The following is a 144,179-nucleotide window of genomic DNA, read 5'->3' on the forward strand; positions in this document are numbered from 1 at the left end:
CTGTAATTGCTTTTGCTGGAGGATATAGATTGAACTTCTTTGTCGAATTACCATCAGAAATATACATATCCCCAAACCTACAACTTATGAAAGCATCAGCTGTGGCTAGCCAAGGTCTTCCTAAAATAAGAGGATGTCCTCCTAGATTACTCTTGGGAGTTAAAATCATGAAATCCACTGGGTATTCCCAAGAGTCTAAGGAGACTGGAATGTCTTCTAATACACCATCTGGTTTAATAATTGATCGATCTGCAAGTTGCAATAAGGTAGGTGTAAAAAAAAGATTAGGAAGTTTTAATTGTTCCATAGTCTATCTACTCATGATGTTGATAGCAGCCCCTAAATCAATCAAAGTATTTGGTATTTCTACCCCATTGATATGTGTTTTAACAATTGGGCTACCGGGATCTACATATTTATGTATAGTAATTTTTCCCATCATGATATCTGCAATTTTCCCTACCAGGGGGATCCTTCTGGTATCCCTTGGTTTCCTTCCTGGTCTTTTAAGACTCAACTCCTTTATTGTTTTTGCTAGAATAGGAATCTCTTTAATGGCTTGTAACAAGGGAATCTTGATACAGACATTCTTTAATTCATCTAGAAAATTATAGTCAGGCAACCAAATTTGTTTTTCCACTCCTTTGTCAATTTGTAATCTTTCAGGAAAAGGAGGTGTGGATAAAGATGCAGGTTGCTCAACTATGGGAGTTGTGGGGGTTAATTATTTTTCTTTTTCTTTTTGAGTGTTTGAGTTTTGAAGAGATGCTTCAGAACCCTTATTGGCTTCAAGAGACTCTTCCTCAAAAATGCTTTGCTTTTGAGCATTTATAGAAGGTTTATCTAGGACTCTACCTGATCTGAGTTGTACTTCATTGAGAGGAACAATCATATAGGTATGAAATTGTTGACCTTCCATCATGTAAGCATTTTGAGGGTTTTTATTATTGGGGTTTGGCAATGGCTGAGAAGGAAGTTGATTTGACTTCTGTTGGAATGGAAGCAAGAGTTGAGAATTTGGATTCTATTGAGAAGGTTGTTGTTGTTGTTGTTGTGGAAATGGCAATGATAATTGTGGATTTTGATTTGGAAGTTGTGGAGCTTGTTGGTTTTGAAAAGATGAAGGATATTGGTAAAATTGAGCAAATCTCCCATAAGGATTTTGCATACCTTGTACCCATGATTGAAAAGGATTTTGAGGTTGGGACCAAGGTTGTTGCCAAGGATTCCAATTTGGTGGGGGTTGAAAATTCATAGAGTTGCTAAACCCTTGATTTTGTTGCCCCTGCCAAGGTCTCCTTGCAACAAAACAGAGAGATTCGATTGTATTTAGATCTTCTTGAAAGACAGCTTTGAGCCCAGGAATTGAAGGACAATCCTTGGTCTCATGATTCTTTGAACAAATTACACATGTTTCTACAACTTTTGCATCTAAGGGACATTCCCTTAGAGCATGTTTCTTCCTACATTTTGGGCAAAAGATGGCCAAAGCCTCAGCTTCTACTTTCTGTTTATTGTGAATCTTAAGGGTGTCTAGTTGTTCACTAAGACTCCCTAAGATGTCAGTTTTGAATTCATCAAGCATGTTGCCAATCTCAGCCCTACTTGCTGATCCAGTTGCAGATTTGTTTGCTCTGATGAGAGAAGGATCTCTAGGCCCTTTTTGAGTTTTAGATTTCCCCCTTGAGAGATGGACACATAGCTCTGTTATATCATTGAGTGAAAGTTGAGATATATCTCCCTTCCCCATCATGTTCAAAATATCTATCCATTCATCTCTAATGGCTTTTAATAGAAGGACTTTCAAGGTCTCCTCATCTAAGTTACTCATTTTTTCTCTTTTCAGGTTGTATTGAAATCTTTCAAGTAAATCCTCCAAGTTTTCATCTTCTCTTTGCACCATTTTGAATACCTCATCCTTGTGATTGGTGGGCATACAATAGTCCAGGTACCTATCCAAAAATGTTTGTTTCATATCATTCCAAGACCTAATGGATTGAGTGAGTAATCCCATGAACCATTTCAAGGCTGCTCCTTTCAATGTTGAAGGAAACAGTTTGAGTTTTTGAGAGTCTTCCAGATAATCATAAGTTCGACACACGACTTCAAACTCAAATAGAAATGTTTCAGGGTCCTCATTCCTTAACCCATGGAAGCATGGGAGGACAGATGGTGAGATGTTTTTCATGGTGGCTCGGGAGTCCTCATCGACTATAGGAAATCCAAATGAGTTATCTCCATCCCTATTTCCCCCAATGTTACCTCTACCTCCTCCATTGTTTCCTCCTCCTCCTCCTCTACCTCTACCTCTACCAAATCCAGTTGCTCCTTCCTCTGTCATGGTAGTTCCCTGGAGACTTCAGAGTCTTCTGGTTCTTCTACTAAGGGTGAACGAGAAGGAATTTCTCCCTCTTCTTCTTCAGATGACTCTACTTCTTCAATTACAATTTGTCTCTCTGTAGAAGGAAGGAAAGGATCTCTTTCTAATTCAGGTTCGATGGAAGGTGTGGGAGAGTCGACTCCTGCCTCTTGAATTCCAGGAATCCTAGGGCTAGGAGTGTAAGTTGGAGATGATGGAGGTGTCTCTTGTCTATTCCTTGAAGTAGATGGACTTGTAAAAATCAAACTCTTGGCTCTAGCTAAAAACCTTCCCCTAGAATCTCTTGCTCTACGCATGTCATTTTTTTTTTCTTCAAGTCGGGCTAATAATTCTCTTTCTGATCTTCCAGGTCACTCTAGGTGCAATAAGAGAGCATACTCAAGAAACTATTAAACCAATAACTCTCTCTTTTCTGATCCTCCATATCACTCTAGGTGCAAGAGGAGAGCATACTTTGAGAGGTTATCAATTTTCCTTCCTTGAAATTTTCTTAATTTTTTTTTAGAAATTGGCTACCTAATTTCACTTCCCCGGAAACGGCGCCAAAATGTTTGGTCAATTTAGTGATGTCTAAATTGCAACTTTTAAATGTCAACCCGGGGCTCGTAAGCTGATGAAGTGAGGTGTACTATATGTACTTAGGTAACCGTTTTCTTATTCTTTTGTCGTTTTTAGCTTTTTTTTTTAAGTTTGTTTCGAATGTATCTTTCCTACTGTGATGTGATGGAAATGTAATAAAGCAAGTGAAATGTGGATGATTGTGGTGATCTCTAAATGATTTCTCAAAACTTAAAAAGTATTCTACAAGAAAGCTTGAACAACAACTGCAATAAAATCAACTCTTAAAGGAAAATAAATACATCAAATAAAGGACTAATGACATCGGCCCAGTATCTCTGCTGCTGAATGAAAATGAAAATGAAATCTATATTAAATCCAACTAAAAGTAAGAACAACTATCTCACACTATTTCAACTCTTCAACTTAATCTTCTCCATGAAAAGATATCATGAAATGTTAAGCAATGTGAAATCTAAGTGAAACTACATAAAAGAGACTAGTCACAATACTTTAACTTTCTCTTAACCTTTTGCCTTTCAGCTGAATTTATCATGTAAGAAACAGTTATGAATAAGTCAAGTAATGTGAGTTCTAAAGCAAACTAAATCAAGCTATACTAAGTGATATTTTGGCTCCCAATAAAGTTATTTGATTATGGAAAAGGAACCATCAATAGATGAACAACTTGATATCTAAGAGAAGAAAGTAAATATGCAAGTTAAAGAAATGACAGTAAGGAAAATCAAAACTGCAAAACAATGAAGGTCAGCAACATAGACAAGATGATCACGCATGCCACTAGTTATGAAAAGAAAAGAAGGAAAATTGTCCCGGGCTTGCCTAAGAAACCTGCATAACACACTGATCAGTCATGAACATAAAAGTGTAGAAATGTAAATCAACAGAAATCAAAGTTTATGTACAGCTAATATACATGTTGAAAAGAAATAAAAACGCAGCAATTTAAAAGACATCTGTACAGCTAATATACATGAAACAAGAAAAAGAAATGCAAGAAATTTAAGGTTACTGTACAGGGCTTCAGCAAACAGGGGCCCTCTGCCTACTTCAGCCGGTTCAAGGAGCAGTTATACGCTTAAATGCAAAACAGTCTTCTCATGTATTGACATCAAATGTAAAGTACAGTGGTGAGCTCAAAATTACATACAAAACGATTACAAAAACGATTAACTCTACAGCGTTCAAGGACGCTTTATTTATAAGGAGAAAGCAAACTACTTTAACAAGATCTATGCTATTCAACCAGCTGTTTAAAAACACGTGAATCCTCTGCGTCCCCGGATCTAGGTAACTGTCATCGTGTTCATTCAATCTGGAGAGTATGGCTGTTGGATTCGTGCTTCTAGATTGTCTCCGTGGCTGAGGATGATGCCACCTAGCTTCACGTGCCCAAAAACAGAGCAACGCAGAGCCGTGCCACCGCTGAACACTTCTGTTGACCGGTATTTGCCTCTTCGTTGACCGCAGGCTTTTATGGCTGTTCTGGGTGATCTGGAGGGACACGTGCCATGTCCTTGACCCCTGGAACTTGCCCATGTGGCTCATCTTCTCAGAGGACATCGGTAACATATCGTTTAATAAAACAGCTGCGGAATCCTGTGCTGGCTGCAGAAACCTGGATCAGCTGCGGAAACCTGTGTTGGCTGCGGAAACGCAGCACTCTGAACCAAAATTCTAAACCAAACAACAGCCATTAGCATAGTTAGAAAACCATGTAAAAAGTCCTAAAATACAATGATTTAATCAACTTGGTGGATGAAATGAGTGGGAAAAGGAGGCTGAGAGGTGTATGGAAAGGTACATGTTCAAGGCTCTACAGGATCATGGACACATCCATGGCCCCCGGGAAGGTTTCCTCCACATACTAGAAGCAGGTGGATAAGGTCGTGGAATAATACAGGGACATCTCCTCACCCATAGGGTACCCTTGCACTGTAAAGTCAAGCATTCGATCGATTTGACTCTCGGAGCACCTCTACCCAATTGGTTGATACATCGTCGCTCCATTCTAGAAAATGAAGAGACTAAGCAGAAAATTCAAGAGTTGCTGGAAAGAGGGCACATTCGACCAAGATCCTCGCCTTATGGGAGCCTGATTGTACTTGTACAGAATAGGGATGGGACTTGGAGGCTCTGCATTGATTATCATGCACTAAACAAAATCAATGTCAGGAACAGGTATCCAATCCCACAAATTGATGACCTTCTAGACCAACTCAAGGGGGTCAAGTATTTCAGCGATATTGATCTTAAGTCTGGCTATCAACAGGTTCCAATAGAGCCCACATATGTATGTGTTATATGGGATTTACGATTTCGGACAAAAGTATCTCCCCTAGGTTGTTAGCTAACCTAAAACAACATAGAGACAAGGAACACAATACTTTTCCTTAAAGTAAATAGATGATGGAGTGAATCCTACCTGCAATCCTTCACGCACTTCGCTCCTTCTTTAGCTTGGAAGCTCCAATTCCAGCTCTGAATGCCAAAATTAGAACTTGCACAATCAGATAACACAAGCCAAGAAACTACGAGATCTATGCAGTATCATCTAAGTACTTCATTCAATAGATCAACATGGTATTGAAATAAGTGAAATAAAAACATCACATATAGGAAAAAAATGAATTATTTGCATTAATATAAATGGAAGGACATTACAACCATAAGTAGCAGTTGATCTTGTAGAAGAGCTCCTCCAAGTTGTTGAATTTTCTTTTCCTTGTTCCAATATGCACCTCTAATCATTCTAAATGCATGAGATGATGACCACTCACTACAGCAGCATAAGGGAAGAATCACTCTCCAAAATCCAACCAAAAAACTAACCAGGTGCTTGTGGAATTTTGTAAATATATGGGAATGAGAGGTAGTTCATGAATTCTTATCCATTTACAATTCTAGCATTTGATATCCACCTTTGATGGATGGATAGGATCAAAGGATAAGTGGTGAAAACTCCAAAGTAGGGAAGGATAGGATTTCAATATTTTATCCAAGGTAAGTAGTTGTAACAGCTTTTAGAAACTCCTAGAAGGGGAAACTTCCAGAATCCCGATCATTCTCCTGGGCTTTTAGAACCAACGCAGGTGCAAAGGGGAGCAACCTGTTGGTGACCAACACAAGCCACAATGGAGCAACCTATAGCTGAACACACCCCATTAGGCTTGCAAGGAGCGTTGGTCCTTAAACTGGCTCAGATGAAGCAGTTTAGGGTTGAAACTCTAGGAAATGAAAGGTAAATTCTTAGGGCTTTGTGCAAGATGGTGAAAAGGGGGAATAGGATGTTGATTGATCCCATCAAGAGGCTCACTAATCGGATGTGAAAAAATGGCCTATAACAAAATCCTCTCTAAATCTCAAAGTTAGAGATGATGATTGATGACTGAAGTTCTTTACCTTGTGACAAGTAGGGATCCAAGATAACCGGTGAACTTCATCTGTTACAATACATTTACAACATGACATATTTGTTTACTGAGGGAAGCATACCCATACTCAGCACATAAGAAGATGTGTCCACAGATACAACTAGTGGACCCATGACTGGATGACTATCTATATAATCATGGCCATCATACATTGTGATCTTTGCATATCTCCTGAAACCGAAGCCCGGATGGATGAAACTAGATCCGGGGTCTCCTATCTCATTCATACGACCAACCAATGTACGAGTCTAACCATGTGAATCAATGACTTGGATTCGAACATGGTAGACACCATTTGATTACCAGCCAATGATGTAACTCGTTAATAGACGCGAGACAAACCATTGATGATGTTAATGGCTCTCAAGATACTATAGTACAATCTGTATGGTGTGAATGAATGAGTTGATGTCGAACACCACACATAATCTTTTGGTCGAAGGCCATTGATGTAAACCTATCACCAAGAGCGAGGAAACTTGTCATTGATGTATGAAAGCACCAAGGTACCAAGGGGTGTTTCTAAGTCAACTTCCTGGATGATGTTTTGATGTCGATAGGAAGCGACCCATCACAGGATGGCCTTGATGTATCCCCCATCAACAACATGAAACGGGTATGATGATTGAGACAAAATTATTAGAATGTTGTTGACATGGAACTAGATCAGGAAAGGCAAACATGAAATGAAGTATTAAGAGTATTGTAGTAGAGATCAAATGAATTACTTCTCTTGAACACACTGTGACACTAAATGGAGTTGGCATCATTGACCCAAAACCAAAATGGAGGCTCTAAAAACATTATGATAACCAAAATACAAGCAGATTACCCAACCCAACACCCATAGAGATGAAGCGGAAGAGTGTCGTGTTCAAGAGCGACTCACTTCCATTAGAAAAATGGAATCCCTTGTTTTCCCAATTTCCCCAATCATATTGGTTAGTGCCTCTTTATTTTTTAACAAGCTTGAGGAGGATAACATATGCTTGATATGTAAGTTTATCCTTCGGATGAATCCCTCTGAGTATATTTAATGAACCCTAAGAAGGAGTGATTCGGCCCCATCATGATAGATGATTAAATCGGTGTTTTATGTTTTTACGAGTCCAGCGAAGGTAAAACTCGACATCTTTTTCATGTTTATAGAGTTTGAAAAAAAAAAGGCAAAAAACAAAACTCCAAATGTCCCTTTTCGTAGGTAGTCCCTTAGGTCCGAAAAAGAAGAAAACAATACCCAAGACAACCTCTTATCCATGTTCAACTAAGGTTTTCATTTTTTGTATCTAGTTTATCTTTAAACTTATATTGAGTAAACATATTTTCATTTACTTTTAAGAGTTCGAATAGACCAATGATCGGCGATATTTTAATATTTTGGGAGTGTGAAAAGAGCTGAAAGAGGACTACTCCTGGAGGAACGAGTGGTATAAAAGGGTATAAATTGGTTCCAGTCATGATGGAATTGTTCAAAACATGAAAAGATTAAGATTCTAGCTAATAATACCACTCATCACAGCAGTTCCTCAGGAAAGGGAAAAACAATCAAGTGAAAGCATATGATTGGCCAAGCAGATGGTGACAATGGAATGAAAAACCAAGGCGCATCTGGAAAAAATAGGCTGATAAAAATGGAAATCATGAGGGATAAAATGGGAATGGTTTCATTTTTACAGAAGCTTGAAACATGGGAAACTATGCTTGAAAGTGGTTTCATTTTACACAAGCTTGAAACAGAGAAAAAACTATGCTTGAAATTAGTTTCATTTTTACACAAGCTTGAAATAGAGAAAAAATATGCTTGGAATAATTTTGCATGCCCACAGAATAATGATTCAATTCGAGGTACATGCCCCCTAAACTTCATTTCTTGCACCTAAGCATCTTACTAGGTATTAACAGGTTGATGGAATGAAGGTTCATTTGTGAGACCAAGTGAAAGACTCGATTGGGAATTTATGAGATATAATCAAAGACTCTAATTGAAAGGGGATATGTTTCATTTTTTTAATGAGCTTGACACAGGGAAAAACTATTCTCATGATACCTTGTTTCATTTTTTAACGAGCTTGACACAGGGAAAAAACTATGCTCATGATACCTTGTTTCATTTTTTAACGAGCTTGACACAATAAAAGGAACTCTGCTCTGATACCTTGTTTCATTTTTTAAGGAGTTTGACTCAAGAAAAGGTCTGCTTTGAAATTAGATCATGGCCTACAAGACCCCATGTATTCCAAGAGGTTCTCATCATATGGGAGAACAATGATCTGGAAGGGATCAAATAATCTAATGGAAATATCAGGCTCCAATGCCCCCAGTAAATGATGCACTACATCACCTGCTAAGTCATCAATAGACACGGGCTTGGAATAAGTTGCCACATAATTACCCTGTGGCGGGGGGGATACCACTTGCATACAAGGACCATTTAAGGAAGCTGGTTGATTGGGAGCCAAATTAGGACCAATGAATGAAATTTGGTCAATAGTCAATATTCTTCCTTCATGCGGGAAACACATCACGCAAAAGAGACAAGAGACAAGAGATCCCATGACATAAACATATTCATGCCCAAGGAATAAATTAAAATCCAAAGGGCCTTGGACTACCATCACATCGATATAGACAGTATTTCCTCCCAAAGTAATAGGAAACTTAGGAAGGATCCCTAATAGTTGACTAGTTCCTCTGTTAAAATCCAACAGATTCTAGGTAACGGGCACAAGCTGCGAAGAACCTAAAGCTTTCCAAGTAGCTGAGGACAAAATAATAACAGATGTGCCTTCATTTATAATTATGTTAAGTACAACCACATTATAATATTGTACTATGATCTTAAAGGGCACGTAAGAAGGAAGACGATATCCTGTCAGTCGACTCCAATCAAACACAATGACCATACTACTTGGAGGGAGGACCGTAGGAATCAAAGAATTACCCCCTTGTGTTGTGGGAATGGGAGGATCTCCTTTGTGTCCCATTGGAATGGGAGGACTACCCCCCAGTTCATTGGAATCTGAAGAAACGAGAAGAACCTGAGTAGTGTGAAGTTAACTCTCTACGAGAAAGGTACGATCGACTGAAGGTGGTATCGAGTCAACCATTTTCTCAACCAATGGTTGGTCGGGAACAGACTCATGGGATTCACGTTCAGAGAGAGCGAGATTGATTGGATTCATATTTTGATCAATCACTTCATTAACTAGTGGAGGACTGGGAGAAAGCTTCTGGTAACCAGCTAGAATTCATGGTTGAGAAGTTGTAAGGTTTTCCATCACTTTTGAGGCTTCATCCATATAAGTACAAAGGTGAATAGGATGATTCCCTTCACATAACTTACAAGGAAATTTTACTTTACCCTTTTTCCCATGGACCTTACTATCGCTTGTTGAATATTTGTCACTAGCATGATCTCCATAAGCTTACGACAAAGGACGATGTGAGCTTGTCAACCACACTTTTAATACCTTGGGAATACCATGACAATCTCTAAGAAGTTGGTCACCCTTACATAACATGCAAGGGAATTTAACTTTGTGGGGCTGATTGGAAGGTTTCTCCATACTAGTTGCATATGTAGCAATGGTTGCTTGATTTCCCCCTTGCTTATTTTTCTTCTTATTCTTTCTCCTTTTCTTCTACTTCTTACCTTCCTGGTTACTAGAATCAAGACTTTCACAAGGTGAAGAGGAAGAAATGGATGAAGAAACAATAGGTGAAGAAGGAAAAGGGTCAACTTTAGGATCAACATGAGGTTGATGTTATTTAGGTGGAGGATAACTCGGTTGAGAATCTATTTGGACATTCGGAACCATAGGCGTCGAAAATAACCAAACTGGAAAACCAATGGTAAATCTAGGAAGGGACAACGTTTCCATATAAGGAGCACCAATATTTCCAAAAGAATGAAAAGGACCAGGATTCCTGTCAAAGGGGTTCCCTTGATTGGTAGACTCTAGAACTATTTCCATTAATCTACACCTAAGATCCACTAAGTAGTTTTTCCATGGGGAGGATGTTTTTTTCACGGTCAATTAATTGATTTTAGAAATTAAAGACACAAACAAAAACAAAGAGTGGTAATTAGGCATAAAGGTTTACCAAGCAATCGTGAACTGCAATATACACCTTGGTGAACCAAGGACTTAATGTACACGTAGAAAATATCCCTGAATGTTGTGTTCGATGTATCACGGTATACAAGGCGGCGGACTCGGTTACCTATGGATGGATAGCAATGTATTGGGGACTCCCAAAATATACGTGACATTACGTGGGAGTACAGTCCGTAGTAGTGTTGTCTAATGCGTAATCATTCGATGAGAATGTTCCCATATACTTTACGTGCTTGGAGCACCACCATTATACCTGAAGGTACGCAGAGTACGTTCATATACACTCACATACGTGGAATGGGATTTCACCCTCAGGATGCAACGCTGGAAAACAACGACAACTCCTATGTTTAATGACGTCAGAACACGTCTCTAGCTTGAACCTCTATGTGTGTCATTAAGTTTCAAATGCTCCTTAGGTTAATTGAGATTAATTTTAAAGTTCATCTTGAATTATGTTTCAGTTTCAAGGCTCAAAAATCGATGTCACCTGAACACACCTATGATGCAACTAATATGAAAAAAATTATTATTTTCAATTTCAATGAAAGTTATCTAGTGTAGGGAAGAGGTGCAAACAATGATGCAACAATCAAATATGCAGCCAACAAGAACTTCCTAACTATATCTTTCAATTTCACTATTCCAATTCAATTCAAAGGATTAAAAGATGTCAAACCATGCAATGTAATCTATGCACGATTCCCCTAAAAACTATGCAAATGTAATCTATGCACAATTTCCTTTCCAGCTATGAAAATGAGAATTCTAACTATGCAAATGTGATGTATGCAAGAGAATTCTTCAAAACAAACACAAGAGTATTCCAATGAAATCAAACGTAATCTCAAATTTCATGAAAAAAAGACTCAAACTTAAATTGGGTGAAAACTCCAAAAATCAAAAAGAGATGTCACTCAAAGGCAATTAACACTCATAAAGATTTTGCAAAAATGAAAGCAAAAATACACAATTTCACACTAGGGAATTCCAATTTCACACACAAAACCCTAGATGCAAATGCAATATTTTTTCATTTCACCACACTTAATTTTTAAAATGAAGAAAACTAAGATTTAAATGTTCAATTACTTATTAAATTACACTTTTCAGAATGAGGACTAGAATTAACAATTCCTCTAAGTGATCAGCAATCAAACGAAATAAAGTTTGCAAGCGACCTAATGATAAGAACAAAGAAAAATCAAAGCCAATTCTTACCAAAGGCAAACAACACAAATTCATACCAAATGGAGGCTTTAGAGAGACCACAAGACATTGAAGACTCAGGGGAGTTCAACTGGAAGTAGGCTAACCAAAGAGAGGCTCAAGAACCAAGGAAAAATTTGTGCAAAAATAGAGACCAACGTTGGTGTAGGAGAGGCACCAGTGCATTGCAACACTAGTGCAGAGTGGGCCAGGGTGAGGTGCAACACTCTGTCAAAGGCACAAGGGGTGTGTTGGGCCTAGGAAAGAGAATTTTGGCATAAAAATCGCAAAAAAGGCTCAAGGAAATCACTTCCTAGGCCTGTTCTTGGTTGGATGATACAACAAAGGTCTATCAAGGAGGTGATCAAGCATAATGGATAAGGATACCACCAAGGAAATACTCTGTTCCCCAGTATGGTTTCCAATTTTTTATATGGGATTGCGGACAAAAGTATCTCCCCTAGGTCGGTGGCTAACCTAGAACAATAGTGAGATAAGGAACGCAATGTTTTTCCTTAAAGTAAATAGATGATGGAGTGAGGCCTACCTAGAATCCTTCGCACACTTCGCTCCTTCTTTAGCTTGGAAGCTCCAATTCCAGCTCCAAATGCCAAAATTAGAACCTGCACAGTCAAATAACACAAGCCAAGAAACTATGAGATCTATGCAGTATCATCTAAGTACTTCATTCAATAGATCAACATGGTATTGAAATAAGTGAAATAACAACATCACATATAGGAAAGCAATGAATTCTTTGCATTAATATAAATGGAAGGAGATTAAAACCATAAATAGTAGTTAATTTTGTAGAAGAGCTCCTCCAAGTTGTTGACTTGTCCTTTCCTTGTCACAATATGCACCTCCAATCACCCTAAATGCATGAGATTATGACCACTCACTACAATAGCATAAGGGCAGAATCGCTCTCCAAAGGCCAACCAAAAAACTAACCAGGTGCTTATGAAATGAGGTAAATATATAGGAAGGAGAGGTAGTTCATGAATTATTATCCATTTACCAATATAGGGTTTGAGATCCACCTTTCATGGATGGATAGGATCAAAGGATAAGTGATGAAAACTCCAAAGTATGGAAGGATAGGATCTGAACATTTTATCCAACGTAAATAGTTGTAACAACTTCAAGAAACTCCTAGAAGGGGAAGCTTCGAGAATCCCGATCATTCTCCCGGATTTCTAGAACCAACGCGAGTTAAAAGGGGAGCAACCTGATAGTGACCAATGTAGGCCACAGGGGAGCGACATGTAGGTGAACGCACCCCAATAGGCTTACACGGAGCGTTGGTCCTTAAACTGGCTCAATTGAAGTAGTTTAGGGCTGAAACTCTAAGAAATGAAAGGTACATTCTTATGGATTTGTGCAATATGCTGAAAAGGGGGAATAGGATCTTGATTGATCCCATTAGGAGGCTCACTGATCAGATGTGACAAAATGGCCTATAACATTATGGAAGAGCACTTTCAAATCCAAGGAAGGCCTTTTTGAATGGTTGGTTATGCCCTTCGAGTTGAAAAATTCCCTTGATACATTTATGAGTCTGATGGATGACATCTTGCACCACTTCACCAATTCATTCATGGTTTTTTATCTAGACAACATCCTCATCTTTAGCAATAGTTGGGAAGAACACTTCCAATACATTCGACAGGTCCTTCAAACCCTAAGAAAGCACAAACTATATTCCAACTTGGAGAAATGCACATTTGGCATGAGCCAGGTCCAATATCTAGATTACATCATATATGAGTGAAGCGTGCATGTGGATTCGACTAATATCCAAGTCATTCGGGATTGGCCAGCCCCGACCACTCTAACAGAGCTTTGCAGCTTTTAGGACCTTGCAAATTTTTATCAAATGCTTGTGTTGGCATTCTCCCATATCACTTGGCCTTTGAGTCAGATTACCAAGGGCGGAGAGAAAGAAAAAATATCTTAGTCTGAGCCTCAACAGAAAGCATTCATTGATTTGAAGTGTCGCTTCTGCTCTGAACGGGTACCCACATGACTAGACCTGTAGTAGCCATTTGAAATTGAGACAAACGCCTTTGACTATGCTATTGGTGCAGTCTGCACCCAGCATGGGCATCCATTGGCCTATCATATTTAGAAACTTTATGATACAATTTGGAAGTATCCCACCTATGATAAAGAAATGTATTCCATCGTGCGGGGTTTCCGGCAATGGAAGCATTACATTTTGCGGAAGGAGACAGTCGTCCACACCGATAACTGACCTCTTAAGTTTATACAGACACAAGGGAAGTTGCAGAATGATCGCCATCAAAAGAGTTCTACGTATCTACAACAATTCCACTTGAACATTAAATACGAAAAGGGCAGCACCAATCATGTCGCAAACTTCCTCAACCAACCCCTAGTTGCAGGAGTGACTATAATTGTTCTCAACCCCTGTGGCCACGAGACCTCTAGATGGCCGAAACTATACAAAAACGATCCACAGTTCACCTCCACATACCATATGCTAGTAGATTGCAAGAAAGTTCCTAATTTCCACCTCCATGAGGCATTATTATGCTACTTGGGCCACCTTTGTGTTCTTTCAAGCGAGCGTACCAAGTTGATTTGGGAGGTGCACTACAGTCAATTCACAAGACACTTTGGTTTGGAGAACATTGTGGTTGTACTACAAAATTACTTTTATTGGCCAAAATTCCAATAGGATATTGGGAAATATATCAAATCTTGCACTTCTTGTGACATCGCCAAGCCAACCATTAAGAAGCAAGGCCTGTACACTCCTCTCCCTACTTCCACCCAACCTTGGGAATCCATCTCCATGGACTATCTGTCTGGCCTCCATTCTACCAAGTAGGGTAATGACTGTGTAGTTGTGGTTGTGGACAGATTTTATAAGATGGTTATATTGGCGACCTGCAAGAAGAGTATCACAACATAAGACACTACCAAACTCTTCTTTGAACGAGTGTGGGTACATTTTGGGATCCCTCATACCATCATATCAGATCGGGATAGCAAGTTCATCATCACATTCTATTCAAGCCTCTAGACACTATTGGACACCAAGCTCACCAAGTTGATTGCATTCCATCCCCAGACTAATGGCCAGACAGAGGTTGTCAACAGGATGAAAATGCACATACTCCACATGTATAACTCCAAGCATCCATGAACCTGGGATGAGATCTTTCCCTATGTGCAACACAGTTATAACAGATCTCTCCATAGCTCGATTGGTCGTAATCCCTTTCAAGTGGGTCTAGGATTTTAACCATTGTGTCTGATTGATGTTTCCACGCCTCATGCGACTGCACAGACAGAATCCAAACATGTATTGTCTGAGGTTGATAAAGCAACCATATTTATTGAATGCATCCAGCAAATCCATCAACAGGTTCATGACATCTTGGAGAAGTCCAATTCCAAGTACAAGCAATGACATGATCAAGATCGAGTGCCACACAAGTTTCAGGTGGGAAACAAAGTTTGGTTTCATTTGCAGAAAGAACGCCTTACTGGAGCCATCGGAAGCTCAGACCACTCCCTTATGGGCCTTACACCATTACCAAGGTTGTTGGAGATAATTATTTTGAGCTCAGCATTCCCCTATTCCTTGGCCTGCACCCAGTGTTCAATGTAGACCGTCTTCAAGCATACTTTCCACCATTACTAGACACATCAGACATTGTAGAATTGCCCACACCAACAGATTTAAACCCAGACTGCATGGAACAAGCCATAACTGATCGGATCATGGACACACAGATCAAGAACACTCGCTTGCAGAAGATCCAATTATATTGGGTTTTCAGAGTTGGCCAACCCCTACACCAAGGCAAGTGGCTCATCAAGGACCAAGTTTAGCAAAAGTTTCCATGTCTCCTGGAGGCAATCAACGCAATGGGGACCATTGCTTCCTAAGGGGGGAGGACTGATCTAGGTGGATATTGATGGCCACCTTCTTGTTCCACTTAGACCCCCACCATTGTTTCTTTCAGTTTTTCAGTTTCCTTAATTTTAGCACAGTTTACTATTTTTGGCAATTTTTCGGGTCTTGAACTTCCGAAGCCATTTTGAGGCCCTAAACGATGTTTTTTTACAAAACAGGAAAACTCGAATTTTTTATTGACGTTTTCAGTCGAAATTTATAGTCCTTGGATATATATTTCTAACGAGGTATTGTGCATCCTCGCGATCTGCAGCTTCTCCCGGGATCTCATCTCGTTGCTCTTGCTGCTAGCGTTGGTCGTCTTCTGGTACGAACATCTGCCCCAGATCTTCAACTGGCCGGCGCTAGCCTGGTTGGGTATGCTCACAACCCCGGTGCTCCTGCTCACGGGGTATAAGGAGATCATCTTCCGCTCACTTGCAGTGGGGTCTGCGATCGTTGTCCTCGACGCAGCATTGCATGGCTTGGACGACCTGCTTTAGAATGGCAAACAGGTTATTGGGAAATTGTGGATATCTTTTTATTGATCTTCTGCCTTATTTCTCTGCGGCTAGGTTCTAGATCTAATCTTCTGCAGCTAGATCTAGATCTAATCTTCTGCCTTATTTCTCTGCGGCTGGGTCTCGGCTCCCACGCTGTGTTTCGGCACTCTCCGCTATCTCACGTTGTGGGGTTATCAAAGGCAACAACCAACTTCATAGACAAACCACCTGTTCATCTTTTGCGGCTAGATCTCGATCTAATCTTTTGCTTTATTTCAACCAACTTCATAGACAAACCACCTGTTCAATCTTTTGCGGCTAGATCTAGATCTAATCTTCTACTTTATTTCTCTGCGGCTGGGTTCTAGATCTAATCTTCTGCGGCTAGATCTAGATCTAATCTTTTGCCTTATTTCTCTACAGCTGGGTTCTAGATCTAATCTTCTGCTCAATCTTCTGCGGCTAGATCTAGATCTAATCTTTTTGCCTTATTTCTCTGCAGTTGGGTTCTACGGGCAAGTAAAATATGGCTCCCAACTTTGCGAAAATCGTTGCTGGCTCAATTCCATCCGCTTCTGGAGGGCAAACTCTTGCCCATATCGTCAGTGAAACCCCAGCTCCCACTATCCAGGTGGTCCAGGCCTCACTCGATAAGGCTTTGAAGTTTTCTGAAACTGCCCTAATCTGCCGGTTCAATGGTTTTTGGCTGCAGCTGACAGCGCTCCACAATTGGATCTCGGAGGTATGGAAGCCTGTCATTTTTTATGAAATTAATATCTACCCCTATGCTAGAGGTTTCTTTATAGTATATTTTGAAAATCTTGAAAGCAGACAATATATTCTACATTTTGGCTCTTGGTTTTGGGAAAACTCAGATCTATTCATGAAACCATGGAACCCATCATTCGATCCCTCAACAACCATCATAACCTCAGCACCAGTTTGGGTGAGATTGCCAAGCCTACCCTTGCATCTCTAGAATCTCTCCTCGCTAAAAGCCATTGAAAATGCAATTGGGAAATTTTACTGCAGGTGCCCAGAAACAGAGGAATATGCCAAAACCACTTATGCACGCATGTGTGGAAATGGACTTCAGTGCCAAATTCCTAGCTGAAATAAACCTAACAAGTAAAGACTGTGTGGAACCAGAAACTCGATTACGAAAGTGTCCTCTTCCGATGTCGATCTTGCTTTGAGACAGGCCATCTGGCGAAAAATTGCCCGAAAGCCTCCCAGAAAAATTATGCTAGAAAAAACCACCACAAATCTACATGGTGGGAAGGAGCACAAAAAAACACTACATTGTCATCAAAGAAGAATACTCTAGAGAAAACTCTAAATCACAAGAAATCGGGCAAGAAAGAAACAACTCTCAAGAAAAGCAGGGAGAAAGCCCCGCCCAACAACAAAAAAGTGAACTTGACAACCCCTCAAGCATCAACAGTTATGAAGATTTGAATACCGCACAAAATAAATCTTCATTTAACAGCAAAGCAGATCTCCTAGACCAAACTTCTCCGACTATCTTCAAAAGGACACAATAGATTGCGAAACTAAGACACCAATGTCCCAAGAACTAGAAGAGATGAAAAAAATGCAAGATAAAAGACGCTGGAAGACCGTAGAGAAACAAGAGAACAATAAAAAATTTAAAAAAAAAATTAAAAAATTAAAAAAAAAAAAAAAAAAAAAAAACTACAGCACCAATCTTGCCAAGAAAGACAAGGAGCCAGACAATTAAAAACTAAGAAAATTATAGGTCCGATAGACCAATTTGGTCTCAGTGGACATTAACCACTATCATCAAAAACAATATCAAAAGTTATTGCCTTGTTATTGCCTCGCACAATAAAGTAGGCGTTATGTACTATAGTTTAAATTATAACATTGCAAGTATTTTTTTTAGTTATTTACCTAAACACGATATTTTATTATGTAACAAAAACTTATTTACATAATCTATTATGTAACTAAAAGTTATATATAGGACCTTTTTTATATGTAAGCTTTTTACAATAAGATTATAAGTATCCCTTTTCTTATCCCCGGTCATATGGTTGACCATAACAGGATCACAAGTATGCTTTTTTTCTTAACACCGGATCTTGATGGTTAACCATAATAAGGTTATAAATATTCCTTAAAAGTAACTTGGCCTTAAGTTAAAGTTTTCCCTTCTTTTGTGCAAGTATGGCTTCCCCTCTCTTTTATAACTTTATCTCATTTCAATGGTCACAAGTATAACTGCAGGGCAACTTGAGGCAACCAAGCCCTCTCTTCTATAACTTCTCATTTCAAAGGTCATAAGTGTGACTGTAGGGTATAACTCGAGGCAACTTCGCCTCAATTTAAACTTGATCTTTGGGGAGGTGCAAGCCACTTAGGACTACATGTGCCTGAAAATCTCTAGTAATACAAAATGTTAATGCAATCTTCCGTAAAATTAACATTCAGTGTCCTCGAAAGGAAGGCAGCTTTGTACCAACAAAACCATAATTTTATTCAACATAACATAGAATTTCTTTTCTTTAAAGGATTCCACCAAAAGCATTATACCACAAGTCATAGCATTGAATTTACAAAAAAACAAAATGAGATATTCCACCAAAGACAAAAATATGGTATAAGCATTGAATTTAAGAACAAAACTAAAATTTAAATTAAATAACAATTAAACACAAGAATAATTAAAGAATAAAACAAAAAACAAAAAAAATCCTACCAGAGACAACCTGCCCTAAATCATATACAAATGATGGGAATCTTAAATGTCCATATCAAATTAGAAGATACATACGTGAAATGTGATTGCTCACTCAAGTCATTCACCACCATCAATATATATAAGTGGCAACACAACAGTAAATGCTACCTTCAAAAGAAAACAAATCTCAAACTCTTCAATTTATAATTGACACTCCAGCATCCTCAACTCTAAATGCACAAACATGGGAGCCTCCTGCCATGAAAATGTGATTTAGAGTTCTTTCAAACTAAATATAGACAGGCATGCACGTTCACAGCACAGTAAGAGCCCATGTCAAGTAATGGACATGGCACTATTGATAGATACCAATCATTGTACTGTTTTCAAGGCCCGCAGAGAGCCCTCCAGACATAAAGGACTTAGAGAGGCCCATGGAACATTTTCAGTATCTTTAAAATAACAGAAGGATGCATAGAAAGACTGTGTATAGAAAATTACTTATTTCAAACATGAACCCTAGATTTAAAGTCCTTTTCCCGAAAGCTAACTCATTTAATCTAGTTAGTGACAATAACGAAAAAATATCAATTAACAATAGCTGAAGGCGTGGGAAAATATATGCTTCCCAGTAACTTCAGACTATAGCACCAATCAATCTTGCATCTGGCATCTTGCATCTGGCATCTTGCATCACACAACACAGATATTTGATGCAATGAAAAAGAGGACACAAAATGGCGTTGCAGAGAGTTTTTAGGTTACTCTTCGCAACAAACTTTTCTTGAACTTTCTGTAGATCATTTCCTGCTATGGCATCAATATGAGAAAAAATATTCTTAAATTAAAACCCCACTTGGGCATGAGAAAAATAAACAACTCGTGGCAAACATTATTAAGTGCACGAGGGTAAGAAAACAATATACATGTGACAGGCAACAAAAACAAGGCTTCTGGAACCGGAAGAGAATGCTGCAAATTTCATATTTAAAAGTGATTGTTAAAATGCATACAGTGAAATGATAGTCTACGTCATGGAATATCCATATACAAGGCAAGTTGACTAAAAAGTTTAAATGGAATAAATACAAAGGATAAAGAAGGAACTCTAAATCAAAATTGTTATTAGTTTAAAATGAATATAGAAACTGCAGCTCATACACATTCTCTCGAGTGCCGATCGAATGGGTTCCCTCTGTTTCCCATTGATGGATGTTCTGCTGCTGCTATTTTCTCACGAAGATTAAATTTCTTTGCAATGATTGGACGGACATCATTGAGTCCTACTAATGACTCGAGGAAAGGAAGCAACGTAACTAAAGCGCAGTCTGAACGATCATCAAACCAGCTCTCAATAGGAATACCATTGTCTACTTGGAATCCAAAGGCCTGCCAAAAACATTGGGAAAAAAAACTATAATAAGAAAGTCAAGTAGACCAAGAATACAATTTTATATACCTGCCCGATATACAAGTAAATTAATTTAAACTTGAAGATCAATTAATGATTATTTTATGTTGTAAGACTTGGCAATAAGGGATTGATGAAAGGACTCAAATAATCAGGAGAAACTTTTAAAAGGGCTAATTAGGTTCAGCTTAAACATTACCTGTGGTGAGTTGTCAATAATGGCAACTTGTGCAAGATCACGCCCCAAAACTGTCAAATCCTTCAGATAATTACCCTCTACAAAGACACATGATTCACGGTAGACACGGTGACGAATGAGCTTCCGTTTTGGATCTAGCACATTTAAGAGTTGCTCCGCATAGACGCTTTGACTAGCTGTGAATACAATAATTTCAAACATATCTGCAACCCTATCCATAAACAGCTGGAGATGAGGCCTGCATCGTACATACACTGTATGCTCTTTCAAATTAAAATGCACTGGGAATGTGAAGTCTGCATCGTCACAATGCTCCAGTGTTGAATGCACAAGGGTCTCTGATCATACAAAACCAAGTAGACTTTATCACTCTGCTTGTACATTTGCTAAGCCGAAATATTTACAAAGTTTCTTGAACCTAAAAGTTATCTCAATTTATGGAAGTCATACCAAACAAAACCATCCTTCAGTATTTTTTGTATGCACAGCATGCCTTACTCAAGACACATACAAACTATTAAATAGAGGATATATATCAAGTTACATCGAGGAAGGCAAGTGCAAAAACAATGACAAGAAAAGTACTAGAAATGAATAAATCAGTTATAAATTCCACTAATACATTGTCATCATAAATAGTTTGCTGAATGAAGGTCATTTAGCTTCAAAATGGGATAGTTGTCAACTCAAACAAGATAGAAATATAACATTCGAGCTTCTACAGCCTATACACTGGCAAATGAAGCATGCCCCTGTTGAAATAAAGTACCAGCTCCAATAGTTTGCTAATATATAGCCATCTTAATGTCTAACAAGTGACCACCATTAATGTTAATGGTTAGGCTATTTAAATGTCATTGGTTAGTAATATATGGCCAATATAACAAAAAATGACAACACTAGAGCTATGTGGTTACACCACTAACTTCCTAAGGGTGTCCCAAGTGTGTACGCTGTGATGATGTGCATGAACAGGTATTATATTACTGCTGCGGCATTACCAATAAAAATTTGTCTTATATTTATCCCGTTATTATGTTAATTTAATGAAGTTATATAAGGGGTGCGAATTGAAATTTGGGCATGAAAAGTTAGAAAACTAAATTCAACTTTAATCTTTTATGAGATCAAAGTAATGGTTTACAAGGATCAAGGTTTTCGATTGCTTGCTAAAAATATAATAAATAAATAAAACAAAACAATGACTTCAAAATAGAAGAATACTAGCGAAAGCCTGTGGAAGGAGGTCGTTGAACTTCAGTGTGAGACAACTCAACTAGTAGAAACTCAGCAATGATAAAATGGAAATTTTTCAAGGAACCCACAAATTACCAGTATCATTCACAAACAGCAGATGGCAATGAGAAAAATAAAAGCAGCGTAGATATATAGTGGCAGGCAAAGGATGATCTGGAGGTTTAACAGCCCCGCAGCATGTTGATTCTGTGAAACCACCGCAAGCAACAGATAAACTAGTTTGATCAAATGCTTGATAAGGTGCTATAAAGTAGAGATATAAAAAAATATATGAAGTATGGGAGGACAACCAAACAAATAGACAATTCCCTGAAATATTGTTGTGAGAACAGCAGATAATGGCAGCAGTGAAACATCAACAATACAGCCATTTTTGGTAAGCCATAAGATCCACAAGAAGAGTAGCAAAGGCAATGATGGTTTGACAAAGTTACAGAAAGTGCAAGCCATTAACAGCAACTCAATAATCTGATGTCCTGCAAACATTCCCAGACATTCTGTCATCTGCTGCAAGAATTTAGAAATGAAGTGAAAAAACACACACACAGTGATCGAAGGTGTATGCAGTTTGCCCTATTCCAAATGACAGTTTTTAAAATAATTTATTTCCCTGATAAGTGAAGTTGTTAAAGCAATATTAACAACAGTCAAACAAAAACTAAAAAAATTTGGGCATAGGAAAAATTGACATAGATTTTTCAAACCCTTGCCAAGCATTTGAAAATTCAAAGCTTACAACATAGAAAAATAACTTTATTCAAGGAAATTGAATAACTAGAAATGGCCAGGTGCACATAGCATTTCTCAGACAATGTGTGTGGTCGATATATGGAAGTGATCACAAATGTTACAAACATTCGTCTAGCTGGCTGTTTTTGTAATGGGCCCAGCATTGACTTACGAAAAACCACACAATAATTTCATACCACCAAGAAAGAGGAAAAACAAAGTGGTTGCCCACTGAAAAAAATTTGTGATGATAAAAGTCACCAACCATAAAAGTGTAAAGACTCTTAAGAAACTAAAATTAAACATCAAAGCACATAAACTAAAACTATGTCGTATATACAGATTGCTCTTATAGAGCACTGGCAACCAGTGACACGAAAATCATGATTAAATCTCAATTTTTTGAAAACATTGCGATTTTTTTGCCAAGCACCCGATTAAATCAGCGATTTTTTCGTTTTGAAAAAATGGTGATCCAATCACTAAAAATCATAACTGCGGCAAACAATGACTTAAGGTTTTTTTGGTTTTTTGTCTCATTTTGCAATCAGAAGGCAAGACTGAGAACTAAGGAGGAGAACTCTTCTACAAGGGCAAGAGAGGAGAAAATCGAAGGAATTAGGAATCCAAAGCAAAAGAAAATTGAATTTGGACCAAGTTTTTTCAGCAGGGCGTGGATTTCAGGTATGGACATAAAATTTAACCCTTTTTTTTTGTTTATTCCCTGTGTTTCCTTGAGTTTCATTCACCCATATATTTTTCATGATTTTTGCTTGGGTTTGAGTGTGGTTTTTTTTTTTTTGCCATTTTGTTGCATTTAGTGGAGAGGGTTTTTTTGTCAAAAATTCAAAATCTTGATTGTTAGTTTTATTTGTTTAAATTCTTCTTGTGCCCTAGTTTTTTTCCATGATTTTTGTTTGGGTTTGAGTGTGTATTTTTGCCATTATTGTTGCATTGAGTGGAGGTTTTTTTTGTCAAAAATTCAAAATGTTGTATGTTAATTTCATTTGTTTAACTAGAAATTCTTCTTGTGCCCTAGGTTCAAACTTTGATCTTACATTTCTTTTCACTGTTAACATATATTTTTGTTATTCCGTGGAATCAAAAAAAAGTATAGAGCAACAAGTGGGAAGAAACTTCTGAACGGAACACTTAAGAGTTGTATAAATGAAAATTTGTAACCATGAGATTTGGTAGCCAGCTAGAAACTTGAAAATGCAGCTGCTAACTGAAGGTCTGAATTACAATAAGACTGCATCATTAACAGCATTAAAACTAGAGCAGCTTCAAACTTCAATCTTACATTGAGCCTCAAGAGTTCAGCAAAGTTACAAAATGCCAAGAAAATTGGACCCTACGTGGGAATTTGGTGAACCCGATGGGAGGTTTGACTGATCAAATTTGACTTGCAAGTTATGTGGGCAGCATATGACAGGGAGTATACCGATTGAAATTCCACCTTGCACAAATTCCTGGACATGAAGTAGGGATTTGCACAAAAACAAATCCAAAAATCATCCGTAGAGCCCTCAAATCATTGGAAGAAATAGGGACAACCAAACTAACCAAGGCTTCTCTGAAGAGTCAAATGGCAGGGGGTGGAGTGGAGGGACTGGGAGATGACCATGAGAGTGGTACTGGTTCTTCTTCAACATTAGTTTCTACAGACAACCCCACAGTTGCCTCATCGTTTTTTGTTCTTAGAACCACACCTGGTGCATAACCATCTATCACGTCAGCGCTTAAAAAGAGGGAGAACGAAGAAGTTGACAAGTTGTTGGGCAGATGTCTTCTTTAGAGCAATGTCACATGGTTCGGGTTTGAGTTTGGGTTCGGCGATGATTAGGTTGGGTTTGAGTTCGAATTTTTTCATGAGGTTCAAATGAGGTTTGCCATTAGGTTCATCTATATATATATATAATGAATTATAGGATCAAATAGTAAAAAATCAACATTAGTAAACGTCAAAAATGCTATCATGGACATGTAAACAACTAGGATAAATTACAAGCTTGAGTTGTGACATGAAGTTATGAGTTTTGATATATGGACTTCGTCAATGGCTATGAGGTTCGATGAGGTTCGCCAAACCTCGATTTCTTTTTAAGGTTCGCCAAAATTAGAACCTCAAGGTTAAAGTTCGACGAACCTTGTGGCACAGCTTTAGAGTGATGTTCCTTTCAGCATTGCCAAGAACAATCTATTTTTCCAGCCCGCAATTGATGTTATTGCAATTGTTGGCCCAGGGTACAAAGCCCCTTCCTATGATGACTTTAGAGGGTGTATACTTCAGAATGAAAAGGTCGAATGCACTAAAATATTGGAATTTAGGGGCTCATGGGCACAGACAGGATGCACTGTGATGTCAGAAAGTTGAACCGACCAAAAGGGTAGAACCCTTATTAACTTCTTGGTTAATTGTCCCAAGGGGACAATGTTTATGGATTTTGTTGATGCATCTGCACATATCAATGATGCACGGTTATTATGTGATTTGTTGGACGTGTTCATTTAGGAGGTGAGTCCACAACATGTTGTCCAAGTCATAACGGACAATGCTGCAAATTATGTTGTTGCTGGCAGGATGCTTACAAAGAGGCATCCTAACTTATTTTGGACACCTTGTGCTACACACTGCATTGACTTGATGTTGGAGGACATAGGAAAAAATCATTTTGTCAAGGATATTGTTGAATCATCAAAAAGCATTACAAAATTTATATATAATCATGCATTTGTGCTCCATTTGATGAGAACATTCACCAATAATAACGATTTGGTGCGCCCTTCCATTACACGGCTTGCCGCTAGCCTCATATCTCTTCAATGCCTCTTGAATTCTATGTGGGATGTGAAGAGAATGTTTCTTTCAAAAGGGAGAGACCATATGCAAGCTAGTTTCATACCAGAAAATCTTTTGGGTGGGAGTGCAGGAGGTGTGTAGCTTTACTGAACCTTTGGTAAAGGTTATGCAATTAATTGATGGAGACAAGTCCACCAAGGGATACTTGTATGAGGGCGTGGATAGGGCCAAAGAATGCATTCGCAACTATTATGATGATAATGGGGGATGAGGGGTTTGAGAAACAACAATTCATATGGGCATTGATTGATGAGCGATGGAACAATACACTCCATCGTCCCATTCATGTTGTAGGGATCTACCTGAACCCGCATTTTCTTACTCTTGCGGTTTCATATTTGATGTCGAGGTCATGGATGGATTCTTCACCTGTGTTTAAAAGATGGTGTCATCTGCAATAGATTGTGCAGAAATCTCCAAAGAAATGGAAATATATAGGATGGCACGTGGCATATTTAGCTTTGACATGGCTATCCATGATAGGAAAACCAAAATGTCAGGTAAGCTTTAGTTTGTTTCAAATTTCAAATTTCATTCTCTTCAAAGTTCATACTTTGCTTCAACTTTCAAATTTCAATTTTTTTCTTATGTTTCTCTTATTTGTTGTATATGTGTGGGGGAGATGTTATGGTGGCAACGTACCAAATCTCCAAAAGCTTGTCATTCGAGTGCTCAACGAAACATGTAGCTTTTCTGAATGTGAGCGCAACTGGAATATGTTTGAAAAAATACATACCAAGAAGCACATTAGGTTAAAAAATTCCAATTAAATTCATTAAATAATAAAATATATAATTTATTATTTTTATAATTATTAATTTATAATTTATGACCCTTGTACGGGTTGGAGTCGCAGCGCCTTAACAACATGGTCTATGTCTACTATAATCTCAGATTGTGGGTAAGGCAACTTGAGATGACACCTTACATGGAGGCCATCTCATTGGATGGGATCGACACCACTTCTGCAAGGAGGGTTGAGGTCGAGAGGCCTATCATGGAATCAACCCCTAATTGGTTAGAGGAGGAGGTAGTGGAGGGGGTAGCAGCTGCAGGAGGAGGAGGAGGAGGTGACACCACCTACCATGGCCACCAGTAGAGGATGTGGTCTAACTCCTATGGCTCCTACTTCTTCAGCTTCTAGAGGACATCAACGTCCAATGCCGGCCCCAAGCCCTTCTTCATCTAAAGAGAACATTGTTACATTTTCTCGCAAGAGGGGCAGAGGAAATCATTAGTTAGTTGGTTTATTTCATTGTATATAACAGTGGACTCATGAAATGAGCTACATTATTATAATTTTTGTTGATATTCTGAGGTTGAGTCTAGACTCAGGATTCAAGACACGATTCACTGTTATGTGTGATGCAGCACTAGACATATTATGATATTACACATCTTATATATTAGTTCTCTTTTCATATTTGTGTGTCAATGCATTTATTTTATATTGTGGATGCTTTAGATACTAAAAAAATTGAAAAAAAAAATGAATCTCTTTTGTAATTTTTTAAATTTTGTCGATTTCTTGCCAATTTTTACTGATTTTATCCCAATTTTTCCATTTTTTCCGGACCCTCGCTGATTTAATGTTGATCGTGATCATTGCAACATTGTTGGCCATTGTTGTTGCTAGTTATCAAACTTACTCTAGTTAAATGTGTGAATGTTTAGGTGACTCAGTCCAAATTGATCACTCATCTATTTTATAGGGGCAATGGGCAAACTTGATTACTCTCTCCCATAATTTTGAACTTCAAGATATAGATAATACAAATGAGTGGACGGCATGTACATACAATTCCATCAATCTTCTTCTCTATTACTTGCAGACATGCACTCTATGTTTCACTTTTAACTTTGTAAGTATCATTCCACTTTAGGTATTATAACTCATACCAATTGGTATCATAACCTTGAGATTGACACCTTTTCAGAGTTCTACAATGTCAACCTTGGTAAGGATATTTTCCTGCACAAATTTCTCCTTGAGCTCTCAACTCAAACCAATTTGAGTGACTTGCATGCACATCGAACCCATCTCTGACTATTTCAAACCATAAATATACAAGTAACTCACTATCACACTTTGGTTTCTCTATAAATAAAATAAAATAAAATAAAAAACTGCATATTCACATTTTTCCACAAAATTTCTACATTTTTGTTGTAGTCGTTGGCCCTTTTTGGCATGTTTTGTTGTTTTGTTGTTCATTCCACTAGAGTTTTGTCCTATTTGTTGATTAAACCCATAAAATGTTCCCACACTTGCAATTTATTTTTCTCAGTTTCAATATACACCTATAGTGCACAAATATTGTTTTTGGCTGAAAAGAGACAAAAAGTGCCATATGAACCCACATTATGGCTCTGCACAATTCTTCCATGGACTCCGTCAATGCCCATCATTGCTCAAGTCCTAGCGCATTGACAACCGTAACTCAATCTCTTCATGAAAACCCTCGCGCAACAACAGGATTTTGCACAACAACAACAAGAGTTCAAACCAACCACAAGTCTACAATGAAGAGTTTTTTCACCTCCTTGACATTTTCTACCTCTTTGATTGCAATAATGTCCACAACTCATGTACATGTCTATACTCCTACATCTTCTATCTCTTCTAACTCACCTCTTGCAGATGCCAACGCGTACAAAGAATCCCATGAGTCAAGACAATCTCTAATGTGATCCATTTTTATGCATACTATTTTCCAGGAACATACTTCACTACTAATTTTTCATGCCTTAAAAAAATCCCTCTTTTTGTCCATTCATAGTTTGTTATCCCAATATTTTGCTCCTTTGGCAATTTTTGAAAAGGGAATTGGACCCTTAACCATGGAAGACACCTTACAGAAAATAAATTGCAATGTTCCACCAAGTTTTTAGGACAAGAAGGCGAGGGAAAGAGGATACGCAGGAGCGGCCTATGCAAAAGCTCCCCACCAATTTTTGGGAAACGTGGGGGGACGTCAGGTTCTTAAAAACTTATAAATATGAAATAGAATTTATACATCAATGAATCATATAACTGAAACAAATTTAAAACAAAACGCTGTGAAGCATGATCATTGATATAAATTATAATCATACATCATACAACAACAGTTACATCATACATCATACATTATGATTAATCATTAAACCATATTGAATCTTGATGTTCCACTTCCAAGTTCCTACTATGAACATTGAACACTAAATATTGAGATAAAATTATAAAAGTCAAGTCTGATACATTACGAGTCAAAATTTTATAGAGTATGAATAACATAAGAAGTTAGAACATCAACATATCAAAAGATAAACGAGAATAATTTTGCTCAAGGTAATGCCCCGCTAGTCTCTGCATCCAGCTGTTGCATGAATAAATCAGGATCAACCATATCACCATCTGAATCTGAATCACTAGCATTCTCAAACATGCTAAGTGGCACACCAACCAACCTCGTCTGTCTCTCATCAAGTCTCTCCTCCATCTCCACTTATGCATCATCCTCTGGATCAACATCCCATCGTGTTGTTGGTCCCTTGAAATACTCAAGTGTCTTCCTATGCTCAAGACGTAGGGCACTATGCACAGCAACTAACATCTCCGCTCTTTTAAAGGTAAGCTTGTTCCTCTTGATAAAGTGGATGAAGCTATATGTGGACCAATTCCTCTCTGCTGCAGAGGAACTAGCAATCTGAGACAACAAACGCATAGCTAGATGTTTGAGCTCTGGAGCACCATCCCCATGCATCCTCCACCAACCAATCGGGTCATCTTGGGCTAGATCTATGCGATCTGCCCGAGCACCACGTGTGTTGAAGGGGCCACTAAGAGATGCAAACTGAACAAACTGCCTTCAAAATCTTTCCCCCTCCTCCTCATTGTACATCTTTGCAATTGCATCTAGGATGTCATTCTTTACCTTAGAATCATCAATAGGAGGCACCCTCCAAGGTCTTTCAACATACCATTTTGGGTTTAATGCATATGCTGCCATGTGCAAAGGTGTGTTCAGGCGATCCCACCTACAATGAATGATGTGTCGAATCTAGGATGTATAGAACTCTAATGAGGGTTCCCTTTGTTGAATGGTTGCCTTCACACGACCCAAAAAGCTATCAAAGGTCTCATAGATTTCTCCAAGACTAGGAGCATCTGAATCAATGTAACGAATGACCTCCACAATAGGGCCCAAGAATGACACCAAATAAGAACAATCTGCCCACCAATCATTGTCCAACACCTGAAGCCTGACCTTCTTCTCCATGTCTATCTTTGATTCTAACCACCATCCCCACTCTGAACTCATAACCAAGGATTGCAGAGGTGTTTGTACCTCTAGCATCCTCTCTAATAAGAGCAAATAGCTATCATATCTAGTATCAGTTGGCTTGAGGAATTATTTCCTCATGTGAGCCCTGTACATGGCCAAGGAGGTGTGGTGGTTGCAGATAAACATCTGCACATCTCTTGTAGCTATCACCAAGTCTGATATCCACTGAATCTTGCCAATGTCCTTTAGTGCATTAATGAGTGCATGCACACAACAAGGAGTCCAAAAAATATGTTGATACCTGCTTTGAATCAATAACCCAGCTGATCTACAAACTGCTACTGCATTTGTCACAACCTGCACCACACTATTAGGCCCAACATCCTCTATAGCTTCTCGAAGAAGCTCAAATTGGAAAGATGCATCCTTCCGCTTTCCAAAACAATCAACAGCTTTAAAAAAGAATGGACCTTCTGAAGATGTCATTATGATGTTGATTAGTGGGTGTTTTCGGATGTCAGTCCATCCATCCATAACAATAGAGCAACCAAACCTCAACCATGTTTGTCTCATTCTCTCTTTTTGGACATTAATTTTAGACACTTGTCTATCCAAAATTGTTGTTCGTAGCTTATGTTCTCTGGGTGGTACATATGAAGGCCCTATTCTTGCAATTGCTTGGACAATTTCCTTGTAATAAGGAGAACGAACAACATGGAAGGGAATTCCATTGGCAAAAAGAAATTTGCCAATTGCATCATCTATGTCATCTCGATCTAGAACATTGTACATCCCAAAAACTGTAGCACCCATTGCACAAGAACGAGATGCACCAGTAGAAACCTTTGTCTTTTTTTATGAAGCACTGGATGGAGGAATATTTGTGGATCGATCAACATGTCTGCTAGAAAAAAATCATTTTCTAGTGGCTGCCCTTTCTAGCCTCCAAAGTTGCTCTCTTTGTGTTGAATCCAGGTTCTTTGAGGGACACATATTGACTCCTTTACCTGTAATAGCCAAAATGTGTTGCTTCACCCTGGATTAGTGACCAACAAAGTGATGCCCACAAATATTGCAGACCCAATCACGTCAACCACCACCAGCTTTTGGATTTTTTTCGGAAGTCTGGTTACATAGATTAGAAGCGGTTTTAGAGGATTAAATGCCCCCTTTGCAAATTTTTCTAGATCTCTTGGTGGGCCTTCAAAATCTACCCCATGCAAAGGCCTATTCTGGTTGTTTGCCTCCTGTGATTGCTTTCAATTTCTTCTTGTGCATCATGTGGCTCACTACCACTGTAGTTGTTGTCACTGTTCCCACTCTTCCCAGAAGATGTCTGACTTTGACTCATAGTTGTAAGTTGAATGTAACTTGTAGCCTGTAGGTTGCACCTTGTAGTGAAAATAAAAAAAAATTAAAACATTACATAGGCTGACTAATATTAACAGTACACACATTCAACAATGATTTTTTTTTAAATTTACAAGAAAAAAATTAAAATTAATACACAATCAACACTAAAAAATTACAAAAAAAATGAAAAAAACACGGTGAAGTTTCAACACTAAAAAATTTTAAAAAATTAAAATTACAAAAAAAAAAATTAAAAAACGCAGCCTACAGTGACACAAAAAACACAAAAATATTGAAAAAATTTACAATTTACAAAAAAAAAAAGAAAAAAAAAACAACAGTGACAAGCTGCAATCATCAATGTTAAATTCATAAATTGTTGATGTTACTTACAAGTTACTGTGCAAATTGTGGCCAGCTAAAGACTGTCGATGGTGGATGCAGTTCAACTTCAAAGTCGACGGGCTGCCTACAATTCAAGTGCAACTGAATAAAGAAATAAAACCAAAAAAAAACTTCAAAGTCCCCAAGTCCCTAGGCTCCCTGCAGTTCAAGTTGTGGTTCAAGAATGAAGGCTTGAAGCTTCAGGTGTTGGATGAAGACGACATGCAACAGCCATGATGGCTTCAACTTTCAACGGCGCCCTGCGTCTAGTGTCCACGTCCAGGTCCACTGCCCAATAGCGATGGCGTCCACGGTCCAGCAGCGGATGGCGTCGATAGATTTCGATGGTGTTAGCGTCCAGTAGCAGCGGCGTTAGAAAATAGAATATTGGAGTGAGGGCGTCGGGCTTCAAGCCTTAAACAATGAAAAAACAAAGTCTAAAACCCTTGGCCATAGTCAAAACAAATAAAAAAAAATTAAAATTATGATCTAAAAAAAAATCGAAATTGGGCAACGAAAACGACCCATGATGACCCTCTTTTGCAGAAACGACCCCTAAAATGGAGGAAACGACCCCCTGGCAAGTTTCCTTGTGTACCCTGTTTTTTGGGAGCGTGGGGAAACGACCCCCTCTCGTCCCCAAGTCCCCAGAGCGTGGGCGAGCTAGGAAACTCAACCCCCAGGGGGGGACGTGACCCCGTCGAACACTGATAAATTGCCATATCCATTTGCTTTGGATAAGGATTCATTCAACACCTTTCTCCCATGCACATCAGCTATAAAACAAAATGAGTTCATCCTTCAAAGCACAACAATACTCTCTAATTCCTCGTGTTCATGGTCCTTCTACATCAATGCTTCTCCTTTCAAGCCTTCAACATGCTTCTACCACATTTGTAATTAAACGAGGGCTCCAAATGTTTTGTGGCACTTATTCAAACACTCCATTTTTAATAGGTATATGGCTTTGTACCAACACCCCAACTACCCAAAGCCCAAGCATTATTTAGTACTTCATTGGAAGGGGTGTATTTCAACTATAGGAAAATTTGAGGACGATTTCCTCCGTTAAGGAGCAAACTAGAATCGATGACACTTAGTCTACTGAATAAGTATGAAGATGTACTATAATGTACTTTACCTACCTTGTACTTCAGTACACTTGTATACTTTGTCTATTTATAATTGTAGTACTTCTACTTTTATACTTGTGGGTGACTTCGACCAAATTGAACACTCCCCTACTTTAATGCATGTTATTGGAGACTTCATCAAATTTTTATCTCTCCCACAATTTTATACTCAAATACATATTCTCTCTATTGTTGCCTAATCCACACATTGGGTTAACATGGAAGAAATCTTTAATCCACTAAGTGTGGCCTTTGGGGCAAGTCTCAAGTTGAGTTGTTGTCACTCAAATCTCAGCTCCTTCGTCTAAGCGAACTCCTACCGAAGCCAAGGGGGTAGTCCCTAAGAAAATAACTAAGGCTCAATTAAGTTATAGCAAATAAGAGATATTCTAAGAGTTAATTTAATTCACCAAAAGATACATTCAACCATTACAACATATAACTTAAGAGCATGTAAATACAATTCAAAAGTAAATGATATAATCACAAGCACATAAATAACCATTCATAAACAAATGATATAATGATAAGACCAGTGCCAAAAGTGAATGCTTATGCTTGGAAATAAATTGCCAAAAAGTAAATGAAACTGCTTGAAAGTAAATTGCTAGATGTAAATGCTTGTGCCTGAAAGTAGATCAAGTGAGATTGTAGCCAAATAATGTATATTATAGGAATGTTGTGAAAAGTGCTCTCGATAAATCTTATAAAATTAGATTTCACTTGGATTTATATTTATTAGTAAGTGTGTGCGCAATAGAGAAGTGTGATTGCAAGACAAAAGAAATAATCTAAGGTGTGCTTCCCCTTTGATCTTTATATTTTGAATGAGGTAGAGATGGAAGAAAGGAGATCCATCAAGAAGAACCTTCGCTTCAAACAGTACTCCCTTCATTTCACAAGTCAGCCAGTTGGAAGGAGATCCAACAATAAGATAAACAAGCTCCCATATTGATTTCACAAGTCAACCTTTACTTTTCCCCCAATCTCACAATAAAGATAAAAGTGGTTTTCCCTAATTAAACTAAATCAACCAACAAGCTCTTTCTAGTCACGTGCAAGGATCAAGTTAGGCTTGCAATGACAGACAACATAATAGAGTTTGGCAAGGTTCGTTACTTTTGCAAAGTTGGAACCTAATCTAAAGCATAAAATGAAATATAATCTATGAAATTGAAATCTACTCTAATGTTTAGTGGTATTAAGTTAATTTTATGCCCAGTAAACACACCATGAAAATGAAACACAAAACACAAGAGGCCCCCATTGGGCAGGGGGATAGGGATGACTATAAGACTCTCCTAGCTCCCTCAAGATTACAATGTTTAGATGGTGATGGTATCCCTTGTAAATAAAGGGAGAAAATGGTGTTTTGAAGTTACAATGGTCGTAAACTCCTTCAATTTAACCAAATCTTGGTAGCACCTCCCCTTGTAAATTTGCTGACCTGCTAAAAACCAGCAAGCAAACAAGAGTAAAATGTGCCCAAAAATGCTTTGGAACACTCACAAATGATAGTACAAAAAAGCTCCAAAATACACCAAGTGAAATGAATGGAAATTCCTACTGTAAAAAATTAAAAACAAATAAGTTAAATCAGCTTTTCTTGGCTCATTTTACTGTTGTTAGGATAGCAGCAAATGAAGCTTTCAAATTGCTAGATTTAGCAATGAGACTTTATGAAAGTAAACCAAGAACAATGAGAAAAAAAATTATAGAATGTATGTAAAGAAGAGGAGACAAAGGGGCCTTTCAAGGCACTTGGAGACACTTGGTGCTTAGTGGGAATTCACTTCTTATGTGCTTGAGGATGGGTACTCCAACCGAGGAGGATTCCAACCTTCAAAGCTTGAGGCACCTATAAAACTTAGGATCTTGCCAAGAGATTAGTGATCATAGGTGTAGCTTGCAATTGGAAAATGAATAAACATGACATTCAACCAAGAAAAACATGTGAATTTCAATTCCAATAATGCAAACTATCAAGAGGGCAAACAAACAACCAAGTTTGTCCTCTCCTTTGGGCAACAATGCCCCTATCAAGGCCTATAACAACAAACTCAAAGAAAATGCAATAAAAGACAAAGTATACCTCATTTAGATTCCAAGAACCACACAAAATTAGCACACCATTTGCTTCCAAAGCCTTCTTTTATTAACAAAATGGTAGAACAATACAATAGCGCCAATTCCCCAGGAGCTCGAACTCTTCAACATTAACTTACAATGGAGGAGAGCACTTCAATTCATAGAAGGGAGGAAATCCCAAAGATTTGATGATCCCAAGAAAGATCCAGAAGTTCCCAAGTGGCAAGAAGGAGCTGCCAAGACAGGGTTGCGTAGAGCCCAAATGGCCGTGCGCGGACTCTCTAGGAGATATGTGAAGGTTTCAAGTGGGAGACTGAGCTACCAAGTGGGTATGGAGAGGGAGTAATTTCCCATATGCTCTAGTCAACTCGCACTCACTAGAGTGCCAACTCGGCCCCCAACTACACTCAAGTGCTAACTACAATTTATACTCTAATTGTTATCGCTTTGCTTTGAAACTAGATGTGTATCATTATTCTATTCCATGAGCTCGACACTTTTAGATACATTCTTGAGTTTATGATTAGTGGAATTCCTTTCCCCTTCAATGTCCAATGGAAATTTGACTTGTTGAATTCATTATTTTTAGATATATTCTTCATTTTATGATTTCTCGAATTCCATTCCCCTTCAAGGATTGGAATAGGCAAGGTTTTCTCTACAAATTCCCTTCAATCACCATTAAAAGTTGGAATGTTCATAAAGTATGTTTCATGAAAAAAACAAACAAACAAATAGGTGATATATTATTGTCCACAAATGAGAAATATCAATGAGACTAAAATGCAGTAACAAGTTACAATAACAATAAGAATACTAGAAGCAACTCAATATAATTTACTAAAAAGAATAATATAAACTATAACAAAATAAACATTAAAATGTAAAGTAAATAACCATATAGAAAAAGTTGCTAGTTATGCAAAAGGTAGCCAACCATGTTAAAATATACAATGTTTCGAGGTAAAAGAGAAGGAAACCCTTTTTTCCTACTATATATCATTAGAATAGGCTTTGAATAAGAGACAACCAACGGTTCTCAACAACTTCCTTGGGGTTGTAATCTAGAATATGGCTCCAACAAGAAGAATCATATGTAAACGATCTTCAAAGGGCACTAAAGTATCACCTATAGTTGTAGATGAGAAAGCTCATCTAGTATTCCACACCAGGGAACCCCTAAAGTTGAAATGAAAATGTTGATAATCTCTATGTTCTAAGCCTTGGGCTAAGTTTTTGTACAAAGTTCAAACAATCATTGATCAATCTAGTAATTGGAGTAAGAAATCATGAATTACAAAAATGTTATTGTGGTTGACAATGGCTAATAAAATATTAACTTGGGATAATGGTCCCAAAAAAAGTTAGTATGGTCCAAGAAGATGCATTTTGTCTAAAAGTAACGTGGAAAGAATGGACCACCTTTTTGTCAATGGCCTTTTTACCAGATCCGTTTAGATTGATGTTTTACATATCTCAAATGGAATGAATAAATTTGATTAACAATCTTTGGTTGATTGCTTATATTCAACAATAACAAATAGATCTGAAAAACCCTAGAAGGATTTGCCCAACTTTTTATATATGGGATCTAGCTCTCAAGAAAACAAATTATCTTCCAAAACATGTTCTATCACCTATTCAAGTAGCCCATCCAATTAGGGCCTCCTTTGAAGTTAGCCAAAAACCACTTAAAGAGATTCATATAGAAATTTAAAGCAGCCTTCCATAGATTAGAAAAGGAATCGACCTTTTTCAATGACGCTTGTCAAGGAACCCCAGGAATGTGAGGCAAGAGCCACGCTTTTCCTTGAGCCATCACATTATTTGTTATTGAAATAAACTACTAGAGAATAGTCCAATAAACATGCTCAAATTCATGTTCTTGTCGATACTAATGAAAACAATGTATAAAGGATTAGAACAAATGCAGGTATTGTTAACTTTTTGAACCCAGCAACATGGCAATTTATTTCCTGGCAGATTTATTACAGATCTACTGAATAAAAGCACAATTGGGATCTTAACAAAATTAAACAGAAAAAGCAAATAAACAACTAATTTCAATCACACATTACACACAAAAGTTGTATGCCCAATCAAACCAGTTCTTTAATAAATCTTCCGAACCTACATGGACTCCCTTAATGGAATAATGGCCCACTAAGGAAAACACATATAACAAAACCTTAGATTTGATCCAGTTGATCAAACCCTACTTCGTTGATCTAGATCTCCCTTATTGCCCCCTACATCATCGTCGAACCTAGAACACTAGAATGGAAGTCCTTCTCCACCCACGCGTTGAGATGTTCTTCTCTCAATGTCTCATGCTCACTCAATGTGTCTTTTCCCTTAGCCTAGCATACCTTTCATAAGTTTCAGTTACAACTGAATCCACAAGCCTAATATCCAAAGTGATTGACAATAGGGATTAGATCTGACCTCACTTAAGATTGACGTTTGAGATCTATCTAATTCACTAGTGCAAAAACCTTTGCATTTCATCAGATTAACTCACTTTTGTCTTTAAAGGAAATTAGTTTAATCATTACAATAATTGCTAAGGTTAAGGGTGTATCAAGCAACTTTTGCATGCCTCAACACTTGAGGCATGTGTAAAAGTACCTTCTCAACCTATAAACATCAACACTCTCGCTTAGCGAGGAAGGTACTTCCTAAACAACCGCCTAGAACTAGTTGTCCCTCTGATCCTAAAACAATGTTCCACACATCATCTTTTACCATGTCTTTCCTCCAAACCTCTCCTAGTCTACTACCTCTTCAGGGATGCTACTCGCCAGTGCCATGTAGTTTGAAAACTTCTTCAGCGGCGTGCTCTCCCAAAATGTGCTCTTAGGAGCCTCCAAATGCTCTTGAGCATCCCTCAATGTCTGCTCAAATAGCATAGGTCTCTTGACAACTTTGGAAGGAGCTACTGAATCCTTTCCACTTGAGGTTTGACTCCCCGAACTGCAAGCCTATGCATGCTACTCTACCTCTGGAGCCTCTTGTTGCTCATCCTCTGTCACTGTTGGTCACAACTCATGAGATTTCTTGGATGCCAAGCCCTCCTCGAAACTAACATCCCCACTGACAATTGTCTTCCTCTACACTAGTATAAAGATCATGTAAGCCTTTGAGATCTCACTATGCCCCACAAAAATTTCCTTTTGTATTAAAGGCTCCAGCTCTGTCCTCTTACCCACATAGACATGGATGTATACTAGACATCCAAAGATGTTCAAGTGCCCTATCTTTGGCTTCACCACTATGAATCCCTCCTTAAGAGTCTTATCCCCTAATACCCTATGAGGACTCTTGTTCCACACATACACTATTGTGTTAGACTCCTCTGCCCAAAGGAACATCGGAAGCTCATGGTCATGTCTCATTGCCTTGGTAGAAACGATGATGGACCGATTCTTTAACTCTGCAACCCCATTCTACTAAGGATTGTATGAGATTGTCATCCACCTCTTGATTCTTGCCTCCTTCCAAAAATCATTGAAGACGTTGGAGGTGCACCCTCCCACAAATTATCTTGACCTCAAGACCAACCTAAGCGCCTTGAACTCCCGGAATCAATTGAAGGCCTCGTCCTTAGTCTTCATGAAGAAGATCCAAGTTTTCCTAGAATAGTCATCAATGAATGTGGCATAGTATTGCGCTCCCTATATTGATGCCACTGACATAAACCCGCATACATTTGGGTGAATGAGATCCAAGATCCCCTTAGAATTGCTCTCACTACTAGGAAAAGCAACCTTGGCATTCTTACCAATTGCACACCCTCTACATATGTCTTGTTGCTCAATGCTAAACTCTAGAAGACCAACGACAATCTCCCTCAAAAGCACCAATGCCCTATACTGCAAGTGTCCCAACCTCATGTGTCGTAGCTCACACAAGTTCTCATTGTCATGTACCAAGGTTGGAATTGGTTTTCCTGTCAACTTGTACAAGTTGTTCTCTCTAACCTAGATGGCCATGCTATGTCTGGGCTAGACACCTCTGAACGAATGAGCACCTTCCCATTCCTGAAAATGACCTCATATCCTTTTTCCTCGATCACTAAGACTAGTACAAATAGTACATCCATGGCTTCCAATGTCCCTCCTACTCTAGCTGGAAATTGATCGTTCCAACCCCCTTCACTACATACTTGGCATCATTACCAAGCTCCACATGTAATTTGAGTCTCTCTCTACATCAGATTACCAAAAAAGTCTCAAGCCTCGGTCATTTGATTTGATGCACCACTATCCAGGTACCAAGCACTAATGATGATGAGTGTCGGTAGATAAACAGGAGACAAATGAGAAGTCTTTCTTGACTTTCATTGCAAACTCATCAAGTTGAACCTTCGTTGATGTCGATGTCAATGTCTACTGCGACTTCTCCTTTCACTTCTTCTCCAAACGTTGTGATGCATAGTGCCCACTCTTGTGGCAGATGAAGCACATGAGCTTGCTCAAGGCTTCTTCACAGGCTAAGAGGTTTCCCCCAAACTATTACCTTTGGAACCCTTCCCTTTACCCTTCTTAGCCATACTAACAAGACCCAAGTTCTCCTCTCCATCTCCTTGTTTGTTGGCCTTAGACTCCTCTCAAGTCTTTTCATGGATGCCATCATCCCAAAGCCTCTCCCAATTGGGAAGGTTGTCTTGAGCACAGATCCCCTTGACAAATCAATGCCACGTTTATGAGAACTACATCCTCCACTTTCTCCCCAATCGTTGCAAGTTGATCCTATGCCTGGGTAATCTTCATTTAGTAACTAGTAACATTATCAAACCTTGACATCTAAATGGACCTGAGCTTGTTTCTCAAGATCATCTTCTTGTTCATGTCGTTGTTTGGGAACAAGTCCACTAGTGCTTTGAACATCTCCCTAACCAACTTCTTTTTAACCAAGTGTGAGATCAAATAATCCTTCACGGTGTCCATAATATCCTCTAGGATCTAATGTTTGTCTTCATATGAGCCACCTTCTTTGTTGTATTCGTCGATTCCAAAACAACCTTTTTGCAAACTCCCAAAGGTCATGTTCCTTCAATAGCAAGGTGACCCTTTCCTTCCAAGACAGGAAGTTGGACACTCTATCCTCAAACTTGAGACCAGTTGTTGCCATTTCTAGATCTAAAAATTACACCTTGTGCTAAGTCCTTCTAGCACCCACAAGGATAAGTCAGTTTATAGATCCGCTAGGATCTCGTGGATCTGTGCTTTGATCCTTTGAAACACCCACAAAACTCTATTTCCAAACCCATGACTAGCAAGATCTCCCTCTCTCTCTCTAAAGGTTAAGCTCTGTCAACCTTACTGGCAAATCTAATATTGTCCTTCATACCACACTACTTTGGGTTGTTTGTACTCTATTATACCTACTAGTTATAGACATCGTACGAATCTTGTGCATACATTTGTCTTATTGCAGTTGGGCTATGCTCTCCGCACAGACCTTTGGTTGACCCTCAACAATCTGGACACCCTGGCATTGTCGACTTGACTCTTACCTCCGCTTGTGCCCATGCGTTGTTCCTGTCGATGGCTAGCTACTCAACATCTTTCTCTTCCACGACCAGTGTCAATAGGACTGGAACATATTGCTAATTAACATTGGACTATGTGAATGCCAAGGTCACTCTTAAATGCTTAAAGATGAAAGATTCATATGAAAGTACAAGAAAATAAAATCACATGGGGAAAGTTGAACTGAAAACTAAACCATAGAAAGAGAAAAACACTACTTATTATAAGGGAGAAGTAGATGTAGGGGTAGAAGAGTGATCATTGATGTCCATGTCATCATCTATCAATGTGAAGGATCCAATGGAAATCTTCGGAATATCATCTAGGTAGTGCATTAGGCTTAGAGACCTCGCTAGGTGCACATATCAAGAGTGTGGGAACAGTCCATCAAAGTTCTCACATCCAAGACCAAAGAGAAAACTAGATAGATGTCAAAGGAGAGGTAGTATAGACATCCCTATCACCCTCATTCGATGCAAGGGATCTAATTCCAAGCATAATAATAACCTCTAGGGAAATGTTCGATGTTGGGAGAGCCTATTCAAGTGGACCTGAGAGTGTCTTAAAAGCCAAGGCTACAAACAAAAAGAGATAGATGTAATATTACAAATGTCCCCATCATCCTCAATAATTATGAAGCATCCAATGTAGCTCAATATTTGTTAAAAATAGGCAATTCGAAGAATAGAAAGCTCCAAGTCAAACTTTACAAAAATATTCGAAGGCTAAGATGCATGGCGCTAAAAAGGGAAATTTCCACAAATCAAGCCCAAAATCATGGAATAAGTGAGAATCAAAAGTAGTATAGTGGGCTAAGCTCTTTTCATAAGAAAAAGACACTTAAAAATAGCAATTAGGCATCTAAAGTAAGCTGCAAAATCTCTTAAAAAAATAGTAACTCTCTGCCTCAACAAAGTGCAAGGAAGGTTCCTTGGGTTAGGCACTCACCTTCTTGGTCGAAATTCAACTCCCTCAGAAATAGTAGCAATCATTTATAGCTTAATAAAACAATCTGCAAAATAGAACATGGAACTAAGAGGAAACAAGTAGGATTAGAACTAAAATACTAGTGAACAAGTCTCCAAGAAAGAAGAAGAAATGTCATTAAGGAAGGTGCACCAAGTCAGCTTTATAAAAGCTTTCTACAACAAATATTTAAAAGAATAACAAGTAAACCTCATATAAGCACACCAAGTACCCTCTCAACCTGCTAAAAATAGACCAAACCCATGCTTTTAGAATCAATGGAAACTTGAACCATAGACAAATATTCCTATTGGGTACTCGAACTATTTTATCCTATTGACCTACCGAGAGTCAAAAATTGGTAAAAATAGAACCCTACTAAAAATAGACAAAACACATGCTTTTAGAATCAATCGAAACTTGAACCACAGTCAAATATTCCAATTGGGTAGTCGAACTGTTTCATCCTATTGATCCACCTAAAGTCAAAAAATGGTAAAAATAGAACCTTCTTATATTTGCCTAAAATTTAAAACTCATGTACACCTCCCTAAAGGGTTATCTATGACTATGATCACATTTCAAAACAAATATGTCTCAAGAAACTATAGGAACCAAACTAACCATACTCTTTGGGGGTCCTCAACCCCCTGTACTTGCTCTAAATACAACAAAAAACTTGCAAGTATGGGGTGTTTCCATACAAAAAGAATTATCCATCAAATATATGTATATATATATATATATGTATGACCTACTCAAAACCCTATCCCACCACAAACCCCTAATAACAAAAATATGCAACCATGTGCCAAGTTTGAAGGGCACTCATGAGCCATCAATGTCGTGTTTGATGAACTGAAAAAGCAAAATACAAACGATCAAAAAAATAAGATATGCACTCCAACCAAATTTTCAAGAAATCCAATATAATTGCTAACTAAGGGCTCAATACCTCAAAGGAACATACACTTTTCAAGGTAACCTTCAATTGGTAGAAGGGATAAAACAATTCTTTAGATCTATTAGTTTCAAGCACGTATTTCGGGAATTTAATCAAAAAGAAGATCAATTATCCAAGCAAGTTGTCTTCAAGGAGCCATGCTCATCGATTATTAGAGAACTTAGGAATGGGATAATAGAAACTCTCCCTCCCAAATCCATTGACTTGTAACATTCTTAGAGTTATAGGGTAGAATACAACTAACATTTTATGCTCTTAAAGTTGTGTAGGTGTTGATGATTTATGTATTTTAAGCTTACATTTTTTATTTGATTGTTTAGACGCGTCTTTGGTCCAACTTGGATAGACGATACAACTTACTAATATGCACCTTTACAATAGGACCATGAAAATGTAATCCTATTATGATAATTGATGGAAATGTTATGAACCTTTTCTCATGGAAAATAAGAAAACCAAACAACTGGAAATAAAATGTTCTTCAAACTCCACTCCCAAAGGGAATAGAGTTGATAAACCCTATCTTCTCAAGCAATGTGATGATAAGTGAGAATGGGTAAAGCTCATACAAGCATAACCTAAGATGGCCAACAAGAAATCCAAAGCTATAAGAATAATAATGCTATAAAGAATTAACACAAAAAATCAACCAATCTAAAATACCAAGAAAATACCAACGCAACACATGTACATATACTTAAGCATTGGGGGCATGTTCCAATGGAGTACTCAAATGAGGGACGTGGGAATACAAATATTCTAAACACAAGAGGAAATGCCTCTTTTTCACCCACTCAACATAATCTTTAGGTCTATAATCCAGCAAGAATCATTCTGGATTGACGAAATCACAAATATCAAATGTTAAGATTGAAACAATCCAATTGAAGTACGAGTATTTAAGTGTGTTCAATTCATTTCTGATTAAAAACAATGACGTCATTGATCTAAAATTCCAACTTCAACATTCGCCTTCTTCCTCAAAATGTAATAGGTATGTTTCATAAGTACCCCATACTTTGGGTACTTCAAGGTATGATAAAGTATAGTTAAGGTATAAAAAGGTACCTTGTGCCCTCAAAGGGTGCATAGAAGTACCCATCCATTGCGCACTATTTTAGGATTAAAAAAAATAAAACCCCTAAAAATCTAAACACTAGCTCCTTGCCCATTTCTACTCGGTCCCTCCAAACCTGCTACACTATCTAAGTCATAAACAAACACAAAAAGAAATCACATTGGTCATTTGATAAAGCCATGCCATCATGGTTTGGTGATAAGCAATGGTCTGGTGGCTTAAACCCATAATAATAGTGGATCCATGGTGATTTTTCATTGGATTCAACAATGAATAGTCATTGGTATTTTTCACCATCCATTTATCTATTATTAATGATTTTTTTTTAAGTTAAAAACATTAAATATTGATACATTTCTAATATTTATATTTGGGGCGAGGTCCCATATGTCCTACTCCCAACAAACGATGTTGAACTCAGGGCAGTCCCTAGACCCACGGAGTATGCATCCCTACATACCCACCTCCCCACATACCAAAACCTTGTTGTAACATGGGAAAATACTCCAAATAGAAAGCCATCTTGGAGTTTAAAGGCTTATACCGAGTGAGCTAAGTGCCTTAAACTTTAAACAAATGTTCTACAGATTTCCTCTATCATCACAATGTTAATCCTCAAAGGGAAAAGATGAGGACGAGCATCAAAAGAGAAACGAAATAGTGGGAGGTGACTAATTGAAATATCCATAGATTGGAAGAGCAAAGAAGCCTCGGAAAATAAATATAGTCTATATGACTGATCTAATTGAAAGAAGCGAACTTGTTAGAAAAACACAACAGAAAGAAAGGGTACCTATCACATCTTGAAGCAATCACCCAATTAGTGGAATCAATATAAGCATGAGGTAAACCTAAAGATAAATTGAACGTAAAGTGGTTACGCCCCAAACTCTACTTAAACAACTACACATTAAGGGGAAGATTCCATTTAGCAAATAATGCACTAAAGCATAATAATGTGAACTCTTTCCACTCAAGTCTACTCAAGTCCACTCATATAACCAAGACTTCATCACACCGTAAAAAATTATGGATTTTATGACAGCATCAAAGAGCCTCATACTGAAAAGATATCCTAAAAGTGAATCTAGAAATATTGTGAAAGTGAATGAGGAGCATACCCTTTGCACCAAGCAACTATAAGAGAGACATGTAAATTGCACTCCTAAATGTTATGCATTAGTTGTTCTCTACAAGAAAAGTGAGAAGTAGAAAGAGCTTCATCAATGGGATTAAAGACCACCACCTTAGTTTTACTACGTTGAGCACCAGGTGTCTAATATTACAAAACCAACCTAAGGAGTCAACCTGACACTGAAATCTTCCTAGGGATGAGGCCAAAAGAACTGCTTCATCAGCAAAAAGGAGCAGTGACATCTAAACATGATGAGGAATCACACTATCATTGGCATATGCAAGCTCCTTAGGAACTTGTTCCAGCTTATCAATTTAAATTCCAAAGTGTAAGAGAGAGAGTGCATATGTGCCTGATAATCCAAATGTGTGCTTCCTTGAGCATCAAAAACAAAGAAATAAGAAAAATATCAAAATGAAGAAAGAAGTTGGCTGTCAACACTGAACAAAAGAAATCAAAAATATTATTGTCAGAGGATTAATATATGGTCCTCAATTATCACTAATTCCAGCATTTTGTTTGTGTCAAAGGTCTAAAATCAGTTCAACCACCAGTCTGCTTCAGCTGGTTCCAGCCAACCTTGGTAAACTTCAAATATCCTGTTTTGAAGATTTTGAGCCTAACTTCTCCGAGGCTTGTTGCAGTCATCACATCAAAACCAGTTTTACCAACAAGGCTTGTTAAGATCATCACATACGTCCTCCGTTGCAAATAAAAACAACCATTGTTTGTAAAGAGTCTTGAAGAAATAGGTTAGTTTCAATTTTGTGAGCTATTCTGAACTGCTTACATTCATATATGATATTTACGTACTGACAGGTTAATATCTACATGTCAAATAGTAACAGTTATGGGGGACTCAGGTTATGTAACTGCATTAATTATCAGAAATCTCAGACATAATTATATGGATAGTCCCTAGGGCTATATGTCTGAACTTTATTAGATTACTTGTACTTCTATTATCTAAACATAGAATATTCAGACCACCCAACCAGCCTATAGCATATTCAAACCAGGAAATATAAAATGTTCAAAATAAAATACATAAGCAGGTTGCCAATTTGTTATTTAAATAGACATTCCAACTTGTAGTAATCCAAATCACTGAAGCTCATACCGCTTATAGATACTACCAGATCTAGCTTAGCTTTGTTGTACTTTCTACAAGTTACAATCAAATACAATTATGATAATCCAAATCACTGAAAACCATACAGCTTAGACATGTAACAGATATGTTGTACCTTTCTTGATATCTCTGCAAGAAATGATTGAACACAAATGAGAACTCCTGCAGGAGGATGGAATAGGATTACTTTTGTTCATCATAGAGAATTTATTATTTATTTTTTTTAGAAAAATAACAAGAAAATAGCTTGCAGTTAAAAAAGTTCAAAATAAACTAAGAAAAATTATTCTTCTTATGTGTGTGTGAGTTTTCCAGGATAATATTTTCAACAAATCAAACTACATAAGACAGTGCTCACAGCAAATGCTCTTCGCAAAACAACTTACTGGTAAGAAAGAAATTGCAACTACCCTAAAAGCTCAACAATCTGGGAACCTATAAGTTAAATTTTCAGACTTCAAACAACAACATATGCTGTCAATAAAGCAAACAGCTTAGTCCATATGTCACATACATTTGATGTACCTTGTATATTTGTATGCCTCCATATATTTTTCAACACTCCTAGTATCCAACAATATTCTCAAATACTAAAATTTTAATAATATGCCAAAGGCACACATTAGAGACCCCTACATCTGCACTGGTTACAACCTCAATACTATATAATATTGAATAATTTCCAGATTACTGGAGTCAAGTAACATGAAAATATGATCCAACTTCAAGAGAGGTCAAGGGTGTGTGTCAGTAAATTTCAGGAAAGCTTTATTTAGTCAAATGTCAGGTTTTGTGGACCCTAAAACTAAATCTGATGAATATCCTATAGTTAAGTCAAGGAACTTATCCTCTAGAAACCAGGCAATGTCATCATTTCCTATGGTCTGTCACAAGCAGCAGAATGATTAACAATATTGGATATAAACCGAAACTGTCACATATATTAAAATGAAACCATGTTTCTTCATTGAGATTTTAAATGAGGTGGCATCAGCATTTGATAATTAGCTCCGACAAGCTTTTTCCAAAGACATGGAGGAAGTCAAATAATCTTGACCTGCAACATATCTTGAATTTCCAGCTCAATAAGTTAGAAAAAAATATTAACAAGAAGCATTCTAAAGTTTAAACACCACTTTTTGTTCCATTGAAAATAGCGTTGCCAAAAATCATGTGCCTTGTAGACAGTAAACCAATAAAACAAGAACATGGGCCTACAAATAAAAAGTAAACATCCTGACCAATAAATAATAGATCAGCAAAAGAGGCAGAGTATCAATAACAATGGAAAATACAAACTACAGTCATATGTGTGGTTGGGTGTAAAAAAAACAAACACACGGTGGACTATGTAAAGGAGATGTTAGACTGAACAGACAACATCCACAAAGGATGGATCATGATTTAACTGAAGAGTAGGTCTGCACTCGGGAAAATTGGTTGAATTCACTCAGCATTGAATTCATACACATAAAATGGTGCAACCATAGCATCTAGTATAGAACGCATGAAGACTGTTCACCAAGACCTGTATGAGCATGCAAGGACACTAACCAGGCATCTGCAACTAGTTAACCAAGGTCCCGCATAAGTGAACTCGTGGGAAATAGGTTGATAGTGTCCATCAGAAAAGAGGGGCATAAAGCAATAAAAATACCATAGAAACAATAGCAAAAAGTAAGAAGTGTTTGTCTTTTCCTCCATATTGCTCCCTTACAAATGTGAAAGGGAAACTAATATAATCAGTCATTACAAAGTCAAATAAGAAACCATGCGCAAGCACAACAAAATATTATATGGGATATTTTATGCTAACTATAACTATTTGCAGATAAAACAATGATAGAACATGACATGCTAGCTAATTCCATGAAATAACTTCAATTAAAATATGACTAGAAGTTGTCAAAAAAAAACTGTTTTCTCGCTTTTGAATTTCTTAGTTTGAAACCATGACACAGTAAGTGAAAAAGAGAAGATTTTAGCATTGACAATACAGTTGCCTTACCATCCAAATCTAAGACAAGTGTGATAGGCGGGCATCTCCGTGTTTGTTTCGGTAGCAACATGGGCCGAAAAGATGAAACCACTTCAGAGAGGTCTGGTAAATTCTTTATGAATAAATATGGATCAAAATCATCAATTTCATCATCTTCATCAGCAACTCTGGATTCTTGGCTGGCCTCATCATTGCACTTCAACAATTTAGTTTGCTGCATTGCTAGAAACAAGGATGCCCCATCTGAACTTAACAAACCTTCCTGGACTGATTCTGAACCATGCCTATGAACATCTGATGCATTTTGATCATCAAGAGGCCACTCAATGCCATTCTGAGCCACATCAAAAGCTGTTTGCGAACCATCAAGATCATCATCAGGAAGATTACCCGAATTTGTCTCAGACCCTTGCACTGCTTCTACCACATCAGTAGAAAGTCTGGTCAAAGTTTCTTTTCGTATGTCACCTGAATTTGGAGAAGTATCTATTACACTCCTTTTATGTTCTTCACATGAATCCCTGTTATCATTTTTTTTCTTTAGCAGCTGACTTTTATGGACCATAAGTTCACCTTGATCAGCTGCAAAAGAATGTTCATTGCTCAGGTCAGTCTTCTAAAATTCCCTCTTATACTTCTTTCATGAAAATTGCACCTTAAAAGCTATCCATAAAATATTTTCAGACTCTAAAATAAAAGAAGCGAAGCTGGCATTACATCCACTAAAAGATCAAAATGAATTACAGACAACCAAGAAATCCTATTAATGAAACTATAATCTGACTGTTATTTTTTATGTCATTCCAATAATTACAAGGATTTCCATCCAATACAGTCAATGAAATATATTCCTTGCCAACATTTTTTATGGAATGCCGCCCACTAACTTTGCAACTTTTATTATAGCCCAAATAAACTTTTGGAATTCGTAAAGTCAATCCTTCAAAGAGATGCATCTAATTGGGATGTTTAACTATTAAGTGTAACAAAACAAATGAGCCCCTACAAATCTCCTGAATAAGCAGTCAGAATACAAAATATAATAATGAAGGATAGGCTGTTTAAAATGATTGTTACAATGAATTTGGACAAGCTTAAGAGTTTCTGGACTCCTTTCCATGCATCACATTGACTCACTTTCCTTTCACATTGACTCACTTTCCAGCTTCCCACCGATAGCATGTCTAAGAGTACATAACGGCTCAATCAGAGTCCAAAATTGTCACATTGAATATTAATTCTGCTCTGGTACCTGCTGCTCCCATGATCTCCCATAACTCTGAAGAAATGCATTGTGACAGTGCACCAAAAAGGCCTCATAATTTTGTTATCTAAGTATTTCATGAGGTAATGAACTTATGCTAAGGAAACTCCCTGTAAATATTTGTGTTTCTAAATGTGACATGGCTTGCCATGAACATCAACAGTATACATTGCTTGGCTACATAATGGGCCACATCCACTTAAGGGTTAAGGCCTATATGAAGTGTGGAAGTTTAAGATTTGCATTACCGGAGCACAAAGCCTGACAAAGGCCTTGTTCTTGTTTTATTTTCCTACAAAAATTGACATTGTCTCCACCAGTCCATGCATTTGCATGAGGGCTTCTCTTCTGAGGAGAATGGTAAAATTTGCTGCCCTCTTAGGGTGGATTTGCCAGGCCTATATACAAAAAAATTGGCCTTTCCATGAGCGTATTTCCAAGTCATTCAGAGGCATTATATATCACGAGCCTAAGAGATTATTTAACCTTCACCTTCAAAAGAAGGCCTCTCTATAGGTCATCTTGACAAAGGACCTAGGGAATATGTGCTCATTGCAGTTGGCAATAAGATGATCGTGCAACCAACAAGATACAATAATCTGCAAAATAACTGCTCTACATACCAAAGCCCTAATCATAAAATGTAATATTGCTCCCTTATGACCAAACCTGAATCCATATAATACCAAGCTCCACAAGTTTCTCAAGCTGATTCAACCTCTCAGGCCACAGATAGGAAGATTAGGTTCAAGTGCTTAGAAATAAGGCTAACAAGGTTATTGCTGCTCAAAAGCAGTGTTGCAAACATCCTGATTTTATTGCAATAAAATCCCGAAATCACGATTTTTTGGCCTAGCTGATGTTTGCCGATTTTTACCTATATTTTCCTGATTTCTATAATATTTTGGTTTTCCTGACCCTTGCCAATTTTATGCCAACACCGATGTTTGCAACATTTGCTCAAAAGTCCCAAGTTTCCCAGCCTTCCTCAGCCATGCTTGCCAATAACAAGCAATACACACAACAACCTCAACAAAAGGATTACCCCCTAACATCCCTTTTGAAATCTCAAAATACCTTGGTTATGAAGGATTCTCGGAGAAAACCAAAACTTTACACTAAGCATCCATGCTTTGCACCAATGTTACATTTATCGTTATCGGCAATTTATTGTCAGGGGTCCAAATTTAAATTTTCAGAAATACTGGGGAAAATATCGGAAATTATCGGGAAACTTTAAAAATACAAAGATAATCATTTTTTCTCAATTTTTAACTTCTAAAACAACATCAACATCAAACAAACATATTGCTACATAAATATGAAAATAAAATCGATATATACAATGTCAAGTGATCCATCAGACACCGATATTGAAATATGATATTTGTCTTGAATCATTAGATCTAATAAAATGCAACACAATCATATCAAAACAAAAATAAATGCATCTCATGAGATGAATCATGGCAATGAAAACAATGGATTTCCACGGATTTGCCCTTGTTTGCTTGATGGAAAAAGGTCACACCATCCTTAACAATGTTCTCAGAACTGAACCAAAAGATTGGTCAATCAAAAAATACATAAAATATTCAAATTTTGAAAAGAACATATAATTCATGTGCATCCATAGAAATCGAAATTATTATACACAAATATGCAAAATTTCTCATTTATATAGCAAGGGTGCATATAACCAAAATATCACCCAGTGAAATCCATCTCTGAATCGAAATAGATCAATAGATGGTCTCTAAATGGCCTCCAAAATTCAAAGAAAATCATGCTACAACAAATGATTACATAATATCAAAACCATCACCTATATTGGGATCCTCCTCATCAATATCACTCTTTGAGCATTAAAATAAGATACAAAAGCTTAACATCCTAATCAATGATTTTGCTTTAGAGTGTACACTTTTACTAAGGTCATGAATAATTGAGTGAAGTGTACAATTTTATTCGGGTCATGAAAGAGTATTCCAACAATCAGCGCCAACAACATCAAGGTACACAGAGGGTTTGGTGATATTGATTAAATGTCAGTTCCATACCCTCGTACATCACAAAATGTAGTAGAAACATTGCAATCCTGCCAATCCTGAAATCCTATGTTAAGTCAGTTGGATTTTGAATGGGATCTAAAATTCTACTTTCTCCATATGAAATCCAATGAGGTTGGAACCATTCTCAAACATCCTGAGATGAACCACTAGGGTATGTATCTCATGAGATTAAACATGGGAAATGAAAACAATAGATTTCCCCTTGTTTGCTTGATGGAAACAGTTATAGTATCTCATAAGCCCAATCCCCTAACTCACTTTTAAAAAATTAGGGTCAAAAGAAAGAAAGAAAGAAAATGGTAACAAGTTGAAATTGACAAGGACAGGGCAATAATTTCAAAAGGGTAAATTATCGCGATAATTACTACCGATATTATTGTAGAGGTTGGTTTTGGTGATATTAACATGATAATTTTGATAATATCGCAATAACTGCAAGACTGTTTTGCACACTACTTTGCACACCTGCTCAAGACCTCATCAACTTCACATTCATCTGATGCCCTTGTAGTGTTGATAGAAAGACCAGAGGATGCTAAAGTGGAATTCATTGCTACTCAATCTCAACGAAAATAGACTTTCATGCAAAAGTAGAGCTCTCCTATAACCCTATCTCAAAATTATGGTGAGAAGAATAAAAAATGTGTTTCAAGAGTTGGGTGATTTTTGCTTAAAGAAAGGCAAGATTTTTCTATTTTCATTCATCTTCATGGACTAAAACCATACTCCAAGCGAGAGCATCCAAGAAGCACCCTTGGGAGCTTGCTCCCAAAGTTTGATAGCACACTCTGCAGCTCCCTAGAATGTTTCCTCCCATTGTTGGGAGCATGGCACTCCTCGGGACACTGCTAGAGCAAGGAGCATGCTCCCTAGGAACTCCCTGGTTGCCCCCCAAACATTCCATGGACGCATTTGTGGTTTTTTAGTAGGTTTGACCAAAAATGTTCGCAATTAATGGTAATGTTAAATTCTTGTAGTAAAAGGATATCCTGTTACTTAAAATTTTAACATTAGCATTAATTGTTTCAGGATGTTTGAGAGTGGTTCCAACCTTATCAGCTATCCTATGGACAAAGTTGAATTCCATATCCCATTCAAAATTCAACTTAACAATTTTCATGGACTCAGTGTTCTGCAAGAATTGTGGCATTTTATTAGATTCTATCACATATGAGGTTATGTGATTGCCATTTAATCAAGAGCACCAAGCCCTTTATGTACTCTGATGTTGGTACTATTGATTGTTGAACTCCTTTGTCATGGCATTAAAAAAACCAGATTGCTATCACCAACAGCTATTTTGACAGAAGAGGATGTATTCTGGAAGATACCTTCAAACTTACTCAACCAAATTTGAGGCATGCCTCATGCTATCATCAATAAAGTTCTATTCCTAGCAGGGTTTCATTTATTTTTGCACTGCTATCTTATCCCTACTTGAGAACTTCTATCCGACCTCCCACTATTATACCCATTCTATTCAGAGAAGAATTCTATACATGCCCATGATCAATATACAAGATATCAAAAGGTAATGAATTCCCATCCTCTTCATGTGCTTCCATCCCTGGACTTGGTGAGAGAAGGGGCTCTGGAGGCTATTTGGCATCTTGTAGGGCCTTCAAATTGAAGCCAATATCTCCAAAACCTTGTAGTAGTCACAGCACTGGAATAAATGAAGCCTTATAGTACTTGCAGTACTGGAATAAATGAACTATCTTATTTGGCCACTAAAGCTCATTTGATTGATGTGTTTCATTGTTTTACATGAATTCTGTTTCAATTGACAATGGGAATCACACTACTCAATGATTTTCTACTCCATCGCACACAGAATTCAAGGCATTGTGATTACAGACTATGTCACATGGTTCGAGTTCGAATTCGAGTTCGACAACGATTAAGTTCGATTCGAAATCGAATTTTCCGATCAGGTTCGAATGAGGTTCGGCATTAGGTTCAACTATACATATTTTTCATATATATATATATATATATATATATATATATATATATATATATGACCTCAGTCTAAAGGAGCAAGAATAACCTTGTATAATGGACGTTGCAAAGATTGAAGGATTAGACATTCTCGGCATATCTGTTTTAGCATACAAATCTACCTAGACATATCACAATTGCACAGTGAGTGATCTCGACATACCTGTGAGGATCTCAGCTGAATGGAGTAGCAAAGATCTAGGACAAAGGCACAGTGTCAATGGATCTCGCATAGCAGTCTTGGCATCAAGGCCTCGGTGATACTCCTGTAGAAGTCTAGACTCTAGACAAAGAACAACAGTGATAGAACCTCTCTCTCGGCCTAATAAGATTGATGTTAGACGTTGTCTCAATCACATATATATATATATATATATATACACTACAATTTTGGCACAATAACAAAGCCACAGAAATGATCATTCTCGGAGGATACAAATTTATGTTGCCTGTGACTCCCTTTTGTCCACTATAAACATAGAAAGACTCGTGAAGAAAATTCTTTGATTTTGCTATCCTCCATAAATGCTAAACAATGTTGCAACCGGAATATTGTGTGGGTTAGCTAGAGATGTATTTTCCTATTTATCTGCACTGAACAAAATGTTAATGTACATCGACAATAATGTTCCATCGTTAGAGGAGCTTAGAGTATTCACTGAATGGAGGAATTTTCCTCAAAGGAATTTAGAAAGTATTATTAAGTTAGAAATGTCTTCCATAGTAGAATAATCATTAGTGTATTAGCCACTGAGGACACACGGTACAATACCTGCATAACAAAGAGCCACAGTAACCATTACAGTCTCGGAATAAATGAGACAGTAAGGACCTCAGTATAGTGACGAATAGTATCTCATCTCGGTGGATCTATTTCTTAACAGTCAATGTATATATATATGTAATTGAAAGATCTTCGGATCCCTCACTATCTTTACATGATCTCACTATCTCGGTGTAAGAAAGATCACAATGATCCTGCAGTCATGGAATACAATCTCGCATAATCACAGTCAACACGATGGTCTAGAGTACAGTGATGAAGGTAGGATAAAACAGCTATCATGGCTGTCATAATGAAGTTCTCAGTGCATCATTAAAAAAAAATCGAACTTTAAAAAATTCTTTAAAATTCGCCTTCAGGCTCGTTGAGGTTCGTTCAGGTTCGTTGAGGTTCGTTCAGGTGCGTTTAGGTTCGAGTTCGTTCAGGTTTGACTTGAGGTTCGAATATCAGATTCGGCAAACCTGAACGAATTACAAATTTTTTTTTCAGGTTCGCCGAACCCTGTGACATAGATTACAGATATAATATTCAGAGTTTTAAGTTGACTGTTTTTTATATATTTACCACAGATCTGTGCTATGACAGAACTGATTTGAGGACGATTTGCATGCCTTCCTAGGCCGACACAATAAATTAAGTGTAAATTTACATTTTAGCTTGCTATCTGGACTTATTACACACATTTCACTTCTGATTTTGACATAACAGCAAGTTATTTTCACAGTTTAAAAAGTATTTTGTTTCCCAAATTTACATTTTATCTCCAGATTGCATTGGGATTCCCCCCAAGGCTAGCATGAACTAGTCCAAAGTGTAGAGGGATAGTGTGAGGATACAATGGCACCTTCCCTAGGTACATTTTACCCAGATGGTGTTAACAGGACCCGCAGCATAATAAGAAATTTGAAATTGTATAGTTTTGTGAGTTTACAGATCTGTGCTGTGACAGCACTGATTTGAGGCCGATTTGCATGCCTTCCAAGGCCAGCTCAATAAATTAAGTGTAAATTTACATTTTAGCTTGCGATCTGGACTTATTACACACATTTCACTTCTGATGTTGACATAACAGCAAGTTATTTTCACAGTTCAGAAAAGTATTTTGTTTCCCAAATTTACATTTGATCTCCAGATTGCATTGGGATTCCCCCCAAGGCTAGCATGCATTAGACCAAAGTGTAGAGGGATTGTGTGAGGTTACAATGGCACCTTCCCTAGGTACATTTTGCCCAAATGGTGTTAACAGGACCCACAGCATAATAAGAAATTCCAAATTGTAAAGTTTTTCCAGGTTTTGTGAGCTTACCGCAAGAACCAGAAACTGAAACTTAACTGTGGAAGTCAACAAAATGGCATAAGAAACAAACCGAGCTGGTAAAATACAATTAAATCAATAAACTAGAGATACACCATGCACATCCAAGATGCTCTTCTAGAGAAAAGTGAGCATTACAAAAGGTTATTCAGATGGCTTGGTGCATAATAAGTTGACCCATATTTGGTCTTCAGATCAGTTCCTTTGAAGAATAAGTAGGGTAACAGGAAATGCTTTTGGCTGGGCAAAAACTAATGAGCCATCTAACTATTATGGAAAAGAAGTTTGCTTTGGATGAATTCAAAAGCTAATTATCCAGAGAAGCAGGACCAATGTTATCAAAACCAGACCACTCATCGAACTCGTAGACCCCACGGACCGTGAACCGGTCAGAACTGCACCGGAACGGCTAAAAAGACCAGACAGAAAAACTGGTCAACCAAAAACACATAAAATATTCAAATTTTAAAGAAAAAAATATATATTCATGTGCATCGATATGAATCCAAACCATTTATACACAAATAAGCAAAAATTCTCATTTATATAGCATGTAAGGGTGCACATAACCAAAATTGCACCGAGTGCAATCCATCTCTAAACCGAAAATACATCAACAAACAAGCTCCACATGGCCTCTCATATCCAAAAGAAAATAATGCTACAACAAATACCTACATATCATCAAAATCACCTTCTAAGCATTAAAATAAGATAGAAAAAGCATAGCATGCAAGTCAAAGATTTTGTTTGAGTGATGGGTATTTTTTTAGTAGGCTCATGATAGGGGAGTTTGACAACCAATGACACTAACATTGAAGTACATAGCGGGCTTGGTGCTCTCGATTATATGCTAGTTCCATACCCTCATACATGACAAAATCCAATGGAGCACTGCAATCCCCCCCAATCGTGAGATCCTGGAAAAACTATTAAGTCTGCTACATTTTGAGTGAGATATAAAATTCTACTTTCTCCATATGAAATCCAATGAGGTCAGAACCACTCTCAAGCATCCCGAGTCATTTCATGGTAATGTTAAAAATTTAAGTAAAAGGACAAAAATGAAAGATAAAGGAGTACCATGAATTGCATAGCATTAGTAGGGAAATGTGGTCAAATACTAGGCTTCCCCTGTCATAAATCATTGTTTTTTTGAAAAAAAATTGTGTTCAAAGGGCCCTTTGCAGCAATGTGCAAAACCATCCAGTTCAGTACCAAACTGAACAATTCAATGAAAAATGTCGGTTTGGTACCAAACTCGCCAAAAACGGTTCAGGTCACCGGTCCAAACCAGCTTTGGCCTTAAACCGGACAGACCAGCCGATTCGATCCGGTCCTGATAACACTGAGCAGGACAATGAGAAATAGAATATTCAACCACAGATTGAATTTTGCAGTTCCCATTTGAAAAGCGGCGTGGCAGCGTCAGACTTCAACCAAAGATTAAATTTTGCAGTTCCTGTTTGAAAGCAGGGTAGTAGTTTCACACATCAAGCTTTAGTCAAGACAAGTGGTTCAGAAACAATACATCCTTTGATGTTTGAAAGTCAAGATTGAGAATGAATATTGAACACAGCAAAGATTGAGAGTATTAACAATTTATTAAAACTATCATTTGGAGGTGGGTCTTGAGGGAGCATATAGCAAACTCTAGCATTGATCTGGTGCACATATGTATATGTTGGTAAATTTTAATAACGGTGTTAGCAACATGTTACATGTGAACAGGATAAGACAATTAGTTTCAAGTAGTTGTAATGGTCCCTTTTAAACGCATAAATTCTGTTGTGGAATCCAGTGCACAATCTATTGCCATTGATAGGGGCTTCGGTGTTGATGAGGTTGTTATGGTTGATGGGATAGGATAGGTTGTGTTGTCGCACAAAGTGTCTAGGCACCACGACAACAACTCAAATTGGGGACTGTCACCCTAATCCCCAATCTCTCCGTTTAAATTGTCTCCCTACAGCAGACTAAGGGGAGTAGACCCTACAAAAATGGAATGAAGAACAACTAGTTGGAAACCAACCAATTCGGGAGACACAATGAAGCGACCAAGTACTTCATTTAGATTTAGCAAGATTTATAGGATTTGATTAGATTTTAAGCAATCGATGCCAGTGCTTTATGGATTCAACTATCTTGCCAGGAAATTTAGGACCAAGTAATTGATTTACAATTGTTGCTTGATGAATGACTATCTTATATGAAGTGCAGATCCTAAAGCTAATATGAGATGCAAGAATCTTGGTTAATTTTAGTTAAATGCCTATCTAAGTTTTAACCCTTCGATCCTTTCTATATTGAGCCTGATTTTGTAGTAATTGGCAGAAAGAAGATAAGGTGAAGCACACTAAGGTGTGATTAACGATACCTCTCCTGAAAATCTAACATACCCGATGCCTTCAGCGCTGCAGAGAGTTGTGGCTCTAACGACTGCAAGGTCACCGTTTTAAGTACTATTAAAAGCAAGCTTCTCAAGCAAAGATGGATGGATACCTATCTCTCTATCAACCAAGCTTATGCTTGGAAGTAAATTTTATTTATGCAAAACTAACTTATATGCAAATGCATCAGATGATGAAAAGAAGTTAGACCCGAGGATTAGAAACACTTGTGTTGCAAAAGCCCTTAATCACCAATAAAATGTTCGCTTTATTGGATGAAGACTTAAACATAAACCCCTGAAAATATTACAACTAAACCAAAAGCTTATTTCAAATCTTTCTTGATACAATTATAGCTCAAAGAGAACAAAAACTTCTTTGCAATCAATGTCAACAGATGCTCAAAAAATACTCAGTTTATGAAACAAAAGATATGAATTTTATCACAATTCCATGACAGAGTACTTAATTTTCCGAAATTAGTTTTTAGGACAGCAGTAAGAAAAACTTGATGACAGCAGCAATATGACAATGAAAATAGTACGCTATCAATGATATCTTTATGCCAAAAATTTACCGAATATGTTTCCAAACTTGCCCACATGAATTATCAAAAAATTTCAGCCTATTATGATGTGATTTCCATAATTATATCAAATCTTATATACTTATTACAGCCAATGTTTTAGGATTCGGCCGGCTCGATAATAACCCGGCTGACTCAGCAGAGTCTGAGCCTACTCGATCGGGTTGGAGACAATAGTATAAAAGTGATATTTATGTTTATGACAATATGTCTTGACAACAATATAAAAGTGATGCATGGTTATGATGTATGGTCAGTGATCCATGGAAGTGATGCTTGGGCAGTGATTGTAATGCAAAGGTTTAGATATGACAGTCATGTTTCTCTTTTGAGGTATGACACAAATTGATATGTCATTGACCTTGTTGACATAGCAATGACCTTGACACATGATTGAGTGTCCTTGAAACTTAGTAGTAGGTCAGTAATCCATGACTTGGCCCGACAATGATACATAGGGCAATAATCTTGTATGTACTATGTAATAGAAATCTTGTGATATAGCAGCAACCTTGTGATATGACAGTAATCTTGGCAATAATTTGTATGATATGTAATGACAAGTATGACAGTATTGTGTGATTAGACTTGACAATGAAATGTAATCGCAGTCACCTTGATATATGACAGTGCCCTTGATATATGACAATGCCCTAGACATATAGCAGTGACCTAGTATATGACAGTCATCTCTATGTAATCTTGAAATGATATGACAGCAATGAATGGCTTGTCCCTTTGACTTGATAGTGATAACAGTAACCCCATATATGATGACCACCTTGTTATACGACAGTCACCTTGGTGTATCTAATTAGACTGTTGAAATTTTTTTACTATAGCAACTTGGTAGCTGATTGCACATCTAGGGACATCAACAATGGTTGGATACTTAGATTGTCTTGAAGTTTGCATTGAAGGATATGACAGTGAAGGTGTATTATGCAACAGCTAGGGTTTGAGTAGGGTTTGTTCTACAGGTTGAGATGATGAGGCAAAACAACAGAATTGTTGATAGCAGTTTTTGAGCATTGATAACAAGATGCTAGGGTTTACATGTTGAGCAAAGCTAATGTTGTGTGTTTGGAAACATGAATGAAAATCTTTAAAATTATGTTTTTTTTATAAAAAAAAAAATATTTAATGTGATTTTTACAACAACCAAGTCATTGAAATCGAGTCGGCCGAGTCGATACCGAGTCAAAGTCGACCCTCAGCCGAGTCGGAGTCAGAGTCGGAGTTTTACAACATTGATTACAGCCAGCAATTAAAACATGAAATAAGGCTAATGATGAATGCCCAACTCAAGAAATTAATTCCTTAATGTATTAGACAACTTAGAAACTGATTTTAGGCTAACCCACATGAAATTTTGCCACTATTATATTTCAGACTTCAAATACAGAATTATTCAGAGATAACAGTCACCCAAAATGCAGATCTACGCCAAATTTTTGATACACATCAAACATAAATGACTTATTAATGTATTTAGCAATTTTTTTAATTAATTTCGGACCACTTAGATGTATTTTTCACCACTATTAGAAAGGTATATGACTGTTGTAGCAAACAGCGAGGAAAAAGATGGTTTAGAAATCAAACCCTTAGGCCCTATGCCTTGAAGATCACTTGCCCAAGTTGCCCAAAAAAATAAATTTCAATACCTGCAACACAAATTTTTACGAAATTTTCTGCAAAAACCCACCAATGATTAGCTTCAGAAAATTAATTATTCAAATTAGAAATGAAGCAAGGGGAATCTAGGACCAATGAGAGCTAGCACAGGGCCAATAAAACTAGCGTTGAGCTAGGAGAAGGCAGATCTAGGCTTAAAAGCCCCAAAACTTGAAACCCTTGTTCTGAAAAAATTATTTTGCTTCAGATCTTCAGATTTATTGCAAAATCTTTAATGGTTGGCCTTGCAAACAAATTTCTGAGTCCAAATCTTGCCCTCCAGGGTCTAGATTTGGCCCACATCTGAAGATCTCTTTGGATAAAATTTCAGATCGATCCCTGCAAACAATCTTTGAGCCCAGATCTTGCCCTCCAGAGTCTAGATCTAGCTCAGATCTGAAGATTTCATTGGTTGATTTCTCATATCTATTCCTGCACAAGTGAAAAGAGAAAACCCCAATACCCAATATGTACAAAAATAGAGAAAATCCCAAAAACCCAAGTGTTAAAATTCAAAATTATGTTACAAAATTTCAAATCTACACAAGTAAATAACAGATCTATACAAATAATTTACAAATCTATACAAGTAAATAACAAATCTATACAAATAATTTACAGATCTATCAGATCTAAGGAGTATGAGTTCAACTCCGTTCCCAAATCTGATAATCTAAGGCTCTTAATAGCTAGATCTATCAAAATTTCCACAAAATATTTAAAAGATTTTCAAATTTTAGAGAGGTACTAGCCCAAAAACACCCTGCAGAGAACAAAAAAAAAAAAATCTCGTTAGATAAATCCTGAGGCTTACATGTAGGCTCTTTAAAAAATATGTGTTGAGAGTTGGCTGGTCCAACCGAGGACTATCCCCAAATGTTCAATGAGAACCTGAAAGATCTTTTGCAAACACTAGATCACCCATCAAATCAAGTAGAGAAATAGAACAACAATAAAATTCTAAGGAAATAGAGATACATGCTACTTCAATCAAAATTAAAAATGTTACCCTAGATCCAACAAACTGAATAAGATACATGTATTCAGATTATTCTAAGAGAGCTATTGATTGATAGTTTTCATTTAATATTAAGCAGAAATTAAAACAATGTTACCATAAATTCATCAAGAGGAATACTACAGCACGTTGAAACCCCAAAGACTTTTGCATTAATTCAAAAAAGTATACAAGAGAGCTTGAGAGCTTGGTACACAATTTAAAGATCAGATGAATTGACTGACAAATGACTTCCTATTTAAAGGTAAATCTTCAATGGCTAGTTCGAGTGATCCTCGTCAAAGCAATTTCAACCGTTGATGAGGATCAAAATATCTTTTAATCTCATCCATTGAAATTTTAAATTCTTGAGGAAATTCGAATTTTTCAATTATATGCATTTTAATTAATTCAAAAATTAAATTTTTGAATTAATTTCCTCAAAATTTTGACTTTGACTAGACCCCAGAGACCAAAGACTTAAAATTTAGCAAAATAATTAATTTACTTTAGTCCCGGGACCTTTTAAAATTTGAATTTTAAGGACCGACGAATTTTCCCTTTGGAGAATTTAAATTTACCTAGGACCTAGAATTAATTAAATTTCTGGCTTAGGATTTTAATTAATTTTTTGGCCAGAAAATTTAATTAATTAACCTATGAGGGGATAAATTATTTTTTCCAACCCTCAAGACACTTTACATCATAATTTTCATATTTTTACATCATAAGGGGGAAAACCCATTTGAAAAAGACCCTCACAGACTACTCATTTCTGCGACACAAATATAATCCAGCAGACCAAGCAATTTGTAATAAAATACCCTAACCAAATAGTTATGATTATTCCCAAATCACTTTTACATAGACTAGATCTATAACACTAGACTTGCCTAAGATCCCAGTGACAGAATCCATTCCGGCTTTGGAGTAAGGTTGGAGGGAAACTCTGCCGACCATTCGAGAATGGATCGGTGAGACAAAAAACCTCCCGGAATGTAGATCATCACCAGAAAAGTAGGTTTACCTAGGCAATTACATAAACGACACGGATCTGCTAAAATTATTTACATTATACACATGCAGAATGGGTTTACATTATAACATAATAATCAGGCTGACGATGATAGCTGAACGGCACGAACACATCGATCACGCGCTATCCCTTTTGCGAAAAAAGGGGGTGTAATGCTATGGGTTGTTGACACGTAGTGGTCAACAGGTTGTTATGGTTGATGGGATAGGATAGGTTGTTCTGTTTGTTGCGATGGGATTGGTTAGTCATTAGAGTTTTTTTGTCGGATTTTGGTTGGCAGGAGGAGCTATCAAACCTTGGTTAGTAGGACAGTAGGCAGAAAATGCACAGATGGAGCTGAAGATATCAGCCAAGCCCTTAAACCTCAATGTAGGGCATGCTGCTTTTGGATTATTTTGTTATAGGCACACTTGAGAGATTGATATGGCGAAATGCAGCATCTATACTACTGCTGGAAATTTTAATGAATGAGATTAGTGTCGATACATTCTTAGAGAAGTCATGTTTAATCTGCATTAGCAGCATGTTACATGTGAACAGCAAAAGATGATTTGTTATTTCAGTTGTGGTCACTTTTAAAGGCGCAAATTATGTTGTGGAATCCAAATCACTCTATTTTTATTGGTAGTGGATTAGGTGTGGATGAGGTTGCTCTATCTGTTGGCATAGGATAAGTGGTTCAGTTAGTTGTGATGAGAATGGTAAGTCACAAGAGATTTTTGTCAAATTTTGGTGGGTAAGGTAACCTGTCAAGCCTTTGTTGGTAGGACAGTCTGTCAAATAAAGAGAATAGTTTGTCAAATCTCTTTTGGTAGGGCAGTCAGCGGATAATTGCATAGATGAAGCTGAAGCTATGAATAATCCCTTAAAACTCGCCACCATAACGATCCAAGGCATAATATCTAATGTAATGAGTTATGACATATTCTTGAGAGTGTAGTACATGAGCCAATATATGGGAAGCATACCTCGGGCTAGCCCTATGATGTAAAGCTTCTGTAGCATTCATTTATAGTTTGATATCTTCTACACTATTGTGTGTTTACTATGATGTCCATGCACTCTTTAAAAACCAACATGTATTCGTCAAAAAGTTTGGAAGAATGTTTATGATAATGCAAGTCTCTCACAGTAAAGCACTAACCTAAGAAGGGCAACCTTTTAACCAAAGCTAATTGTTCATGCTTGTCTTTTGATGTCCTATTTATGATGAAGAATTGCTTAATCCTCAGAAACCTATGTTACCAAATTCGTCCACCTTGGGGAATGGATATGTGAATCCCCGGATCAGAAACGGATCTGGATCCAGATTCGCCTAAGATCCGCTACAAAACAAATCTTTAACGAGTGAATTGTATCACGGCAGTGCCCTGACCCGGTTGTTTGTCGAAAGCCGACAATGCATCATGCGCCCTAACCTCGATGGTTGCTCATTGTAAGTTGACAATGCATCACACGCCCTAACCACGACATCTTCTTGTTGGAAGCGGATAAAGCATCACGCGCTTGGCCCGCCAAAGATGCATAAATGAGCATGACAGTATGTGCAGCCAATAAGAGTGAGATCATGTATGAGTGACAGCGAAGACAATGCATTCCACGTTGTGGTTGGCATTAATATCATTGTTTTTGGGATCTTCGATCTACAGACTTCGTCGTATCAAATTGGTCCTCGGATTTTTATTTATCGGTGGAGCGTATGTCATTACTCATAATTTAATTATAAATATGTTATACTTCATTTAACATTAATTTAACTATAACTTTTTGGATATATTATAATTTAATTAAAAATATGGTAAACTTTATTTATATTAATTTAATTATTTTACAATAATTTTATAAATCTGTGATATTTTATTTACATTATTTTAGAAATCTTATAATTCAAAACTTTATAAAGTAGTTTTAATATGTATATATATTATAAGTTAATTATTCAAAATACAACAAATTTATTAGTTTATTGTGCATATATATTATGAAATTAATTATTTAAAATATATCAAATTTGTTATGTACACGTTTTAAAGTTTATAGATTATAACTTACATGTTTATTATTTAATTCATATACAGTAAGCAGTGTATTAAATTATTATTATTTATCATTTAATTATTTTTTTATATAAGTATATACTTTCATAAAATAATTAATTCTATTTTAATTATTAAGTATTATATGTTTTTCCATGAAATTCACGGACACACCCTGTAAACTCTATTGTTGTTCATGGGTAGTATAATCACAATAATTCTGAAGATATTGATTATAAACATATTAACATGTCACATAGGCAAACAGCCCAAGGATTTGATACCAAATGCAAATCAGATCACTCAACCACTCAAGCTAACCCATTAAATCACAATATGAATATTATATATTATAAATGTAAATATAAATTACATATTGAAAAAATTGTTATAAAAGTATATTTATATCGATTGTACTTGCTGTTTCCTTGCCGTATCTGAATCTCAGCTTTTCAAAAATCAAGCGGACCCATTTCCATATCCAGATCCGAATCTGTATCCGTATCCAAATCCTGGTAACTTAGTCAGAAACCTTTTAGAATGTTGTACAACACTAGCACAAGTACAAGAGCTAATGACAACTTGCTTGTCTTGTGCTGCCCTATTCATAATGAAGAATTGCTTAATCCTCAGAAATATTTGGGAGTCTGATTCTGTAGCTTCACTGGGAATGGACTTTCAGTAAATTAAATCAAATAAGAAGAATAAATAACAAATATATATATATATAAACAAAAAAACCAAAGACAAAAATAACAGAAAGCGACATACATTTCGCCCTGCAATCAGGATATATCATTTTCCACTTTTTTGGACACAACAAGAATTGTTTTGAGTACACACATATCCTTGTCTTCAACATTACTTTGTGCTACACTCTCTTAGAATTTTATGTTGAAAAAATTGCCACACTTTGGATATTTTTATAAATAAAATGACAATGAAAATAAAATCCAACTTAATATATCTTAATGAGAGTCAGCTAGCAATTACTTTAATAAACTAATAGATAACAAATCACCATTAATCAAGCTATATCTTGATACCTGAGAAATAATGACAAAGCATAAGATATGGAACCAAAATGTGCTTGGTATTCATGCAAAGAGCTCCAATTAAAATATATCATTTGGCAAAATAAACAAAAGATTAAAAAAGATATTCAATCTCACTAATACCTGTACATGTTGCTGTAGTTCCACTGCTAGCATCCTTTGACATATGAAAAACGGGCGAAAATATTGTCCCCATGACAGATGGACGTGCTTTCTGAATGCAAACATGTAATTTGTTTTTTAGTTACTCTTGCATACAAAATGAATTGCTCAAAAGACTTCAACATTTAGTATTTGCCAGAAATGTGATGGAATAAAGACCCTATATATGCTTGTGTGTTACATGACCTACACTCAAAGCACAATGGAAACAAATCAAAAGCCAGAAAGTAAACTTTCAAAGAAAACCAGTAAACAGAAAATAGTACACCGATAACGCGAACCAAAAGAAAGCCTTCCCAAAGGAGCACCAAATGAGAAAAGATGAAGTTCTTTGTTGTCCAGTACAGTTGCTCATACAGTTACTCTCTGCATATCATATACTTGTATTTGGAAAATGTGGTGTTACTCCAACACCGATGGAGTGGATGACCTGGTAAGGACTATACCACGAAAACTTCAAGAAATAAATGCATGAAAACTGATCTAGATAGAAGCAATTAAGAAAATTACGGCATATGGTGAGCACTAGATCATTATCACTTTGCTAATCTCACTTTAGTAAATAGAACTAGGAACAAACAAAAATGACCTCTTATTTTTACAAAATTAAAATTTTAATACAATGTTGGAACAGAAGGCTTTCTCATTTAATAAGAGAGTGTGTTCATTTATGTAATCTAACACTGTCCACTAAAGTAAGAAAATCCTATACAAAATCTCCAAACATTTTGGCATTTTTCTCATTTCGTGAAAGTCTTTGAGGCAAAAGTACAACACCAGTACAAACTGCAAGTTTCAGGTGATCAGATAAAAAAGAGCACTGAGGATTATGTTAACACTCATGTTACGTTCAAACTCATAGATAACAATCAGAGCTAGATTGTCAATTTCATTGTTTTAAGAACCCCTTTCAAGCTCATAACTACCAGATTACATCATTACTCAAATCTGCAAAATAGTTTTGCTTCACCAACCATTCACGGAAATGTTTTAACTTTCAACTTTCCAAGCAAGCAACCTATAAAAGAATAAGTTAAAAAAATGTAACCATGGCTACCAAAACAGAAAAGATAATTTCCCACAATGTAGTCTATAACGATCAAATTTTCTTTTCCAAATATAAACCCCAAAAAAACAGAACTAGTAACAAGATGACCTCATTTGGAGCATTTCCTAGAGCTTTCTTAGAGCTGCAGGATGGCCGCAACATCCAGCCCCCTGCTCGGGTCGAAATTGGATGCACTCTATCAAGATACCCCTGGGGCAGCTTTGTGTTGGCTCGCATTGTCTTAGAGTCGAGACTGACCATCATATTCCTCGGTCAGACAGAAATTACCAAGTGTGCCATCTTCTGGAGCCGGAGACTGAGTGGCACCTCATCTTCGGGTGCCCTGTTTACCATGAGATTAGAGTACGTTTCCACTGTCTCTACAGGGATTCTAGGGGCCTCTTTACTTTTTTCCGTTACCAAAACCAGAGATGCCTAGCACTTTTTATCAAGGAGATCTTTACATACCGATCTCAACTCTAGCACTCTTCAACTCACCCTAGGGTTTCTAGAACTATTACCTCTTACTTGCAGGTTGTTTTGTCTGGTCGAAACAAGAAGCGTCAAGCAGAGTCTTAGTTTGCAGCAGATGGGAGAATGGTGAGACCTCTGGGTTTTCCACAACCTCCCCCACCCCGATCCAAAATAGACAAATACATTCAAGATTGGCCCGCACATACAGTACCATGCTTCAATCGACATAACCTCAGAGAATCAGAGGGAATGGGTCAAGGCAGAGACAGCGTGGGGCGCCTCCCACCCACCAAACCTCCTCCTAGACACAACACAATAGACAATGAATGATCGACATCTTCTTCCTTTCGGCCTCGGATGTTAGGAGCAACACTCGCTCATCTACTCCCCTCTAGGATCACATAGTTGGATTTCCCAACAGTTCTGGACGACACGAACAAAGAGATATTGCCTTGCTCAGCTCCCTTGCAGTCGAACATCAGATTTGAGAGATGTTAACCCCATTGGATGGATGTTCAGCTCCCCCCTCGCTTCTTTGGAGTTGCACAATCCAACAACAAACATACTTCGCATTTCTCATTTTTGTTCATCTCATATGACTTTATAAATTCTCTATTTGTACTTTTATTTATCTTAGCCTTATTTTAGTCATATCTTAGTCTTATTAGCTTTGGAGTTACAATGGAGTTGTATTTGCACTCCCACATGTCTTGTATTTACATTGGATGTATCCTTTAGTCCCATTGACCTACTCTTGTGGTCACCTGAGGACATTAATAAAATAATCTTATCTTATCTTAACACTGTGATAAGAAGTACATAAAAATCACTAGGTTAATCTCAAGCAGTTCTGACTCGTTATTTCAAATAAAAACCTGCAGTGGACTGCACGTGCACTAAAGCCTTATATGAACATATAATGGAATAATGATAGAGACAAAGAGAATTGATCCTTGATAGTTTTGACTTTGAATTACTCAATGGTACATATTTATCTATAGATTTGTGACAAACTTGTAGAGTGAAGACAAAAATATATCTTCAGCTTAGTAAAAAACAAACAAGAAAAGACTTGTTCAACAAAAATAACTTCTACCATGACGAGCATCAAGAATAAGTTAATGCTTAAAAGACTACTAAAAATTGAACAAATTGCATCCTTGGCGCTAAAGTAAGGTTGCACACACTTGAGAACAAAATCAATGAACTTGACATGTAAATCACAACTATCGTGAAAACAATTTGTATTTAAGATTTACATAGAAGATCAATCAGTATTAAAACTCATTTAATTTCTGTGTATTGTGAATTCTTCTTAAAGAAATTCTGAAAGTTGGGAGAGCACCTTTATTAGGCAAAAGTTGGGAATTTTATCAAATCTACATCTTGACTTTGAACGTTTAGAAAAAGATCTACGAGAGAGATTACACTCAGCACTAGGTTTGTTGTATGAGAAGAAAAAGAGAGTTTAGTCATAGGTGTGGAAATTCGGAATCCCGAATTCCTACTGCAGCAACTGATAATATTTCTCCTATTGTTAATTTACATGAACAAGTTATTTGCAGTTTCCTACGACAAACATTGAAATACATGCACTGCAGCCTACACCATTTAAAATAATATGCCGAAACAAGAAACTGAACAGTAGAGAGATACAACACAAATGACACACAGTTGGTTTTGGACAAATGTCCCCAGAAAAACCCAATGCGGAAAAACAAGTGCAGCAGATCTGAGGGTTTTTATTATTAAGTAGAAGTTATTTTTGAATACAACCTATGGATGCCTTACTGGCAATCCAGTACAAAGAATATCACTCGACAGAAGAAATTATTGACATTACCTCACTCTACACTACAAGTCTCGGCTGATTCGGTAGCTGACCCAACGAGTCCTCGACTACTTCTGCGCTGCCCCTACGCAATCACTACATGGGCCTGCGTCACAGCTTCTAAGGCCCTACGTCACCTCTTTGTTGGATTGATTTGCTCTCAGGAGCTGACTCCAACCCTCCCGGCTCAGAACGTCAAACCCGCAGCAAGTCTAGGACTTCTGCATCAAGGCTCTGCGTGAGCCCTTACTGGCTCTGCATCACCCTCTCTAGGCACTGCGCTGCCTCCTCTGCGTGTCTCTTTGCCTCTCTGCTGAGTATTCTCGGCTCCGGAGAAGATACTCCAGCCAAAACGCTCTGTGCCCTTCTCTGCATGATCACTACGAAATCATTGCGTTGCTTTAGCTTTAGCAATTCGATCTGACTGATCAACTCTCTGTGTGTCTTCCAAATGACCCTCAAGCCTCCTTAAATAATCTTCTCGTTGACATTCAACAACCCAGATTAGAAGTTAATCAATGGCTATGATCATTTTTGCTTGATCCTCGTCTTCTTCTAGAAGTTACACCCACAGTTAGATTAATACCTATTAATTATTTTAATTTCTTAAGTTTATACTTAGGGGGCCATTAAAAATAATTAATTATTTTAATAAAACTGTTTCCGGGTGGAATTTTCCAAAACACTTTTTTGGCTCTTTGGAATACATGTGCCCAAGCCTCCCTGCAAAATTTGAGACTTAGAGCACATCCGATGCTACCAGAAATCAACACTCCCTCTTAGAGAGGAATGTGCCCTAGCCATGCCTCCCACTGAAGCATCACCCTGACTTCATAACATCGTCCTCTGCGCTGCTGATGTCAGACATACTGTCCACCAACTACTGCGTTGCCACTGCAACTATACTGCTACTAACACTGCCACTATCGACACTGCATTCGTACTACAGCTCCCTCTGAATTTTTGCATCTGTGTTGTTGTTGGCAATGCCACTACCAATTGCCCCTGCACTGCAAATTGTTGTTGCTACTGCATCAGCAACAGAAAAACATCCCAAATTATTGAACAAGTGTTCAACATAGATGCATCTCGATGCTGAAGATCCGACTGATGCTAGTCCCACGCTATCTCTCTGAAGCCATTGCGCTAATACTGCTACTACACTATGCCTCCCTACACTGCTGTAACTCTACACTACGCTGCTCAGACTTCGCGTTCTAGCCACTGCATTTGTCGCTTCAACACTCCTCTGCACCAAATAACATTGATCCATCCTGCTACTTCTGATCTGGGCTCCCGTAGCAAGGAATTGATCCGAGATGTGGGCTCCTCAAGGATCCTGCCCATCTATAGCTCTTTCGAACTACAACTCTAAATCAAGCCACCTCCCTCCTAGACGTATCTCAGCTGTCATGGCAAACTCCTCCTCCTTGATCTTCGCAGGTGTAGCCTTTGGATCATGCGTCTCATCTTTGTCCTTCTTCCTCAAAGGACACTGTGTTGCATAATGACCCATTTCACCACACCTGAAGCATTTGATCTTCAAGACGTCCTTCTTCCGCCTCTACTGCTCCTACTGCCCCTTGGATGCAAGGGTTGCATTCTCTTCCTCTTCCTTGCGCTTCGACCCACTGTTGTTGCTTCCATCAAGCTTACACTTGACTAGATCTCTCCTCAGCTCTTCCCGCTTGAGAACTGCTCACATACTATCCCAATGTGGCAAAGTTGCCTTGCCCAGGATGCTCTGGACAAAGACTTGCCATTCTTCTGAGACTGTGTTTAGGGCCAGTCTCACCATCTCGGAACCTTGAGGTGTAGACCCCACAACTGCTAACTCGTCCCTAGTCTCCTGAAGCTTTGTGAGGAACAGATCAATGCACTCCCCCTTCTGCATCTGTGCAGATCTAAGTTTCTACTCTAGGTACATCTTCCGCTGCTCGAAAGATCCTTGATACAGCGTTGCCAAGGCATCCCACATCTCCTTAGCAATATCTCTGCTAGCAATGTGACATACCACGTGATTCTTTACTCCATCAAGGATCATCCTCTTGGCCTTTGTTATTTCTCCCTTGTACTTCTTCAACTGATCTATATCCATGGGCTCAGCCACCACACTATCAACATAGACCTTGAGAAAATGCTCATCCAAAAGGCATGACATCCTTGCCTTCCAAATCACATAGTTGGATGCCCCATCCAACTTGTCGTGATCTCTCATTCCATTCATTGCCATCTCTACCACGAAAATGTCGAACTACTCCTCTTTGTTTCTCACTGTTGTTGCTCAGGCAATAAGAAAACAGACTTCTTGGCAAGAAGTCTACTGAGAAAAAATTTCCTCATTGTGTTTTTCCTCTCTTTTGACGATTTTCTGCCCAACAAACTGCCTGTAGAAAAATTGCGTTCCAACAGCTCTTTACTCACACTGAGGCTCTGCGCTGCTCCTTTTGGCACGGCAAAATTTCGATCTAGAAGCCCTTCCTCTCTGACGACTCACTCAAAGAGAGACTTTCCTCGAAAATTCAACCCTACTGTCTTGGACTGCGCAATCCCTCTGAGAATTCGAATCGCTGCCTCCTGCAGCTATTCGACCTCCTTCTTTGCTTAGCGCTAGGTTCTTTGGCTCTGCTCTTCTTGTTTCACCTGCAACTCCGATACCATGTGCAAATTCGGAATCCCGAATTCCTACTGCAGCAACTGATAGCATTTCTCCTATTACATGAACAAGGTATTTGCAGTTTCCTATGACAAACATTGAAATACATACACTGCAGCCTACACCATTTAAAATAATATGCCGAAACAAGAAACTGAACAATAGAGAGACACAACACAAATGACAGTTGTTTTTGGACAAAAGTCCCCGGAAAAACACAATGCAGAAAAACGGGTGCAACAGATCTGAGGGTTTTTATTATTAAGCAGAAGTTATTTTTGAATACAACCTCTGGATGCCTTACTGGCAATCCAGTACAGAGAATATCACTCGGCAAAAGAAATTAGTGAGGTTACCTCACTCTACACTTCAAGTCCCGGCTGATCCGGCCGCTGACCCAACAAGTCCCCGGCTACTTCTGCACTGCCCCTATGCAGTGACTGCATCACAGCCTCTAAGGGCCTACGTCACAGCCTCTAAGGCCCTGCGTCACCTCTTTGCTGGATCGATTTGCTCTCAGGAGTCGACTCCAGCCCTCCCAGCTCAAAACGTCAAACCCTCTACAAATCTCGGACTTCTACGTGAAGGCTCTGCGTGAGCCCTTCCTGGCTCTGCATCACCTTCCCTGGGCACTGCGCTGCCTCCTCTGCGTGTCTCTCCGCCTCTTTGCCAAGTATTCTTGGCTCCGGAGAAGATACTCCAGCCAAAACTCTCTCTTCCCCTCTCTACGTGATCACTACGAAATCACTGCGCTTCTCTAGCTTCAGCAATTCGATCTGACTAATCAACTCTCTATGTGTCTTCCAAATGACCCTCAAGCCTCCTTAAATAATCTTCTCGTCGACATTAGAAGCTAATCAATGGCTAAGATCATTTATGCTTGATCCTCATCTTCTTATAAAAGTTACACCCACAGTTAGATTAATACCCATTAATTATTTTAATTTTCCAAGTTTATACTTAGAGACCCGTTAAAAATAATTAATTATTTTAATAAAACTATCTTCGAATGGAATTTCCCAAAACGCTTTCTGGGTTATTTGGAATACATGTGACAAAATCTCCCTACAAAATTTGAGACTTAGATCACATCCCATGCTATCAGAAATCAACAATAAGAAGCATGACAAACTATTTGAGCATAGCACCATTGCATGTCAGAGATGCCCTGATTGTAGTTTGTATCTTTTCACTGTAGAACACAGTAGGTTGACAGAAATAAGGTACATATCTAACAAAGAAATAAGCAAAAAGCAAGAAAGCTTCAATTGCAACATGAATCTAGTGTAATATATAATATGATTGTGTAGATTGTATAGATTGTTTGACAATTTAGTTTATGCACCTTTTGTAATCTATCAAATGAAGAAACAATATCAGGCATCGCTTCCAGCTTCGAACTTTTCCTTATGCAATGCAGTTCTCACCGCTAAATCTAACATAGGCAAAGGAGTGTATGCGTCATGTTCCCTAACAAGTACATGGCGATACCTCAACACAGTCCTATGATTATACGCTCAGACTAAAGCCAGTAACCATGACTTTACCAAGCAAACATATTACAGAACTACTACACAAGGTTGTCATTGATACATGTTAATTCAGGATTCCAGAAGCAGTCTCTATCATTTTTACACAATAGATCTGGTCATTGTCTCATATCATGGAGCTGAATCCCCAGCTGTGATTCAAAGCTTAATGACTTTCCAATGCCCCAAAGCACAAAGGTGGCCTTATGCATTGTGGGGGGATTCTTCGCTGACAATTAACAGGATGAACGGTGCTAACCCTTTTCTCAGGAGTCACCTATAATAAAGAAAAGAAAAAAAAAAAAAAAAAAAATCACTTGACAGGGCTGGATATGATCAGGAAAGATGAATGCAGATCATCTAGAATCAGAGGCAATGATTTGTAACGCTAAGATGGAGGAATTGATATCATCAACTCTATTAAATAGCAGGAGTTCTAGTACGACTGATCTGTCTACGAAAAGGTGAAAAAAACTGCAAGAAGAAAATCAGTGCTCGAAATATAATGCTACATGTTGGCAAATGATGAGTTCAGATTCTACTATCCCTGTCATGAGGCTACAAGACAAAGTCCTTATCAGGATCCAATTGAGTCAGAACTGTTCACCTGTCATCTGAAGGAATAGGCTCAGCTGAACAATAAAAAGGGTTTAGTAACTGTTATAGCAGCCAAAACACAGAACATATTTTACAGTTCAGGTGTTGGCAAGTTGACAAGCAATCATGTCATTAAACAACAGTGGTGCAGGTGCATTTCCATATTTGAGAAATTGAGTTTTGATTGCTGTTTGAAGGTCTTCTGCATATAATACTTTTGCTGGAGATTGAGGTTTAGCATGCTTATCACACTAAGCATGAATAAAGAAATCATGTGGAGTAAGACGCTCCTGTTCAAAATCTTTGGAATCTGGATTAGCCTCCTTGCAAGGGAGAGTTTTTTTTTTTTTTTTTTAGGCTGTGGTTCACGGACACCCTGGTCAACGGGTGGCACTATGTCCATGGAAATATCTGGGCTGATTGACCCCGAAGGGAATCTAGCCCCGAGGCCCACTAGCAAGGCCTGACCCTAAGGGCTTCGGGGAGATTGGACCCTGTGACCTCCCGATGGTGAGGCACTGATTTTGACCAACTGAGCTAACCCTTGGGGCTCTTGCAAGTCAGAGTTAATAATAGGGTGCAGTGTTCAGTTAAAGGTGGAAGAAAGGAGGAGTCAACATGCATCCTTACAGGAAACACCCTTCATCTTTGGGCTGCTTGGAGGTTTGGATTACATGTTCATTACATCCATATACATCTAGGAAGAAAGTGCTTCATCAATATAGAGGCATCCAAATGCACACAACACAAACATATCCTTGCAGGAATTGATTCTTTTGGGGACGTCATGTTCAAGGAAAAGAACCAGCACAGTTTATTGCTCTGTTTCCAAACTTGGGCATTCTAAATGGTATAATCACTTTCCAAAGTCTGTTGCACAAATCATCACAACTGTAGAGTGATTCAAGTTGATCCAGTTGCTTCTTCTTGCAAACTGGGACATCACTTTTCATTTGGCATGAATCTTGGCAGAAGCATCTTCCGGAATGGAATTAAAACTGGTGCCAGAGGAAGAGATATATTTGAATAATTTTTGTAAAAGAAAGCAGACAATTAAGCCAGAATGGTTCAGAAGCTAGGGCCTTCTCAATGCAGAAGAAGGCTCGTAAACCTTTTCATTGGAAGTTCAAGGGATGCTGAGAAACTTGCTGTTGATCTGAAAGGGCGAGTGAAATTAGAAGATGCAGGATGATTGGAAAATTCTTGGTCTTGATGTCCAGGAGGTCAATTATGTTGCATGGGCTTGCGACCAGGATGCTTATGCACGTGATGGACAAAAATGCTCTGCACAATCAATTATATTCGTGCATGAGAATTGGAAATCTGCCAATCTTGTACCCAAGTTGGGAGCTCTTGCTGAGAGAAGGAAATTGGAATATATAACAGTCGGTCCTGTTCTAACCGTGACAACCAAAATTTTGTGGCCCCTCCAGATTTTAACCAATTACAGGCAAGATCAACTTCACATGGTGCTGGACACATCTGAACAAATGCATGCCCAAATAACAGCAGCAACCCTCTCATCACAGAAGGCAGTGCAGATCAATGCTGGGGGCTCCAGGAATTTCTTAAAGCGAATGCATGCGTACGCCCTGTCAGCAGTAATTGTGGTCTCCATGGGCAGTGATTGTTTCTTGTCGACGGCAGAGAGAAAAAGTGAAGGGGGTCATCTTGCTGGCACTATCTAGCCATTCCAAGTGATCATATTAACTATAGCAGTAAATGAGCTCGTACACATTGAGCCTTTCAACAAGCTCATACACATTGATCTTTGAGCTGAGGGCAATCCTATTAATGAATTCTCTCTAGTGGGTTTTAGACTTTGCAGATGTGCCCATCCTTGAATACTAGTTTCATGGGCTTGCGACCAGGATGCTTATGCACGTGATGGACAAAAATGCTCTGCACAATCAATTATATCCGTGCATGAGAATTGGAAATCTGCCAATCTTGTACCCAAGTTGAGAGCTCTTGCTGAGAGAAGGAAATTGGAATATATAAGTCGGTCCTGTTCTCACTGTGACAACTGAAATTTTTTGGCCCCTCCAGATTTTAACCAATTACAGGCAAGATCAACTTCACATGGTGCTGGACACATCTGACCAAATGCATGCCCAAATAACAGCAGCAACCCTCTCATCACAGAAGGCAGTGCAGATCAATTCTGGGGGCACCAAGAATTTCTTAAAACAAATGCATGTGTACACCCTGTCAGTAGTAATTGTGGTCTCCATGGGCAGTGATTGTTTCTTGTCGATGGCAGAGAGAAAAAGTGAAGGGGGTCATCTTGCTGGCACTATCTAGCCGTTCCAAGTGATCATATTAACTATAGCAGTAAATGAGCTCATGCACATTGACCCTTTCAACAAGCTCATACACATTGATCTTTGAGTGAGGGCAATCCTATTAATGAATTCTCTCTAGTGGGTTTTAGACTTTGCAGATGTGCCCATCCTTGAATACTAGTTTCTCCCCCGTGATCCATTATTCCGAGTAACTGACCTAAGGAGGGTCATTCTTCTTGATATCCTCTCATCCATATAATTCTCTTGACTCCATCGCCCCGGAATATTGGCATAAATCTTCACATCCCTCCCTCACCAATATGTCCTCTTTTCTCTTAAACCCAACTCTAGCATTGGGGTTACTTGTGATATCACCCTGTTCTTTATTACTTATGCCCTAGTTATCTTTAGGAGAGCCCCCCTTGAAGCCAAAGGAGAGCCAACCTAAAGAGGCAAAGGTAGGTCATTGAGGTGACAGCGGGTGAGCTATCAAAGTTCCACTTGGATTGCACAGTGTGGATTGGAGCTTTCATTATTCTAACTTACAATTTGAGCGGTAACAAAACGTGATTGCCAATCTGAAGTTACAACATTCCTTTGAGGAAAAGCTCCATCCACTAACAAAGAGGATCTTGAACCTAGCGGGAAAAGCCCCAGAGTCACAGTAGCAAAACAGGTGATCAAAGCAACTGCATTGATTGATACCCCAATATGTCTCGTTTATAATGTCCAATTGAGGTAGTCTTCTTTTCTTATGTTTATTTAGCTTTTATTTTTTAAATGCTGCTTACAATAACTTATAGTAGTCCTTTCGCTAAGTTGTCATGCTATGAAGGATGTTTCCAAGACATCAAAATCACCCATGACTTGTACCTGACCTCATCCATACCTACTCAGTAGATTTTGAACCAGAAATCGACATTGATTCAACCAATCACCATGCTATTTGTTGATAGTCCACACACTTGTGGGCATTCCTTTATTGTTTTATCTTCATTGTGTTAACTTTCTAAACATTTGGCATGTGCTATCTAGAATTATAGCTGTGATTCCTTGGCATCAATTAGTGTCTCTAGAAGTAAAATTTGGTGTGTTAAGTCGTTGACCCAATTTGTGAACAAAATATCTAATAAAGATTCTTCTATTAAAAAACAGGGATAGAGTTGGCCCCTGTCAATAATTGAGCAAAAGTGTTTTGATCTCTTCCTTAAGTCTCGTAAGCCAAAGAAAGCTATGTACTAATTTTTTAAAGGTACAATGCTTCTCCTTTTTCCAAAAGAAAGGAAACATAGATAGTTGTCCATTATTACTTCCCAGATATACTAATTTCACACTGGTTCCCTCAGAACTCTAACAAAATTATAAGATTTGGTGTTGAACAAAATTTGATCTTTACCAACCAAACAAGTATATGCTTTCAAAATGGAGTAGAATCAAACAAGATTACCTTTCGTTCAATACATGGGTCATCAATGGTAGAAAATGCTAATCTCAGATCCTGACAAACGTCATCACCCAACTCTGTGTTGGCATTTACAGCTGTGGCACTGTTCCCTCCATTATTTTGACGATTGGGAGACACAAGACTAGTAGAAACATGAACTGTAACAGATCAGAAGCATTAGTCTAACTATTTGTGCCTAGTGAAGCAACATATAAGAAAATGAAATGCTGTGCACTAAATGGGAAGATAATTCACAAAGCTAAAAGCATTATCATCTGTCAATATAGCATCATCTTTAACTTCTAGCTAGAAATAAGGAAAGCCCAATTGACAACTTAACCAATATATTGCAGAGTCAAATTTAAAATGGAAATTTCCCAATCAAATTCTCTTTGAAACAAATTCAGAGTAGAGCAACAACTGACTAAATTAACTATAGGCAACAATTCTTCTTACCAATTCTATGCTTTCGAGCAGAAGAAGTAATCAATTCTGCAACTTTTCTTTCCTTCATTTCAAGATCATGACAAGATTTTTTGCGCCTCCTATTAGAACTGGGGCATATTTGTTCACTGTTACCAACTCTTGTGGAAGATTTCCTTGATTTGTTCTTCATCATTATTCTATAAACGTATTGCTTTTATCTGTAATTCTTTTCAACCTTCACGTTATGCCAAAAATAGTTAACCGACCACAGCAACCAATTGTGTTCTTCAGGTTGAAAATTTACCCATAAAATTACACAAGGAAACATCAACAAGATTCCAATCTTTGTTCTGCAAAATAAAGTTATTATCATTATTAGAGAGGGATTAAAAGTAGCATCAGATACCTGCATTTTCTCCTTCCCAAGACCCTTTTCAAACAGAAAAGACAAATACATTTGATCTTTAAAGTTATAATTGAAGACCAATTTGACCAACCCGCCATCACATTAACAGCCTCTGCCCTAAGTTAAGACATCCATTGAAACATTAACTGTATGCCTGACATTTGGCTTTAAATGGCATCTACAGTTCAACAATAAGTATATCTAGCTTGTGGGCTGTTTCACATACTCTTGAGTTATAAACTTGTAGTGGCAGTCTAGGCTGGCAGTCAGTCAGTTTGAACCCAGGTCACTCTGACAAAGTTACCTATTCCAATGGTTTAAAAAAAAACAATTCCTATGGTTTAAATAAATTAATCAAAAATAAATAACTATAAATTACTAAATTAATTACAAAAACAAAAATAAATTATAAAGGGAAAAACGAGAATTTAAAATTAAAATAAAATAGAAAAAATAAATAAAAATAAAAACTCTACAATCTAATCAATCATATGACAGATGTTAGATTTTCAGACCATGGTAAACAAATTCTGCACTCAGAAAATTTTACCTAAACTCTATGGAGCTTAACAAACCCGCTCATCTGAAATATGCTAATCTACAGGCAAGCAATGTTGGAAATATGAACAGGTAATACACAGTATTGAGGTCTAAACCTGCAATTGTCTTCTCATTAAATCTGAAAACAAAATACACAGTTATAGCTCAAAATTGGAAAGCACAAATCACTCACACCTTGAATACACAAATAGGCTCTGTAAGCACCAAAATTAAAAGAACTAATCTGATTGTCTAGGGATTAGAGCCCAGGCTGCATGAGAAACCTAGTAGGGAAGAGCACCCCTGTCCAAACTTGGTATCCTACTTAATGCATGCTCCTTTCTAAAAATAGAAAAGCTCCCTAAGGGTGGCGCTAACAAAAGCAAACCTCATAAAACGGGAAAAATGAACATCCAAAATTGACAAAAGCAAACTTCTAGGAACGGCAGAGTCTAAATCTAAACTGAAAAAGTTGGAAAAGCAGCCCAGGCACCAAATATGGTAGTGGATGAGGCTGGCCCCTCTCCTACATAGCTCCATCGCACCCTCCACAGAACATTAGTGATGTGCATTCACTACATGAATCAAGGTACGATCTGCTCGACTGCTGCACCATGATGAAGGATATGCTGTTGTTACTACTGCACCAATACTGCTGGAGACACCATCCAAGCAATCCACCGTAACACTCTAACACTCCCTCTTTACAAGGAAAGTGTTCCCCGCCATCACCAGTTTTTCCCTCGCATCTCAAACTTCCAGATTTGCCAGGGGCTTCTTCAATATGTCTACAACTTGTGAATCTAAAGGAATATACTCAAGGCCCACTGCTCCCTTCAAGACTCTGTCCCCAAGAAATTGGGTCCAGATTTCTATGTGCTAGGAGCAATTGTGAAACATCAGATTCTTGGAAACCCAGGTAACCTCAGTCAGCTCTACTATCAACTTGCAAACGCAGGTAACCTCACAACTAGCAGAACTAGCAGCCATGCACCATGCCTTTGCTGAACTAAATGCCACCGACGATTGCTTCTCACTAAACAAAGATAGCACTCAAGAACTCAAACCAAAACAACAACTTGAAGCACTCTTCCTGTCAACTACATCTTATACCTAATCAGAATCAACAAATCCATGCAACAATAAATCACCATCTCTCTCATACCTCAAACCAGGGTTGCGGGGGAGCACCCCCCCCCTCTCACTCCCGCTCCCAATTCACGCTCCGAGCAGGAGCGCACTCCCTAAAAAAACGCTCCCTCCCTTTTCGGGAGCATTTAATCTTTTTTGCAAAAAAAATTGCAGTAATATTCCTAACGCAATTTTTTTCAAAGAAACAAATAATTTTGAGTGGGGCAACCTAATGATCAAACCTATGGCCCTTGTATTGATATGTGATTCATGGTAATGTTAAATTCTTAAAGTAAAAAGATGAAAATAAAGATATGTAAAATCTTCATTTTCATCCTTTACTTAAATTTTTAACATTACCATGAAATGACTCAGGATGTTTGAGAGTGGTTCCGACCTCATTGGATTTCATATGGAGAAAGTAGAATTTTAAATTTCATTCAAAATCCAGCAGACTTATCAGTTTTTCAAGATTTCAGGATTGGGGGGATTGCAATGTTTCCATTGGATTTCGTCATGTATTGGAGTATGGAACTCGTATCTAATCAACAGCACCAATCCCTCTATGTACCTTAACATTGGTTGTCGAACTCCTCTATCGTGACCCTCCTAAAAATGTACGCATCACTCAAACAAAATCTTGACTTGACATGCTATGCTTTTTCTATCTTATGTTAATGCTTAGAGGGTGATATTAATGACAAAGATCCCTATACAGATCCAGAGGTAATGACAAAGATACCTCTAGATATTAATGCTTAGAGGGTGATATTAATGACAAAGATCTTGATTTTCCAACAAGAATAAAAAATTAGACATTTCTCGTGGGGGCAAGAGGCCCAAGCATTAGCAATAGATAATAGATTTACTTGTCTTTTCTAGTTTCTAATAGACTGTAGTTTTTATAACTATTCACTCTTTCATATTTATTATGATATATTTTGTAAACAATATATGACAATTTAAGATTGAAGTTTGAAGTTGGCAAATTATAACTCATTAGTAATGAATTATGAACATGATGCTTCATGAAAGTTGAAAGTTGTTTCATTTTATAACATTTCATTTCATGTTAGATATTATTTGTTGTAATGGTTACACTCAGTGTTGCACGAAGCGCCCCCCCCCGGATCGAAGCTCCGAAGCGCGCCCCGTAAGGAAGCGCCTAGGAAGCTTCCTCGGAAGCGGCGCTTCGGCATTTTAATGAATTTCCGAAGCGCCGCTTCCATGGCTCCGAAGCGCGCTTCGTACGGAGCTTCGGGCCTCCGAAGCGCGGCGATTCGGAGCAGGAAGCGGCCGCTTCGCGCACGCTTCCGTACGCTTCGGCGAAAAGGGGCGCGCCCAAGGGAAAAAAAAAACACTCTTTTTTTAATTTTTTTTTTAAGTTATGTTCACTCAACATTAAGGGGGTGGGTTAGGGTGAGGTTAGAGTGAGGTTAAGGTGAGGAATGAAAAGAATAAAGCCCCCATTCATTCCTCATTTTCTCACTTTGAGTTTATGAGAGTTGGAGAAGAGAAGAGAGGAGAGGAGAAGAGAAGAGAGGAAAGGAGAGGAGAAGAGAGGAGAGCTTGGAGGAGTGAAGAAGGAGGAGCTAGAAGAAGGAGGAGGAGCTTGGAGCAAGAGCTTGGAGGACTTCATCTACAAGAGCTAAAGAGGTAAGTTCAAACCCCAAACTCCCTTGTTTTTTTGACAATTTTTTTTGTATTTTTCTCCTCCCTCTCCTACTCTTTCCCATTGTTTCTACTTGCTCCTTTATTTACAGGTTGTCCACCACCTATATCCATATTCCAAGATGGTGTTCTTTTGGCTTCTATGTATCATTCCACTCTTGGTTTTAATGATGGCAAAGGTGAGGAATAGAAGGGAAGAAACAGAAAAGGACATTGGTGATGGTCCTAATAGGAGTGACCCAATGTATGATGAGGAGGAAGGGTTTGAAGAGGAAGGGGATGAACCTGAAGGGGACACTGAAACAAAAGATGGGAAAGCTACATCAACACCCTTGTGGAACTATGTGACCAAACTTGATGGGGGAAAGGGTGGTGGATATTACAAATTTGTGTGCCCTCATGGTTGTCATGGAGGAAAACCATATTGTGGTTCATATACCCGTCTGAGGAGGCATCTTTGTGGGGTGCTGGACAGTGATGAAAAAAAGGTTCTGTGGGGGTACAAATTTGCCCAAACATTTCAACTGAAGAAAGAAGAAAATACATCCAAATAGAGATGGCTGCACAACAAAAAAACAAGAAACAAAAAACTCATTCTGAATCAAGTGCAACCTCTAAATTTGGTAGTTGCTCATCTCCTCATGGTACTTCTGCAAGCTCTGGAGGTAGAAGAACAATAGGGGATTTCCTTAATGTTGCTGGGAGGGATGATGTGGATGCAAAGATAGTCCGTTTTCTTTGTGCTTGCGGTGTACCATTCAATGTGCTTCGCTCTCCCTATTGGCATGAAATGGTAAAGGCCATCAATGAAGCCCCAAAAGGATACAAGGCCCCCAACTATGAGAAAGCTAGAGCAGTGTTATTAGAAAGAGAAAAAGCTAAGGTTCAAAGAGCTTTGACACGTTTTACAAATGAGTGGGTAGATTCTGGGGTATCCATTGTATCAGATGGGTGGACAAATATTAGAAACCAACATTTGATAAATGTTCTTGGTGTTTCTTCTAGTGGTGCAGTATTTATTGCATGTCATGACTCCTCCTCCATCACTGCATCTACACAAAACATTGCAGATCTCCTATTGAAATCAATCAAAGATGTTGGTCCGAATAATGTGCTTCAAGTGATCACAGATAATGCAGCAAATTGTAAGGCAGCAGGAAAAATTATTGAGCGTACTCATCCACACATCTTTTGGTCTGGGTGCCTGGTTCACACATTGAACCTTTTGATGCATGATATTGTGAAACACAAAGAATGTGGGTGGATTGCTGAGGTTTACAGGAGAGGGAAGCAGCTCATTAAATTCATCACAGGGCATACAAGGGTAAACTACTTCTATGGCACTTACTCCAAGTTGCAATTGCTTAAAATTGCAAAGACAAGATTTGCTAGTTATTACCTCACCTTTAGGCGGCTAGTGAAGGTGAGACAAGCTTTAACTAATCTGGTGTGTGCTGAAACATGGGATGAAATTAACACTGACATAGATGGTGATAATGCAGTCAAGGACACTGTTCTTGACAGTTACTTTTGGGGACAGGTTAAATATGTTTTGCAATTCACCAAACCAATTTATTACATGATCAAGTTTGCAGATTTAGATCGACCAGTAATTGGGGAGGTGTATGAGCAAATGGATAGCATGTTGGGGCAGATTAAAGACATTGTTGAGCCTAGAGATATCACCTTGTACAATTATATTCGTGTAGAGGTGGAAAACCGATGGGAAATGCTAAATGTTCCATTGCATGCATTAGCATATGTTTTGACACCTAAATACTATCATCCATCATGGCTTTCAACACCAGCACCTGGGGGGGGAAGTAGGAGAAAACCACACCAAGATCAAGAGGTTCACAAAAAATATATGGCTGCATTGAGTAAATTAATCCCTGATGAGGAGGAGGCTGCATTGGTACGGAGACAGGTGAGCAACTATACGCTCAACACTGGTCCATTTGGGAGCATGCATGCAATTAAAGATCGAGAGACTTTTTCTGCTCTTGAGTGGTGGAACATGCATGGAGGGGGTACTCCACTTCTACAGAGTTTGGCATTGCGGGTGCTATCACAGGTGGTAAACACTTCTTCTGCAGAGAGGTGTTGGAGCTCTTATTCTTTCATCCACAGTGTTAAAAGGAACAGGTTGAATTTAGACCAGGCAGAGAGCTTGGTTTATGTTCATTACAACTTGCGATTGTTGTCCCATTACTGTGAAGATGCAAAGTCTAATAAAGACTTGTTGATTTGGGACAAGAATCCAGAGGAGCCCAATTTGGAGGATGGAGTGTTGCGACTAGAGCAATTAGAGGATGCTCTTATCCAGGTATGTCCATTGTGGTATGAATTTTCCAATTTTCCCTTATAAAGCATTTCTCTAATTCATGTTTTTAATTTTTTTGTTAACTAGTTTTTTTTTTTTGCATGAATTTTTTGAGCGATTCTAGGATGATGATGACCGTGTTGATATGCCACCACCCCCACCCCCATCTGGTCCCTTGGTTCCTAGGTTCCATGGTTCAACACCAACAGCAGGGGGTTCTTCTTCATCAGTTTCAGTGCCACGACTTCCACAGGCACCATCTTCTTCATTGCCACCACGTGGAGGCCCGCCACCACGTTCTATTCGTGGTGGAAGGAGGAGAGATTAGTAGATATATTCACAATCTACTACTTTTTGTCATAGATTACTCATTAGACTTGTAGACTTGTGAATTTGAATTTTGAACCTTTTTGGCTTGGCGGTGACCAAGTGACATATTTTGTAAACATTATTATTTGAATTTTGGACATGACAAATGTTGACAGTTGCTTACTTGCTAGATAAATCATAATATGCTCTATGTTTTATGTTTTATAATATGCTTAAATGTTTTATGTTTTATAATATGCTTAAAAATTTGATGTATGTTTGTAATAGCTAGAATATAGATGATTGTTGTACATACTAGTAACTACAATGGAATCATGGATGCCATATCTATCTTGATTTATGCAAAAATATGCATGTTTTCATGTCTTCTACAATTAATTTGGTATTTGGGATGTTTGTTTTGAGTATAAATGCAAAAAAATATAAAAAATATATATATATATATAGCAGACGCTTCGCTTCCTAGATTTTTGGAAAATGACGCTTCGGCGTCCCCGCTTCCAAAAAACGCTTCCGCTTCGCTCCCGCTTCGTGCAACATTGGTTACACTTAGCTTACAAGTACAACTTTGGTGATCAATGATGATAAATGTTATATATTGAATTTTGAAAGCTTGAAACTTTAAGATTGATGAGTCATGAGACTCAATATGTTGTATGTTACTATGTTACTAACTTGTGGACGTGGTTGATGAAGATTATAACCTCTAGATGATTGTTGCTATATGGTTCAATCTATGTTTTTTATATCTAATTCATCATTCTACATGTTTTTGTTGACATATATGCATCAAAATATAAAAAAATATAAAAATATATATATTATATAAAAAGCACTCCAAGGATTCGCTCCCAAACTGGGAGCTTCTGAAAATGTCACTCCCGCTCCCAAGTAACCTTGCCTCAAACCATATTGAATCATGCTCTTCAAGTATCTAAGGACTTTTGTCAAGGATCAATCATGAACTACCTTAATGTTTTCACTACAAAACATATATCAAACTTGATACTCACTATAGATACATAAAGAAACCAATTAAATGAGTACATAAAGATTCAAAGTGCTTTAATTTCAGCCGAACTGAATCAGATTCGACCGAGTCGACCAAGTTGTACCGCTAGCCAGGCCGGCTCAGTAGAAAAACCGGTTCGGTTGTTGGTTTGATACCGAACAGGCTGAGTCAACCGAGCCAATGGAACCGAGCCGACCGAGCCGGAACCCTGGCTGGTTTGTTAAGGTGTTGCGGTTGGTGGATGGGGAAAGATTGGCTACGGGCTTCATTTATGAGGCTCTGGATCAAGCAAAGGATCAAATAAAGGCAGCATACAAGGATAGAGTGGCTAAGGATGGACCCATTTGGGAATTCATTAATCAAAGATGGAACAATCAACTCCATCGCTCTATATATGCAGTTGGTTTTTTCTAAACCCAAAGTATCATTATAAAGCTCTAGAGGCAGAAGCTTCACTAGGGAGGTTAGCAGTAGTCAGTAGTACTGGTTCCGAGTGAAGTTTTACAGTTTACTTTTGTTGTAGCGGCCATTTAGAGCCTCCTTGGTTATGTGTTTTTGTTTTGATCCCTATATCATGTATGTATTGGATAGTGTTGGAATTTCTAAGTCTAACCCGTTAGAAACCCTTCATGTACTTTCTGATTTATTTCTGCCTACTTGTTTTGATTAATTAACAAGTTATTTACCATGTAAATACTGAAAATAAATACAAGTACATGCTCAACACATTACAGATCATCAACTGAAGGAAACAAAACAAGCACACAAGTGACACCGTTGTTTTTGGACCAATGTCCCCAGAAAAACCCAATGCGGGAAAACCGGTGCAGCTATCTGAGGGTTTTAATTATTAAGTAGTTTCATAATACAATCTAGGTGCCAAAACCAGCTCACCCAACAGAGAATAATCTCGGCAGTAGTACCTCTCAGTCGAAGACAGATGTTCCGACTGAAACCCCGGATAAACACTCTAACAGCTCCCAACTCCAATCTACCCCACGAAAACCCCATAGTCAACCTCTAGGGATAGCGTCAGCCCTTTCTAGCCCAGCGTCACCCTAGCTCGCCCTGCGTCAGCCTCTAGCGGCACTGCGTCAGCCCTTAGAGCCTTTGCGTCACCCACACTGGCTCTCTGAGAAACTGCGCAGCTCCTGGTTGCCTCTGCGTGAGCCCCAGCTGGCTCTGCGTGAACCTCTGGCTGGCTCTACGTCCCTCTCTCCCGTCTTATGCATTGATCCTGGCACCATCTCTGCATCTCTGCTTCTGTATTCACTGCCCCTCAACTGCAACTCTGATCACTCTTTCGACTTCCTCAGCAAACCCTGCCCCAGAAAATCGAAATCTTGATCCACTCGGTGTGTTCTCCAAGTGACCCTCAAGCCTCCTCTTATACTTTTCTCGTTGACAATTCTATGGCCGAGATTAAGTCCCTAATCAACGGCTAAGATTAACTCTGGCTTGATCCATAACTTTTGGACCCTTCTAACACAGTTTTATATTAATTCACATTAATATTTTATTTTACCGAAAGTTAAGACTTAGGGACTCCATTAAAAATATTAATTATTTTAATATCTCACAAACTATTTAGAATCTGCCCAAACCATTTCTAGGTATCGGAGATCTCATGTGCTTTAGCCTCTCCACCAATTTTCGTGGCTAGAGCACATCTGATACTACCCCAAATCAACAGATGGTGCACTGGGTGCCATTTTGATATAATTGATATATTCATGAACCTACTTTGATCATATGTTGTCTTCTCTCTACATTCTAATGCATTGTGTTTGGAAACATGAATGAAAATATTTAAAATTATGTTTTTTCATTAAAAAAAAATATATTTAATGTATTTTTTACAACGATCGAGTCTTTGAAATCAAACAAGCCGAGTCGATACCGAGTCAAAGTCGGAATCGAATTCGACCCTCAACCGATTTCAAACCCGAGTCAGAGTTTTAAAACATTATTAAAGAATGATCTACCAAATATAAATCTAAGAAAATAACTTCAAATTAGAACCATCACTAGAGATTTACAAGCTATCGTCTAAGACCTCTTTAAAATTTCTACTACATGCTTCCTTCATAAATTTAAGACTCCCCCAGAACCCTATCAAACCTTTAGAACTAGAAAATGATGCATCAAGCCAGTGTCCTCCATTTCAATTTCGCTTGCCAACTTCTTGCACCATGCAATGAGATTCTTTGGACTACCCATAAGGATCAACTAATCCACATACACACTAAGACAAGCAGATCAAATTCATCAAACATATAAAACTAGTTAGGCTCTACAGCAGTCTTAGTGAAGCCCAAACATTAGAGGTACTTATTATCTCTAACTAGCAAGAGCATGGTCCTTGCTTCAACCCATAAAGGGCCTTCTTTACACAACATACATGGGTGCTCTACCCATGCAAGTCAACCTCTCAATTGATTTATGTATACTTCCTCCTCAATCAAATAATTAAGCAAAGTTGTCTTAAATTTTGTACGATAAATAGGCCAACCAAACGCTAATGCTCAAGACATAATGATTTTGATGGAAGCATGCTTGGCAACTAGAGCTCCCTCTTTCTAAGAGAATCCTAGCACTAGGAACCTAGCCTTATGTTTCTCAACACTACAATTAGTTGTGTTCTTTACCTGTTAGAAGAACCTAGAAACAATCACCAACTTCCCTACATGTTCTTCAAGACAGAGTTATGCTCCTCCGTTATGGCATCTCGCCATTCTTGCTTCAATGCTTCTAGAAGAACAAACTCTCATGCAGCTAGCGGTGCTTATGGAACAACTGACTCTCGTGTTGGTGGTGGTGCTTCTAGAAATATTAACTCTCGTGTTGTTTGTGGTGGGACGAGATATGGACCTCACTTACAAAAGTAAGATTCTCAATATGTTGGGTCATAAATAAAAGGATTTGGGTCTTATCTTGTTTTGCCTCCTCATAACTAGAAGGCTTTGCATCAAAAATGGAAGACACTAATGCAAAATAACTAGAAAACTTCTTAATGGGGTGCTTGTTGATTTTTGGTAGCATCGGATGTGCTCTATGCCTCAAAATTTGCAGGGAGGCTAGGGACACATGTATTCCACAATACCCAAAAATCGTTTTGGGAAATTCCACCCGGAGACAGTGTTATTAAAATAATTAATTATTTTTAATAGATGCCCAAGTCTAAACTTAGGAAATTAAAATAATTAAAGGGTAATAATTAAATTGAGGGTGAAACTTCTAAAAGAAGAAGGAGATCGAGTCCAAATGATCTGAGCCATTGATTAGAATCCAATCTGGGTCGTTGATTACTCAACTGGAGGATTATAAGGACGACTTCGATGGGCATTTGGAAAACACATTAGAGAGAGATCAAGAGATCGAATTTCTCAGAGAGGGCAGCGCAACAGTGGCGAGAGAATCTATTGAGGAGATTTCTTGCAATGAGGGGCAGGGATAGTTCCGGAGGGAGATTTCTTGATCCAAGAATTACATCGCAGAGGACACAGAGAGATCCACAAGAGGCAAGGCAGAGGCTACACTGGGCAGCGTAAGCTCACGCAAAGGCAGCGCAGAGCTTCAGAGGGAGTCTGACATTCAGCTGGGAAGTCGAGTTCCAGTGCCAGAAGTCGGGGTGTGAGACCGGAGAGACAGAGGAACGAAGCTCCAAACAGCAGGAGATCTAGGAAGAGGTGACACCGATCCCCAGAGAGGTTGACACGAAATTGCGTAGGTTGATGCAATGACTGCACAAAGCCAGCGTGTGGCCAGCCATCCAAGGGCTTGGGGATCAATGTCGAATCGCCAGTGATAGTGTGAGGTATTTCTCACTAATCTTCTGTTAGTCAGATTCTCTGTATTGGATAGCCAGCAAGGCATCCAAAGATTGTATTCAGAAAACTACTGCTTAATAATACAAACCCGCAATTGTTGCACTGGTTTTCCCACAGTGGCTTTTTCTGGGGACATTTGTCCAAAAAACAACAGTGTCATGTGTTGTGTATTTCTTTCTTGCTCAGTTTCTTGTTTCTGCATTTAATTTAATTGGAGAAGGTTGCAGTGTATTAGTTTCGATACTTGCTGTAGGATGAAATAAATAATTTGTTCAGCAAGTTAACAAATAGAAGATACTTAATCAGTTGTTGCAGTAGAAATTTAGGCAGACCGAATTTTCACAGTGCTCAGTTAACAAGAAGTCTTAAACCCTCCTTCATGCTCCTATGCCTCCTACCCTCTCTAGGTAAACCATTTGGGCCCCCTAAGTTCCTAAATGAACTAGAAGACCAAATAGGCTCATACATGTACTCAAATATGCCTTATCTAAATTTGATTTAGCTAGAATCCATGGGTCGACCTTTAGGGTAGGAAGCTTCTCTCCTCAACCTTGGTTGGAAGCTCCTGAGACATAAAGGACCATGCATCCTCGTCAACTTAAAATTATCTCAACCTACAACTACCTTTTTCAAAGATAGAATGTAGACCTTGTAGGCCTTAGAAGTCTTTTTCTATCCCAAAAAAATACTCTTCTAACTAGAGGGCTTCAACTTAGTTCTTGCCCAGCTAGGATTATGAACATATAAAAGACAACCAAAAAAATGAAAATGTGATAACTATGGCTTTTCATCGACAAAAGCATCTTCTAATGTCATATCCTCTAATATCCTATGAAGACCCTTGTTTAAAATGTGGATTGACGTGTAACATGCTCTTGCCCAAAGGCACATGGGCGAATCTAAGTCATGGATTATTGCCTCAGCAATCTCTATCACTGACATGTCTTCCCCTTTGTAACCCTCATTCCATTGTGGGTTGTTTCAAACTCCTTGGAGATTTACTCTCCTTCATTATTTGATCAAAACATTTTAATCTTCTTAACTGCCTAATTTTCTAAAATAGATTTCAACTCTAGAAACTTTCCAAAGACCTCTCCTTCATTATTTGATCAAAACATTTTAATCTTCTTAACTGCCTAATTTTCTAAAATAGATTTCAACTCTAGAAACTTTCCAAAGACCTCATCCTTGCTCTTCATGAAGTAAAACTTAGTCTTCCAAGATGAGCCATCAATAAATGAAACATAATAAATGTTACCCAATAGCAAAGTTGAAGTCATTGGCCAACATATCTAAATGTATATCAAGTCAAGAATCTCCCTTGACCTATGTTAATTGCTTGGAAAAGTAATCTTAGCATGCTTGTCAAGTGGAAAGCCCTTGCACACATTTGTCTTCTTGGTTTGAAGTCTAGTGATCCTTGCACCATGTCCCTTCAAGATAAGAAACACTTTGTAGTGTAAGAGACCCAACATCTTGTTCCAAAGCTTGCATAAGTTGTCACTGCCATATATAGGGATCTCACTGAATCCACCAACAACCTATCCAAACCACCCTCTCGCACAGCTCTATCCAAACCTCAACTGAGCTCCAAGCATCGCCTCCAAATATGACTTGATGATAATTAAGCTCAACAATATAGTGTAGGTATACCATAACTAAAATTAAAAATTGGCTCTTGGTCAAACCAAGAACATCTAAAACACCACTAAACACAAGAAAATCACCTACGGGCGTCTCAAAAAAAATGCATCCCACCACTACTTTGGATACATGGCATCATCACCAAGCTCCAACTATATGCATACCCCTTGCTCCTCAAGTCTGTTAAAAGCCTTCTTGTTGAAGGTCATATGTTTGTATGCTCCATTGTCAACATCCCATTCGACACCAAACACAATGTTATATGATAATCATGAGATAATGGAAAAAGTTATCTCAATCCCTACAAGATACTACTACTATTCTTGCGTGCCCTTGCCCTTACCCTTCTTCTTAGAACAATTAGAAGCATAATGGCCAAACTTCTGACACTTCAAACACTTGATATGGTTGAAGTCTTTCTTGCCCTACTTCAAGAAACCTACATCCACTCATTTTCATTTCTTCCCTAATCCTCCTTTCTTACTACCCATCTTCATCCTAATGATGAGGACTAGAATATACTCTTCCTCCTCTATACCTACAACTATCTCCAATCTCATCTACTCCTAGACGAAATCATCCTCTCAAAAGTGGGAAGCTTATCTTGAGCACAAACACCCCAAATAGAAGACTACCAAATAAATGATAACCCATTCTCTATAGGTACTAACTCTTCACTTTTGACCTCTTCTCCAACTACTACAAATTAATTATGGAGTTCAACAATATTCATCAAATAACTAGCTACATTCTCTATCATGCTCATTCAAGTGTCTCTGAGCCTATTCCCTAAAATCATTTTATGATTAATGTTCTCACTTTAATAGATAGTGAATAAAGCATCAAACCACTGCTAGTGCTTATCGATCTTCTTTGTTACAATGTGAGGGATTTAGTGATCCTTCATTAAGTCAAGGATGGCTCACTTTGTGTTGGTAGTCTTCTTGTTATATTCTACCAATAAGGAAGCACTTGCAGGAGATGTAACCTTCTACACAAGATGCCAAAGCTCATGCTACTCAAAAAGCATATGCAACTGACACTTCTAAGGAACAAAGTTGGAAGGGCCTTCCAATCTCTCTATATATGACACTAAAGGTAGTCATATTATTGCTCCTACAATAAACTGCTGGAAAATATATAAGCAACAACCTATCATGGGCATATCATGGTGCTTCTTAAGCATGAATCGTGAGCATATCATGGCGCTTTTCTTAAGCATGAATCATGGGTATCCCGCCCTAAACCTTCCAACAACTCTGCCTATCCCAAGTTGATGTCCTATATCCATACATGGATTCCTAGATTGTTCCAAAAATGTGTTTACATACCATGTGAAATTCTCAGACAATTACATTCAAAAAAAATTAGTTGAACTCTACGGGGCTTAAAATTGAAATCTCGAATCAAAACTATTGATTGGAAATATGTTAATCTACAAACACATACTAATGTAAATATGAACAACAAATACATAATATTGAACACACAAACTTGCCATTATCTTCTCATTAAATCTAAAAGAAAAATACACAACAATAACTCAATTCCAAAAAACATAAATCACTCACGCTCTTCTTTGTCTTTTATGAATGAAGAAGGCTAGGGGAATACACGAATAGCCCATCTCTTAGGTGCCCCAATTAGAAAAACGTAATCTAATCTTGTCCAAGGACTAGCACCCAGCCAACATGAGAAACCTTCTAAAGAATTGGGTTCTTATCCAAACATGGCATCCTACTTAAACTCATGTGGTTTTCTACAAATAGAAAAGCTCCCTTAATCTAGCACTATCAAAAGCAAACTTCCTAAAACTAGAAAAATCAACTTCAAAACATAACAAAAGTAAGCTACTAAGAAAAGCAGAGTTTGCACGTGAACTACTAAATTTGGGACAGTAGTCTAAGTTTGGAAATGGATGAGAATAACCCTTCTCCTACATAACTCCAACACACCCTCCAAAGAACACTAGTTACATGCCTTCACTACAAGATGCTATTGCATAAGAGTCACAGTATAATGTGCTCCACTATTGCACTATGATGAGGGAAACGTTGTTGTCACGATTTTAAGTGCCCAAATTAGAAAAACCTAATCTAATCTTAAGGACTAGCACCAAAGTTACGTGAGAAACCTCCTGGGGAATTGCATCTTTGTCCAAACTTTGCATCCTACTTAACTCGTGTGATTTTCTACAAATGAAAAAGCCCCCCTAAGGCTAACACTAACAAAAGCAAACTTCTAACTAGAAAAAATAACTTCAAAAAATAACAAAAGTAAGCTACTAAGAAAAGCAAAATTTGAATGCAAACTACCAAGTTTGGGACAATAGTTTAAATTTCGAAGTGGACAAGGTTGGACCCTCTCCTACACAACACACCCTCCAAAGAACACTCGTTATGTGGCTCAACTCCAAGATGCTACTACATACGAGTCAAGGTACAGTTTGCTCCACAACTACTTCCCAAACCACAGTAAAGCTCCTGCAAAATATTTCTTCACCTCCACAGGTCAATCTGACCACTAGAAGGCTCACGTCCTCCCTCTGCAACTTGACACAACCTATCCTGCAATTCACACTGCTATTCTGAAATCTGCAGTGAATTCCTACAATCGCACTAATTTCATGCAATTCGCTCTGCAACTGGAAATCTTGATCTACTAAACTGGCAACTCGTACGACTTCTCCTGGCAATCTTGGCCTCTCTATTTGCAGAATAACTCTCAGAGAATTCCTCCTTCGGATCTCCAAAACTAGAAGAATACTGATGAAAGAAAATTCCAAAAATATTTACTACTTCAACTGTTGTTGAAACCCCCACTAGTGTCAAACCCCACGCTATCATTGCGCCCTCTTCACTGCAATGAATTGATCTCCAAGACTGCCCATCAATTTCCTTTATAATCTCTCGTTGAGAAATCAATGGCCAAGATCTAGATCTAAAATGATCTAATCGATGGCTAAGATCACTTAGAAACTTTACTAGAAGTCTCTAGAGGAAAATCGATCATGTCTCAATTATTACTAATTAATTAATCTATTTCCCTAAGTTAAAACCTAGGAAAATAATTATGATTGATTAATTAATTTAGTTAAGACATTTCCATTCAAAAGAATAGCTTAGGCTTAGAGATATTTTTTGCTCTTCTACTCCTAGCCTCATTGACACCAAATAAGGCTAGACCACTTGTCTGAGCTACATCAAACAACACTCCCTCTTAGCAAGGTGTTCTAAGTTCGACACCATCATGCTTCGCGCTCATATCTAGAACGCCTATCTCCTTGAGTACCACATGGCCCATTTTACTATGTCACAACTCTCCCAGACTACTGCTACAAGTGATTAGTGCAAACTCATTCTCTAGTCGACTAGAAGGCTCATATGTGGCTGTCAATATCTACTTCTAGTTGTTCCTGTCACCTTTCTTCTTGCATAGGCAATTGTTGTGCTAATGAACAAACTTGTAACATCCATAGCACTTGATCTTCGACACGTCTGCCTTATTTTCCTCCTTGGAGATGGACCCTTTGCTCGATACCTTCTTCACTTTGCCCTTGTTCACAAGAGCAACATTCTCATTGTCATCTCCCTTCTGCTCGGAACTGCTGCTAGTACCAGTGTTGCCTTTCACAAGGCTGAGTTGAAGCTCCTCCTATGTGAAGTCATTCCACAAGTGTTCCCAACTAGGAAAATGAAAATCAAATCGTCCACTAACTACTTGCACGAAAACATCCCACTGCTTCTGAAACCCATTTAGGGTTGTTCTCACAAGCTCTTCATCCTTGTCCTTGTCTCCAATGGCTACTGGCCCATCTATAACTGTTCGGATGCGAGTGAGATAACTAACAATGTTTTCTCCCTTATTTTCCCTTGTGCTTTTGAGCTTCTCTCTTACAATCATTTTCCAATTCATATTTTTATCCTGGGAAAGTTTGTTGATGGCATCGCACATCCTTCTCAGTGGTATATTCTTCCATTAAATGTGGAACTACGTGGTCCTTGACCCCATCTAGAATAATACGCCTGGCCTTGGCATCATCTTTTTGGTACTGATGCGATATGATAGGATTTGTTGGTACAGCAGTATGTGCCATAGCCATAGCAAACTCCTTCGATCCATGCTCTTCTAAAATAAGAAGGCACCAAATTCTCTAGACACCAAAATTAGATGCACCAACAAACCTATCTTGATCCCTCAATCCTATTGCATAATCTCTTCTACCAGCTAACAAAAGTACATGGAAAACCTCACGGTCTCCCTCTACAAGTGATCTCGGCCCTTTACAACAATTCGCTTGGTTATCCTGCAAATCGTTTTCCCAACAATTCGCACTTCCTGTAATTATAGGAATCTGCCCTTTCTGCTATTTGCCTTTTCTGTAATCCGCCTATAGGAATTCACACTTCTTGTAATCACACAAATTTCCTACAATTCATACTTGCAACTGGAAACTCAATCTAGTTATTCGCACTGCCTCTGGAAATGTGTTTTGGCAATTTGCTCGGTTGAACTCGACCTCCTCCTTGCAAAAAAACAGCACTGGTAAAATTCCTCCAAGTAATTTTGGAAATCAATCTGGGTATTAAACCCTTGGCTTCCTCTTCCAAACCCCTGCGTTAATCTACTCCAGTAAACCCCTCCACTTCAGATCTACTATGATACCATGCGAAAAATTCTATTTGCAATTAATCTAGTTATTATTCTCCTATCTTTAAACAGATTATTTGTCCCAACAAATTATTTACTGCAAATAATGAATAAAACACAACTGCAAATTTCACCAATTAAATAAAATGTGGAAACTCTGATAAGAAAACCAATCACAAAATGGACACAAAATTTTTGGACAAAACGTCCTTGGAAAAGCCCTGAAGGGAAAACCAGTTCTTCATATATGAGGGTTTTATTATTATTTTTCAACAAATTTGGCAATAGATAAATATTACAACTGCTTGTCAAACCACAGCAAAGCTCTAGCAAATTATTTCTTCACCTCCACAAGTCAATCTAACCACTATAAGCCTCATGACCTCCCTCTGCAACCTGACACGGCCTCTCCTACAATTCGCATTGTTATTCTTGCAATCTGCAGCGAATTCCTACAATTGCCTTTTCCTACAATTGCACTGATTTCCTGCAATTCACTCTGCAACTGAAAATCTTGATCTTTTAAACTAGCAACTTGTACGACCTCTTCTATCAATCTCTGCCTCCTTGTCTGTAGAAAAACTCTTGGAGAATTCCTCCTCCAGATCTCAAAAACTGGAAAAATATTGATGAAAGAAAACTCCAAAAATATTTATTGTATCAACCGTTGTTGAAACCCCCACTAGTGTCAAGTCGCACACTATCATTGTGCCCTCTTCACTACAATGAATTGATCTCCAAGACTGCCCTTCGATTTCCTTTATAATCTCTTGTTGAGGAATCAACAACCAAGATCTCGATCTGAAATGATCTAATCGATGGCTAAGATCACTTAGAAACTTTACTAGAAGTCTCAGGAGGAAAATCAAACATGTCTCAATTATTACTAATTAATTAATCTATTTCCCTAAAAGATAAAACTAAGGAAAATAATTAAAACTAATTACTTATTTAATTAAGATATTTTCATTTTAAAAAATAACTTGGGCTTGGAGATATTTTTTGCTCATGTGTTCCTAGCCTCATTAACACCACCTGAAGCTAGAACACCTGTCTGAGCTACATCAACCAACATAATGTGTCATCATTGTTAGAGACACTATCCAGGCAATCCGTAGTAACAATCTTAACAACAAAGTCATCTAAATCCCCATCCTCTGCATGGGTAGACTCGTGATTGTGACTCAATGAATTGATCTCCAAGACTGCCCATCGATATCCTTTATGATCTCTCGTTGAGAAATCAACAACCAAGATCTCGATCTGAAATGATCTAATCGATGGTTAAGATCACTTAGAAACTTTACTAGAAGTCTCTGGAGGAAAATCAAACATGTCTCAATTATTACTAATTAATCAATCTATTCCCCTAAGTTAAAACTAAGGAAAATAATTAAAACTAATTACTTAATTTAATTAATATATTTCCATTTAAAAGAATAACTTGGGCTTGGAGATATTTTCTGCTCATGTGTTCCTAGCCTCATCAACACCACCTGAGGCTAGAACACTTGTCTGAGCTACATCAACCAACATATTGTGCCATCATTGTTAGAGACATTATCTACGAATCCACAATAACAATCTAAACAACAAAGTCATCTAAATCCCCATCCTCTACATGGGTAGAATCATGTTTGTGACTTGGTCTCCCTATACGAGGTCTTCATCTTGTACTTGGTCGCCCTATACGGGGTCCAAGCCCTCCAAAGAGTCATAACGGCACTTGTAGAGTGAGCGTTGAGAGCCATGGGCCTTTATCATTGCAAAGCATCCATTGTTATACCATGGACTTCTTCAGCACCACATTATTTGTTTGTGCCCCAGCCATACAAAGATGATGATGCACTTCGACCATGTTAACTAGCCGACCAACATTTGAAACCAACACGTGGCAGCTAATCCAAGGTCCAGATGAGGTTTTGTCTCATCCAGAGAGACATGAGAGGGCATGTATCATCTTCTAGCCCTCACTAATGGAGCATCAACTTGTTATTGAGCCACTGGAAACCCATGAGACCATTTTGATTGTGCCCCACAACCACTTGCGAGCACCACGATGTTTTGCTTAGAAATCAAGGGGCCACCCCTTGATCACCATTTATGGAGCCCTCCTCTTTGTTCATCATGGCACCTAGAGGACTCATCTTAGCCTTCCAACGACCCTTCTTACTCCATTTTTGCCTTATTTCAACCCTCTTGGGATGGCTTATCATTCACTTTAGTAGTTATTTCGTGGGCTTGTCACCAAAGACGTTATTTTCACATTAAAATATTATTACGGGCTTAATTAGGCTAAATTAGGCAAATTCAAACTTGAGGAGCCTCATATTAATAGAAGAGGCCTCACTTGTATTGTTCATCATTACTTGGATTTGAATTTCTCTTGTAAAAGAACTCGGACCAGCGATTTTGGACAAATTTTGGATGTTGGGATGCACTTTGACATTTGGAAAATTTCGCTATCTTTTCTTGGACCTTCTCTTTGCAATATTGATGGATGGATATATTCTCATTGTCTTGTAAGTACATTTGGTGTTATATTTTACAATGATTAATGTCTAATGTATGGAATGTCTATTCATGATCTTTAATGTGCCCTAATTAGTGTGAAATTGTGAGAACATTAAAATAATTGTAAGTACTGCATGCATTACTCCTGGACAATGATGAATGAATGTTCCTAGAGGTTATTCTTGCATATTGCAACCTTGAAACTCCATCAAACTTTAGCAACGTATAGAATTCTTTTGTAGTTGTGAAGCTGCCTCCTCTAGAGTTAGCGAAGCTGCACTAGGTCTCTTTGAAGAGCGGAATCACCAAATCTAAGTAAATCTTGACTCTATTTTTCCCAATAGGCAGGCACTAGTCTAGAAATCCTTGGTGATCACCTTCTCATTGATAAATCTCTTTTTCTTCACCTTCTTCTCTCTCTTTTTCTCATACCTCAAGGATAAGGGAGCCTCTCTAGACATTGGTGCGAAATTTTGGCGAGGAGGAATTTTTGGATTTCATCCGAACAGGACTCTTCCTTAGTGTCTACTCTAGGCATCCACAAGTTTTGAGCAAATTCTGACGGTTGAATCTCATTTTATTTGATGCCCTAGCTATCACACCAAGTGGGAACCCTTGAAGTTGCCCTTCAACTTAGGGATTTCTTGAAGGTTTATGCTCAAGTAGCTTATTCAAAACTTTTTCTCTTGACTGTGTTGACCTTGGTTGAACTCTTATCCCGTCAAATACGTCAACCATAGGTCTAGTATAGTCTTTCTCTCAAGGGGTTTTTCGTGGAAAGCCATCCTAGCTTCTCCCAAAGCTCACAACTCTTTTGAGCCTTTCCATTGAATGAGCCATGCTTGCCTCAGTTTGAACCTTAGTATAGAGTCATAGACATATTAATCACGAGTAAGTGATATTGGGATTCCTCCTGTTGATGAAAATCCGAGGAGAAGGGTTCATAGGTTGTGGTGATAGTGGGCCTTTGTCACAAATTGTTGTTGTGCCCTCTAGCTTTAGCCTACTAACTAGGCCTGCTAGTTTGTGCAGCAACAGTTTCTAGGAGATAGAGATGGATGATTACAAAACAAGACAAACCAATCAGATTTGCCAATTCTAATCCAACTCCAATAACATTATGTGGTGCGACTCAAAATTTATCAAATGTTGAAGGCAATAAGTCACAACACATGATTGTGCACATTGTTGCCAATTCCAAAGATTCCTTGGGAGGTCATATTCATAGATTTCATTCCTAGACTATCGACAACATGACACGAACTTGATGTAGTATTTGTTGCAATTGACAAGCTTTCAAAGATGGCATGCTTCATGCCTTGTCAAAAGACTAGCTCTATGACACCTTGTGTGGAATTATCCTTTAAGAAAGTGATGCAATTACATGGATGGCCAAAGATATTCACATCAAACAAAAACAAAAACAAAACAAAAATTAAGCCAAGTTTCGAGGATATTGAGGGAGAAGATGGTGACAAAATTGTTGTAAACACATCACCCTCAAAATGATGGCCGATGAAAAGTGGTTAATCTATGTATTAGAAGTCTACTAAGGTGTCTTGTTGGAGATACACCAAAACAATGGGATCAAGTTGTATTATCCCCAATTAGAGATACTAGAAAAATAACAATGTTTCCAAAACAAGGGCACAACAGAATCTGAAATTTTATTTGCATATAAAAATCAAAAATTGGAAATATGAACATTACTTAGTGAAATAAACACAAATTTGAAGTTGTCCTCTGAATTTTATCTCCAAATCGACCTCCAAGCATGATGAATAATTGCAGCCCGGAAAAGATAATGTGTTACGGTCTCACAAACCGAAGCTCTTCCACCAAAACACACCCTTCTAACTAGAGGGAGCCCATATGTCCCTCTGAAACCAGAGATACTCAAGGTTGTCAAACCTTAAGCCCAAAATTGTAGTTGCATAAAATAGAAAACTCACAGCGACAATAGCGACCACCTCCTTTTATCAACTATGGAAGTTGAATTTTCCATGCAAGATTTTTTCTTCAACCCATGCGCATTAGTGAGATTCAAGTTGATGTGCAGGTGTGCCTTGTCGACTTGAGGACGACCCAAAGTAAAGTGTTCAAGCGTTGGAGTTGAGAAAAGGTTTCAAGGAGATACGCATTTTGGCTGGTTCGAAACGCATCGACCAAATCCTTCTAATGTGATTTCTTCCAAAAAGGTTTCTATTACTCAGAGATACGCATTGTTAACTCACTAGTCTTCTTAGAGTTCTCTTCCATGCATTTCGGTTAACTAATGGTGAACTAGTATGAGATGGCCATGCGCAAGGCTAAAGGAGTATTCTTGAGTTCAACTAAAGTAGAAATGGAGAGAAGAAGCATGCACTCAGTTTAGTGGAGATACTCTGGATCTAACCCATGCCAAACTACTGTGAAGTGGGAGAGAAAAGGGCATGCGCCTAGTTAACTGGACTACACTCTTAGTTATCTCCCCATGCATGCATGTGTTGTAGTTAACTTCAAGAAAAGTGCCAACTCGTTACTAAATCTGTGCACACATCCCAATTGTCTTTAGTTCATCCATGCATGTGCTTCAAATAACTCCCAATCAAACTCAATCTTACCTTTGCGCACTAATCCACATGGATGGGCCCAAACCTAATGCCACTTTGTGTCCTTTTCCTCTTGGTTAAGCCAAGGAAAGGACAATCAATTTTTTGTTAGTTTTCATGATTTGAGTTGGGGACAATAGACAAGTTTTGGGACACACTGATCCTAATACAACAACTTTGTGAACAAGTTAATAAGACATTCCCCATTCAATATTGTTTATGGAATCGAACAAGAGTTGAAAACTTGATCAAATTATGGGTGTATTCTTCATATGTGGCTACAACACACTCATATGCATCATTATTGTATTTGTAATCATGGCTAAGTCCATCCTTTGATTATTTATTTTCAATTATTGTAAGACTATAGAGTGGTCAAAGCCAACCTAGTCAAACTTGTACACATAGGATCATAAACCCTTTCTTGGGGGTAGCTCCCCACTTGCATTATTTATATATACACAACTCTCCTTTGTATGATCTCATGTTGTGATCTTATTTATCTCTTTCATAAAGTGTTTAACCCTGTGGGCAATTCATACTTTGGTGCATTTCTTGTGATTGGCATTCTCTCTAAAGCACGATTGTGCTTGCCTCCTATAGCACACTTGTGCTTGGTTATTTTTCTCTCTCTAGAATACTAGGGTTTTCTCTCTATAGCAAACTTGTAATTGAGTTACTGTGAAAAAAGGATTGATTGCATGGAGCCCTTTGTAAAGCAAATGATAGAGATGTATATGCAATTGCAAAATGAATTGAAGAGAAAGGCATAGGAGTTGCAAGCTCAGAATATCTACTGGTCAAAATGCAAAGGAGATATGACATAGAGGCATTTGCAAAGTAGATAGAATCATGTATGTGCAATCCCAAAACAAATTAAATGAGAAAAGCATAGAGTACAAGAAGAGTGTTGATGCACATAGAAAACTGAATTCCTTTGCAAAGGGTGATTACAATATGGTGCATCTAAGGAAAGGGAGATACCACAAGGGTGCATGCAAAAGTTGATTATGAAAAGGATAGGACGGTACAAGATCAAAAGAAAGTTAAAAGATAATGCTTATGAGGATGAGTTGCCAAAGGAATTTGGTACATCGGCCATATCCAATGCTTCTTTGTGTGAATACAAAGAAAGTAACCTTGTTGCAAAATATTATAATAGTACACATGAATAACTCATAACAGGCAAATTGGTGCAAACAAATGCCAAGGAAGAATTCAAATTGTAACAAGAAGGTTCTAGATGAGAAAACTTTTGAACATAGGGCACAAAATATAAGCAATATCTAGTTAAGTGGAAAAATACATTGGATGAAGATAATACATGGATATATGAAGCAAAGTATCGGAATTTTTGCAAGGGGTAGGTAGTTACAGAAGAGACTAATGAAGAATCTATATGAGGTTTACGCTTTATTTGTAGGGAAAGGTTAATGCAACAGCATCCATGATATTCTGAAGTATAAAGGAAAGTGCAAGAAAAGGAGCTCACAAAGGCACACCAAGAGAAAGCTCAATAAAGGATAAGGCACAAACAAAAGTCAAAGCACGAGCACATAGTTCAAGCACACGAGTGGTTAGGCACATGGAAAGAAGCATGCAAAAAAGCAATGCATAAAAGGTGGCAAACCACAATGGGCATGCACACATGACTATAAATGTACATAGGAGACGAAGGTGCATACACGGTAGATGAAGTGACGTGTGCTGCAATTATGTAACAATTGACGAAGACAAAGCAACACGGAGGCATGCATGCAATAATCAATTACCACTACTACAAACATGAGGGACGGTGAAAAGCCGCCCAAGGAAAACAAACAATTTATTAGAGTTTAAATAAATAAGATGGTAACAAAAAATAAGTGGTCAGTTAGTCAATAATGTTGTGGGGTTATCAGAAGTAGAGCTTTGAGAAACATGACTAAGTTGTACATGTATTAATATGTGTATTTGTTTCTATGAGTTGTTTGTATGTTTGTTGAGCTTTTAAGCATTTAAGACAAAATTTTCTTCTAACCCTTGTCATTGTATATTGTTATGCATAAGTCTATAGAGTTTGATAGTTGGTAGATTGATCCAAACTAGGATTCCAAAATGGTTAAGTCCATTGGCAAGCCAAGTTCAAAGGTTGAAGAAAAGGGGGAAATTTGTCTAACTATATATTACCAAGCAAAAGAGCAATTCACAAAGCAAAAGGTTGTTTCATTGAGCAAAGGGATGTAGGACCACATGATTAATGGTCTTTCCTTGAGAATGGAGAGATGTCTTTGCTTAAAAAATAAGCAAGTTTCCCAAAACACTAAGCACGAAGAAAAAGGGCATATTCAAAGTGCTTGGCAAAAGCTCATTATCCCATTGAACAAGAAGAGAGTGAGCAAAAAAGAAGAGAGTGAAGCAACAATGTGGCTAAATGTTGGCTTGCTATGCAAAGTGAGGAAGATTCCCTTAGTTGAGAAAGGAGATGGCACTCAATTAGCCAAACACCCAGCAAAGGATAAGATAAATCACTACACAAAATCAAGCCATTGACTGACCACAAGACATGTTCGGCATACTTACAAAAGACTAAGAATTTGTCGCCAAGTTTTTTTTAGCACAAGGGAAAACTCATAAAACCTAGGAAAGTGAAATCCCAATGTGAAGGCACAAGAAAGCCAAACTTTTGAGACCAATTTTGTTGTTCCAAAGAAAGGTCCAAAAAAAATTGGTAGGCAGAACCCAAAAAAGAGAACGAAAAAGGTACCAAAGATATGTGACCAAGTTTTTCCTTCTAGAGTATACATAAAAAACTTTGACAAGGTAAACATGAGGACAACGAAAGGCGTTGGGTCCTAAACTCGAGGCATAGGTTAAGCAACCATGTGACCAATTAATCATTTTTAAGATAGCTAGTATATGAGTGGCATTTGAATCACAGCGTCATGAATGATTAGAATAGCCCAACCCTCGGAGAAATAAATTAGTTCAACTACAATTTGTATGCACTCTATTGGCTTGGAAACTCAAAGAAACTATGAAATTTATTTCCACCAAGGTTCTACAATGAAAATATTGGTGAATTGTGTGATGAATTATGTGTACATGGTTTTCTTATCTTTGTTCTATTTATTTAAGTTTATCGAAAGAAATTCAAAGTGCACATGACAACTCTTATGCTCTATATATATATATATATATATATATATGGCAAGTTTTGAGTTATGGTGGAAATGTTATATTTTATCATTAATATTCAATATTAATTAAACTCCCCTCCACCCACCCACTAGTGTTTTAAAATTCAGCCGGACCGATTCGGATTCAGCCGAGCCAGCTCGGTAGAAAAACCGGATCAGTGGTCAATCTGTTACCAAACCAATCGAGTCGGACCCATGTCCAGTTTGTTAAGGTGTTGCAGTTGGTGGATGGGAAAAGATTGGCCATGGGCTTCATTTATGAGGTTATGGATCAAGCAAAGGAGCAAATAAAGGCAGCATACAAGGATAGAGTGGGTAAGTATGGGCCCATTTTGGAAATCATTGATCAAAGATAGAACAATCAACTCCATTGCCCTATACATGGCACATGCAGCTGGGTTTTTTCTAAACCCAAGGTATCATTATAAAGCTCTGGACGCAGAATCTTCACTGGGGAGGTTAGGAGTAGCCAGTAGTACTGGTGCCTAGTGATGTTTTATGGTTTACTTTTTTGTAGGGGCCATTCAGAGCCTCCTTGGCTATGTGTTTTTGTTTTGATCTCTATATCATGGATAAATTCATGAGCCTACTTTGATCATATGTTGTCTTCTCTCTATATTCTAATGCATTGTGTTTGGAAACATGAATGAAAATCTTTAAAATAATGTTTTTTCATAAAGAAATAAATATTTAATGTATATTTGACAACGACCAAGTCATTGAAATCAAACCGGCCAAGTCGATACCGAGTCAGAGTCGACCCTCGGCCGGTTCCAAACCCGAGTCGAAGTTCTAAAACATTGCCACCTCCCCCCCGGCGCACTTTTCTTTTTTTGCCTTCACCTACAGGATGTATGAGGGCTCAAAAAACTCACAACAATTATAATGGAGTACACACATGCAAAAACACGATTGCACGAGTGCGCGCACACAAAGACGTCAAAAGCATTTTTCTTCTTCAATCATCTTATGAGAAGCAAAAAATTTAAGCATCGTAACAACTCTCACTCATACACAAATATCAAAAACTGTTTTCCTTTTTCAATCATCCTATGAGAAGCTAATAATATAAGAATTGTAGCACTACTCGAGGCCTACACCTTAGAGAACTCCATTACATGGGATAAAAAAAATTGTAATGCAGTTCTTGAGTATCTATGCAAATAACGCTTTGTAAATGAATTGAACATTTGAGAAGGTGCTTTACATAATGGAGTATCTAGAAATAAGCCACAATAGACCATCATTCCTATTATCAATTGTGGGAAGAAAGGGGTTGTTTTGCCTTGATATGTTTTGGAACCTTCATGAACAAAGAAACAACTTGTGGATGCTTCTTAGCCATTTCACATCATCTGAGTTGTTTGTTGTTTTTTTTGCTTTTCGGTGGGTTTAGTGTAACCTTTAGAATAAAATTGCATCCATCTACCCATGTACCTAACCTTTCCAATTGACAAGAAATTTGAACACACATTAAGCAAAATAGAAAGACTGACCTCCAAACATATTAATGTAGGATTTCCATAACTCTTGAGAAAAAGACCTAGCAATTCCAATGCAATTTTCAACTAACGATTGTGCTTCTAAACGCTGATATTGAAATAAATTCAACAAACCAGCCAATGGCAAGCTTTTAAAAAATACATGTATTGATGGGCCACAAATGGTGCCTTGATGACTAGGAAAGCAAGAAAAACACTTACAGCGTGCAACATTAATTAGCTCTAGCAAAACATAATATCAAAATTGATCGAAATCCAAAAATTATAAATACTGGAATTTCTAATTCACCAATAACTCTTCTAAAAATAAAATGAAAGTGTGCGTGTCACCCTAGAAAATCACTGAAGTTGTCGGTGCAGCCTTATACTAAAGCAACGACCTTATTTACCTGAACGTAGCCTAAATACTCCGAATACACTTCTAGAATTCCTTCCAGAACTCACCACTCACCGAATGAATGTTATTTAGAGTGCTGGTTTTCTACAGATTTTGGGAGTAGATGGAAGCGGCTTCCTAGTATTGAAGCTCTAAACATTTGCCAGACCACCCAACCTATTCATATCAACAGCAAAGCTTAAATATGAAGACGAAGAGGAGTACTGGAAGAATACTATGCGTTTCCTTATTCTTTAATTTCCTATGAAATCCCTTAGTTGCGTGAGCCAATCACTTCACAGATAACTCGAAAAACAGTTAGAATTCTTGCTGCAAAGAATACGAATTTTTAAAACAATGCTCCAAGTGAAAATAGCATACACGTCCAAAATTAGTTAAAGGCGTAGTGAACTAAACACTCGTCAGGAAAATTTTAAAACACAAATCTATAGTCAAACTGTGCAAATAAATCTTCCAGGCTTCTCGCTATCGGAGTCCAAGGCGGAGAAAGCAAAAGATGTTGGAACAATAGGTGATTGGAACCTGATTACCCTCAAACTCAGCTGACGAAATTTGAGATTCCACAGGCATTGAACTTTGGAAAATACGCCACTGATATCAGTACACCCGTCCTGCTCAAACGTACGGCAACAATCCTAAACCCTTCAGTCAATTCAAAAGCAAGACGATAACATTTTCTACCTCTTTGAAAGCAAAAACTAAGTCGCTAAAGAAGAAATCCCCAGTATCTACACTATTTTCAATCCTTTCAATCAAGAAAATAACGAACAGTTAGCATTCCAACATAATAGGTTCTGCTCTGGCACACCGTTTCGGCAAAAACAAACAAGCACCGTGATACCCTAGATGCTTGCCATACATTTCACTTGCTTCTGAAAATGAAAACCCTAAGTGGTTAATGCAGCGATGACCGAGAAGAGAAGACAAATAATACATAAAACTCTAAACATTGAAACGCCCAGAATTTTGCATAGCGTTAAACAAACGATAGGCTCGAGACCACGAAAACTTACTTAAGAACTACCAAAATGAACCAAAGAATACCATTTAGAAGCTCAGAACTGCAGTCTATTTACCTGAACATGGAGCGGAGAGCCGCACAAAGAGCTCCTTGCAAATCGAACTAGCTATGGAGCAATTTCAGGCTCCAATTCACAGTAACAGGTCGTAATGACGTGCGATGCATAGCATCGCGGAGAACAGAGTGGAGCAGGGGCTGAGGATGAAACTAAAGAGTGACAAGGAAGACTGGGAAATATCTTTATTTGAATTTGCGCCGTACGACCCAGCCCTTATTTTGGGAACGCATGTGACCAAGGCACAGTACGATATCCGAGAATTACGGAATCAGAAAGGTTATATGTCAAACATTCGGCCTATTCCCATGTGACCGCGATTTTAAGACGCTGACAGTGGTCAAATTTATTTATTTTTCAAATGCCGCCACTACCTCCACTAATAGTCCTCCGCTATGTGGACAGGTAGTGACAGCTTAGAGTGACGCGCATTGTAATTATACAAATTCACAACGGATGAATTGTTTCTTCAATTTTATTTCGAAATTTATATGGAACAAAATCCCATTTTTAAAATTTGAAACTTTTTAAGTCAAACAAATTAATTTCATCATTTTAATAAATAATCTAGCTCCATAGAGGAATTTAAATGTAATAGTAGTTTGTCCTTCTTGGACATCTCTATGTCAAAGAATGATGATGGCTCTTTTTTTCATCATTGTTTTGGAAGAAAACTCATTATGTATTTTTTCATGTTAATTTTCATCATTTTTCAGCTTAAAAGCTTGGTGTTTTCAACACTTTAGAGGCTAGAGCTTTAAGAGTTTCTGATGACAACCATCTCGATGAAGAGAAAGCACATCTCCTAAGTGTTTTCTTTAATAATGGGTATAGTAGACACCAATGTACTAAGGTTTCCATTAGAGCTGAAAAAGGTCCTAGTGCTAAGAAAGATACCAATGATCGATTTTCTGGTGTTCATCTTCCTTTTATCCAAGGGACCACTGACAAGATTGTGAGGATCTTAAGGAAGCATAAGGTGGCTTCAACCTTTAGGCCTTTAAATACCATCTGAAGCTCCCTTAGATCTGTAAAATACCCAGTGAACCCCAAGAATATGAAGGGTGTTTACGTTATCCCCTGCTCTTGTGAGACTCCATACATTGGTGAGACTGGTCGCTCGATTAATCAAAGGATTCATGAGCATGCCACTGACATCAAGCATGGTAATCCCATCATGCAGATAAATCTAAGCATCACATTTGCATTGAGAAGGCCCAAATCATTGTTGGGGTTAGTCATTTCCATCATCGTAAATTGAGGGAGGCCCTATAAATTGAAAAAAGACCCAATAATTTGAATAGAGATGATGGTTGGAATATTAATAGAAGTTGGGTCCCTGTCTTGTCCTCCTAGTTTTTTAGGCTTCTTTTTGAGATTTATTTTGTTTGTTTGTTTATCTATGTAAGTAATGACGTCCTTTTTATAGTATTTGTTGTTGATTTATTTTTCATTAAAGTTTGTTTTCTTAATCTTCGTGTTTTTTTAATGTATTTTATCATCTTATTCGTTTTTTTTTTTTTTTTTTGTAAGCTGAGATGGATCTCTTTCTATTACTATAAAGAAAACAAAACAGTACAGAGTATCAAAAAACATTAACTCGCCCTCGTGGGGAAACCGAGTATTTTAGCCATCTAAAATTTTTAATGGCCGACCAAAAATAAAAGGACCAAAGTCTGATTATCCCTGCAAGATGAACTAAACAGTCCTGAGAATTCCTAATCCTACTGATCTGCATAAAGCATTTTTCCTTATCTAGAACATGCAAAAAACTATAATTATCTAGACTATGTAATTTCATATACATATCTTTTCTCAAACATCCTCGGCTGCAAGTTGCTGGTTTGCTCCTCTGTCTGCTCCCTGATGTTCTCCCTTCAATAGCTGTTGTAATTCATCCAGTTTCTTCTCTTGCATCTCTAAAGAAATGTGGATGAACCTCAGTTCCCTTCTCAATTCGGGGCCTCCCTGCACTATTTCCACCATCTCAGTTGCAACTTGTTCTAATGCCTTTGCCAATATTACCTAGTAAATGTGGAGAGATTGCTTGAACAGAGACATTCTGCTTCTGGTGTTGCCTGGGTCATGTAGTAAGAATTCCAAATCCTCCATCTCTGAATCAGATTGGGCTTGTAAAGATTCCTCCTCCAAATTCTGAATAATTCTTCTGACCTTTGGGTTTGTATTCTGCTAATAGGCCCTCTCAGCCTGGTGAATTCTCTTCTCTATCAATCGTCTTGTTTTTTTGGCTGGTCCCGCTTCCTGCTTCAGATTCTCTCCTCTGTCCCCTTCATTCCTGCTTTGCCCCCTACCTCTCTTGCCTCCCGTATCCGTTCTGCTTCCCGCTCCCCTACCACCTCTTCTCCTGTCGTATCTTCTTACGCATTCCACTTGTGGTGCTGGTTGTTCCTCGTCAGACTGCGGGTTGGCCCAATCGCCTGTAGCTTTGCCCTGTGCTTTATACTTCCTGTTTGCTTCGCGACGGGGTTCCTCATCCTCCGAATCATTCTCAATCTCAAAGATTTCTGCCGGAAGCTCCTCTTTCGCAACAGCCTTGCCTTTCCTGTCTCTGTTTTTGTCAGCTGCAATAGTCAGTTCCTCCGCCGCCCTTGACCTCATCCTGGTTTCCATGCTCTCTCTAATTATGTCACGAGGTATGTTCTGGTGCAGGATAAAAGTTTTCCTGTCTCGCAGTCTCAACACTGTTCTAGCCTTTGCGCGCTGTATTGTAAACAGACTAACCTGCTGCCTTCCCTTACCAGTCTGGGTACTTATTACCTTTCTGCCATCAATGTATGCCACAATATCGGCGATGTACTGCCGCCATTTATTTTCCGGGAGGTTGCCTTTCCTGGCCCCCATTCCTTGTTTATCATTTCCAATTTGAGGTTCTGACATGCCTCTCCACCGCCCTCTCTGATCGCATGCATTAATTATTTTGCGGTGGGAATGATCCTGTGATGCCATCCACACACGCCACCAGTGTACTGCACTGTGCGCTTTCATCATGTCATTCCTTTGTCCATACTGACCTGCATTAATCGTCCGGGATCTCCAGTCCCACTCATCTATCCAACTCATTAGTCCTGGAATTCTCGCTTGTTGCCTGATCATGATCGTCATTAATAATCGTTGCCAGGTCTACCCAATCTCTACTGGATCGCACCGCTGTCCATTGGCTGTCTACAATGCTGCTTCGTCCTTTACAACCCCAATTCGCCAGGAAGTCGGCCGCGCGGTTCCCATTCCTCCTTACATGGTTAAATAATTTGTAATCTATCCTTTTTAGTAGATCCGCTATTTCTTGGACAATTCCGGCAGTTCTCCAACTGTTGGTAATTCGTTCCCAATCTCTGTCGTTGTTAAGTTTCTTCAATATTTCAATCGTGATCTGAGAATCACCTACTATTTCCAAATATGTATAGCCATTTCTGATTGCGATTCTTAACCCCTGGTGAATCGCCCAAAGTTCAGCTTCATTATTCGTCATCTCCCTGCCCCATTCAGCATAAATCCACCTTACCTTCTTCTGACTATCGCGAAAGATACCTCCGAAACCAGCGTTGCCAGGATTCCCCTTCGATGCTCCATCGAAGTTCAATTTGATGAAATTATCCCTGGGGTAGATAAATTTATCTGAATTTTGGGCTCGCGTGCTATGCCTTTTGTCCTGCTTATGATATACCATTTCATACTTTAAGTTTAAACTGTTTAGGATCCCCTCCTCTGTTTGATTAGCCTTCCAGTCCTCCACGTCCCATTTCTCCACCAAGATTGTTTCCCTCATTAGATTAACCGCTCGCCTCCATATAATTACCGAATCTTTTATTTTGTCCTGGAATATCCGACGGTTCCTTTCTTTCCATACCATCCATAGCACGAAGCCTGCAATAAGATCCCAAGCTCTGCGAACAACTTTACATTGGAATTTCTCCTTATTCCATTGAAAAATTATTACGTTAATGTCTCTGGGAACTATCTCAGATTTACAAAATATCTTTCTTGTGTCCATCCATAATTTTCTAGTGAACGTACAATTAATTAGGAGGTGATTTCGGGTTTCCTCTTCGTTTTTACAAAGACAACATCTTGAGGGTCCTCTGAAGCCTTTTTTTTGAATTATGTCCCAGGTTAGGATCTTGTTCTTAGCTGCAAGCCATGTGAATAGGGAAACTTTCGGCCACCAATTGCTTCCCCAAATAATCTTCCACTCTTGATTCTCCTCATTTATAACCTGTGTGTCCGCTAAGTAGTATGCCTCTTTGACGGTGAAAGATCCTTTCGTGGAGTTTCCCCATCTAAGAATGTCCCTTCCTGTTCGAGCTTTTATTTTCCTGGAATCCACCTCTTTCATATAAGCTTCTTGTTGCTCTTGATTTAGCTCGCTATCCCATTCAATTGGTTCTATCCATTTTCTCCAGATTCCATCCAATTCATTATCTTTCCAATAGTCTTTGACACATTTTCGATTTCCCCCTATTTTTTCCTGTAACTGCTGGATAGTCTGTATTCTGTTCATTTTTTCCTTTTGCTGCCATTTTCATCCCAGAAGTTAGCTTCCTCACCTCCTCGTATTTCCCAGAACGCATGGCTTTCAACTATATCTCTGTTCTGTCGAGCTAGATCCCAAATTGTTGAACCCTTGGGGGTTTCTCTCAGTCTCAGAATGTCCACTGTTGTGTCTGGCATATTGTGTTTGAGTCTCCATATGGCTTTCCATAGGTCATTACCCCCTCTTAACCATCGCCACCAGAGCTTCGCTCCTAACACTTTGTTGAGTTTTTCCGGGTCGCGCAAACCCAATCCTCCTTTTTCCTTCATCTCTGTTAGGTGATTCCAAGAAACTAAGGCCCATTTTTTCTGTTGGTTCGCCCCTCCCCAGATAATTTTTCTCATGATCTCTCTAATCTTTGAACAAACTCCTAATGGAGCAGCCATTATCGACAGTGGATATATAGGAATGGCTTGGATAACTGATTTCGCCAACACTACCCTTCCTGCCACGTTTAGAGTTCTAAAAGCCCAATTCGCCATTCTGTTTCTTAATTTGTCCAAAACTCCTTGCCAATTTTTCAATTTTTTGGAGGTGAAGTCCAGTAAACTCCCCAGGTATTTCGTAGGCAGCTCTCCTTGTTTAAAGCCCATCAGTCTTGTAAGGTGAATTTTAATTTGTTCCATGGTGTTAAATATAAATACACAGGACTTGTCTTTATTAATTTCCAGGCCAGAGGCTTCTGCGAATAAGTCCAAAATCCTCTTCAGCTGTCTCACTTCTTTAACAGTTGGCTCCCCAAATAACATAATATCATCAACGAATTGCTGATGGGTTATGGGCAGGTCATTACCCCATAGCTTCAGGCCCTTGATTTTGTTCGCTTCTCATTCTTTTTTAATATATCTACCCAGGCCCTCTGCTGCCAATATGAAAAGAAACGGAGATAATGGATCTCCCTGTCTAATTCCTCTAGATGCATTGAAGGTTTTTGAGGGGGTTCCGTTAACAAGTATAGAGAAATTCGTAGTTGTAATTAGACTGTGAATCCATTTTACCCATCTCTTGCTGAAGCCAAAACTTTCCAGGACTTCTTCCAAGTATTTCCAATTCAATCTATCACATGCTTTCGACAGATCTAATTTAATCATCATGCCCTTTTGCTTTTTCATTTTTAATGAATGGATAACCTCCTGAGTTACTACTAGACCATCTAGGATTTGTCTACCTTCGACAAAACCAGTTTGTTCAGTAGATATTAAATTGTCCAACAGGGGTTTCAAACTTTGGCGATCAAGGTTGTTATTATCTTGTAAATAACATTGCACAGTGAAATGGGTCTAAAACCCTTAGAGTCTTCTAAATTATCATTCTTAGGAATCAAATCATAGAAGGTAGAGTTAATGGCAGGCCATACCTTCTGGTTCATCCGAGATACTTCTATCAATTCTAGGATTTCTCTTCCCAGAAAATGCCATCCCGCTTGGTAGAATTCGATCGTAAAACCATCCGGACCTGGATCTGTACCCTTTTTCATGGATTTTACTATTTCTTATATCTCCTCCAAGTTGGCAGCTCTCATCAGAGCTTTATTTTGGTCTTCTGTAACTAATCGTGGAATGGCCGAGCATATTTCCTTTATTGCTTCCGATCTATCCACTAGTGGCTCAGCTAGGATATCTTTGTGATGCTCCACCAGCACTTGCTCAATTCCTTCTTGCTCAACTATTCTTTCGCCATTCTGGTCTTTTATGGATAATATCCTGTTTCTTTGTCTGTGTTGTATCATTGCCTCATGGAAGAATTTTGTGTTCCTTTCCCCTTCCCTTAACCATTTTATTCTTGACTTCTGCCTCCATAAAATTTCTTCTTGCTTTCGCCTTTCCTCTAATTTTCCAAGAATTATCCCTTCTTCTCTAATGCTCTCCTCTGTCCTGCCTTCTGATATTATCTTTTGTTGCAGTGATTCCATTTCTCCCTCTTATTCGTTCTTAACTCCTTGTAGTATTTTTGTTATTTGTTTAATGGGCCTCGGCCCCATATTTTATTGTTGACCATGTTTTATTTATTGATTACTTTTCTTTGAATATATATATATATATATATATGATATTTATTTTTATTTATTTATTTATTTATATATTTCTTTTCACTTGTGTATATTTTTGTTTTATTTTATTTATTTTTCCGTTAATTATTTTATTTATTAAATGATCTTGTCTGGATTAAGGTCTTGACTCGTTTTTATAAGTTTTGACTTCCTTCCTTGTTTAGAGTTTGACTTTAATTTTTTTTAAATATTATTTTTCAAAAAGTAGTTGTTTAATATAGCCGTTACTTATTGATATTCGTTTTTAATAAATTAATAAACTAATATCATAATTTAAATATTATTTTACAAAAACTAGTAATATTTGGTTTTAATAAATTAATTTAAATATTATTTTTCAAAAACTGCTTGTTTAATAAAGCTGTTACTTATTAATATTTTTTAATAAACTAATATCGTTAGTTAATTATTATTTTTCAAAAACCAGTAATATTTGGTTTTAATAAATTAATTTAAATATTATTTTTCAAAAACTAGCCATTTAATATTGCCGTTACCTCCCGGATGCGGGTGTACGTCACGATTGATACGTTGGCTATAGATTGGGACAGCAAGTGGTCTGGCCACATGGCCCTCCGTAATCCCGCACATCAAACCATAAAAGTACTTAATAGCGACCATAAATGGCAATTAAGTTGGCACTGTAATCAATCCGACTGCGTCTACCCGCCTCGGCTCGGTTTAATGGCGACCTCTGGTTATTTGCACTCCACCACCCCTGTCTCTAATCCCTCACCTCTGCAATGCCACTGTCCACTGGCCGCAGCAGAACCGAGCTCTCGCACTGCTACGGGCAGGCGCTGCAGCTTTCTATGCTGCATTGAAATTGGCCCAGGCAATCATTTTACATAGAGCTTAAGCTGCAATTTTATTCTCCACCCCGCGTCTACTGCTATTCCTTCCTTTGAGCCAACCTCTGAACCAGTTGCGCCCTCTCATCACTCTGAGTCGTCTCCCAGCAGTCATTCTCCTCCCCCGGGTGTCAACATGCCCAGAATTCGCCACAGAATGCAAAGCAGAAGAGGGAGTAGCAAAGGCAGACTGCCTCGCTCTCCACCGTCTCCTGACTCAGACGCCTCCTCCCCCTCGGCTCAATTGCCCACAGGCTGACATCCAAATACCCGCTCACGAGCTATCCACCTCCAACCGAAGCATTCCGACTCTCCGTCCATTGAAATCCCATCCAGTCCATAACAGCCCCTCCGCTCGGCTCAGTTCACCTACCACAGCTCCCTGAACCAACCTATCATAACTGCCACCATCTCCATAACCTTCCACGAGGAGCCAGCTACCGGAGGTGGACGTCCTACCAGCGAGGAGCCAGCCATGGTCGAGGGAAGAACACACCGCGCTGAGGTGAAGCAGAACACTCCTTCGGACAAGAAAACTGTGGAGGAGAAGGACCATGACCATTAGGCGGAAGAAGACACAGGGGCAAAGCAGCAGGCAGAAGACAAGATGGATGCCATGCAGCCGGCAGATGAATACAGGTGTTTCATCGTTGAGGAACACCCGTCGCCGCAGCAGGACACTTGACCAGCCACACAACATGCCACGTGTCTTCGAGTCTCAGGTTCTGGGCATTATGTTATCTAGTTTTTTCGGGGCTTTTTCGGAAAACTTGTTGCCATTTGGTTTTTTTTTTATGATTTTTTGAAAAATTGGTTAGACACTGCACTTAAATGTTGGTTTCCCCTGCGTGGGCAGCAAGATAATATTTGCAATTTCATGTTTGAACTGGACTGGTTTCCCATTATGGGCAGTCACAATCATGTTTTGCTATTATATGCCTTCTATGGCACGGACAGGCAAAGGCCAAAGCCTCAATGTATCATTATTTTACAGTAATAGAATTTAGTTTAATTTAGAAAATTTAAAAAAAAAAATTTAAAAAAAAAAAAAAAATATATATATATATATAGTCGTTGCATATTAATATTTTTTAATAAACTAATATCGTTATTTAAATATTATTTTTCAAAACTAGCCATTTAATATATGTTGACCTAGGTTGTCATTGATGTCAATAGGGCAATATTCTAGATACTAGAGAATGACATGAAGCCAAGGGGAAGCTGAGCAGATCCATGGAGAGAGAGGAGCAAGGCCATCAGGATAGTCAAGCCATAAGCAAGAGGAGCTACCAAAGGAGGCAGATCAAAGCATATCACGGGATATCAAAGCAAGAGAGGCATTCATATATGCAAGGAGGTCTTTGACAGACACTGCCAAGCCAGAGGAGCCACATTGGAGCAAGAGGAGCTACAAGAGGAGCCATATATATGCAATATATATATGCCAAAAAAGAACAGAGCCATGGGAGGCAGCAAACATAACTATCAGAGCTACAGAGGAGCATAAACAGAGCCTACTAGAGGAGTATAACAGTGGAGCAATATATATACAGGGTTAAAGGAGTGGAGCTATATACGCCATCGGAGAGCATATCGGAGCGCAGACATATATATATATATATATATATATATATATATATATATATATATATATATGCATGCATTTAACAGTTATCGAAGCCATATATGCCACAGATAACACTACGGGAGCAGAAATCACAGATAATGCATGCAAATACACTGTCGGGAGCAGAAATCACATGTATGTGTGAAATTACACTATCGGGAGCCATCGGAGGAGCAAAGGATGCATTAACACTATCGGAGGAAGAAAGACTTAGTCGTATGGCATATACACTATCGGCGGTGCAGACGCATGTATGTATGTGCACTTACACTATCGGAGGCGCAGGCTTATTAATATATATGCATTTACCCATCAACGACAAAAACATAGTTATATGGCGTTTAACACTATCGGAGGGCAAACAGAGGCCAAAACATATATATATGGCAAACACACTATCGGCGAAGAAGTTTATATATATCTATCTATATATATATATATATATATATATATATATATATATATATAGATATATCGGTGACAACGCTAATCGGCGGTTCGGCTATGTGCCACCACCAAAAAACCCCCGATTGCGATACATATACATGCAGACCTACCGCAACATTGTGCTATGGGTTAATAATGTATCGCATCCGCCCATCGCTATGCTACACAGAGGGTTGTCCGACTACAAGCGCCGATTGCGATCATACTGTGGACCCAATACAGTATAGTTGCGAGTTAATGTTTTTTTGAAGTCCGCCCTTTAAAGTGTTAAGCCTGTTTTCCTCATATATTCCTGTATATTTGTGTTTATGCATTACGCGGGGTTTTACGGCCAAAGATGCATGTAAAAAGCTCTCGATAGTTCAGGAGGTTGAATCAAGCCGATTGCGATTGCGATTGGGACATGGCTGTCTGTTAAACAATGCCGTCCCTGTGTATGCCTGCTATCATGAGAAAACAGGAGCGTTGTTACAATTGTGGAATATGTGTCCTCTGCGTATGACTCGATCCTCGTTTTTTGAATCAACGTGTCTCAGAAGTGCTGGTGAAGCACGAAGAGACAAAGGAAACCACAGAGACCAAAGAGGAAGCCACAGCGACCAAGGAGGGAAGCCAAAAAGATCAAGCGAGTCAGAGGAAATGGAAGTGAGCGAGGAGGAAGCCAAAAAGCCAGTGAAAAGAGGAAACTAATAGACAGAGGATGGGGAATGTATTAAAAAAACCAGGAAAAACGCACGGTTGAGGGTTGTTAAACGTTGTTGAACATTTTTGTGGAAATAAACTGGAGGAGACAGAGGCAGCGAGAAGATCCAGCTGAACAGGAAGAGGGCCGAAGGGCCAACAGGACAACAGACAATCGAAGGGGAGAAGTAGCTAGCAGAGAACATCAGCTTGAATAGGAAGTTGTTCTTTATGCAAAGCTTAGTGTAACTAATAGTAGACTCACTAAAGTTGTGTGGATACATTATTATATCAGACTCTGTGTGGACATCATGAAGAGTTGTAAGGACTCCTTCATAAGAAGGCAGGTTGTCGTTGGTTGTCATTGATGTTGTAGCATGGAGACTACAGTGAAGTTGTAATCAGACAGAACTCAATACTGAAGAGTTCTAAGAGCATAATATCACTATCAAATGTGCTTTGACAAGATTGGGTTGGAACCCTTGGGGTTGGTGCCTCAGAAGCAAGAAGGATTGGAGTCCTTGGGGCTGGTGCCTCAGAAGCAAGAAGGATTGGAGTCCTTGGGGTTGATGCCTCAGAAGTAAGGAGGATTGAAGTCCTTGGAAGTTGGTGCTCCTAAGTCCAAGATTGGTGTCTTGGAAAAATAGAGTTGGTGCTCTGGAGGTTGGAGCCTCACCAAAGTCCGAGTTGGAGCTTAGCAACTGATTGCAACCATCTATATATTGTATCTATTTTACTGCAAAGATTATATTAAAAAACATTTATTATTGTTGTTCATCTTGTGTTCTGAATATAAATTGTTTCACTGGTAAAACAATAGTCGGAAAAAAAATAATGATTCACCCCCCCCCAAGTCTTTCCAACAATATAGTTGTTACTTAAGAATATTTGTTTTTAATATATTAATAAATTAATATAATAATTTAAATATTATTGTTCAAATATAGCTGTTACTTGAAATTATGTCTCTACATTGCTCCCTATTTAAGCATTTGCCATGATCTGCCTCTTCATCTGGTCTTGATAATGAACCATACTTGTTGGTTCGAAATGTGTCGACCAAAAAAAATTATGTAATTTCTACCTAAAAACTTTATTTAATTTACTATTATATAAAATTTAATAAAAACTTAATTTTATTTTTTAGATTTATCACATCCAAAAAAAAATCAAACATCAAAAACCTTTAAGATTTAGGTGGAGTGAGGATTTTACCTAATGGTATCTCTTAAATTGCAATATTCTTAAGCTTATAATTTAGATATTTTAAACTACAATTTAAATGTGACAACTAATTTTTTATTTTTATTTTTTTTAACAGAAATGGTTATGGATTATATTAACTGAGTAGTGTAAATGCCAGATTTCAGATTACAATAAGAGGGAGCAAAGCCCACATAGTTTCGACCACCTGAAGTGCTATGGAGCTTGTGGTCAGCTTCCAGCTCTTTTTGGCTACAGCTATGGAATCGATTTCTGTGATTTGCCCAATCTTATAAGTACAAACGAACTGATTCAAAAGCAAGCAATAAAACATATCAGCTGACTAATTATGGAATTGGGTCCCATGTTTCGTCCCCGTCTCTTATTATTGCCCCAGCAGAGAGAAGGGCGGCTTTATTAGCTTTAAGATCTGCTTCTTTGTTGTTGTCTCTCAATACATGGAAGTAATTCAGGTTTTGGAACAGTTTCCCCAAACTTCTGATTCTAGATATCAGCCTTGCCAATCTTAAATCCTGTGGGGATGAGTTGGTCACCATGGTTTTTATTATCACTTGAGAATCCCCAAAAATTTTGCCTCCTTGATTTCCAAATTCAAGAGCAACTTAAGACCTTGGAAGAGGGCCAAAGCCTCATGGTAAAGAGAGCATTCTTGACCTCGGCCTTGGTGACTTTAGCTTCTAACTGGTGGTTCAACTCAGCAATGATTGAAGGGGGAACCCAGTCCACAAGACAAGAATTGTGAATCAGGTTCACATCCTCACTATACAGATTTTTGAAATGAAGAAATGCTGCTCGTTTGATGCTTGCAAAGTCCTTGTGATTGGTAGTATCTTCCTTGATTTCAGCAATGGAGTTGAAGCATTTTCTGGCTTGAGCTTGCTTGTGAAAGAAAGAAGAATTTATGTCTCTCGCTTTGAGCCAAAGGCAGCGAGATTTAATCCTCCAAAATTCTTCTTCAGCCAGGCAGGCTTTATGAAAGTGTTGTTGGAGTTGGACCTCCTTATCAAGGATTTCTCTGGTTACATATGCCTCTTCTGAAAGCAAATGATGTGCATCTAGCTGATTTTGGAGATTTTTCCTTTCAGCTGCTGGATTAGGAAGGGTTTTGGCCCAACACTTTAGAGCAGATTTCGTTCTTCTGAGCTTTTCTTCCCACACATAGAAAGGTGATCCATTGACTGGCTGAGACCAACTTTCCTTGACTATCTGCAAAAAGTTGGTTTCCTTGACCCAGAGGGGGCTAAATCTGAAGGGGATGGGGCCAAGATCGGGATGGGCCCGGAGTTCAAGCTTGATAGGATTGTGATCAGATATGCTGCAAGAAAGGATTTGCATACTAGCATCTAATCCAAGCAAAAGAAAGGAACTTTGGACAAAAAATATATCCAACCTTGCTGCAATGTGTCCAGGGCCTACTCTTTTATTTGACCAAGTATACTTACCAGAAGAGGGCTTGATGTCTAACAGGTCCCAATCTTGCAGGAGGTCCTCTGCCCATTCCCTTGCCGGATCTCGCACAATGCAGCCTCCTTGCTTTTCTGAGGTGTGCAACGTGAGATTTAGATCACCTGCAATAATGATGTTGTCTAGGTTCCCAAGGTCTACTTGGCTTCTTATTGAGTCCCAACAGGGATTTTTTTCTCCAACATTGACTGGCACATAAACTTTGAAGAGACAAAAAGATTCTTTAGTAACGAGATGCTGCATTTTTAGCAGCAACCAGTGAGTATTTGAAGTTGCAGATACTAACGAAAACTTACTATCATTCCAAAGAGTGCCCAGCCCTCCAGAGGCTCCTCGAGCTGAGACAGCTTTTGCTTTACTTTTACTCCAGAGCTTTTTGCTTGTTTGGAGGAAGTCTGAGTCCTCCATCTTGGTCTCCTGGATAAGGAATATGTCCAGGGCTTCTATTCTTATTAAGTTTCTTATGGCCTCTTCCTTGATTTTGCTCCCCATACCCCTACAATTCCAGGAGACTATTTTCATTATTTACCTTTGCTCTGCTAGGCTCCCTTGGAGCCTTGAGACTGGTTTCTCGCCATCTTCGGCTTTTTTGCTAATAACTTCTCCAGAGTTGGTTGGCTGCCCTGTAACTTATCCTTGTACGTTTCCTGCTCTCTTTTCTCCCAATCTGTTTTGCAGCCTCTTGTGGATCTCCTTACAAAGGCTTGGGAGTCACCTATTTCTCCTTCATCCTCCGAGTCTTCCGACTCTTGGTCCTCTTCCTCAATTTCGACAGGGGTTCCTTTTGAGCTTTCTGCAACACTTGCATCCTTGGAAAAAATAAGTAGGTTACCTTTATCTGAAGACACTGCTTTTTGGTCCACGACCTCCTGGGTGTCCTCTGGCTGTGAGCTAAGAGGATCGAACTTATTTTCTGGAACAGGCTTGGGTGGGATCTGCTGAGCAGAGGCCTGGTGAGGACCTTTGCCATTAGGGCCTCCCGACTTTTGTGTCTTGTGAGAAGTTTTGGATCGCTTGACTTGATTCCAGCCGTCCTCCTTCCCCTACACAACCTCATTGTTGGATGGGCAGCCTCTAGCGAAGTGGCCATAGACATGGCATTTCCGACATTTGAAGGGCAGCTGCTCATAGTCCAGTTTCTGCACATGCATCCAGCTTGACATTGATTTTGATGACCTCTGGCAGCCCCACCTCCAGATCTACTTCTACACAAATTCTGGCGCAGTCGTATTGGTCCTTATTGTTTGCTTGATCTATGAATTTCCCAAGGGAATTTCCAATGTGCATCAAGGAGTCCCAATTCCAGCAATGAACTGGGAGATTTGGGAGCCTAACCCACACTGGGACTGCTTTGGGCACGTCTACTGCTGGATCAAAGTCTGGAGTCCATTTATTTAGGTGCAAACCCTGAGGGCCCATGAAGTAGGGGCCGTTTTGGAAGATCAGATCTTTGTCATCCTTTGAAGTGAATTCGAAGAGGAAGAATCCTCTCCCCAGAAAATAAGAGGTAACACTTTTTTTGATCAACGACGCCCAATTTTTGTTGACCCAACTTTCAGTGGTTTTGGGGGATGGCCATAGCCCAGTGAACTGGCCGATGAGAGCTCGCTCGGCCAAAGACAATGCAACCTGGATCGGGGTTTCTGGGGGAAGGGAGATCTCAGGTATATCATCCAATTTTTTGACGAATTTCACAGCTTATGAGTTCTTCTTCTTTGGAAGCCCTGTCAAGAGGCGATTGAAGGCCTTAGTAGACGAGGACGTCGAAGGAGGAGGGGGAGGCGCATGGGGAGTGCCCAACACCTCCATGGGCGCAAGCCCTAGAGTGCGGACCTGTCACAAGCAAAACACAGAAGCAGGAAGCAGCAGCGCGGCTCTCAGGCAGCAGCGCGGCAGCGTTCGATCCAGAAAATTTGGGTGACCTAGTTTACATAACGATATTACTACTAAAAATTTCCCTATGTGACAACTAATTATTATAATTACAATTCCCAATTAATTAATTACTCTATGATTTATTGCAATATTCTTAAGCTTATAATTTAGATATTTTAAACTACAATTTAAATCTGACAACTAATTATTATAATTATAATTCGCAACTAATTAATTACTCTATAATTTATTAAATTCTAGTTTAGTGTTTTAGTTGTTTGCAGTTTTATTCCAAAGTTTACCCATAGCATTATCTCATAGTACAACCATTTTTGGTAATGAAAAACCTCAAAGTTTACATAATGAGGGAGTATATCCCTCTCAATTCTGATATATATTTTATTTTGTTAAGAGGGAATTAAGTTGATTTTATTTAGCAAAATTTTTAATATTAAATTATTAATTTAATATTAAAATATAAATATGGTAATTTTTTTTATAAAAAATAATAATAATAAAAAATAAAAATAAAAATAAAAAAATTACATTATGATTTTAGTATTTAGTGTATAACAAATTCAAATGTTTAGTGATTTGTTTTTTGTGATTTAATAAATATGCAAAGAAATCCTATTGAAAAATTTCACTTTATAACCATGGTATGATTACGTATATCTCTTTGTTTCACGTTTAGAGTTATGGGAACAAGGTAACAAATAAACTATAAAGATATGGATTAGAACTAGATCGAGAAACCTAGATTATATCAATACTCCATGTTACTGACAAAATTAAATATACTCATGAACCTTGCATCTAATTTATGTTACTATACATTTTTGCACGAGACAAAAGGCAATTTCAAGATTATGGTTTGGATGATGTAATTTTGATGTCTTCTATAATAGGATATTGATGTAATCTCTTTATTCTAGTTTTTAATTATGATTAAAAGGGCAAGTATGAAGAGATGTTATGTCAAATTATTTAAATGCACTTTTGAGTATTTTTGGCCTAAGATCATGTAATTTTTATTATTTTTATTAAAATTATATTTTTTCTTTTAGTTAAAAATAAAAAAACAATTATAGTTCAAAAAGTAAAATCCATGTGTGAGATTTTTTAATTCAAAAAAAAATATTGAAATAGATTTATTTTATCTCTATATTTATCAAGCATTAAAAGCAGTTAAACCTTTTAAGATACATTTATTTTGATAATATAAAACCTCTAGGTTTACATGTCAAGAGATCTTATCCTTCTGTTGTAGTGGCTACAAGCACCCTCTAAAATTTTGCCTTAGCTTCGTTTTGGAGCCTCCCTACCAACCATCCTTAGCAGCGTGTCTTACACTATTAAGTACATAGGCTTCAGTTGTGTTTCAGTGGCCCGCCAGTCTGTGCATGTCAGCCTGCTTGTCTCCCACCACTAGTTGTCATGCCGGACTTAGGCAGATCTCTGGTTGAGATGTTCCCTTTGAAAATTGTGCAATTATGGAGGGGAACCAGCGTTCCCTCCATAAATTACGCAATCCTGTTGGGCTCCAGAATTGCGCAATCCAACCAGGCAGCCCTCCCTCAGGAAATTGTGCAATCCAGCCAGGCAACCCTCCCTCGGGAAATTGCACAATCCAGCCCAACATTGGGCTTTAGCCCAAAAATTGCGCAATTCTGGGAGGCAGTGACCTACTGACCCAAGAAATTACACAATGCCTAAAGGACAACCAGCCTTACTCAGCCCATAAACTGTGCAAATCCCTTTCCCAGGCTTGCAAACTTTTGCATGTGCCTTCAGGTTGACCAGTTCCCTCCGGGACTGAGCAATCCTGATTTGCATGCGTGGGTTGTTTTTCCTGAAATATCAAAAAGCAAAAAGCTTCCCTATATTTTAGCGATCTATTTGTAGAAGTTGGAGGTTACATGCAAAGATCATTTTAGAAACTTCCCTCCAAGTGTCGTTTTTCTTAGATCTGTGGCATGCGTGTCATAAGCCTCAAACTTATTTATTTGACGTTGCATAGCTCATTCCTCACATCGATCTTGGAGCTCTAACATCCCACATCGCATCTAGGAGTCTTCAGCACATTCAGCTCAGCTTTTTCCGGTTAACTATGCTTGTCACGTCATTTGCCTCTTTTCTGTCGCTTTTTATATTTCGCTTTGTATGATGTTGTTTGTTTGGTTTTATTAAACGCATGTTGTCATTTTAATGCATGTTCACTTGTAGAAGCATTGTTTCAGTTTCCTTTGCATGTCATTGTTGTCGCATGCATGACATTGTCTTTGCATTAACAGTCGTCGTTGCGGCGACTAGCTTCACACACACGCTTGCTTTCCCATTTTCTGAATCTTGCATTCACTATTTGAATGCATGATCATTCACTCATTCTTACACTCAGTCTATCCATGCATTCAAACCTTTTCATGTTTTCAGTCGCTCGTCGGCGGGTCTGGGCTTCCTTGGCCCAGACCTTGCCTTACCCAGACAACAATGCGCATTTCTGGAAATGAAGGCTCTGCCTTCCCTCCAGAAACTGCGCAAATATGTCCAGCACTAACCTTCAGGCTTGCATTGCGCAATTCTCAGAAGGCAGTGCCCTATTGGCCCCAGAAATTGTGCAATGCATTTTGTTGGGTTTGGATGCCCTTGCTGGCTGAAACTACCCATTGTGCAGTTTCAGTCCTCAGCAGGCTAGGCTGGATTATGCATTGCGTAGTTCCAGCAGTCAGTCAGCCTCCTAACAGCCCGAACTGTGCCTTGTGCAGTTCCAGCAGTCAGTCTCCTAGCCTCCTGGTGAAAATTTCACAATCTTCCCAATCAGTCAACCAGGTGTGTTGCATGTCAATCCTCCAATTTTTTTTGGTTTTCATCTAACAGATTGTTTGCCATGAGTGTTGTTATGAATCTAGGTATAGAAGGTGTTCGTCCGTCTCTTAGGAGTACAGGTACAATGGTCTCCAAGAGAGCAGGGTCAAAGGACATCGTTGGAAGTGCAACTGGTGATGCAGTTGAACAAGTGTCTATGAGCTTGCCCATTTACGAAGACACCAAGTTGTTCATAGATAGAGACATCAAGATGAAATGGTTGGACATCAATGAGACATTCTTGGGCACATTTGAGGAAGATCTGGAAGATCGCAGGGTCTATGTTAACATCCATAAGTCTAGCTTGTACTAGATTGCATGCAGGTATCCCGCGTTTCCATGTGCGGACATGATCCACTAGATTGTCTCACACACTGATCCTGAGATGATGACATTGAGCAGTGTCAATGGGACAGAGCTTACTACCTTCAGGGCGAAAGACTATCAGGAGATGTATCACTTGCCATAGTAGGTGATCACAATGTAGAAACCCTTCAGCAAACCAAGCAGCAGTGCAAACTCAAGAGACATCTTGAAGAGTTGGGTGAAAGAGCCAGCCAAGTTTAGGACAACACCCAGCCTAGTTTACAAGACGAAGATACTACGGAAGGCATATCAGTACATGGTCATCTTTGCATGTCGCTTATATGGCCAAGAGAGCACAAAGACCTTCCCACAGAGATGGGTGATTACGTTGGATGCAGTCTATGCTCGTCAGCAGTTCCCAAGCTTGAGTTGGGCATGGACACCTTCGGAAACCTCTATGCACAGTTATTGCAGATTATTTTCCGAATGCAGCGATGACCGAGAAGAGAAGACAAATAATACATAAAACTCTAAACATTGAAATGCCTAGAATTTTTCAGTGTTAAACAAAAGATAGGCTCGAGACCACGAAAACTTGCTTAAGAACTACTGAAATGAACCAAAGAATACCATTTAGAAGCTCAAAACTGCAGTCTATTTACCTGAACATGGAACGGAGAGCCGCACAAAGAGCTCCTCAAAAATCGAACTAGCTATGGAGCAATTTCAGGCTCCAATTCACAGTAACAGGGCGTAATGAGGTGCGATGCATAGCATCCAGGAGACCAGAGTAGAGCACGGGCTGAGGATGAAACTAAAGAGTGACAAGAAAGACTGGGAAATATCTTTATTTGAATTTGCGTGGTACGACACAACCCTTATTTTGGGAACGCATGTGACCAATGCACAGTACGATATCCGAGAATTACAGGATCAGAAAGGGTATATGTCAAATATTCGGCCTATTTCCATGTGACCACAATTTTAAAACGCTAACAATGGTCAAATTTATTTATTTTTCAAATGCCGCCACTACCTCCACTAATAGTCCTCTGCTATGTGGACAGGTAGTAACAGCTTATAGTGACGAACATTGTAATTATACAAATTCACAATGGATTAATTGTTTGTTCAAATTTATTTTGAAATTTGATTTGTTACATATATTTGAAACCTCCTCCATGGAACAAATTCTATTTTTAAAAAATTGGAAATCTTTTAAGTCAAACAAATTAATTTCACCATCTTAACAATTAATCTAGTTCTATAAAATTCACCATGGAATTTGAATGTAATGGTAGTCTGCCCTTCCTTGACGTCTTTTTCTCAAGGAATGATGACGGCTCTTTTTCTCATCATTTCGTAAGAAAACTCATCAGGTATCTCTTCATGCTAACTCTCATCGTTTCCCAGCTCAAAAGCTTGTTGTTCTCAACACCTTAGCGACTAGAGCTTTAAGAGTTTATGATGACAACCATCTCGATGAAGAGAAAGCACATCTCCTAAGTGTTTTCTTTAATAATGGGTATAGTAGACATCAATGTACTAAGGCTTTCTTTAGAGCTAAAAAAAGTCCTAGTGCTAAGAAAGATACCAATGATCGATTTTTCTGGTGTTCATCTTCCTTTTATCAAAGAGACCACTGACAAGATTGCGATGATCCTAAGGAAGCATAAGGTGGCTTCAACCTTTAGGCCTTTAAATACCATCCGGAGCTCCCTTAGATCTGTAAAAGACCCAGTGGACCCCAAGAATATGAAGGGTGTTTACATTATCCCATGCTCTTGTGAGACTCCCTACATTGGTGAGACTGGTCATTCGATTAATCAAAGGATTTGTGAGCATGTCATTGACATCAAGCATGGCAGCACCCACTCCTCTGCTTTGGCAGAGCATGCAGATAAATCTAAGCATCACATCTGCATTGAGGAGGCCCAAGTCATTGCTAGGGTTAGTCATATCTATCATCGTAAATTGAGGGAGGCCCTAGAAATTGAAAAAATGCCTAATAATTTACATAGAGATGATGGTTGGAATATTAGTAGAAGTTGGGTCCCTTTCCTATCCTCCTAGTTTTTTAGGCTTCTTTTTGGGATTTTTTTTGTTTTTTTTGTTTATCTATGTTGGTATTGACATCCTTTTTATAGTATTTGTTGTTGATTTATTCTTCATTAGAGTTTATTTTCTTAATCCTTCGTGTTTTTTTCTTTTATGTATTTTATCATTCTATTCGTTCTTAATTCCTTGTAGTATTTTTGTTATTTGTTTAATGAACCTCAGCCCCATATTTTATTATTGACCATATTTTATTTATTGATTAATTTTCTTTGATATATATATATATATATATATATATATATATATTAATTTTTTATTTATTTATATATTTCTTTTGACTTGCGTATATTTTTGTTTTATTTTATTTATTTTTATTTTAGTTTATTTTATTTCCATTAATTGTTTTATTTATTAAATGATTAGGGTTTTGACTCGTTTTTATCATTTTTGACTTCCCTCTTTAGAGTTTGACTTTAATTTTTTTTTAATAAATTAATTTAACTAATATTTTTCAAAAACTAGTAATATTTTATTTTAATAAATTAATTTATCTATTATTATTCAAAAACTAGTCGCTTAATATATGTTTATACTTTTTCATTGGATGGAGGAGCGGCTGACCTGGTGCGATGGAACGCTCTAAACCCTGGCTCGCTGCCTGCGCCCTAGGTCCCCTTGCCCTGCGGCCCCAAGGCCCTGGGCCCTCTGTCATTGCTTTTTTGCGCCCTTCTTTGAGAGCCTGCCTGTGTGGTTCATTTGCTGCTGGGAGGAGTTCGAAACTCGTGTTCATGGAGGTCCCGGGTTCGCCCCAGGCAGGCCCCCCCCCCCTCCGCCTTCTTCAGCCGAAGCCTTCTCTCAGCTCTTGGTCGGCTTGCCGCAAAAGAAAAAGAGTGAAGCTGCCAAATTCGTCAAGAGGCTAGAGGATATTCCTGAAATCTCCCTGCCGCCTGAGACTCCAATTCAAGTCACCCTTTCCTTGGCTGAGCGGGCTCTCGTCGGCCAGTTCACCGGACTATGGCCTTCTCCTAAGTCCACTGAGAACTAGGTCAACAAGAACTAGGCTCCTTTGATCAAGAATAGCGTCACTTCTTATTTCTTAGGACGAGGGTTTTTCCTCTTCGAATTCACCTCTAAGGAAGACAAAGACCTGATTTTCCATAGTGGCCCCTATTTCATGGGTCCCCAGGGCCTCTATCTCGACAAATGGACGCCGGATTTTGACCCTGCAGTCGATGTTCCTACAGCTGTTCCGGTGTGGGTCAGGCTTCCAAATCTCTCAGTGCATTGTTGGAACTGGGACTCGTTGCAGCACATTAGCAACGCCCTTGGGAAATTCATAGACTGGGCAAACAACAAAGATTAATATGATTGTGCCCGAATCTGCGTAGAAGTAGATCTAGAGGTAGGACTTCCGGAAGCCATCAAAATCAAAGTAGGAAGCTGGACTCATTTGCAGAAGCTTGACTACGAGCAATTGCCCTTCAAGTGCCGAAAATGTCATGTCTACGGCCACTTCGCCAGAGGATGCCCAACAAATGCTGAACCAGATAAGGGTAAAGAAGAAGGCTGGAATCAGGTCAAGCGTGCCAAGAAAACCCAAAAGCATGTTGGTCCAACCGGAAGAGGCCCTCAGCAGGCCCCTTCTCAACAACCCCCTCCCAAAATGGAGCAAGAAAATAAATTCGCCCCTCTTAGCTCGCAAATAGAGGAAACACAGGAAGCATACATCCAAAAATCAACCCCCATCACAAAAGGTACCCCCTCTTCTCCCAAGGGGGCAAGCCTCGCTGAGAGCTCCAAAGGAAATACTGTAGAAGTCGAGGAAGTTGAGTAAGAATCTGAAGGCTCAGAGGAAGAAGGGGAAATAGGAGAATCTCAAGCATCGATAAGGAGATCCACAAGGGGCTGCAAAATAGATCGGGAAAAAAGAGAGCTGGAAACCTTCAAAGAGAAGCTCCAAGGCAACCAGCCAACTCTTGAGAAGCTATTGGCGACAAAAACAAAGATGTAAAGAAATCAGCCCCAAGGCTCCAGGGGAGCCAACCAGAAATACAAATGATGAAGATTGTCACCTGGAATTGTAGAGGTATGGGAAGCAGAACCAAAGAAGAAGCCATCAGAAGTTTAATCAGGCCAGAAGCTCCAGACATACTTCTTATCCAGGACACCAAACTGGAGGACTCCGCCTTCCTTCAGGTAAGTAAGAAACTCTGGAATAAATGTGAGGCAAAATAAATCTCAGCCCGAGGGGCTTCCAGTGTCTGGAACACTAACAAATTCTCAGTCATTTCTGAGACCCTCAACCTTCACTGGTTGTTCTTAAAATTGCAACATGTAGATACAAATCAGATTTTTAGCCTCTTCAACGTGTACGTTCCTATGAACGCCGGGGAAAAAAGGCCTGCTGGGACTCCTTAAGAAACCATGCAGACCTTGTTAATCTCGAGAATATCATCATTGCTGGAGATTTGAACCTCACACTCCTGTCAGCAGACAAGAGAGGGGGCAGCATTGTCCGTGATCCGACCAGGGAATGGGCAGAGGACCTTATGCAGGACTGGGACCTGCAGGACGTCAAGCCAATCTCTGGCAAGTACACTTGGATTAACAAAAGAATTGGTCCTGGTCATATAGCTGCCAGGTTGGACAGATTCTTTCTTCAAAGCTCTTTTCTTCTACTTGGTATAGAGGCTATAGTTCATATTCTCCCTTGCAGCACTTCTGATCATAAACCCGTCAAGATAGAACTCGTGTTTCAGCTTGACCTTGGACCTATACCTTTCAGATTTAGCCCGCTCAGGGTTAAGGAATCAAACTTCATGCAATTAGTTAAGGACACTTGGTTGCAGCTGGTCAAAGGCTCCCCCTTTTTCGTCTGGGAAGAGAAGCTCAGAAGAGTGAAAAGGGCTTTGAAAAGCTGGGCCAAATCTCTGCCCAATCCAGCCAACGAAAGGAAAAAAATTCAACGCATTCTGGAAATTCATCATCTCCAAGCTGAAACAGTTGACATAACAAAAGAGATTTTAGATAAAGAAGCCCTGTTTCAGCATAACTATCACAAGGCATGTCTAGCTGAGGAAGAATACTGGAGACTTAAGTCTCACAGTCTTTGGCTTAAAGCGGGGGACATGAACTCTTCCTTCTTTCACAAACAAGCTCAGGCAAGGAAATGTACCAATTCCATTTCCAAAATCAAAGATTGTACCATCATTCAGAAGGATAATGCAAACATAAAAAAAGCAGCTTCTCTTGATTTTAAAAGCCTGTATAGCGAAGATATAAATCTGGATCAAAATTCAGATATGATGGACGGGATCCCCTCCCTGATTTTTGTTGAAATGAATCACCTCCTTGAAGCTAAAGTCACCAAGAATGAAGTCAAGGTTGCCATATTTGCCATGGACCCAGACAAAGCCCCTGGGCCGGATGGATTCTCAGCCAAATTCCTCCAAATTTGCTGGTCCATTGTGGAAAAGGATCTTTACAAAATGGTTCTAAAATCCCAAGTTTGCCAGAAAATCGGAGGCAGCATGAACTCTGCTTTTCTTGCTCTCATCCCCAAAGAGAAGGGAGCCAACTCCTTTAAAAGGCTTCGCCCAATTTCGCTTTGTAATATAGGTTACAAATTGATCACTAAAGTCATTGCTAATAGACTGAAGCCCATCCTCCCCAAAATCATACCGGAAAGCCAAGGAGGTTTCATTCAAGGTAGACAAATTGTGGACAACTTCATTCTGGTCTAGGAGGCAATCCATTCAAGCCCGAGTCACAATGAAAAAGGTATGGTTGTCAAACTTGATTTAGCAAATGATTTTGATAGAGTTAGGCATAGTTTTCTGCTGAAAGTCTTACATAAGCTTAGATTTGGTGAGAAATTTATAAATTGGATTCGAGCTTGCATCTCGGAGCCTTGGATTGCCCCATTAATAAATGGCAGAGCTGCCGATTTTTTCAAAGCCACGAGAGGGCTCAGGCAGGGGTGCCCTCTCTCACCTCTTCTTTTTGTTCTTCAAGCCTTTGTCCTCAGTTTTTACCTAGACAAAAAAGGGCAGATCAGGATATTGCTGGGCTCTGTATTGCAAGAGGTGTTAAAATCATTAATCATGCCCTCTTTGCGGATGACTCACTGCTATTGAGAGCAGCTTCTGAGCTTATTGCCTCTAGATTTAAAAGAGCTTTGGATGAGTTTTGTTTGGTTTCGGGAAGCAGTCTAAACAAAGGCAAATGCCATATCTATTGCTGGAACACCACTTCCAGCTTGCTCAACTCCATTTCCAAAACCTTTGGTTTTGCAGCATCCTCAAATTGGACTTCCTTTAAGTATTTGGGCCTCTCAGTTTTTCTCAAAAAAGCTTACAGCAGAGATTCGCTCCCCCAATTGGAGAAATTCAAGAACAAGTTGCTTGCCTGGGGTTATTCCTGGCTTAACATTACTGGTAAGTCTGTCCTCATTAAATCTATTCTTTCCAGTCTTCCCTTGTTTCAGTTTTCTGTCCCTCTCGCTCCCACTGGTATTCTTAGAAAAATGGAGGAGACCATTCGAAAATTCTTTTGGAAGGGGGGCAAGAAGAATGAGAAAAAAATTCCACTAGTCAACTGGGAATTTATCTCCAAACCGCTGTTGGAAGGAGGCTTGAATTTCAAGAATCTTGGCTACCATAATGTTGCAATGGGAGCTAAATTAATCTAGAGAATTATTGCCCCTAAAACTGGATGGGCGCAATTAGCTCTTTGGAAAAAATACTTCGAAGGCCAGCGTTCTCACTGCCTAGATCACCTTAAGATGCACCCAAATACGCCCTTTCTGAAGCTTTGCAGTAAAGCCTGCTCTCTCATCAACGATCATGCCTTCTGGGTTCCCAGTAATGGAAAAAGGATCAACCTCTGGACAGACAAAATTTTGAATAATGAGCCACTGGGAGACTATCGTTCACTCCAAACGCTGCACAGATGGATGAATGAGGCTGGAATGCGAACTCTGTGGGACATTTCAGCTTGGCAGAACTCACGCTGGGCTGGCTGGAATCTTCAAACACCCCCAGAATTATCTATGGAGCGCGAGATTCTGATTTCCAAGCTCCACGGACTGTCTCCATCACTGGCTCGAAAAAGGGACACAAGAGGATGGGGTACGCAGACTGGTGGATACACCATTGCTCAAGGTTACGCCAAGCTGTGTGAGCGCCCCCATGTGGCCACGAACCCTGAGCCTTGGAAAGGGATATGACATTATCCCACCTTGCCTAAAATCGACTTCTTCAACTGGCTGCTATGTCACTCCAAAATCTTGACGGCTGATAATCTCCAGAAATGTGGTTTCCACGGTCCTTCAAGGTGCAGCCTTTGCAAGGTAAATCAGGAAAGCGTAATTCACCTGATGCTTGAATGCAACTTTACTTTGCAGATTTGGACAGAATTGTTGGGAACTCTGAGTTCCAGCATCGTGTTGCCTTCCTCCATCCCTGATATTTTTGCTAAATGGCTGCAAAGGTATCCGGGGCCTCCCCCAAAAAACAAAATTATTAGAGCTGCTTCGACTGCTCTCCCTAAAATAATCTATTGGCAGGTTTGGCTTGAGAGAAATAAAAGGATCTTTAGAAGCTACGAACAAGAGGCCAAGCTTGTGGTAGTTAAGATTAAAAGCCAGCTTAAAGAGATTCTGAGATAACTTAAAGATGATTTAAATCTCAGCCAGCAAGATATAAATTGGGGCTCCTCTCTCGATCTTCAGTTCCAAAAAAGTGCAAATAGTATCTCCCTCCCCAAATATTGGCAAATAAGACTTTTAGCAAATGAATTCAAGGATTGGGCCACAAAATAGTAAAGATACTCCCTATTTTTTGATGGGGCTGCAAAGGCCAATCCTGGAAGAGCTGGCGCTGGAGGCGTCATCTTAAATCCCGATGGCATAAGGATACACAATTTCGCCTGGGGCTTGGGCATAGCTTCTAGCATTCAAGCTGAGGCTTTGGCTCTTTTCCAAGGTCTCAAGATTTTGAAAATGTTGAACATCAGGGAGGCTAATGTAATTGGGGACTCTCAGGTTATCATTAACATTATGGTGACACATTCTAAGCCAACGGATCTAAGGCTTGCAAGGCTGATATTTAGAGTAACAGATCTTGGAGACTCTTTCCAGAATTTGAATTTCTATCATGTGTTGAGAGCTAATAATAAGGAGGCGGACATCGAAGCCAACAAAGCAGCCCTCCTTACGGCTGGAGCCTTACTCAGAGGAGGACAGGAAACATGGGAACCAATTCCTTAATTTAGATAGCTGTCATGTTTTACTGCCTTTTGTTAAATCAGTTTGTATGTATCCATAAAGTTGGGAAAATCTCTGAAATAGACTACATAGTAGCAGTCAAAAAGAGATGTGAGCTAAGCATAAACGCCATGGCCTTGCATGGTTGTGCGAGACTTGTGGAATTAGACTCACCTTTTGTAATCCGTTTTTTGGCATTAAGGCCAAGTATCTAATATATCCACTATCCGTTTCTGTAAAAAAAACACTAGTCATTTAATGTAGCCATTACTTATTAATATTTTTTAATAAACTAATAAACTAATATCATTATTTAAATATTATTTTTCAAAAACTAGTTGTTACTTAATAATATTTGTTTTTAATATATTAATAAATTAATATAATAATTTAAATATTATTGTTCAAATATAGTCGTTACTTGAAAATATGTCTTTACATTGCTCTCTATTTAAGCCTTTGCCATGGTCTGTCTCTTCATCTGGTCCTCATGAAGAACCACACTTGTTAGTTCGAAACGCGTCTGCCAAAAATTTCTCAAATGTGATTTCTACCAAAAAAAACTTTACTTACTTTAATATTATATAAAATTTAATAAAATCTAATTTTATTTTTTTAATTTATCATATAAAAAAAAAACAACCTTTTAAATTTAAGTGGAGTGAAGATTTTATGTAATGGTATAGCTAAAATTGCAATATTCTTAATATTATATTTAAATATTTTAAACTACAATTTAAATGTGACAACTAATTATTATAATTACAATTTGCAACTAATTAATTACTTTATAATTTATTAAATTCTAGTTTAATGTTTTAATTGTTTTGTAGTTTTTATTCCAAAGTTTACCCATGGCATTATCTCATATCATAGTACAAATATTTTGGCAATGAAAAACCTAGAAGTTTACACAATGAGGGAGTATATCCCTCTCAATTCTCGTATATATTTTATTTTGTTAAGAGGGAATTAAGTTGATTTTATTAGCAAATTTTTTAATAGTATATTATTATTTTAATAATAAAGTATAAATATTGTAATCTTTTTATATAAAAAAATATTTATATTATGATTTTAGAATTTAGTGTATAACACATTCAAATATTTAGTGATTATTTTTTTGTGATTTAATAGATATGCAAAGAAATTATATTGAGAAATTTGACTTTATAATCATGGTATAATTATGTATATTTTTTTGTTTCACACGATAGTATGCAAACTATAAAAATATCAAACTACAAAAATATGGATTAGAACTAGATTGAGAAACCTAGATTATATCAATACTCCATGTTATTTACAAAATTAAATATACTCATGAACCTTGGATCTAATTTATGTTACTACACATTTTCGCAGGAGACAAAAGGCAATTTCAAGATTATGGTTTGGATAATATAATTTTGATGTCTTTTATGATAGGATATTGATGTAATCTCTCTATTCTAGTTTTGAATTATGCTTAAAAGGGAAAGTACGAAGAGTTGTTATGTCAAATGGTTTAAGTGCACTCTTGAGTACCTTTGGCACAAGACTATGTAATTGTTATTATTTCTAATAAAATGACATTTTTTTTTCCTTAATTAAAAACAAAAAACAATTATATCTCAAAAAATAAAATCCACGTGTGTGTGAGACTTTTTAATTCAAAAAAATAATATTGAAATATATTCATTTTATCTCTATATTTATCAAGCATTAAAAGCAGTTAAATATCTTAAGATACATCTATTTTGACAATGCAAAACCTCTAGGTTTACACGTCAAGAGATCTTATCCTTCTATTGTAGCGGCTACAAGCACCCTCCAAAATTTCACCTTTGCTTCATTTTGGAGCCTCTCTACCAACCATCCTTAACAGCATGTCTTACACTATTAAGTACATAGGCTTCAGTTGTGTTTCAGTGGCCCGCCAGCCTGTGCATGTCAGCCTGTTTGTCTCCCACCACTAGTTGTCATTCCGGACTTAAGCAGACCTCTGGCTGAGATGTTCCCTCTGAAAATTACGCAATTCTGGAGGGGAACCAGCCTTCCCTCCATAAATTATGCAATCCTGCTGGGCTCCAAAATTGCGCAATCCAGTCAGCAGGCCTCCCTTAGGAAATTGCACAATCCAACCCGACACTAGGCTTCAGCCCAGAAATTGCGCAATTATCGGAGGCAATGACATGCTGACCCAAGAAATTGCACAATGCCTAAGGGACAACTAGCCTTGCTCAGCCCAGAAATTGCGCAAATCCCTTTCCCAGCCTTGTAGACTATTGCATGTTCCTTTAGGTTGACCGATTCCCTCCGGGATTGAGCAATCCTAATTTGCATGCATGGGTTGTTTTTCCTAAAATAACAAAAAGCAAAAATAAAAAAACATCCCTATATTTTAGGGATCTATTTTTAGAAGTTGGAGGTTACATGCAAAGATAGTTTTATAAACTTCCCTCCAAGTGTCGTTTTTTCCTAGATTTGTGGCATGCGCGTCATAAGCCTCAAACTTATTTATTCGATGTTACATAGCTCATTCCTCACGTCGATCTTGGAGCTCCAACATCCTGCATCGTATCTAGGAGTCTTCAACACATTCAACTCAGCTTTTTCCGGGTAAGTCTTCTTGTCATGTCATTTGTCGCTTTTATGTCGCTTTTTGTATTTCAATTTGTATTAATGTTGTTTGTTTGGTTTTGTTGAACGCCTATTGTCGTTTTAATGCATGTTAGCTTGTAGAAGCATTGTTTTAGTTTTCCTTTGCATGTAACTATTGTCACATGCATGACACTGTCTTTGCACTAACAATCGTCGTTGCGACGACTAGCTTCACACACACGCTTGCTTTCCCTTTTTTTTAATCTTGCATTCACTATTTCAATGCATGATCATTCACTCTTTCTTACACTCAATCTCGCCATGCATTCAAACCTTTTCATGTTTTTAGTCGCCCGTCGGCGGGTCTGGGCTGCCTTGGCTTGGACCTTGCCTTGCCCAGACAATAATGCGCATTTCTGGAAGTGAAGGCTCTGCCTTCCCTCCAGAAAATGCGCAAATATGGCTAGCACTGACCTTCAGGCTTGCATTGCGCTATTCTCGGAGGTAGTGCTCTGGTGGCCTCAGAAAATGCGCAATGCAGTTTTCTAGGTTTGCATGCCCTTGCTGATTGAAACTGCGCATTGCGCATTTTTAGTCCTCAGCAAGCTAGGCTAAACTGTGCATTGCGCAGTTCCAATAGTCAGTCAGCCTCCTGACAGACCGAACTGTGCCTTGCTCAGTTTTGGCAGTCATTCTCCCAGCCTCCTGGTGAAAATTGCGCAATCTTCCCAGTCAGTCACCTAGGTGTGTTGCGTGCTCGTCCTCAAATTTGTTTTGGTTTTCAACTAACAGATTGTTTTCCACAAGTGTTGTTACGACTCTAGGTAGAGCAGGTGTTCGTCTGTCTCTTAACAGTATAGGTACAATGGCCTCCAAGAGAGCAGGGTCAAAGGACATCATTGGAAGTGCAACTGGAGATGCAGTTGAACAAGTGTCTATGAGCTTGCCCATTTACGAAGACACCAAGTTGTTCATAGACAGAGACATCAAGATGAAATGGAAGGACATCAATGACACATTCTCAAGCACATTTGAGGAAGATATGGAAGACCGCAAGGTCTATGTCAACATCCACAAGTTTGGCTTGTACCAGATTGCATGCAGGTATCCCGCGTTTCCATGCGCGGACATGATCCACTGGATTGTCTCACACACTGATCCTGAGACGATGACATTGAGCAGTGTCAGTGGGACAGAGCTTGCTACCTTCAGGGTGAAGGACTATCAGGAGATGTATCACTTGCCACAACCGGTGATCACAATGGAGAAACCTTCAACAAACCCAGCAACAGTGGAAACTGAAGAGATATCTTGAAGAGCTGGGTGAAAGAGCCAGCGAAGTTTAGGACAACACCCAGCCTAGTTTACAAGACGAATATACTACGGAAGGCATATCAGTACTTGGTCATCTTTGCATGCCGCTTATACGGCCAAGAGAGCACAGAGACCTTCCCACAGAGTTGGGTGATTACATTGGACCAACTGGCCAGCGAAGGAAGGCCATGCAACTGGTCCAACTTATTGGCTCTCAGGTTGAAGGAACAGGTGACAGAAGTCCGACATCTGCCCAAAGTTTAGCAATCGGAGATATACATGTCCGCGTACATACTGGATGTAGTCTGTGCTCGTTAGCAGTCCTAAGGCTTGAGTTGGGCATGAACACCTTCGAAAACTTCTGTGCACACTTATTGCAAATTGTTTTCCGAATGCAGCTTCCGTGGAGTTATCACACAGTTGTAAAACCACTTTGTCACCCCAATGTACAAAATGATATTTGATCTGGATCCACCTTGCAGAGACAACGGTGGAGGCATTGATCGACATAGCAGATTGGTATGCCTCACCCCTTGGCACCTTCATACGGATGTATAGTGCGGAGAAGGCTCGGCATGTGTTTACCGAAGTTTGCCATGGTCAAGCTCGTCGTGCAAGAAGTGTCGTATCACATCTCGACCGGGTTGTCAACTAGATTGCACAGGAAGAAGAAGGCACCTTGGCTCGCTCTTCCTTTGTGGATCGGGTTGTATGAGATATGGAATCTCAAGCATGTTGAGGCCAAAATAGAGGAGTTCAAGAGATTCACCTTTGGCACTAGAAGTTTCAATCCGTATGACCTGCATTGCTTGGTAAAGGACCACTGTGTGAGAGTGTAGTTTCCTTGGATCCACGGGGCATGTCATTGGCCTAAGGAAGACCCATGGAGATATTGTCATAGGTTCTCCAAGCTTAATGAACCGGTCAGCATAGTTTTGCAATGGTTAGCAAAGTAGAGGGAAGCAACATCTCAGAGAGCACCATCATCAACAATGACAGAGCGTAGCAGACTTGCGTATGACAAAGTTAAGAGAAAGGTTGTTGACAGCAAAGAGGCAGAACAAAGTTGCAAGTTCAAAGTAGATTTACTCGTGATGAAAGCAGCTTTGGAGATTGAGGCTAAGAGGCGACAGGAGGGTCATGCAAAGGCTAAGAGAGAAACAGAGGATGGAGGAAATAGAAAAGGAGTTGCAAGAGTTGAAGCAGCAACTCCGGGAAGAACAGGAGATGCATAGAAGAGAGAAGGAAGCGCAGCAAGGACAGACACAGTAGGAGGCGCAACATGCACAGATTAATGAAACCACACAGGTAGTAGACTCATACAAGCAGTTGGTACAAAGCAGACAAGATGAGCAACCGCAGGAACAGGACTTAGCTCGAGAGATTGAGTAGATGTTAGAACAGATGGATACGGATAGGGTGCAACGAGAGTCAGATCAGGATATTGACCTCATGCCTCAGAACCAAGAGGTCACCCCAACGGCTCTACCAGATCCAGAAGCAGAGCAAGTCCCAAGCGATCAAGGAGACACGGAGATCCTTAAAGATAATCCAGAGGTGGAGATGCACAATATATCTTATGACGAGTTGCAACACAGAGTTGTGCAGTCGCGCAGAGTGCCTACTCTAGATGTCCACATATCTCCTACGCAGTTTGAAGAATGAGTGATCGTATTCGATGTGCACAAGCATCCAACAACATTGGCCGATGCTGGCAGAGCATATGCCGAAGCTACCAGCTTGAGTGTTCGATTCTTGATAGCAGAGAACGAGCTAATGGCTAAAGAATTACAAGCGGCTAAGCAGGGAGGAGAATAGATTACATCATTCACCCGAGAAGAGTTGAGGAGAGTGATATTGGATGAAGTATCATCTCTCGAAGTAGTCATGCAGATGTTGTATTCCAGATTCGGCACCGTGCACAAGTCAGTTGTCCATCTCAACGGTTGGCAACAGCGTTGTGCTAGGAGAGCACGCATCTTGTCAAATTTGCACATTATTGTTGATCACTTGCAAACATGGACAACGAGGTATAAAGGAGACCCAATGCACTTGCCAAAGATGATGAAGCCCAAGGCGGTAGAGTTGAAGGCACACATCCGGAGTTAGATTCAGAACTATGAGGAATTCCCGCAACTCATCACCAGTTTGCAGGCTTCACATGCATGGGTGTTCAAAAGCATGGATTTCATTGTGCGCACGCACGCAATCCCATTTATTCACACACTCATCGAGGCGAAGTCAAAGAACCAAGCCCGACTGGAGCTGGACATGTACTTTGAGGAGTTGATGCACGTAGCCACCAGCGTAGACTTGGAGATCAGCGCAAACACTACGCATCAGTATGTTGCTGGTCCGGCTGCACTCAAGACTATGATGCTCATATTATGAGATGAGTTGGAAAGAGGTGCCAAATCAGTGTACTTGGATGCAACAGAGGTGAGAGTTCACTTTCGGCAGCATGTCACCATTGAGCACACAAACACCACCACAGACTACCAAGCTTGGCATCAGTTCGCCACCGTCGATCATCACGAGGATGTCAAAGAGTTGGTCTTCCCACAGTTCTCCGAGTCTCAGTAGTGTCTTGCATGGCTTCCTCGAGCCTATTTTGTCTCACATGGGTACATGTGCAGATTGTAATGTAACATCTTGTAAAATTGAAATACCAAGTGTCGATAGTAGAATGTAACAGTCATGTAGTAGTGAAGAGTCATGAGGGTAGGTGAAGAGTCACAAAGGGGAATGTCAAGGGTCACCCCACCCTTTGTTATTTATAGAACCTCATAACTCATTGCAGTGGCTTTTGGGATCCAAGCTTCCTATAGGTGTATCTTAGAGAAAGATTGGAGTGTATTGTAACGAGCTTGGCTTCTCCACAGTTCAGAGCTAGCATATCTCTTTGGAGGAGCAGGCGACAGTGACTGTAACATTTCGTTGTCGGGACTAGTAGTTGGACATGGTTGTATGTGCGATTGGAACTTTCACTTTATTGATATAACAAATCCAACCTGTTTCATGCATATGTTGTTATTGTATTTGAGTTTTCTTGGTTACTCTAATGATATATGTATATGTTTGCTTACGCATGTATGTATGGACTTTTCTATATATGTATGTATGAATATTATCGAGATGTGTTGTTGGTTTAACCATCACTTTGGATTTTTGGTTCACCTACCTTCTAGCTTGTGATGTATCTTTGCTTGTGTGTTCCCTTCCAAGCTACGTGTTTCCACATGTTTCCAAGGGGCGCACTTATTCCACTTTCCGTGCGTTAGAACCCTTCATGCACCTTCCTTGGCTTGCTATGCTGGTCACTCCCTTGCTACCAATAAGGACATCTTGCTTGCCTCTGCACGCAACCGTGGTCAAGGCGATACCATACGACCCACTGCTGGGTCTCCTACACCAAACGGGTTGAGGTCTAGTTGGGACTTCTTGCCGAGGAGATCCCCTTACATGTTGGCGGGTCCAGCACCGTTAACATTTATGGCGCTAGAAGGAGGGACAGATGACTAGCTGAGTCCTCACATCTTGTTTTGAATCTTTGCATATCTATCATGGATATCATTATACTCCTCCCTCAGCAATGTCTACCTTATGTTGAACCTATCGACATCACGGGGGAGTTTTATGATCTCTTGTCAGAATTCATGTACAATGGTGAAGGCGAAGTGGCCTGGCCTGAGTACTTACACGACTTTCTTGCATTCCTTGAGGATGCAGAGGAGTTCTATGAAGAGGAGGTCAACTTGCTGCTTTCACACATACTTCGCGATTCCCCACAACGATGCTGCCACAACTCGCCTCACAGTTGCGTGCACTCACTTAAGCAGTTTTGTGATCTCATTGAATCTACTTTCCATCATTTTGATCCTGAACCTATTGACAAAAAACTGTTGAAACAACGGAAGACTCCGTAAGAATCGCCTATGGATTTTTGGTAGCGCTTCCGTTTACTTCAGTTTGAAGCTCCGAAAATCCAGATGAAGTTTCAATATCTTTGGGACAGATTCGAATATTGCCTTAACAAATCACTCGATCCCAAGATGAAGTTGAAGTTCAAACCCCACTCAGCATACTTTGGTGATGGAGCTGTGCAATCACAGGCGGACACAGTTGCTGTCGCAGCTGACTGTTTACCTTCCCCTCATCAAACAACTCCACCACCGTAAAGTGATGTGGGAGAACATGCACACACGTCTGTTCAACTGTCATATCCTCCCAGCATCACTTCTCTCAATTTTCGTGTAGATTTGGTTGCGAAGCCCATGGGTTGTCACATGCATCTGTTACCACAACCTTCGTCTTTATGTTATGCTGATCCTTCAGATTGCACTGTCTTGTGTTCTTTTGTTTCGGACTCTACACATGTTGTGAACGAGGATCAAGCCATTGAGGAGTTGGTGTTGCACAACCACCTGGGCTGTCATTCATGATGAGTATGACTGGGAACCTGAGCATCAACCTGCATCGAAGGATGACCTCCTTCTGTCCATACCTCCTCTGCTTTTTCCTGACATCCTTGGTGATTCTGCTATCCCTAATTTTCCTTGTGCATCTCCATCTACGGATGTACCCATTGTTGATCATTTGCAGAACACACTCGATGTTAGTCCATCATTTGACAACAGAGAGGACATTCTTGCTTCTCATCTACCCCTCCGTTTGATTTATCTAATCATGAGGATGCCGATGAAATCATTGAATTTTATGATTGTAGTTGTCGTTATCCATTTACTCCTGTATTCGATCGTGATGATGATTATATCATTGTTGATCTTTCAAAGCCACCTGTTTATGATGATCTATCTATCGACGAAGTTGAAACCCCGCAGACTATAGAGGCACTACAGCCCGAGATGATGGTTATGTTAGGTCCTCGCTGTCCTCATGTTGGTTTCACTTTTAGTTAGGAAATTGTTGAAACACCCAAGGCTCCTCATCACTCATCTACATGCATTGAAGATCAATCCCCCACATAGATTTTGCTCCTCCACTCAAACTACATGATCCCATTGCTCATGCATTGGAGGAATCTTACACAGCAAGTACACGTGCGCGATGCAAGTTGTCTATGTTTCTCTCATTTACTTGCATGTCACAGTCAGGAGAATGCGTATGCTTAACATCTGCACGCAGTGTCGCATAACACCATGGTAAGTCCACAGATTGCATGTCATGCACTTTCACTCATTTCTTTTATGTGGATGCATTTAAACTCGAGGTGTGTTTGTCTTCATTGTTATATCTTTCATGTTCACTGGTTCACACAACTGTACTGTTCGCGAACCATGCCTTTACCAACATGGGTCGACCAATGTGCCCATGGCTGCATTAGAAGTATCACTTTACGTAAGCAGACCAATGAAACGTTAGCTTAGGAGTAGGAGTAGTGCTTTATTTTCGCCTTGTTTGCTTGCATGCACGTTTGCTTCTTACTTTGTGTGTTTGTTTTCTTGCTTGCTTACTCGCTTTCCTTTCGCACTTTGCTTCTTCTCGTCACTCTTTTCATTGTTTGTTTGCATATTTACATTCGTAGGTTAGTTTCGCATGAAGTTGTGGGCGACTCTCGAAACAAGTGAAGGTAAAGTGCAAGAGGACTTGTGAAATTATCAATGCTTGGTTATCTGTCGTCCTGTCTGTGTATGTAGAACTTTTTGTCTTTAGTCCATGATACACCAATGGAAAATATGCTATGTTCGAAGTTAACCTTGATGAAAACACAACGCTTGCGTGCTAACTAGTATCACCTACTCTAGTCAGTTGTTTTGGGTTAACCCTTGTCAACTCAATCAAGTAGAGTAAGGTGAGGGGGAAAACCCTAACAAGTATGTCAGAGGTACATACAAAATACTTCTATGAGGGAACAACCTCTTCTGCTCTCAATAAGTCGAGATCTCTCTTCCGCCTCTGAAATGAATAAGTGTTATACATAGTTTTGAAAAAATGAAAATGTGAAATTTTTGAAAAAAGAAAAATGAATAAGGCGAAAGAAGAGAAAGGCTTCCTGCACAAAGAGGTGATGCTAGGGTACTGACTAGGCTCACTGGTAGCGGAGCGATGCTTGTGTTCCTACATGACTCCGCTGGGGTACTATCTAGGCTTGCTGGCAGCAGAGCAACACTAGAGATGAAACTTAAACTCAGACTATCATAATTATTATGCACCAATATACCCCTCATCCCAATCGAAACAATTGTGTTGACTTGGCTTGGAATATGTGTCGACCAACCAAAAGCATGGCAAGTGCTACATATTTCAATCAAGCTAGTGTGGAAACCAAGATGATCACAACATTGAACAATACTTCCAGAGGAGTTAGACTTGCTTTTCACGTAACAAGGTCCATTCAAAGAGCTGGAGTTATACCAGTGTGTCGCCAAGTATTGTAGCAGCTACAACCACCCTCTAAAATTTTGCCTCAACTTCCTTTTGGAGGCTCCCTACCAACCATCCTTAGCAGCATGTATTGCACTATCAAGTACATAGGCTTCAGTTGTGTTTTAATGGCCCGCCAGCCTGTGGATGTCAACCTGTTTGTCTCCTACCACAGCCTGTCATTCCAGATTTAGGCAGATCTATGGTTGAGATGTTCCCTCTCAAAATTTCCCAATTTTGGAGGGGAACCAGCCTTCCCTCCAGAAATTGCACAATCCTGCTAGGCTTTAGAATTGCGCAATCCTCATGATCAGATAAATCAAACGGAGGGGTAGCTGAGAAGCAGTTTCAGTACTCGGCAAGCCAGGCTGGACTGTGCATTGCAGTTCCACTAGTCAGTCAGCCTCCTGATAGCCCGAACTATGCCTTGTGCAGTTTTGGCAGTCAGTCTCCCAACCTCCCGGTGAAATTTGCGCAATCTTCCTAGTCAGTCACCCAGGTGTGTTGCATGTCAGAAATTTGTGTTGGTTTTCAACTGATAGATTTCTTGCCATGAGTGTTGCTATGACTCTAGGTATAGCAAGTGTTCATCTGTCTCTCAGCAGTACATATACAATGGCCTCCAAGAAAGCAGGGTCAAAGGACACCATTGGAAGTGCAATTGGAGATGCAGTTGAACAAGTGTCTATGAGCTTGCCTATTTACGAAGAAACCAAGTTGTTCATAGACAGAGACATCAAGATGAAATGGAAGGACATAAATGACACATTATTAGGCACATTTGAGGAATATCTGGAAGACTGCATGGTCTATGTCAACATCCACATGTCTAGCTTGTACTAGATTGCATGCAAGTATCCCACATTTCCATGCGCAGACATGATCCACTGGATTGTCTCGCACACTGATCTTGAGACAATGACATTGAGCAGTGTCAGTGGGATGGAACTTGCTACCTTCATGGCGAAATACTCTCAGGAGATGTATCACTTGCCACAGCCGATGATCACAATGGAGAAACTCTTCAACAAACCCAGCAGTAGTGCAAATTGAAGAGATATCTTGAAGAGTTGTGTGAAAGAGTCAGCCAAGTTCAGGACAACACCCAACCTGGTTCATGACGAAGATACTATGGAAGGCATACCAGTACTTGGTCATCTTTTCATGCCGCTTATATGGCCAAGAGAGCATAGAGACCTTCCCGCAGAGCTAGGTGATTGCGTTGGACCAACTGGCTAGCGAAGAAAGACCATGCAATTGGTCTGACATGTTGGCTCTTAGGTTGAAGGAACAAGTGACAAAAGCCTGACATCCGCCAAGAGGTCAACAAGCGGAGATATGCATGTCTGCATACATACTGGATGCAGTCTGTGCCCATCAGCAATTCCGAGTCTTGAGTTGGGCATGGACACCTTCGGAAACCTCTATGCACACTTATTGTAGATTATTCTTTGAATGTAGCTTCCACAGAGTTATCACACATTTGTTAGACCACTTTGTCACCCTAGTGTACAAAATGATATTTGAGCAGGATCCACCTTGCATGTCGCAAACAACGATGGAGGCATTGATCGACATAGAAAATTGGTATGCCTCACCCCTTAGCACCTTCATATCGATGTACAGCACAGAGAAGCCTCCGCGTGTTTTACCGAAGTTTTCTATGGACAAGCTCGTCATGCAAGAAGTGTCGTATCACATCTTGACAGGGTTGTCAGCTAGATTGCACAGGAAGAAGAAGGCACCTTGGACCACTCTTCCCTTGCGGATATGGTTGTATGAGATATGAAATCTCAAGCATGTCGAGGTCGAAACAGA

General features: G+C 38.8%; 3 protein-coding genes across 6 annotated transcripts; 1 reads left to right on the forward strand and 2 right to left on the reverse strand.

Moving 5' to 3' along the window:
- Positions 1–19,809: 19,809 nt before the first annotated feature.
- Positions 19,810–105,990, reverse strand: SSP5 (SCP1-like small phosphatase 5). 4 transcript variants are annotated; one of them, XM_089449927.1, is made up of 8 exons: positions 105,813–105,990; positions 105,267–105,347; positions 77,047–77,366; positions 76,594–76,748; positions 64,688–64,778; positions 47,361–47,933; positions 20,469–20,806; positions 19,810–20,247 (listed from the first exon to the last, which is right to left on the reverse strand). In XM_089449927.1, exons 3-8 carry the CDS (start codon positions 77,207–77,209, stop codon positions 20,014–20,016), a joined length of 1,554 nt encoding a protein of 517 aa, XP_089306053.1. In that variant the 5' UTR covers positions 77,210–77,366; positions 105,267–105,347; positions 105,813–105,990; the 3' UTR covers positions 19,810–20,013. The 4 variants fall into 4 exon arrangements, with proteins under 4 accessions (XP_089306053.1, XP_089306055.1, XP_089306054.1 ...); XM_089449929.1 differs by having other exon boundaries at positions 105,259–105,347; XM_089449928.1 differs by having other exon boundaries at positions 105,267–105,378.
- Positions 81,240–83,571, forward strand: LOC149141560 (uncharacterized). The gene is made up of 2 exons (XM_089448453.1): positions 81,240–83,090; positions 83,212–83,571. The coding sequence occupies exons 1-2, from the start codon at positions 81,321–81,323 to the stop codon at positions 83,413–83,415; spliced, it is 1,974 nt and encodes a 657-aa protein (XP_089304579.1). The 5' UTR covers positions 81,240–81,320; the 3' UTR covers positions 83,416–83,571.
- An 11,848-nt stretch (positions 105,991–117,838) lies between the features above and the next one.
- Positions 117,839–119,203, reverse strand: LOC149141561 (uncharacterized). The gene has a single exon (XM_089451264.1). It carries the CDS (start codon positions 119,201–119,203, stop codon positions 117,839–117,841), a length of 1,365 nt encoding a protein of 454 aa, XP_089307390.1.
- Between the last annotated feature and the right edge of the window lie 24,976 nt (positions 119,204–144,179).

This window comes from Pinus tabuliformis, chromosome X (genome assembly GCF_031772625.1).
Source record: "Pinus tabuliformis cultivar Carrire ecotype Pingquan chromosome X, CPIR1, whole genome shotgun sequence".
Taxonomy (NCBI): Eukaryota; Viridiplantae; Streptophyta; class Pinopsida; order Pinales; family Pinaceae; genus Pinus; species Pinus tabuliformis.

Excerpts from the sequence above, each read along its gene's own strand:
- SSP5 (XM_089449926.1), bottom strand. The coding sequence starts at position 77,209 with ATGATGAAGAACAAATCAAGGAAATCTTCCACAAGAGTTGGTAACAGT. Across the intron at positions 47,934-64,687 it reads AACTACAGCAACATGTACAG|CTGATCAAGGTGAACTTATG; the intron begins GTATTAGTGAGA and ends ATTCTTTTGCAG. Across the intron at positions 20,248-20,468 it reads TTATTGACAACTCACCACAG|GCCTTTGGATTCCAAGTAGA; the intron begins GTAATGTTTAAG and ends TGTTTTTGGCAG.
- LOC149141560 (XM_089448453.1), top strand. The coding sequence starts at position 81,321 with ATGGCTGCACAACAAAAAAACAAGAAACAAAAAACTCATTCTGAATCA. Across the intron at positions 83,091-83,211 it reads TAGAGGATGCTCTTATCCAG|GATGATGATGACCGTGTTGA; the intron begins GTATGTCCATTG and ends GAGCGATTCTAG.
- LOC149141561 (XM_089451264.1), bottom strand. The coding sequence starts at position 119,203 with ATGGGGAGCAAAATCAAGGAAGAGGCCATAAGAAACTTAATAAGAATA.